Here is a 144179-nt window from a genome sequence, read left to right as displayed (position 1 = left end):
AAAGAATGCCATCAGAAAATCAATATTTCTCTACAGAGATTCCACTGCCTTAACTATCATACTATTGCTACCTTTCATCTGGATAGATTTTGAGAATTATTATCCACAAACTCTGTATCCTCCACTTAAAAATTAGTTATCTGCACATTTAGCAATTAGAAGTTTCTGCTGTAAATAGTTTTGTTGACGGCAGCTTTTAACTTTACTACTCCCTGCCAACCACCCTGCCCCGCCCATTTGCTTAGTTAGGTGTTTGGTTGGAAGTACTATAGCACTACAAAAAACATTGTTTTGTTCTTGGAGAAATAAACCTATTTCACAGAGAAATTTGTTATTTCTTTCATGTTTTCACCCATTTCCAAAATTTTCTACCACATAAACTGCTGGTATAAGACTATATTAGAAAATTTTGTGATTACAAAGATGAAACATTTAGGCTTTCATGAAATTTAAAATTTAAAATCTGCTAGGTGATGTAAGATACCTAACAATTGAGGGATGCAAATAATTATTTAACTTACCATCTCTTATTGAATTTTGCATTATCAAATTATTAAATTTTGCATTATCAAAAATTTAAAACATAGAAGCAGAGAAAATAGGATAATGGATTTATCACTACATGAAACATCATCAAGATTTTATAAAATTTGATTTGTCATTTGTTTTTCTTCAAATTATTTTAAAACACATTTTAAATTTTATGACATTTACTCTCGTAAAACTGAGGATGTGTTTCTAAAGTATGCACTTATGTTTTCGTATAACCCAATGATTATTACTCGTAGCAAAATGAAAATATTTTGTTTCCATTGAATAATCCATTTTCAAAACTCTCCTCTTGCCATTGAAATGTAGAGAATTCTGCAGTTGTTTTATTATAAATATAGACATAGTAGATTATATTTTTATTATATAAATAGTGTACATTTTGCAGAAATTTATGAATACCAGGTTCAGGAGTTTGAAATTTACACTATGACTAAAGCAGAAGATTGCGGCTTTTTAAAGATTTTGTTGAGGTGAATGGCATGAAAATGGTGCTCTGGGAAGCATCCTTGGAAATGGTGTCATCAGTCAGAAAGTGATCGCACTGTCTCCAGTGAGAGGTCATGCGGCTCTCATTCTGGTGGTAGCAGTTCTGCTGATTAGAGGATTAGTGTGATGAAAAATTGATCAGATTGGAGGTGTGAGAATGAGAAAGGAAACAGAGGTGAAGCTGCCTCCCATCTTTCCTCTGTTGTCTATTTACAGTGCTGTAACTAAAACAAAAATACATGCTCATAAAAATATGATGATAGTATACATGGGACATAATGATTGATATTGTGTTAAATATTATGCATGGATTTTTTTTATTTAACCCTTACAGATATATAAGAGAAGCATTGGTGCTGTCTTCATTTTAAGATGCAGAAATTAAAGCTTCAACAGGTTAAAAAACTTGATCAAGATCACAAGCTGGTGAATTTGGAATAGGAATATTAGTGATTTCAGAGGCTTCATTCTCTCTCTCTCTCTCTCTCTCTCTCTCTCTTTAAGATTTATTTTACTTATTTGAAAGGCAGAGTAACAGAGAGATGAGGGGAGAGGCAAGATGAGAAAGAGTGATAGACAGATCTTACATCTGTTGATTCATTCCCCAAATGGATGTAACACCTGGGGCTGGGTGAGGCCAAAGCCAGGAACCTAAAACTCCATCTAGATTTCCCATGTGGTTAGCAGGGGTCCAATCACATGGGCCATCCTCTGTTCCCTTCCCTAGCACATTAGCATGGAGCTGAATTGGAAGCAGAGAAGCCAAGACTTGAACCGATGCTCGTTATGAAATGCTGACATTCATGCAGTGCCTTTATCCTCCATCTCTCGACAGCCAAGAGGTTTCACTCTTAGAGCAAGAGATTTAATAAATGCTGACTTTGAGGAGAAATAATGAGTTAGTCCATTTCACAGCATCAAACCTATAGTGAGAATAGCACTGAGAACACTAAAATGCATACAAGAAGACCCCACTCCGTCCTAAAACTCCCAATGTATGTGTTAGGGCAAGACTCAAAGCACAAAAGGGTAGATAACAAATCAACAAAGGTGGTTTGTGTAAAGCACATGGTGAGAAAGGTCTGGTGGCCTTTAGACATGTCATTGACCAGAAAAGATCAGTCTTAGAATTAACAGAGGATGTCAGATTTAATATGGACCTTGACAATACATAGATTAGGGTGGGCAAAAGCAGTATTGTAAATAAAGGCAGAGAGGCAGAAATGAGCAATGGGTGATTATAATCCAGTGAGTAAAACAATGTGACTGGTGAGAAAAAGTGGATAAAAATACACATTGAGCAAGGGAATATATCTAACGTTTATTAATTAGAAGAAGACTATGCTATGTTTTCATTGTCAATCAAGTATAATTGAGCAGTTCAATTTTGTATATTTATTCTATTTATATAAGAGGGAGGGGGAGAAAGAGTGAGAGGGGAGAGAGAGAAAGAGAGAGGGAGAGAAACACATCCTCTGGCATTTTGCTCAAATACCCACAATGACAAGGACAGGGCAAAGCAGAGAAAAGGATCTGGGAATTCAGTCTAGGTCCCTCACTTAAGCCATCACCTGCTGCCTCCGACAGTGCTTAGCAGGAAGCTGAAATCTGAAGCAGAGCTGGTACTTGAACCCAGGCACACTGATACGGGATGCAGGCATCCCACGAGGCATTGAAGATTCTACTTGGGATGGCCACATCCAAGACATGAAATTTTCTTCATGTGAATAAAATCAGTGCATTAGAGGGGCAGGCACTTGGTGCAGTGGTTAACAAAACACTTGGGAGGCACACCCTAGGAGGCAGCAGGTGATGGCTCAAGTACTTACATCCCTACACACACGTGGTAGACACAGGTGGAGTTCCAGCTTCCTTGCTTTGGCCTAGTGCAGCCCCAGCTCTTGTAGGAATTTAGGGAGTGAGCCTGTAGATGGAAGATCTCTCTGTCTGGCTTTCTCTGTTTTTCTATGTCTGGATGAATTTCAAATAAAATTGACTAAATAAATGGTTTTTAAAAACAAACATATTAGGTTGGCGGCAGTGACATTTTAGCCAGATAGATGTTGATTATTTAGAGCACCATTACTGATAACCTGAAGACAAAAATTGAGGCTGAAAAGAGATTTGGAAGCAAATTCTAAGGTTAAGAAAAGCTCTTGTTCCTTTTTCCTACTTTCCCTAACTCATTTCCTCTCCCTCCTCTTCCTTCTTCATACTGTTTTCTGCTTATATTGATATTTGCTTATAGTCAGATGCATTGATGCCATAACTGAAGCAGCTATTGAATAATTAGTGTAGAAGAAGGTACAATAATGGAAGAGCTTGCTGAACTGCAGCTGGAGGTGTAGAATCCAGAATGACGATGGGGATGTCAGGAAAGGGTAAATGAGCTCATGTTCTCTGATTCAAGTTCTTCTTCTGGACTCTGAAATTACAAAGTTATGGTAATGTGGCTGGAATTTCATATTTAATATTTTACAAACACCCCAAATACATAAAGTCCTGAACTCAAAGTTTCATCACCACAAAGACTTGGCCCATTTAATGACTTACTCGTCTTCATGAAAGGCATCAAGAACCATTATTTTCCCATGATGAAAGCCTGAAGGCAGGAGCCAGCATGTGGTCCAGTGGTTACGACATCTGTATTCCATAACTGATTACAAGGTTTCCAGCCCTGACTCTAGCTCCTGAATCCAGCTTCCTACTAATGCAGATCTGGGGAGGCAGCAGAGATGGCTCAAGTAATTGGATTCCAGCCACGTATCTGGGGGACCTTCACTGAGCTCCCAGCTCTTGGTTTTGACCTGGCCCAGTCCTGGCTGTTGCTGAGTATGCCCATCATCAGATGGGGACTTTTTCTTTCTCTGTCTGTCTCTGTCTCTCTTTGTCTCTGTCTCTCTGTCTTTCAAAAAGAGAAATCTTGAAGGAGGATCTTTATTTTTCTTCTCTCCTTTCCTAACCAGCTTCAAAATCATGTTGTTTATTTTTGCCAACTTAAAATTGTGACAGAATCTGAATTTTCACTTTTAATAAGAAAATCCACTTACTTTGAAGATGGTCTTTTCTCTGTTCTTTGGTATATTAACATAAGGGGAGACACATAATTCCTCTAACTCTTGTTGGGTCTTGGTGGAAAAGCTCTGCATTCCCATGATGGAAAGAAAACAGCTTTCAGTAGTCAGAGATTTTAATTGTGGGTTTCATGAAATCTTAACATATATTTTGAAAATATAGGTGTGTGGTAGGAGGTGGGAGAAGGTGCCTCAATTCAGAAAATAAACTTGAAAAATACATTTGTGGGATCCTGAGTAGCAGAAAACTAGTTCCATGATAGATCTTTGGATAAACTCTTATTTATATGATGTGCATAAACAGGACACTAGCTACCCATTTCCAATTTCTTAGGAAATCATAGTGTCAGACAGATAGAAAGACAAAGAAGACAAATCAATGGAAAACTGAGAATAGGTTTGGATAGAAGACCCTACAATACAACCCAGCCTTCCCACTCCTTGGAATTTACCCAAAGAGAATTAAATTGACAAATAAAAGATCTGTCTGCACCTTAATGTTTACTGCAGCTTAATTCACAATAGGTAATTTTTGGAATCAACCTAAATGCCCATCAACAGTAGACTGGATAAAGATATTATGGGATATGTACTCTGTAGAATACTATACAGCAGTAAAAAAAAATGAAATCTGGTCATTTGCAACAAAATGGAGGAATCTGAAAAACATCATGCTGAGTGAAATAAGCCTGTCCCAAAGGGACAAATATCGTATGTTCTCCCTGATTGGTGACAACTAACCGAGCACCAAAAAGGAAACCTGTTGAAGTGAAATGGACACTATGAGAAACAATGACTTGATCACCCCTTGTCCTGACTCTATCCCTTTTAGTATTTGTTGTTGTTGTTGTTGTTCTACTTAATACTATTGGTTGAACTCTGGTATTAACACACTATTATTCTTAGGTGTTTAAATTTAATTGAAAAGTGATCCCTGTTAAATATAAGAGTGGGAATAAGAGAGGGAGGTGATGTACAGTTTGGCACATGCTCAATCGGACTTGCCCCAAATGGTAGAGATGGTAGACTTAGAAACATGCCTGGGGATTCCAATTCAATCCCATCAAGATGGCACGTACCAATGCCATCTCACTAGTCAAAGTGATCAATTTCAGTTCACAATTGATGGTAATGATAGGACTAAGAGTCAAACATAAACAAGACTAGTGTCTGCTAAAACTAACTGATAGAATTAAAAAGGAGAACGATCCAAGAAGTGGGATACACAGCAGACTCATAGAATGGCAGATGTCCTAAACAGCACTCTGGCCTCAGAATAAGCCCTTAAGGCATTTGGATCTGGCTAAAAAGCCCATGAGAGTATTTCAGGCATGGAAAGCCAAGACACTCTGGCAAAAAAAAACAAAACAAAACAAAACAAAAAAACCTAAATGAAAGATCTCTGCGAGTGAGATCCCAGTGGAAAGAACGGGGCCATAAAAGAAGGAGGTACCTTTCTCTGAAGGGAGCAGAGAACTTGCACTTTGACTATGACCTTGTCTAAATAAGATCAGAGTTGGCGAACTCAAAAGGCTTCCATAGGCTTGGCAACTCATGACAAGAGCCTAGGGTGATTACTGATGCCATAAATAAGAGTGTCAATTGTTAAGTCAACAACAGGAGTCACTGTGCACTTAGTCCCCATCTAGGATCTCTGTCCTTAATGTGTTTTATATATATATATATATATATATATATATATATATATATATATATATACACTATGTGAATTAGCATTATAACTAGTACTCAATCAGTACTTTATATGTGTTTCTGTGTAGGGTGCGAACTGTTGCAATCTTTACTTAGTGTATATTAAGTTGATCTTCTGTATACAAAGATAATTGAAAATGAATCTTGATGTGAAAGGGATGAGAGAGAGAGCAGGAGATGGGAGGGTTGTGAGTGGGAGGGAAGTTATGGGGGCGGGGGAAGCCACTGTAATCCAAAAGCTGTACTTTGGAAATTTATATTTATTAAATAAAAGTTAAAAAAAAAAGAAACAGATTTGAAAGCATTAAAAAAGACTAATATTATCATGTAAGACTCTAGAAATTTTACTGGTTTTTTTTTTGGACAGGCAGAGTGGACAGTGAGAGAGACAGAGAGAAAGGTCTTCCTTTTTCCATTGGTTCACCCCCCAAGTAGCCGCTGCTGCCGGTGCGCTGTGGCCGGCGCACCACGCTGATCCCAAGCCAGAGCCAGGTGCTTCCTCCTGGTCTCCCATGCGGGTGCAGGGCCCAAGGACTTGGGCCATCCTCCACTGTACTCCCTGGCCACAGCAGAGAGCTGGACTGGAAGAGGAGCAACCGGGACAGAATCCGGTGCCCTGACCGGGACTAGAACCTGGTGTGCTGGTGCCACAGGCGGAGGATTAGCCTAGTGAGCCACGGCGCCAGCCAGAAATTTCACTTCTGATGGTGGGCGAAGAGGAAGCAAATCCTGAAAATAATTGTTCGAATTCCCTGCTACATTTTTTATAAAATGAGGAAATGTGGTATTTTATTTCATGTGTATGTTCTGGACTCTGAGTCTGGTCAATACTGATGCATTGGAGGTGGGCATTTGACCTAGAAGTTTATCCTCTAAGAAACCAACCAAAGACCACATTGAAATGCCTGCCTTTTTTTTTTTCTTTTTGACAGGTAGAGTTAGACAGTGAGAAAGGTCTTCCCTCCGTTGGTTCACTCCCCAGATGGCCTCCATGGTTGGCACACTGCACTGATCGGAAGTCAGGAGCCAGGTGCTTCCTCCCAGTCTCCCATGTGGGTAGAGGGCCCAAGGACTTGGGCCATCCTATACTGCCTTCCTGGGCAACAGCAGAGAGCTGGACTGGAAGAGGAGCAACTGGGACAGAATCCAGTGCCCCAAGCGGGACTAGAACCCGGGGTGCCGGCGCTGCAGATGGAGGATTAGCCTAGTGAGCTGCAGTGCTGGCTTGAAATGCCTGCTTTTCAGTTCATGCTTTGTCTCCCAGTGCCAGCTGTCTCTAATGAAACCCCTGGTAGGCGGTTGTGATGGCTCAGGTAATTGGGTCCCTGCCACTCACATAGGAGACTTGCAATGAGTTCATATCTCTTGGCTTCTGCACAGTTCAGCCCTGGTCATTGCAGGCATTTGGGGAATGAACTAGCAGATGGGAACGTGCTCTCATTTTCTCTCTCTCTCCCTCCCAATCTCTCTCTCTCTCTCTCTCTCTTTCTCTCTCTGTATGTCTTTATTAGATAAATAAGTAAATAAGAAAATGTCAGTCCCATTCACAATAGCAACAAAAAATTAAATACCTTGGGATAAATTTAACCAAGGGTTTGAGTTCTTTACAATGAAAATTACAAAACATTAAGGAAATAAACAGAAGAAGGCACAAAAAATTTAGAAATCTTCCATGTTCATGGACTGGAAAAATTAATGTCATCAAAATGTACATATTACCCAAAGCAATTTACAGAGCCAATGTGATCCCAATAAAAATTGCAAAGATGTTATTCTCTGATCTGGAAAAATAATCCTAAAATTCATATGGAATCATGAGACCTTGACTAGCTAAAGCAATCTTAGACAATAAAAATAAAGCTGGAGCCATCACAATACATACAGATATGTATATCAAGACATACTACAGAGCAGTTATAATCAAAACAGCCTGTTACTGGCACAAGAATAGACATGCTGACCAATAGAACAGACTAGAGACTCCAGAAATTAATCTACACATCTACAACTAACTGATCTTCAACAAATGAGCTAAAATCACTTCTTGGAAAATAATTTCTTAACCAAATGGTGTTGGGAAAATGCTGACATGTGAAACAAGGTGTCTACCTTTTACCATATACAAAAATCAACTCTCAGTGGATCAGAGATCTAAATATAAGACCAGAAACCATCAATTACCAGAGGAAAACATAGAGGAAATACTGCAAAACATTGCATAGGCAAAGATTTCTTAGATCAGACCCCAGAAGCTCCAGCAAAAAAGCAAAATTAGACAAATGAGATTTCATCAAGCTAGGAAGCTTCTACACAGTAAAGGAAACACTCAACAAAATAGAGGCAACTAATGGTAGGGGAGAAAATATTTGCAAAGTATGTGTCTGATAGAGGATTAGAATACAGTATATATAAAGGCCTCAAGAAACTCAACAACAATAAAACAAGCAAACCAGTTAAGAAATGGGCTAGGGATATGAACAGACATATTTCAAAGGTTGAAATAAAAATGGCCAACAGACACATGACAAGATGCTCAGGATCACCAGCCATCAGGGAAACGCAAATAAAAACCACAATGAGATTGGAATCTGAAAATAAATCTACCATATGATCCAGCCAGTCCACTCCTGGGAATTTACACAAATGAAATAGAATCAGCATATGAAAGAGTTATCTGTGCCTCCATGTTTATAGCAGCCCAACTCACAATAGCTAAGATATGGAATCACCCCAGACGTCCATCAACTGATGACTGGATAAAGAAATTGTGGTATATATACACAATGAAATACTATTTAGCCATAAAAAATATAAAATCCTGTCTTTTGCAACAAAATGGATGCAACTGGAGGCCATTATGATTAGTAAAATAAGCCAGTTCCAAGAAGACCAATGTTATATATTTTCCCCTATTTGTGGAAGCAGTCCAAAAAAGTGTAATGTATATGAGCAAAATTGACATTTTGAGATTTGATTAATGTTTACAGCCCTTATTTATACTCTTGATGAACAGTGTTTTTTCTACTTACTACTTGTTGAATTATTTACTTAGTGGAGGGCTAAGCTTGTGATTATAAAGAAAATAGAAAATATGTCATTGTAAAATGTAAAAGAAAAATAAGAAAATAAAGGAAGAAGGAGTGTTGGAGTGAGATAAGGAGGTTAGGGTAGAAATTCTCATTATGTACTTAAAATTATATATGTGAAATTTGTCTCCTTTTTGTAAATTTTTGCAAAATAAAAAAAATTCTAAGTAAAAGAAGAAGAAAGAAGAAGATGAAGAAGAAGAAGTGGAGGAGGAGAAGGAGAAGGAGGAGGAAGAGCAATGACTATGAAAAAACAAAAGGAAGATGGTGATATCAATATAATACAAGCAATTAATGTCATGGAGAGCTAGCTCCCATATTTCTGGTAGCATCAAACAGCCATTCAGAAAGCAATCCTCCTTGAAGTATGTTATGTTTTTCACATCCAAAGGAAAGAAACATGGTCCAGGTGGGCCATCAACCAACAGAAAGAACTCAGAAAGGGACTCAGAAAACATATGAAGCTTCTAGCAAAAATAGTCCAAAAGTTATCCTGATGATTGCAATTGGGTAGAAAATAGTAGGTTATAAAAGTGCAATGTAAGGGAAGGAACAAAGAATAGAGTAGCAGAATAATATTGACAGATATGACAATATTATTGACAGAATAATAGGAACATTGACAATCAAGAGATGCAGAGATTTCTGCAGAGACTCTTTGAAATGGAACATGGATTAGGAGCAGTAGATATCCAAGGAACTGGAACTCTGGACTTCTTCCCTGTTGGTAGCCTTCAGGAGAAGCAAGACCTTGAGGAGCATGGCTCATTGAGACATGCAAAAGGGAAGATCCAAGCACCAATACTCCCAGTCTCATTAAATATTTCTAAAGATACAAGGGGCAGGTGCTGTGGCATAGCGGGTAAAGCTGCCACTTGCAGTGCCTGCATCCCATATGGGCGACAGTTAATAAGGCCTTCCTTACAGTTATCCAACTTAAAATTCCCAATCCACCATACCATTAAACATTTTAATCTCTTCAACCATATTTTGATTTTCAATTTTTTAGAAAAAAAATATTTACTATTTTTGTCATTTAAATTTTTAAAATTTGAATTAATGTTTAAGAGATTCAATATGGTTTGTAAATACAATTCTAAGAACGCAATGATATTCCCTTCCTCTCCCCATCCCTCCCTCTTTACTTAGCACTAATCAACTTCTAACATATTATATGATTTACTAAGGTATTATTGTTATTGTTTATTGCCTAAAAAACTATTTATGGGGCTGGTGCCAAGGCTCACTTTGTTAATCCTCTGCCTGCGGCGCCGGCATCCCATATGGGCGCCAGGTTCTAGTCCCGGTTGTTCCTCTTCCAGTCCAGCTCTATGCTGTGGCCCGGGAAGGCAATGGAGGATGGCCCAAGTGCTTGGGCCCCTGCACCCGATTGGGAGACCAGGAGGAAGCACCTGGCTCCTGCCTTCGGATCGGCACAGCGCTGGCCTTAGCGGCCATTTGGGGAGTGAACCAACGGAATCTCTCTCTCTCTCTCTCTCTCTCTTTCTCTCTCTCTACAACTCTACCTGTCAAATTAAAAACAAAACAAAACAAAAACAAAAACAAACAAACAAACAAAAAAACTATGTATCTATCAGAAAGCCAGAGAGATAGAAAGAGAGAGACAGTGAGAGAGAGATAGAGAGAGAGCAAGGGGGTGGGGGGGAGATATCGTCCATCTGCTGTTTCACTCCACAAATGGCCACAACAACCAGGGCTGGGTCAGCCAGGAGCCAGAAACTCCTTCCAGGTCTCCTAGGTGAGGGACACAGGACCACATATTTTACCATCATCCACTGGCTTCCCAGGTACATTAGCAGGGAGCTGGATCAGAAGCAGAAAATCCAAAACTCGTACTGGCCCTCTGGTAATGGGATGTCAGCATCATTGCTGCACCACAATGCCATCTGCATCATCTCCACCACAAATATAACCTCATGAAAGGGGATATCTTTCTTCTGTTTACTGATACATTCCAAGCCCTAAAATAGTTGCTGGTAGGTGCTCAATATCATTGGTTGAATAAGTGAATGTTTGTAACCGATGAAAACACGTGACTAAAGATTGAGCCCCTCACCTCCATCACCATGCCTGGGCCCTGCAGAAAACTCTGAAAGTTTGATAAAATAGGTTGAGGTGTCCTAGTAATTAATGAAATCAAAGTTTTTATCAACCTATTATTATTATTTTTCATTCATATAGATATAGATTACACAACATAACATAAACTCCATAATACCTTTCATATCCATATATCTTCATATACCTCCAGTTTCTTCCACTTTGCATAATTCCGTTTTCTCCCAGGTTTATAATAGCATCATAATGTCCTTCTCCACATCTTTGTTCTTGAGTTATTTCTAGAAGATGGAGTTCTTTAATAATGTAGCCCTTGCTTCCTTTCTAGCATCTTCTTCATTAGTATCTCCCAAGTCTCCTCATCTTCACATTCTTCTCACAACCCATCTCTCTGTCCACAACACAGTTGCATTAATCAATTCACCTCAAGAAACTCAGAGAAGTTATTTTCTGAAATATGAGCATATAATAATTTCAACTATGATTAATTTGATTTAAAAAGAATTCCTTTAAATTGTCTCCTCCATTAATTAAGTTAACTTAGGGGTCAGCACTGTGACTCAGTAAGTTAAGCCACCATCTGCAATGCAGGTATCCTATATGGGCACCAGTTTGAGTACCAGCTGCTCCACTTCTGATCCAGCTCTCTGCTAATGTGCCTGGGAGAACAGCGGAAGATGGCTCAAGTCATTGAATACCCTGTACCCACATGAGAGATTTGATGATGTTCCTGGCTCCTGGCTTTGGCCTGGCCCAAACCTGGCAATTGTGGGCATTTGGGAAGTGAACCAGCAGATCGAAGATCTCTCTGTCTCTCTTTCTCTCTGTCTCTCTTTCTCTCTGTCTCTCTTTCTCTCTCTCTCTAACTCTGCCTTTCAAATAAATAAATAATTTTTTTTAAAAAATGTGAACTTCCAAATTGTGAAAGACTGGGGTTCCCATTGTCTTTTTTTTTTTTTTTTTTGACAGGCAGAGTTAGACAGTGAGAGAGAGAGAGACAGAGAGAAAGGTCTTCCTTCCATTGGTTTACCCCCCAAAATGGCCACTATGGCTGGCACGCTGCACCAATCTGAAGCCAGGAGCCAGGTGCTTCCTCCTGGTCTCCCATGCTGGTGCAGGGCCAAGCACTTGGACCATCCTCCACTGCCTTTCCAGGCCACAGCAGAGAGCTGGACTGGAAGTGGAGCAACCAGGACATAATCTGGCGCCTCAACCGGAACTAGAACCTGGGGTGCCGGCGCTGCAGGTGGAGCATTAGCCAAGTAAGCAGTGGCACCGGCCCCAATTGTCTTTTAAAAAATCAAATTAAGTAAAAATTTATCCTAAATAAAATAGAGCTTCTGAAAATGTTATACATTCAAGACCTACAAGATGCATGCAGAAGAAACATGTAAGTATGCTGTATTATTTTGCTGCTTTGGTATTAAATAATGCAAAACAGACAGTAAAAATGCAATGGAAGCTGCAAATGTAATGTAAGTGAATACTTTGAAAAACAAAAGAGCATGTTAACTTAAAGTTTCAATTCTCTTATTGATATAATTTTTATAGATTTGGATATAGTTACTTGCATGCACCAAATTGTAGAGATAGAATGAGAGAGTGTGTAAGTGAACTGTCTTAAGTGCTTGCTTATAATTAGCAATAGATGCTAAGGACTCATGGGGAAAACAATAACATATTTTTCTCTTTAGTTTAGATGATCTGACAGTCTGACAGTGTCACACTAATGAAGATTGTGTAGGAAAAAAACGGCTGGTTGCTTAGTCACAAAGCCCTTGAGTGGAGGGTGTGTGTGCACATGAGTAAACAGATTATCCAGGGATCCTTCCTGAGAGAAGCAAAGATGTGCATCACCCAGTGTCTGGCCTTATCAGCTACATATCCTTTTAAAGAAACCCAATTGTAAATAATGAGCTTTTATAAGCACTGAAGAATACTAGCTATTTGAAAGGATGAATCATTTTCACTTCCAAAAACATGTGTAGCTCTATAAAAGGTAATGAGACAGAATGAAACAGAACTTTTTCACTTTGGTACAGGTTACTGGGAGTTGTCACACTACTGGGAAAGTGGAGTAGCTTTGCCTAGCTTTATAAACAGAGTAGATAAACAGAGTAGAGTCTAGTTCTTAACTCTGCCATTTGATGACAAGTCTTTCCTTGTTACTGGCTTTCTAAATGGGAGAGGAAAATAGCACAACAGTATATATGTGGTGACTCAATACTATCCCACCCATGATGGGTATATACTGAGTCACTACTACTGTGTTCCAAGCATTGTGTTAAGCGATGAAAAAGAGGAACAGAAAAGGTACTGTGCTTGCTCTTATGGAACACTTAGTCTTGTGTAGGAGAGTGTTGAAGAGGATGACTGGAAACAAATAAGCCAACATTTTCAGTGTGGTCTGAAAAACACTGTAATATAATACTTAGGGAATACAAGAGAGTGTGACTAAGTCACTGATGGCAAGAGCAGGACAGGATAGCAAGATCATTACCTTGAGCATTCCAGAATTAGCAGTAGTTGGCCAAACGTTGGAAGGAAATGGCTATGAGAATAACCATAAAAGAACGTAATTTCAGACAGAGGGAATGGGAAATAAAAAGGTGTAGCAGGCAAAGATTCCTTTGAAAATTGCAATTACCTACCTCCTTAGTTATAGTACAGAAGGTAATCCATATTGGAAAGGAGTTGAAAACTGAATATGTCTTACTGTATTATTCTTTTTAAAGATAAAGTCTAAAGAATATTTAATATTACTGAAGTCAAGTATACCAACTGAATAATATTTTACAGCTATTATATCAGTAAGATTTGAATAATTTTTTTTTGACAGGCAGAGTTAGACAGAGAGAGAGTGAAAGACAGAGCGAAAGGTCTTCCTTTTCCCTTGGTTCACTCCCCAAGTGGCTGCTACAGCCGACACATTGCGGCCAGTGCACTGTGCCGATCCAAAGCCAGAAGCCAGGCGCTTCCTCCTGGTCTCCCATGCGGGTGCAGGGCCCAAGGACCTGGGCCATCCTCCACTGCCCCCCCCCCCCCCCCCCCCCGGCCACAGCAGAGAGCTGGACTGGAAGAAGAGCAACCGGGACAGAATCCTGCTCCCCAACCGGGACTAGAACCTGGGGTGCCGGCGCCGCAGGAGGAGGATTAGCCTATTGATCCATGGCGCCAGCCCAGTACTCTTTATATATTAACTCCCACAAATGAAAGAAAACATTTGAAATTTGTCTTTGTGTATCTGGCATATTTTACTTAACAAAATGATCAACAGTGCCATCCATTTTGTTGCAAACATCAGGTTCTCATTCTTTTTATAGCTGAGTAATATTTTATTGTGTATATACTGCATTTTCTATATGCAAAGCCTTTATTTATTTTTAAAAGGGAGTGGGAGAAGGAAAAGAGGGGAGAGAGATCCCATCTACTCGTGCACTCCCTAATGCCTGCAACAGCTGGCACTGGGTCAGTCCAAAGCCAGTGGCAGAGAACTCCATCTTGGTCTGAGTACTTGAGTACTGAGTGCTTGAGTCACAGTTAGCTGTTTTCCATGCTAGGCATTACCAGGAATCTGGAACTGAGAGTGAGCACTCAAACTGAAGTACTCAGATATGAGCTCTGATTGTGCTGAGTGGTGCCTTCTCCACTGCCTCAAATGCCTGCCTCAAACTTTTGCTTCTCTGTACCAAATTCCCACCTGAAAAATATGTAAAATATTTACACTTCCCAGCTTTGAAACACGCTGCAAAGGAGAAAGATGTAATGATTGTGAAAGTATTCACTATCTTTTGTAATAAGAAGACCATTTATACTTTTTAATACATTATGATACCTTACATACTAGAAATTGGACAAAAGTGAGTTAGACTCAGTATTTACCATTAGGGGATTACAATCTAAAGTAGAATATTCTAGTGTAAAGATAACAGAGTAATGTAACTTAATTCTTGTTTATTTAACATAAATGCACACACAGTGGCAGGGAACATGGTTTTCAAGCAGACTGAAGACCGGGCATGTAAGCTGAGACTCAGTTTGAATGAGGTCTTTGGTAGAAATGGGAGCCAGGATTGACTCAAAGTAGAAGGAACCCATTTTAGACTCAACTTAAAAAGTGAGCAACTAGGGTTTAAGTAAGCACCAATGTATAAAGGTATGTGTTTATTATGCTTTAAAATCTTAAATTCTTTTTTAAAAATTATACTGAAAATTCTCTAATATATAAGTGAGCAAGATTTAATCAGAATAGAAATATGCTGACGGTTCCATGCATTCCACCCTACATTCCTTGTCCTTCCATTGAAGTGTGGGGTTTGTAAAATCTGAAATTGTAGTCCACACACAAAACATATCCACGACATAAATGTTTGGCTCAATGAATTACCGTGAAGTGAACTCCTATGTAACCGCCTCTCCCCAGTCAAAAAATAGGATCACACCAGTCCACAAAACAGCCCCTGTTTCAGCCAATCTTTGCCAAAGATGATCTTATCTCAAAAGAAACCATCATACTTCTAAGACTAGAATCCATTTAACCTATTTAAATGTAGTAGTTGGATTCATGTTTTGTTTGTGTGTCTACCTTCTTTCTAGGCTGCACTGCAATCATAAAATCTATTGCTTTTATGTGAGAAGCTACATTTCCTTCATTTGCCTCTCTTGTGCAATATTATAGATCAAGTATATACCATGCCTTTTAAAATCCATTTTGGTAATAGTTATTTAGGTTCTTTCTCATTTGAGTTGCTTTGAATAATTCTGCAGTGGACATTCTTGTATACACATACATGTCTGCCAAGTACATTCCTAAGAGCCACACTTTCTGGCTAATCAGGTACGCTTATTTGTAGCTTTTTCTGTTAAGGTTTTCTAAAGGAATTGCACTAATTTGCATTCTCACTTTTGGTATGGGAGAGTTTCTGTAGCTCCAGGTTCTCATCCATACTTAGTGTCATCAGCCTTTTGCAGTTTAGCTGTTCTGGTGGGTGGATAGTGGGGTTTTATTAGCCCAGACAGTATGTTCCTATTACACTCTGTGTGGGAAACCAAATGATCTAGGACACAGGAAAGTGGGGCCTGGGTTTGGGATTTTCTTTCATAGAGTGTATAGATGTTCTGAAAAAGCATTACTCTAGCTGTTACCCACAAGGTTTCAGGAATCCTTGAGGATCCAGGGGCTGAAAAGATGTAGAGGTCACTTCAAGGCCTACCTGGAGGCTATCAGCTCTACTCTGTTCTGAATTTCTGTAATTCAGACAAGGCGTGTTTTCTCAGGACGGTCAGATGGCACTAAGATGCCAGGTGCTGTACGTGTATAATCAGTGACTGTCTCACCTGAAGCTTTTTCAGGATCCACTTACTGAAGATCTGAAAATTACCTGTCATTCCATCTGCAGAAGCAAAGTGCAAAAGCCATAATAATGTTAAAACCATAACAAATGACCTTGCTCTTCTGGTCACTTTTCCTTTTTTCTATCTTTTTATTTACAATGACGAATGCTGCCCATATAAAATGAGTTTCTTTAGCAGCACAAATTAAAGGTTTGTTTGCTGTCATTTTTTTTTTCTTTGCTGTGGGTACATTGACAATAATTTGCATTTGTTGTTTTTTTTTTAAGTCAATTATGATTAAAATGTAGCAGAATATCACCTTTAAAAAATTGGCTCAGACACTCCAATCTACACTATCAGGAAACTCCTTTGGGTATCTGAATACCAAAAACTGGGCATTAAGGTTGATACACCACTAAGTATTATGATTAGAAATGATATTAGTGTGGAATTCTAGGTAACGAACATTTAGCTAAGCAGTTATGAGCAAGGTTAATTTGCCTGTGACTCTAGGAGAAAAAAATTAGATGTCTGTACATAGAAAACAATCAAACAAGGAAGTGTCACAACATTTCAATGAATGTGTGAGAGGCCGTGGTTTAAGTTAGTGGAAATTTATTTCCTTTATCTCCTTCAGCACCTGGTAAATATTTGAATCAAAGGGCTTATCTTATTCTACTATTACTGTCTGTGTGTTTTGATGATACATGAAGTGCTAACCAACATGCTTTTACGTCGTCTGTATTTCATTCCTTCTTCATTAAAAATATGAATAACATTGTCATGGGTAAAGGTTGAAGTGCCTGGCACAGAGTACAAGTAAGTGTTAGTCTGGTAGTACTGTTAGCACTACTGAGTTTCTTCACTATTACAGAAAACTCTTCTCCCAACTTCCTTCCCCTCTATTCTGCCCTACTCTTTCAACTTCTGACCAGATATCAAGGCTACTATTGTCTAGGTGGGATTGGCATTGTAAAGACAAAGGAATCATCAAAGTCTCATGCTTTACATTTAAAAGATTTTAATTTTTAATGTTAGAGGTTGAATTGTGCCCAACATCAAAGAAAAGATATGTTGGAGTCCTAAACCCTAGTAACTTAGAATATGCCCTTACTTAGAAATATGGTCTTCACAAAGCTTAATCTGCTAAAGTGCTGTCACCAGGGAGAGCTCCCAACCTAAAATGACTCTGTACTTAGAAAAACAAGACCTGTAGACACAGAAACAGTGTGAAGAGACACAGGAAGGGCACCACAGGAAGACAAAGACAGAAACTGGAATTACTGCCACAAGCAAGGAAACGGAAAGAGGCAAGAAGGAGTGAGCCTTCCCTTGTGGGTTTCGGAAGGAGCATGGCCATGCCACGCCCTTGATCTTCAACCTTCTGGCTCCAGAACTATGAGACAATCAATTTCTGTTGGTCTAAGCCTACCATAGGTGCTTCATTAGTGCAGTCATAGTAAACAGACACATTCGGTGCAAGGAAGAAAAGTCAAGAGAAAAAATTCTATTCCCTCTTCACTGCTGGCCCAGAAAAAATAGAGATAGAAGCAAAACACTTTTGTGGATAGAAAGGAAGTTTGAGAGAAAGTAAGGGAACCCACCTCAAATGGAATCTCTAAGAGGGGTCCCCTATATAATTTGCCAACCCAGTTTTTACAGAAAAGGTGGGAAAATGAGAAGTCAGAATATTTAATGCAGCATGGACTGTGCCTCTGTAGCCTGAAGACCACAGAGTGCTGATATGCCAAGGGATAGGACCAGTAGAACAGACATGGCTCTCTGGAGTGCTTAAGGCCTGAAAGGGTGTTTGCACCATCCAGCTATAGCGCAAATTGACTCTGTAAAGATGCTACTTGTTTATTTCCCTCCTCCACCAAGGAGAGCAACAAACTTTACCTGGGAGAAAAGGCTAAGAAAACTGTAGACGACTAACGGTCATAAAGAGAAGATGCTGCCATGCAAAGCCAGATGGACTGGAATCCTGGCGTCAGATGAGAACATGGGAACTCGGTAGATGTGGAGCGATGGTGATGCCTCCAGGTCAGACAAACTTCCACACCTCAGTGGAGGCTCACCTAGAAGACAGCGAGCCAGATCTAGCCTCTGCTCGGTTCACATAGGTAAATACTCCTGAACCTAGATTGTCTCCACAAGAAGCAGAGCTGGAAGAAGAACATTATGCACTGGTTTATCATAAACCTGCAGTCCTTGAGAAAGGTCTCAAGTGATTCAGCTTACTTGAATTGAATTAGATTTATTTTCTGCCATCAGACAAAGTGAGGGCTCTAATTAAAAACTAAGCAAATGATATTGCTTAAACACATGAATTGAAAATATTATATCAGTGATATCTATCTTTTTTGTAAAAAACTTCTTAACGACAGACATGTTTGTTTCTATCTCTGCCTTCGGAACTAACATAATGCTTGACGTCGTACTGTCCGTCATATAGCTGTTTCATAAATATGAACATATTTAACTCTTGATAAACTAATAAAATTAGTTATTTTCTCCAAAGTAAATATGAGCAATCTAAAAATAGCACTTTGAGAAATCTTTTAATATTTTTATTTTGCTGTATATTGTATGCTTTGATATCCTTACAAACAATATATTTTTGAAGTATTTTAAAGATTTATATGCATAATATACAACCATTGACTTGAATTGTCTCCTGTAAGATGAATTTCAACTGTTCCACATGTTATACACAAACACCAAAATAATTTAAAGATCTAAATTACCCTGGTTTCAATAAAGTATAGAATATTTTTCCACATCCACACGTTATTTTTTTCAGATGTTTTACCAGAAAGCCACACAGAATGTCCATCAGCGAACCTGCACTACATGGTTCTCCATAGAGTACAATCCTAGTTGCTTTGAAAAAACTCAGCCCACGATGAGAAAATATTTTCAGATGAGAACAAGTCACAAGAGACAATTTACAAAACTCCACACGCAAGGCATAAGATAATCTAAAATGGTAATTTTTTGAAAAGAATTAATAGTTTTTTAAAAGTTTTAGTAGTTTACTGGTGAAACTACTGCAAATTTATAAATTGTAGGAAAAAATCTTAATGAGATACCAATGACTAAGTGTACCGAAGGCTCCCTCTGTGCATATACTTCTGTGGTAGATAGGCTGCCTCTGTTTAGTGTCTCGGGAAATCATACCCCAGCACCTTTCTCCCTCTTGGAGTACTTTCATGATTAACGACGGTTCACACAGGTTTAACCTTCTTCCCTATGACAGGGTAAAGGGGAATGTTTTTCCTATTGGTCCATTTTGTCTGTCTGCCAGTAGGTGGCGCGGTACTACGTTGAGTGCCGCCAGACTTTTTTTTTTTTTTTTTTTCCTCCTGAAAGCTGTTTTCTGATATATGTTGGGTACCATAGAGTGAATCTCAGAACAGGAAGCGGAGGCATAAGCAGAGAGGATTCTGGAAAGGTCTCTTTGTTTTCTGGTCCACAGACAAAACAAGAAAAAAACTGTAATTAATATGTAAACCTCTCTAGCCAAAAATCTGAACTGCAGGGGAAGGCACAGTGTACTCTGACCATCTTGGATGCAGGGCTTTGTTATGCTGTGATTCGTAAGGCTCTGCCTTATCAGGTAAGCTGACAAAACATTTCATTATTTGTACCATAGACTCCAGCTGCCGGGACATTTTAAAATCATTTTCATGCTATTGTTTTTAGCCTAATGTTGTTTGAATGTAAATTACAGGAACTGAAGGCATCATTTGATGTGTAAACTGCTCACTATTTCTTTATCTTTCAAAGGAAACTGAGCCTCTGTCTAGAAATGGTGACTTAGAGTACAGAGGAGGCACTAATGATCTTGTGTTTGTGAAACATGCGGATGCTATGATCCGTTCTTTTCAGAGATAATATTTTTATTATATTTGCAGCTAGCCTAATGAATTCCATGTCTTGTATATTATCTATTTAAATGTCCAGTGTTTCCAGTAATTTTTGGCATAAATGTGTAGTGAGATTGGAACTATCTTTTCTGTGCTTTGGTCTTTCATTTAACAGCTTTGGAGAGGCCATGAATATTGGGAGTTATAACAACATAGAGGTGTTTAGCTATTGGAAATACAATATCATTTTTCCTTAAAAATCTGTTTTCATGGAGGGAAAAAATCACCAACACTAACCATTCAAAGAAATTTAACTTTCTAATTATAAATGATCCTTATATGCTCTATAATGTGCTACTTCTTTTTAATATATTCATCTCATATTAAATTTTTATCTTCAATATATTGATTTAAAGAGTGTTTTATCTTCTTGATGAATTGTCCCATAAGCTTGATTCCTGCATATATTTTCTATGTAGGTTTAATAGAGGTTATTATTATCATTACTATAATTATTAATTATCAGGAACAAAATAACCCCAATTATTCATTTCATGTATGATCTAAATTTCTATAGTTGTCTTTCAAATATTTTGTAGCATACACATAATTTTTCCCTTAACAATCACATGCTTAGAATAAGAAATTTTTGACAGGAAATCTATAGTAATAATTAAAATACAAGTTAGAAAAAGCATAGCTTTTTGTATATACACAACAGGTAGTGTAATGCAGCTTATGAAGACAAAGGTAAGGGTATAAGTGCTTGCAGGAATTTGCATAGAAACCCTGCATCACATTCAGTCTAACGTGTGCTGTATATGTAATAAAGACCTTTGCTTTCAACTCAGGTTTGCAGCCAGGACTGGCCAAAAAGGGCTTCAAAAATCAAATCTGAGAGGCATCCGCACTGTAATTTCTAATGATATAAAAATATTGATATTTCATTTTCAAGATTTACGTTGGGAAACTGTAATACTCCTCCTAAAAACATTTCAAAATAGTGGTGGCCTCATAGGAAAGCCTCCTATAGGATATAAAGGAAACTGTTTCTTTTGAAAGGGTTCCCAGAAACGGATGTTAATTGACTTGAGATCACTGCACACGCCTGGCTTCTGTACAGGTGACTGAATGTGAGTAACTTTGTTCTGTGTAAACACCAGAACCGGTTGATGGAAGCAGTATACATTCATGAATGGATGCTTGTGTTTTGGCCCTGAATGTTAGTTTTATGTTTCTGTATTGGAGGGAGGGGCCATGATAGCTGTAATGATCTCTTAGTTGCTCATCTACACAGGAAGGCAGAGGTCTTCACTTTACAAGATGTTCTCTTCGAAAATTTTTTAGAAATAAGCTTGCTTTGCTTAAATGGTGTATCAAACAGATTTGAGTATCTTATTTCTTGAAGGGATCTGATGCTAGCTTCATTTGTAAGGTCAAGAATAAAACTGTTTTTTTTATGTAGTAGAGTTATGTCTATTGAGCTCGAGCTGGAAGTCTTGGGATCTAGTTCAAGTTCTGCTACTAATGAGATTTGTTGCCTCATAAAAGACACCAACTATCACTGAAGTGAATTTTAATTCTTTGTAAAAAGTGGGAATTGGAGTCAAAGATACACAAGTATGTTTTTCATTTTAAGAAGCCCAGGATTCTAACTGATCTTGATTTTTCTCCAGTTGATTTCTCAGCTTAACTATAGTCTAATGTATCTTTAACTCTCACAAAATTATATATTATGATTAATGATGCACTAGATATGGGGATACAAGCAGGCAAATAGGGATATTGTAAAGGTCTTTAGCTAGTGCCTTCTGTGGTGGAAACCAGCAAGGGACAAAATGGAGAAGTGGTTACTTGACAAATGATTTAAACCTTCTGAGCCTCTAGTACATCACTTATGAAATAGGAATAGTAATGCCTACTATAGGATTTTGTAAATAAAATAATGTCCATTCAGTGCTTAGCAAAGATCCTGAACATATTTATCCATCTTTTCGTTCTTCCCCTGTCCAAGGTCCCCAAATAACCACCAAAGGGAACAGATATCATTGTTATTATTATTGCCAGTTGTAAAACACTTTCCATACAACAAGAAGGATAAAATAAAACTGCCAAGAAAACCTGTAGCTGAAAAGTGAATAGTTCTGATCCCAGAGAGGAGTGTCCTTGCTGAAATGACAACAAAATGCCAACTATAATAATACCAGTTATAGAAGCAACATCCTGGGCATTTCCTGGAGAGTTTACAGAACTCTCATAACTTCTAGAAGACAGTATTTTTGCCCAGTGATGTGATCATCGATTCCATTTCAAACTCGTTTTTTTCTTTTAACAAAATAGAAGCAAGGAGCTTTATTTCACTTTGGCTTAATAAGATTTACCTGTTACTTACACAGAAGGCCTCAGGGATGATTCACAAAGGAAATCTAGGTTTCATGGAAAAGCACAGTTAAATGCTAAATAACTTCTATGACCACCAGGTTAGAGTCCAAAGCCCAGGGATGTCTTGGTTATGTGATAAAGTAAAAAACTCTACTGTTTAAGTCCTGTTAGTGAGTGATTCCACAAAAGGTGGAAAGGCAAATTGTGCCTGATGAAATTGTTGCCATACTGCAAACTCCCTGCTGCCCTCCAAAGGTTTTCTCTAAGTGCAGCTTCCTGCTCCTGACAGCTGTGTGCTACTGGGACCATCAGGAGCTAGGACTCAGATGACCTTTCAGCACCCCAGGCCTACTAATCCTTCCCTTCAACCACCCTGGGCCTCTTTAAACTGACTCAAGTAACTGTGCTGTCAGCTTCATCTTCATGGCAGCCAAGATGACTTAATGGAATCATGATTAGACAGTTCTGCAATGACTGAGAGCTTGGGGAGGGGAGGAGGGGATGCTTTCTCAATTAGCCAGTGCTGGTGGGGAAGTTGTTGTTAGGCACTTCCCTTGGCATTAGGTCACTCCCAGCTCTACAAGTCCTTATGCCTAGGTTTGAAGTGATCTGAAAGTATCCATAAGCCTAAGTGTTGACATTTTTTTTTTCTTATGAAGGAAAGGACATGTGATTATGGGAGGAACTGTGCAGATTACTTTTTTTCTCTTTTCTTTCTATATAGAAACATGGTGATTCAGTGATGGTTGGGAATTAATGTTTCATTTGTCTTCTAAAAATACAGTGTTCATTCTCATCTTAATAGTGATGGATGTTTTATCAGTTTTCCAAAACTGTGAGGATTAACTACTCATGTATCAAGATATTAACAGTTCTTTCTGTGCTTTTATGTTTTTAAATTTTGATCAATTTGAATTGTGAATAAACATTTAGTTCCACTTGAATTTTGCCCCATAAGCAATTTTTATGGCAGATCAATGTACAATTTGACATTTGAATTACTATTTCTTGAGGCAGATTTTTGAGTTGGTTATAAAATTTGAGAATGAAAATGTCATATTGTGTAAGTTTATACATTTGTCTGATGAGGAAGACACTTTTGTAATTCAACTTTACATGACAATATTTTTCAATTCTTTGGTGACACATTTTCATAGGTTATAATATATATATAAACACCAATTTCAGAACAAAATAGTTTTATCTTCAATTACTAAATAATACAGTAAATAAACTCTTGCTGTCTTGGTAAGAAAGGGCATATTTTATTCTAAGTTGCCAGATAGGCACTTGTATATGAACCTTGAGTCTACATCCAAGCAATTAGCCATAGAAGAATTATTTAAATTATCTGAATGGATACCACAAGTTTAAATGTGCCCTAGCTATTGATAGCTTTTTTTTATACTCTATTTCTTCTCAGAACTTTAAATGATATGGTTATGGGAATAATTTTAGAGAATTTTTTCCCACAATTTATGAATAAAGAACAACTGTAACTTACAAACAGATTTACACTAGTAAAATACAGAGCATATAAACATACACAGGAGAGTGGTAGTATAAGTGAATTTTCAGGGATTGTTGTAGTTCAGAGAAATGTTTCAAAAGCCTGGAGTTATTTCTGTAATAACTGAAATAGGCTGCCTTCCTTTAGGAGTCTGCATGCAGGGAGCGCTTCACATGATTAAGCTCTGTGCTGGAGCAAAGTAAGAGAAATGATGGTCCCTAAATTATTAAAGAGTGGTTTAACATTGTTTTATTCAACGGCTGAATTCAAAGATGGGAAGTCACCCTTTAAATAACTTTGGCCATTTTCTGCCAAGAAGCTCCCTTTTGGGAATTTTAATCTCCTGGTATTCAGAATATACTTCATTCTTATTTGGGTTGTACAGAACATTTTGTCCTTTCTCAGGAGTTTGAACTGGAGTAATCCACGTGATCTCACTTCTAATTACCAAGAAGTGACATTATCGTTCTAGACATGAACTCAGCCTATGTTGGCATAAAGTTTAATTGGACAGAATTTTTGAGTGTAAACCTCCATTGGAGAGCTGGTCACCTGGTAGTTCTTGGTCTCCTTTGTATTTCTGCTTGTGGCATTCATTCTTCTCCTTGTAAGTTATTTTTGTTCTAGCTCACCAATGATGCTTCAGATGTTTTCATGGAACTCATATTAGTGTGAAGTGATGTTGAGGAATAAATTCTGGAGAGTACAACTCTGAATTCATGCATGGGTAAAGCAGGTTTGAGAAATGAGTGAAACAACTCGGCCTGGGACTGAGGAACTAGAAAATTGCATGTTGATTCTATTGAAGAAGGGGACACTCCTTTGCATGGCTGAGGTTGTTGGATCGAATAGATTCTTAATAGAAATCTCCCTCTTCTAAAATCATGTCAGTATTAATTACAGTGCAGGATAAATCCAACAGGGCACAACTACAGGCATGATCTGGCTAGGGGATAACTAGTTTCTCTTCTGCTTCCCTTTTGCCTGTCCAGCCAGTATTTTTGCCACTAAGGAAACTGTAATCCTCATGAAGAGGGAGTTCCTTTCCTTGGGTTTCATATCCACGATTGGGTTCAACCCATTGCCATTTCTCCATCTTGCGAATTTCAAATCCTTTTCTAGTCCATGTGTCATCTCTCAGGCCTCTGCTTTTTCTGCTGACATCTACACTACCACGGCACTTTAATTAGCATCATGGGAACTTTTCCTTCTTTTTCCTATTGTTACTAGTGCTTCCCTTGTTGTTGACATCTTGTTGGGACTGTGTGTAAAATTCTCACTTTTGCTCTGTTCTGCAACTATTGAAATTTTTCTTTAAAGTTTAAAATTGAGGATAAATATATCCTTTAGCTGTGAAATTGAAGAACAAGATCTTCACATGTTCTTGAGTCCTATTTATGGTCTCTTTTTTTTTTTTTTTTTTGACAGGCATAGTGGACAGTGAGAGAGAGAGAGAGAGAGAGAGAGAGAGAAAGGTCTTCCTTTGCCGTTGGTTCACCCTCCAATGGCCACCGCAGTTGGTGCGCTGCGGCTGGCGCACCGCGCTGATCCAATGGCAGGAGCCAGGTGCTTCTCCTGGTCTCCCATGCAGGTGCAGGGCCCAAGCACTTGGGCCATCCTCCACTGCACTCCCTGGCCACAGCAGAGAGCTGGCCTGGAAGAGGGGCAACCGGGACAGAATCTGGTGCCCCGACCGGGACTAGAACCCGGTGTGCCGATGCCGCAAGGCAGAGGATTAGCCTGTTAAGCCACGGCGCCGGCATGGTCTCAAAGTTCTAAAAGTTCTTTTCTTTAACCCTTGTTGATATTGATTATAGTTAAAATAAATTCTTGATTAATATTGGCTTTATCCAATGGCAGAAGGTTCTGTCATCAATCTTTATGTACTTACACAGGCCAAAGTATGTTGTGTTCTCTCTCCTTGCCATAAAATCTGGATGGTATTGGGTGAGAATGTAAATCAAACACATGTAACGAGAACTTCTTGACCAGTAAGCAGAGAATCAAGAAGGAAAAGCAAAATGGGAAAGGAAAAAAAACTAGATTTGTAAAACCTTACTAAGAAAAACTACAGGAGAAAAACAGCTAAAAGGAAAGAGATACACAGACATCAGAGAAAATACAAAGAGGTAGATCATGAGCTCAATCACAAAATGGCTCACAGCTGTGGACCTGGGGAGCTTGAAAAAGTGCAGTGCTGGGTTCTGTGTTAGGCCATCTCAGTTACATTCTCTCATGGCTGAGGGTGGGCATATTCTTTTAAAGCTTTGGAATAATTTTTGGAAGCTCTGCAAGAGTAGTTCAAATATGGAGGCAGGTTTGCAAGCAATTGGCTAGAGGAAGGCAAATGAAAAGAAGAGAAGCTAATGAAAACTTGCCTGGAGAAGTGAAAAATAGCTGACAGATGACTTTCAAAATAATTTCAAAATGCTAATGAGTCAGCCTGTGATATGTAATGACATAGCAAATACTTAAGAAAATAATAGGAGAAATTTGTGTCCACTTCTGTCTTGGTGGAACAGGATGGCGTTTATTCTGTATGTTTTAAGCATTTTCTATATAAATAGTTTCCTTATCTTTAACTCTGAAAGTTGACCAGCTGGTTTTATGGTCTATTTTGCATGTTAAACATCTGAACAATTGTGCACACTTGGAAGTTATTGTGAGTAGACTTCATTTTTTCAACCAGAGATCTACCTTTTTTATTCTGTGCCTTAGAAATTGCTGTCTTGAGAATTGAGCCTTAAATGATCAAATAAGAGAGGGCCTGTTGAAATGTCCAGGCCTGATGAATGTCCAAGTCATCCAGCTAGAAATAAAACACATTGATTTCAATTTTTTGAAAGTCCAATTTTGACAGATTTAGAAGAAAGGCAGATTCTATAAATCAACAGTTTGTAAAACCAAAATGCACTTAAAATATATCTTCAAAACATGGTATTTCTGAAAAAGGAGTGACTTAATCTAATAGCTAAGTGGAATTAATAATTAATTGCATTTCTTAACAGGGATTCCATTGCTGAAGTGAATCAGTTTTTTCAACTCTTTAAAGAGGCATTTTCTAAGGTAACAACCCAACTGTTTTTCCATGTTGGTTTTTTGAGGTCCGTTTCACAAATGGGAGGAGACAGTGGTAGCCATTCATAAAACAGTCTGTATGTCCCTCAGAGCAGATTATATCCTAAACTGTTTCCTCTGGAGGATCATCATTTAATATTCATGCTTAGCATTCTTTCTTCACTACTTATATTTTCTCATCCTGTTCAGTAAAATTTTCATCATACAGAAGAATTTCATTTAATCTCCAATACAGTCTTTCTATATTTTGAAGCAGGTGGATGGTGACTTTTTAGAAAAGAGAAGAAATATCATGTTTGAGATCAAGTTTATGATGAATGCCTCTTACATAGTGCTTGGGTTCTCACACAAGGATTGAATCGCTTACTTAAAAAAAATTACCCCATACCTTTATACACAAAATGTTTGGATAGTCTACAACAAATATACAAATAATTAATCAGTAAATTAATAATAATAATAATAGCCTGAACCAAGAAAGGAAAGCTTTTTGAAGAAAAAAATTAAACGACTCAGTCTGGTGAGTGGCTCATAGGTTATTGCTATAACATTCCCTCTGCAAACGTAGTGACAACTATAAAAACAAACATTTCAGCTTCTTATTCAAAATCATTTAGTATACTTTGAAAAGAAAGGGGTAAAGCATAGGAGTAAATGAAAAGTGGCAGAGCACATGCAAATCATGATGCAGATCTCTATGCAAATAAATACCAAAGAGTTAAGATACACCAGCAAAACAATTGTGTGCTATCTCTTATACATTCAGAAGATCTAATTTTGCTTTGTAACTAAAAATGACCCTGAATCATGGGAAGACACATTTCTTTTAAATGTCCCATTAAATGCCCTATAGTGGTGACAATACTCTATGAGATCAACATAATCAAGAAATAATATACATTTTTTAAACATGCCCTATCCTACAGGAAAGCTAAATTTAGGGAGTTTTATGCATAATAAAATATCTTCTATTGATTCTCTCAATTTATTTCTGAATAAAAATTTTGAAGACTAAATATTTAAGACACAAAAAGGGGCAACTCTATATGAGAACTATTTGTACCTTCCAGTCAATTTTTCTGTAAACCTGAAATTTCTCTATTAATTTTCCAAAAGGGAGGGAGTTTGAAGTATGAGTGATTTCAGTGTCCACTTTGGCATGAGCAATTTTCCCAGGATCCGGAATCATCTATAGCCTTGAAGAGACAGTTCAGGTGGCAGCCCCCACGTATGGTGGGCCATCAGTCTCCCCTGTCATCTTCTTCTTTCCACACCACCTAGCTTTCCCCTCTCATAGCCAGTTTCTTACTTACTAAATTTTCTGTCCCAGGAAAGACAAAGGCAGACTGCCCCTACCAGTCTTCTCAGCCCCAGTTAGCAGTTTGGTAGCTGTATTTCCTGTTAAAAATAAAATTTTGCATCACAGGTAATTTTCTCTTACCTGTAGCATTCTGGCTCTCTTCTGCTTCAAAGAAATCGAGCACTGTACAGCATCCTTCCTGCCTTTTCTTGCAGAGACCTTCTGCTGCTGTGTGTCCCCACTGCAGTAAGTGGCATCATCCACACCTAAACCAGGGCAGAGCAAACAGTCCCTTGCTCTATTTTCGTGCCAGTGATATACCTGGTAGCTAAGGGAAAAATACACATTCTCTGTGTCTTGAATTCAAATCCAAAAAAAGACATTTTTTCACATTGTATTTATTTAAAAGACCCTAATTTGGCGGCATTTAACCAAGTCACCAATTGTCTTTCAATAAACTAGGCTTAAATGCTTGTAGAAATTTTTTTTTTAAATCTTCAACTTCTAGGTAGTTTTCTCAGATGAGTAGATTTTTCATATTATTATTTCATGAAGAAATCAAATGCACAGAGTTGAATATCCAGAGTTATAAAGAATTCAGTGAATAGTTCCTTTCAACAACCAACCTTCAAATTATGTTCTACTCAAGGCATACATATTATTTATTCATCAAAAAACAGTTTAAACTTTAGCTGAAGAGGATCTATGCAAATATTTAGTTCACCAGAGCTTTCTAAAAATAGATATTTCTTTTTTTTTTTTTTTTTTGACAGGCAGAGTGGACAGTGAGAGAGACAGAGAGAAAGGTCTTCTTTTTCCTTTGGTTCACCCCTCAATGGCCGATGTGACTGGCGCACTGTGGCCGGCGCATCGCGCTGATCTGAAGCCAGGAGCCAGGTGCTTCTCCTGGTCTCCCATGCAGGTACAGGGCCCAAGCACTTGGGCCATCCTCCACTGCACTCTGGGCCACAGCAGAGAGCTGGACTGGAAGAGGAGCAACCGGGACAGAATCCGGTGCCCCAACCGGGACCAGAACCCAGGGTCCCGGCGCTGCAGGCAGAGGATTAGCCTATTGAGTCTCGGGGCTGGCCTAAAAATAGATATTTCTAATAGGCATAGCACCTACCTCAGTGACATGATTAGTACAGAATTTGATGACCCTTTTTCAAAGTATAGAATATTGTTTTACCCTAAGATCCTTTTTTGTCTCAGAGGTAAATATATGAAGCACACCTATTCTGGACTCCCAAAGTGGGGAGTAAAGGGGAAATAGAGAAAGGGAGAGAGAGAGAGAGAGAGAGAGAGAGAGAGAGAGAGAGAGAGAGAGAGAAAGCCTTCTCTTAACTGGTTTACTTCCCAGAGGCTTTCAGTGGCCAGAGCCCTGGCTGGAGTCAGGAGCTGGGAACTCAACCCAGGTTTCCCATGTGGGTGGCAGGAACCCACTTACTTGGGCAGTTACTGCTGCCTCCCAGGCAAGAAGCTGGATTCAAGAGCAGTAGCCAGAAGTTGAACCTAGGCCGGATGATGTGGGAGATGGTTGACTTTACTGGTATCTTAACTGCTAGGCCAAATGCCCACCTGTATAGTTTTAGAGATTAAGAAAAACACTTAAAATTAACTACTCCCTTTCCCTCCTCTCCCTTCGTTTTTATAGATGAGACACTCAGTACCTGAGATCTTGAGTGCTCACTGTATCACAGCAAGTGATAGCAAGAGACTAGACTAGAATACAGGCTGCCTGAATCACAACCCATCTTCCGCTCCTTGTTCTCCTCTCTCTTACTTCCTGTCTCATTAGATCTTGTTTCCAAACAAGATAGAGAAGGCATGTTTTTCTATTACGATGTCCTGTGCCTGTGGATGACGTGATTCAGTAGCATCATAACCAGGTTTTCACAAAGCATGCTTATTAGAAAAGGCTTCCTTGTGTGGTTGGGTGAAAAATGAAAAATCACATGGCAACCAAAATTCACAACCTCCTAAATCATGCTGTGTTCCAGTGGAGTTTGCCACATGCCCTGATCTGAAGGCAATGATTAAATCCCTCCTGCTGCAGGCTAGATAAATCCCGGACCTCTGTATTCGAAACCTCAACAGAGTGCAGATAACATGCAGACCGCCATCTTGAAGTGGTATAAGTTGTACCTTAAGATCTTAGTTCTAAATTTCCCTCGGGTTGCCAAGTGAAAAAGGCAATCGACTCTCAACACTCAGTTGTGAAAACAGTGTGCTGTCATTTTGATTACAGTCAGTAAACAGTCTGTGTTTGCCTGGAAAGAAACTGCCTGAAGCACACAGCACCAGCCAGCAGTGGGAGAAATGTGGTTGAGGGCAGCTCCAAGGGCCCTCTGTTGGGGCTGATGTGAAGATGGGAATACAGATCAAAAGTTGGCAAGAATGCAATTTGCTTTCTGTTTGCCACATTGCCAATTTACTTTAAAATAGAAATTTTCTTACAGTCAGATGTAAATGTGGGTTTTGCTGTACCGTGTGCACACACACAAATTTTGCGTAAGAACAAATTAGCTTTTTCACTATACTGTTTCTTGGCTCCGGATCCTGAGTTAAGGGCAAAAGCAACCATCTGACTAGGTAAAAATAGAAGAACTATTGATCTAGAGATACCCTGTTCCCCTTTCTAGAGAATCTAAAAATAGAAAATCGGCCCTCATTAATTCAAACACTTCTTTATGGATTTGATCATTTGTAAAAGGGTGATATAAAACAGAAAGGTATATAAGAGAAAAGAACCTTCTGATAGAAATATAAAAGGAAACATATATTTTAAATTTTTCTAGATGCCAGCATTAAAATAAAAAATAAAATTAATTTCATTAAAGAGGTATTGTATACAAACTAATATATTCAAAATATTATTTCAAAATTTGGCAGCTAATCACTTTTCAAGTGCTCTGTTCTTAATGTAGTAGATATCATATTCGATAGAACATTTGTTTAGGGTAACTGTGTTCAACAGATATTTAAAAATTTCCTTCCTAATGTGGTAGGAAGTCAATAAGTCCTTAACCTCAAGTAACTTAAGAATAAAAATAGAAGCAATAAGACACCTCTTCAGTAACACAAGAGAGATTATTATAATGACTGTATGAATTTTAAAGACAATATGTGTGTGTTCCAGGAGTTCAGAGGAATTAAAAAAATCACTTCGGACTTGGAATTGGGGTATGATGAGCCTTGGAGTGTGCAAAGGATTTAATAGGCAATGACTTGTGGTGAACGTTATTTTAGGCTTAGGGAACACTCTTTAATGCCAGATACCAGAGACTGGAGCCTTTCAGGAAATGGCAAATAGACCAATTTGACTAAAGAAAAGCATATAGGATGAAGCTAGAGAAGTATATAGGTAAAATGTTATTTGATTGCTCTTCCCAAAGAAACAAGTCATTGTGTTCAGTAGGAACATTTACTAGTCATGTATCTTTTTTTTTTTTTTTTTCCTTTTTGACAGGCAGAGTTAGACAGTGACAGAGACAGAGAGAAAGGTCTTTCTTTTCCGTTGGTTCACCCCTCAAATGGCTGCTACGGCCGGCACGCTGCACCCATTCGAAGCCAGGAGCCAGGAGCTTCCTCCTGGTCTCCCATGCGGGTGCAGGGCCCAAGCACTTGGGCCATCCTCAAATGCCCTCCCGGGCCACAGCAGAGAGCTGGACTGGAAGAGGAGCAACCAGGACAGAATCCGGCACCCCAATCGGGACTAGAACCCGGGTGCCGGCGCCACAGGCAGAGGATTAGCCAAGTGAGCTGCGGCGTAGGCCAACTAGTCATGTGTCTTTGCACAAGTTAATTATTCCCTCTTTTCTTTGCTGGAAAATGAGGAAACTGTGTTTCCAAGTTCAATTTTTGCCATTTATTTTCATTATACAGTTATGTTTAGTCCTGGAGAAAAGTGGTTCATTTACAGGAAGCATAGAATCGTGCTTAAGTATGAATAAATCTTTCAAACGATAAACTTAGAGGGATTTGATTTTTATTTAATATACCCCACCTCTTTTTAAAAAGTGATGTCAAAAGGCATATTATTTTTTGATAAATCCTTGTAAATATAAAGACAAGGAAAATGGAGAAGATATATCTGATACCCCTTCCTCTTTTTAGAATGTACACTTAGCTCTGAGCCTCCTGGGCTCAGCATTTTTACAGTAAAGACAGACAGAAATCTCAGACTTGAGGTTTGCCTGGACTGTGCAGGTGTTCCCATGTGCTGCTAGGAGACTCTCTGGGGCACCTCAAGGTGTGGGTACAGGGCTTGCTTCCTCGACAGAGTTCCAGTAATTCATGTCATAAGGCCTTGATGATTTGAAGTCACATCCTGGATGAGGACGACAAGTCTTAAAACCAAGTGAGCAGGTTGCCCTGTTACAGACGCTGAGGAGGCAAGCAGGATTCCCCTGCAGAGGGAGGCTGCTCCTTCCTCAGGGGAAGCACTGCCAGGCACATGCTGGAAAAGCCCGTGATTTTCTCAGTGAGCAGCTTTGGATCTGCTTCTGTCCTTGCCGATGCGCTGAGTAGGCAGAGTTTTACAGCTGGAAGCGTGACAGAAATGGTTCTGGAAAAATGCTGAAGTGAGTATATCATGCTGTCAGTGTAAATCGGATAAGATGGATTGAAGGACTAAAAGTTGCATTTAGGGCCCAAAATAATTAAAGGATAAGCTGAAGACACAAATGATGCTAAAACAAAGGAGCTGTAGTAGAAAAAATTAAAGCAACGGGGGCTAGAAGATCTTAAAACGTAAATAAGCTGTCAGGATGAGGCAGCCATTGTAGCCCACAATGTTAAATTTGCACTTGGGATGCACTCTTGCCATAGCATGGTGTCTGGGTTCAAGTCTGGCCTTTGCTTCTGATTCAACTTCCAGCTAATGTGCCTGGGAAGCAGCAAATGATGACTCATGTACCGGGGCCCCTGAAACCCACACAGAGGATGTGGATCTGGTTCCTGGCTTCTGGCTTTGGACAGGTCCAGCCACTGCTGTTGTAGGCATTTAGGAAGTAAGCTAGCCGATAAAAGATCAGTCTCTTCTCTTGTTCTGTCTCTGTCTGTGGCTTTCTATCTCTCTGTCTCTCTCTTTCTCTCTATCACTCTTTTAAACTAAAAAAATCCCAGATAACTACATAAAAGGGAGGATAAATAAGTAAGCTACACCTATGAAATTTAATTGTTGATGTTCATAGCCTCATTAATGACATTTTTAATAAAGAAAATGAAGAAATTTTAATTTTAAAAATAAAATTTATGAAAAATAAAATTAAAGCAGCTTGTCTACACTTCTGCAGCTGGTGACACTGCCCTCTGTGGGGTAAAACTACTATCATACTATTGAATTTCTACTTCCTTCTTTGTGAAACGAAAAATTTCCCCTAAATTTCTAAAATGCTGAAATTCTATTAAGAGAATTTCAAAGGCAGCCAAACTATTTTGAGAAGATCTCCAAGTTCAACACAAATGTTAAATCATAAGAAACCAATATTTCTTTTTTTCAAAGATTTATTTATTTATTTGAAAGTCAGAGTTACACAGAGAGAGATGGAAAGGTAGAGAGAGAGAGAGAGAGAGAGAGAGAGAGAGAGAGAGAGAGGTCTTCCATCCATTGGTTCACACCCAGATGGCCTTAATGGCCAGAGCCGCACTGATCCGAAGCCAGGAGCCAGGAGCTTCTTCCAGGTCTCCCACATGGGTGTAGGAGTTTAAGGACTTCGGCCATCTTCTGCTGCTTTCTCAGGCCATAGCAGAGAGCTGGATCGGAAGTGGAGCAGCCAGGACTCGAACCTGTGCCCATATGGGATGCTGGCATTGCAGGCTGTGGCTTTACCTGCTATACCACAGCACCGGTCCAAGAAATCAACTCTTCTAAACCATCTTATCTTTTAAAGGAAATTCACTGAGTTTTACTAATTTTAACCATTTGTAAAAAGCTCACCTGATTTAACCTTGTATGATCTTTGAAAAGTTACATTAAAGATCTGTTAGAAATGTTCCCTAGTGTTCCTTCAGCCATGTTCTAAGCAAACTTTCTTCCTTCAGTTTAGTTTTTGGAAAAAGTTTTCCTTTTTTGCACAACCTTTAGGAATTGTTTTGATTTTTATTTTTTCTGCAGCAGAATAAAACCCATGTGATCCAATGTGCTCCCATTTCCCCCCTCAGCTTCTGGGTACATGAGAACTAAGATCTAGTCTTGATTGTACAAGCATTCACCTTATGTTCTTAATAATCTTGGCTCCTCTCTTTTGGGGCATTCTTTCTCAAATTACACTTACCAGACCACATGATCCCTAGCTTGAGGAGCCTCTTACAATGGTGGTTCCTGAACCTTGCCTCAGACCTCACTCTTTTAGAATATTCTGAGACTGAATTCAGAAACCTGCATCTTTAACTAGCAGCCCAAGTTCTACTGAAGTTCACAAATGCTTTTTAATAGTTCAGTGTTACATTATGTTATCCTCCAAAGTTTGGCCTACTTTTTCAAAGATGTGAAATAGATATCTTATTATGAAAAAATGCAAAAGTTTTAATTGGAGTGTGAGGCCATTTGCAGAAATCACTGCTATTTCCAGTGGGTGCTTAGTGTTGAATGATGTCCCTCTCATTTGATTGATGTGACTGGTTTTCTCCGATTTATATGTACATGGTTTTTCACAAGTCTAGGGAGAAGAGAGAGAACTCATGCCAATCAGGAACTTCCAGGATGGTTTCTCCAACGCCACTCTCCTCCCATCCTTTACTTCCTATTCTTTCTTCCACATCCAGCCCTCCTCATCTCACTCCCTCCTGTACCTCTATCAGACTCCCTCATATATGTTAGAAATACATCAAATTTGAGGTTTTGGTTACTTATCATGCCAGTTATATGTCAGTCTGGAGGCCAAAGTACTTAAGTCTAGTTGCTCATGTGCTGTGAATAAAAAAGGTAGTAATATCTGTTAAATCTGTGGCTGTGAAGTAGAGGAAACCAACATTTTTTCAGCAACTATTAATTTATTTAACAATCTAATACTCAATTTCTGATGCATGGGGCTGTCTGATGAATATTAGTATTTTTGTCATTTTACAAAAAAACAATGAGTACTATGATTACTACTAATACTACATTCAGCTTTCCTGGAAAAATTATTTTATACAAGCTACTTATGAGTAACTCTGCATATATGTTTTTATGTATATATAAGAGTGTTTCAAAAAGTTCATGGAAATGATATTCAAGGTAAATTTTTTTTGGTGCAAAAAAATTTTGAAATCATGCATGCTAAGGCCTTCAGAAATCTCACAGGAAATACATACTACAAAATATTATGCATGGAGCTCAAAAATTTTCCCCACAATGAACATTTTTTAATCCCACTTTTCCACAAACTTTTTGAAGTACCCTCAGAAATATATGCATAAGTATACACACAAACATGTAAAATCAAATTTAATTCCCCAAGCCTCCTATATTATTGAGTATAATCTCCATCAACATAATGGAAACAAAAAAAATGGGCTATTTAAGTACAATGTTCAGTGTCAACAGCTGGTGATTGCCAGAGTCATATCTGTTTTACCAAGGTGCAAGAGGTAAGAGAGAAGAGGCAGAAACCATATTAGGAAAACACTGGCCCACTTTGCTAATGTGACTGTAAGTCACTGAGAGCTATGAGCAGGCTTTATTACAGGTACAATGTGTATATTGGTAGACTATGAATAAAGTACAGGAAGTCAGATTTCATTGGTTTTATCATCATAAATGGCAAATGGAGAGTTGTTGGTGAGAAACGATGATCAGTTTGGCTTTTAAGCATTGTGTAAGTCAATTTAAGTTTTAAATATCAATTGCTACTGTTGAAATATTTGCTTAATATATACTAAACTGATCTTCTGTATATAAAGAGAATTGAAAATGAATCTTGATGTGAATGGAAGGGGAGAGGGAGCGGGAAAAGGGAGGGAAGTTATGAGGGGGAAAGACATTGTAATCCATAAGCTGTACTTTGGAAATTTGTATTCATTAAATAAAAGTTAAAAAATAAAAAAAAATAAAATAAATAAATATCAATTGCTGATTTTAAAATTACATATATTGTGTTTTGAAAAAATCGTCTTGACTGAATTGTGCTAAGCCATTGCTAGTCTTATAGCTGAAAAGAGCATGAGGTCAGGTTGTGATAGTAGTTAATATTATATCTTGCTTTATCACACTAGCTTCACCTCAGCCTGACTAAATGTACTCTTGGAAGTCATTGAATAAGATTTATTTCCCCTTATGTTAATAAACCAATCAATTCAGATTTTCACTGGAGAGGAAAAGTATCTAGAAAAGGAACTAGAATAATGACCCACCACACCAACGCAGACCACATGTTCCACTAGTCTTTGTGTCTGAGGTATCTATGGAATAAAAGCAAAGGGCAAGAATTAAAGAGGGGAGAGGCAAGGGAGTCGGAGGTGCAGAACTCCAGAGTTCCAGCATGCCTTCAGAAAGTAACTGAATCAAGGCTGCTAAAGAAGTAGGGAGAGCCCCCATCCTTACCCCAGGACCTTGGCAGTGGTTTCTGGGCCCAGCCTTCCTACAGCATGCAGGGACATAGTTCTTATAAGGGTCAAATACCCTGCTTTGCACCCACTCTGCTTTCTTGGTCTAGAGCTATCAGTAAACAAAGTACTAAAACCCAGATGCAGAGCCCAAACACCCACTGTATTCCAAGTCAGAAGATATTGGGCCAACTTTACCTGTGTTTTCTTTCTGCACAGATCATGGAGCAAGAAAGCTGAAGTCAAGTCCCACACACAGAGCTTGTCAGTGATGCGATTTCTGTCAAGGATCCATGTTGAGTGGCTTACTGGAAAAAACCTACAGAGTCTCTTCTAGGGCTATTATAAGGACAAATGAGAGAATTCTCAAGAAGGGGCTTGGCACTTTTCCGGAAAAAGGTGTTGTGACTTTCTAAGGTACATAAACTACTCTTTGGTTATACATTTGTGTTTGTGAAACGCAAACTAAAATCTTGACTAACTAGCAAGGACAGCTGTGTCTGGAGAAAAAGAAAGCTGAGTGATTTCCCTCTCCCCTTACCAATGTATTCCTCCAAAGGGCAAACATATAGGTGGAGACAAAGCAGAGATGACCTCAGGGAGTGGAGTGGCTCCAAATGCTATTGATGTAAGAAAAAGAGATTAACCCAGCTTTTTTTAAAAGATTGTCATCCATCCTGTGTATTTAGTAAGTTACCTATGACTGTATTTACTTTGTGTTTTATAATATTTATTTGGTAATTGGATCCATAGCTCGCCTATTTGAATGGAGTAAAGGATGTCCAAATATGTGGTCATTATAGGGTTGTGAGTTGGCTTCTGCACTGGCCACAGTTTTGAACTGAGTAGTGCTTATTTATTCGGTGTATCAGCTGCATCTAACTAGAAAAGCTGTCTAAAATTATAATGGTCAAGAAAGATGCTTATTGAACGTAACAAGCAGTGCAGAGGTTGTTTGGGTCCAAGAGCCGTGCGATCCATCAAGGGCCCAGGGGTAAATTTGTCTCTGTGATCCACCACTCTCAGTGTGTCAGCTCTGCCTTCAGAATGGCATCTCTTCTGTTTGTGGGTTGGCAAAGTAGTGCCACATAAACATCTCCCAATGTAGAAAGGTCCAGAGGACAGAAGATGTTGTCTCCTCCAAAGGAGTAAAGAAACCTATTTCAAAAGGTACTTGCAAGACTTTCTCTCACCTTTCATTGGCCAGAAATGAATCAGATATCTGTTCCTTGAGCAGTGATTGGCAATGGGCTTGGAGGCGGTATCTTGAGTGGAATGGATGTTGAGGACTCAAAGACACAATTTACTTCAGTTTGTACACATGCAGCAGAGAAATTCAGGAGCTAATAAGATCAGTGATGCTGCTTTGTCCACTGTTGTATTGTTTAATTGTTGTTATTAGTTATTTCTTAGAGCTTATAACAGACTGATAAGGACAAACTCACAGAAGATAATCAGTCCCTGAAAGCAGCTGTTTCCATGATAATTGTTCTGAAGACAGAGATGCGCTTGTGTTTTCTTAGTCGGCTATTTTTTTCCCAAAGGCATTACATGACATGAGTGCTGGTAGAGAAAGGCATCAAGCATTATTCTTAAACAAGTGGAAAATACATAATATTCATGTGTTGCCAATCTTAGCAAATAGGAAGGGGCCAGTGGTAAAGAAAATCCACAGTGATGTCTTTGCTATAGAGTACTTTCTTGGTTGGCTTATTCCAATAGTAACAGGCCAATTGATAACAGGCCAAGAGCAAGTGATACATAATAGGCTCTTAAATCACCCCAGAGTGCTTAAAATACACACACACACACACACACACACTGGGTATAGGTTTTATGTTTGCTACTAACTCATTCTTGTTTGCTTTATCTTTGACATTGAAATAAAGGTGAGACTTCTTTTACTATATTTCTCACTATATTCCTAAGGTTATACCATCCTACTCTTATTATAGGGCTTTATGCAATATGACTTCTCCATAAAGTACCTGAATTACCCTATTTTCATTTCAGCAAACGTGAACTAACAATCTTTTGATCTCATAAGCTTAGGAATCCAGGAACTTTTTTTTTCTTGAACTATCTAGGTTTAATTCCTGGCTCTGTGCCTTATTACTTTTGTAAAATGTAGACAAATTATCTAACCTACCACTCAAGTTTCTTGACACAAAAAAATGAGAATAATAATAATACCAACCCCATAGAATTATGATGGTGAATAAATGAGCTAAAATGCATAAATTACATCATGGTAGCAGAGACATACTAATCATCAAATGGATCTTTATTAGTTTTGCTTAATCCTAAAAACCAGCTGGTTAGCAAAGCACAGCAATCAGGTATTATTTCAAAATGCTTTAGATATGAAAAATAGTGTTTGACACTGTTTTGGAGTTTGTTGAATTGTGTGCTTCTTTTATCATTATAATGTCCTGGATGTTCTCTGTATGATTTTGATAAAATATTATGCTGTTTTCACATATGCCAAATGAGGAAATGTGGCAAATACCAGATAGTCATTAGCCCTAAAGGAAAATTCTCTTGGAAAAGGATAATTTTCTCCAACAGGAAGATAATTGGTCCTAATCTTATGTTTTAGATTACACCCTGCTATAGCAGTCTCTTATTGATGCTAATAAAACACAGGATCTTTGCCTTGGAATTGGACCCAGCCTTTCCCAACAAATCACTGTTGGCATCAAGGACATGAAAGTGAATTGTGGATTTTCCCCCTGATATCTCAAGCTGTGTGACACAGAGAAATTTCCAGCCTTGAAAGTGGTAAATTTACAGGCTTCTGAAGTAATTTTGTTTCCAAAGGAACAGATGAGAACCCATCGATTTTGTCTGCAACATAATTAAAAAAAATTCTTAAGCAGGGGAGAGGGAGAGTGAGAGAGGTGATAGAATAAAGTGAGAGAGCACTAATGCCAGCTGCTTATAGAGCAGCACAGTTCACCAAACTGTTTGCTATTCTAGAAAACTGGGCAAGATTAGAACTCATGGGCCATGTGACTAATGGAAAAATATGTTCCTCGGCAATGCTATAGCATATTCAAAATGTCAACTATGCCATTTTCTGAGATTCTGAGTCATTAATAAATATTAATTTTGGACTCATTGTATTGGTTAGCATCACACACTTTCATCAGCTTATGTTTCTATGATCTCACGTTGATATGTGAGCCTGGGACACTGAATGGAGCAATACAAATCTTTTCTGAGTTATTTTTACACAATTTAGATCTTCAAAATAAATTATAAGATAAAAAGATTCAAGACAGAGATATCAAGTATAATACAGAAAATCAGTGAAGCATTGAGTATGTGGAAAATATTTTGCCCAAGAGCAAAAATTTGTGATTCTGAGAAGACTACCTCACTGGAGATTACTTAGCTTCTTTGCATCTCTTCCTAATTAATTCTATAGGCAGAGTATGGGACTAATTGTCAAATTCAATATGTCTTTTAGCTAGCATCTTGGAAATTCCACTTTTGGCATCTAGGTAGTCATTTAGATGTCATTGTTGAGCATTCCCCCTGTTTCCCGTCCTTAAAGATTGACAGTCACATGATGGCTGCCTCTTCATCTTTACACTGCTCTCACCATCAGGAAGTGCCATACACATTCTCAGCTTCAGCTTAAGCCAATGACTCCTTAACCAACATTTCCCCATCCCTCACAGCCTTCCCGGGTCTCAGACCCCTATTTTAACAACAAACTCATATGTCCCATTGGCATCTCAAACTAGACAGGTCTCAAATAGACTTTATTAAGGGACTTTTCTCCACCTCTCTGTCGGGTTAAAGTCAACATGTAGATTAAGCCAGAAACCAAGGAATGAACTCTGAAACTCTTACTCACCCTCATATGAAGTCAGGCACAAAATATCATTGATTTTTCTCTCTGTGACTTAAACACTTGCTTCTGGCTGCAGTTTTGCTCACTCATTTATTGATGCCTGTGTTGCCCCTTAGGTACATTTCCTCATTTAAATTTCTCAGTAAGTCTGTGAAGTATCTACTGTCATTGCTATGATTATCTCCACACAGAACATGAAGATTATAAAGAAAACAAAAACCTACTAGAACTTAACAGAGCCACAATTTGAGTCATAGTCCAACCGCCAAGGTCATGCATTGTAGGATGTAGTCAGATCTTCTCTGATTTCAATGAGCTGTTTTCTTCTAGGGCACTTGCTCTTTTTTTCTTTTTTAAAGATGTATTTATTTATTTGAAAGTCAGAGTTACAGAGAGAGGAGAGGCAGAGAGAGAGAGAGAGAGGTAGAGAGAGAGGTCTTCTGTCTGATGGTTCACTCTCCAGATGGCTGCAACAGCTGGAGCTGTGCCAATCTGAAGCCAGGAGCCAGGAGCTTCTTCCAGGTCTCCCATGTGGGTGCAGGGGCCCAAGGAGTTGGGCCATCATCTACTGTTTTCTCAGGCCATAGCAGAGAGCTGGATCAGAAGAAGAGCAGCCGGGCCTAGAATCGGCGCCCATATGAGATGCCGCTGCTTCAGGCCAGGGCATTAACCCGCTGTGCCACAGTGCCAGCCCCCAGGGCACTTGCTCTTAAAGTATAGATTTTAGATGACCAGGGGTGCCTGAACCCATTTTGAGAGGATGGTTATGAAGTCTGAAATGTTTTTCTAGGATGCCTTTTGCATTTTTCACTGTTTAGGCATTTGCTCTGAGAGTGTAAAAGTCATGGCACTAAAAGTGCTAAAGCCTTAGCAGGAGTCAAGGTCATAGCATCAAACAGTAGGAGTTGCCCTTGTTTTCTTCTCATCCTTATTTAAAAAAAAAAAAAAACAGTACCAGTTAATATGAGAATTCTCTGAGGAGGCAGTACATGTTAACTTTGTTAAATCTCAACCCTAAAGAACATGTATTTTTAATATTCTGTCCAGTGAAATGGAAAGAATACAGAATGTATTTCTGCTACATCCTGAAGCAGAGTGCTTGTATCTAGGAAAAGTACTTGTGTGATTGATTATTTGAGTCAGAAGCTGAATAAATCAGTTTTTTTTTCATGGAACACCATTTTCACTTGAAAGAATAGCCGACAAACTATGGTGATTCAGATGGGTATTTGGCACTTTTTTTTTTTTTTCAAAATTGAACAAAGGAAAAGCCTGTCACTGCAGGAAAAGCAAATGACAGCATTTGTTGTCAGTGTTAAAATTGGAGCTTTCAAGTGGAAATTGGAATTTTGGAAAACTTTTACCTGCCACTGGAAGCTTGACAGCTTCCCAGTGCATGGTTGCTTTTCACATGACACTACTGGTGAGATTAACAAGTGGGATTTTAAGGTGTTACATAATGAAATTTGTCAAAATTCAGAAGATAAGCATAACAATGTGCTGATATTTTCCAAACAATCCATGTGTGATGGTACAAAATCATGTGTGATTAGTTATAAGATACATTCAAAGGGCATTCATGTGCTCTCAGATTCCACACTGAAATTAATCTAAAAACTATCATTTGTAGAATTTTTATGTCATTTTTAAGAAGAATAGTCCCAATTACCTGGAAATACAGCTAATCAGTTTTCAAACTACACATATATATGATGATTTTCTTCATATATTTCAATCAAAAGAAAATATTGTAGTCAGACATTTGGTTCAGATTTAAGATGCCACTTAAGATGTCTGTCTTCCATATTGCAAAGCCTGAGTTTGAGTCCTGGCTCTGCTTCTGATTCCAGCTCCCTGCTAATGTGCACTCTAGTAGGCAGCAGGTGCTGGATGGCTAAATCACTTTGATTATTGCTAACACCATGGAAAACCCAGATTCTGTTCCCTGCTGCTGGCTTTGTCTTGGGCCAGCCCCAGTTGTTGCAGGAATTTGGGGGAGTGAACCATTGGATGGGAGATCTCTTTCTGTCCAACTCAGTCTCTTTCTCTGTGTTTTTATCTTTTAAAAAATTGAAAATACATTCAAAAAACCCCAAGAAATGAGATTGGATAGAGACATAATTATGAGAATCAAGCAGTGTTCTTTTAAGCCACACAGTAAAGAGATTTGTCTACATTTAAAACAAATGAATTATTTTCATTTGGGATATAATAGTTAATTTCAATGAAAAATCTGTTGTTTATATAAACATGTAATGACTATGGTTGTTAACAAAAAATCATTACACTTTGTATTTTACTTTTTAATATGCTAAGTATGGAAACATAGGTTCCCATAACCTAAAACACCATGGGTTTCTCAGTAACTTCACAGTAAAAAGGGATCCTGAAACCAAAACATTTCAAAGTATTGCTTTGGAGTCCATCTCTGCCTATCCAATCCATACTGCCACCACCTTTCTAACCTTCAAATTGATCATGTCAGTCCTCAGGCCGGGCTTACCGTAGTGTGTTGCACAAGGTAGTTGGTGGTCTATCCTGCCTAATTTTCCAGGCTTATCTTATACCACTGTCTTTTGGGCAGGTTGGTGCCTAGCCGTGATGAACTTCTTAATGTGCTCAACTCCTCCCAAACTCTCCATATCTTTCATTAAATGGACACTATGAGAAGCAGTAACTTGGACGGCGCCGTGGCTCACCATGCTAATCCTCCGCCTGTGGCGCCAGCACCCTGGGTTCTAGTCCTGGTTGGGGCGCCAGATTCTGTCCTGGTTGCTCCTCTTCCAGTCCAGCTCTCTGCTGTGGCCTGGTAAGGCAGTGGAGGATGGCCCAAGTGCTTGGGCCCTGCACCCACATGAGAGAACAGGAGAAAGCACCTGGCTTCTGGCTTTGGATCAGCACGGTGTGCTGGCCGTAGCGGTCATTTGCGGGGTGAACCAGCAGAAGGAAGACCTTTCTCTCCGTCTCTCTCTCTCACAGTCTAACTCTGTCAAAAAAAAGAGAGAGAGAGAGAGAGAGAGAAACAATGACTTGATCAGCCCTTGTCCTGACTGTCGATGAACAACTTAATACTTAATCCTTTTTAGTATTTTTTTTTTGTTCTACGTAATACTATTGGTTGAACTCTTTAACTAACACACAATTATTCTTAGGTGTTTAAATTTAACTGAAAAGTGATCCCTGTTACCTAACAATCTTATCACAACAATGACAACCAACAACCTCCTGTGAAATCCCAACTTATCTGTGAAATCTATACTAATATTTCCTCCCCAGGGAAATGTTCTTACCATACCTCTCCCTCATTTCCCTGGCAGAATAACTTGATCTCCTTTGTGAATTTCAGATAATAATCAACTGTATGCAATCACATTATAATTTCTTATGTAAATATGTCTGTCCCATTGCACTGCCAACTCCTTGAAGAAAGGAACCATGCTTGTCGCAGAAGGTTGATACACAATAATCCTGCAATAAATATTTCCTGGACAAATGATCCCTAGTCTCATTCCAAGTCAGAACTTTGGTTACCCCTTCCTATAGTAGTAGATATTGAACTGTAATCTTTATTTATTAACAGAAGAATGCATTTTCTCTACTCATACACAAACATACCCAGCAGTTCTTTGATGCTGAATCAAAGAGATCATCTCCCCTGGTATTTATCTTATCTTTTTTGTCCTTGCAAAGATAGATCTGTAGAAAATTTGGCATATTAAATTTGATGTATTTCAATAAATTTTAATGCACACATATTCATTAATAATACATATTCCACACCAAGGCATCAGTAAGAATTAATTTTTAAAGTCTGCTCTCATATGAATATAAAATTATATAACAGCTCTGTATAATAAGCTCACAAAGAATAAGAAAGAAGTGGGGAAAAATCAAGAGAATTGTCAAAGAGCTATGAGATGTTTCTAAACAACAAGTAGCTGGGGTCACAAGAGACTGCTCACTGAATTGTTTAATGTCCCAGCCTATCCAAATATTGGGCAAACCCGAACTCTCCGTGTAGGGAGAAACTGAAAGCTTGGAGTCAGCCTGTCCTCTCAGTGTTTAGACAAGAGGGTGAGGATTTTTTTTCTTAAATATTTATTTATGTATCTATTTTGATCGTCAGCGTTACAGAGAGAGGGGGACAGACAAAGATGTATCTTCCATCCACTGATTCAGTCCCCAAGTGGCCACAACTGTCAGCTCTGGGCCAGGCCAAAGCCAGGAGCCAGGAGCTTCATTCTGGTCTTGCTCATGGGTGGCAGGAGCACAAACACTTGGGCCATCTTCTGCTGCCTTTTCCAGGCTGTGGGCAGGGAGCTGGATCAGAAGTGGAACATCCAGGGCTCAAGCCAGCACCCAAGGGTGCTAATTTTTAAAAAACTTTTAAAAAATTCCTTTTGACCAAAATTTAAATTCTTTATTCCATCCCTTGATAAGTGAATAAGAATGAAAAGGATGATGAATTTGCTAATAAATATTCATTATTTGGTGATAGCACCCTGTTCCATGTCACCTCAGAGAAAAATTAGAATAATCTACAAAGATTATTTAGATGTTCTGATTTTATTTTGTAAGCCTAAGAATTAGACTATATTTAAGTGAATTATAAGTATGGCTAATCATTTCTCTGTGGCAAAGTATTGTCACCTCTATGGTGAGATATTTTGATGAAACTTGAGTTGAGGAAGATTGAAAAACAAAGGAAAATTATAAGAATGGACCTAGTTATAACTTAGACCTTCAGTTCTAATATCAGACCATATTTCATTTCAATATCAATGAAGGCATAAAGATGTGGGAAACTTAAGGTTTATCCACCAAAGCAACCCTTTTTTCCCCCTTCTAAAAAAGCAACCATGTTTCACAGAATTTCCTTAAGATCCATTTGTCATTATGTTTCATTTTCACTTGGCACTTGGGGGAGAACCATTGCCATGGTTTATGACAGGTGATGTGATATAGTTGGATTACACATCTCTGGATATTTAAACTTGCAGAAAATGCTCAAACTCATCTTGCACTCAAATTATGAAAGGTGTTATTATTCCACATGGCTACATGGACTGTGTGGCTATTAAAGTGAACATAAGATGGCTGAAAACATTTGTACTATTTTGTGAATTTAGTAGGCATGAAACAAAGGATTAAGTGATTTTTGAACAATATAGAATGATATCCAAACAGCCTGAATCATGTACCACTTTCCGGAGGAAAATAATTCCACAAAACAGTCCTTTTTTTCAGAATTAGTAGGGAAAACATTATAACTTGTTGATAGTTCTGATATTTTATAACTTATTGAGAATATATATTCATGATAGCAAAAATTATAATGGCAATGTTATATTATAAACACCAATTCAAAAAAAAGACATGGCCATTATTAAAACACATTTGTGCCTTTGGAACAAATCTGGAAACTTAACATTCAGCCGTAAATTTAAAAAGCAGATAAGGACCTGTGTTGTTTTTTGTATATTACTAAACGTTCCAGAGTTTCTCACTTAATGTGAGCTCGGCATATCTATACAGTGGACTTCCAAGCTTTACAAGGCCATTTAGGGATAAACCACTGTGGAAACTGGAACAAATGCAGGGGCAGTGGGAATGATGGTTGACGGAGGAGGAGATGTCACTGATGGCTTTGATTCCATAGTTGTAGATTTGAATACAAGGTGACTAATGCACACATTTTACTTTTTTGTTGTCATTCTTTCTTTTTTCAATGTTGATTTTGTAAATGTGAATTTTGGCATAATGCAAAAATAAGATAATTGTTACTTAGATTTCAAAATTCATGTAGCTGAATTCCTATATATATATATATATATATATTCCTGTATACATATATATTCCATTCCTTCATATTTAGGACAGATTCTTTCCATCTCTTTTTGAAGAATTGAGTAAGACCAGCTTACTACTCTGCCTTCACACCTTTCCTGTCCCAGCCAGGTGATGGGCAGGTGTGAGTAGGTCCATGTGCTCTCCACATCCCAATGCATAGATGAACTGTGGTCAGCTGTGGTTCTAGTCAATCAAGCACCAGAACTGCATTAACGAGTTTATAGAGAACTGACTAGAATTCTAAGGAAAGTTGAGCCCATAACTAAGGAGGAAGGCTGAAGGAAATGAAGATAATTCTATTACAATACTTGACACTTTACTTTTTTTTTTTTTTTTTTTTTTTGACAGGCAGGGTAGACAGTGAGAGAGAGAGACAGAGAGAAAGGTCTTCCTTTTGCCGTTGGTTCACCCTCCAATGGCTGCCGCGGTTGGCGCGCTGCGGCCGGTGCACCGCGCTGATCCGATGGCAGGAGCCAGGTGCTTCTCCTGGTCTCCCATGGGGTGCAGGGCCCAAGGACTTGGGCCATCCTCCACTGCACTCCCGGGCCACAGCAGAGAGCTGGCCTGGAAGAGGAGCAACCGGGACAGAATCCGGCGCCCCGACCGGGACTAGAACCCGGTGTGCCGGCGCCGCAAGGCGGAGGATTAGCCTGTTGAGCCACGGCGCCGGCTCGACACTTTACTTTACTACTAATTCCAGAGCTATTCTTGATTTTAACACGTATTAGCCCACTTATTCCTTAAAGTAAATCAGAAGTTAATCCTCCTATTATCTGAATTTTACAGATGAAGAATGAAGCAATGAGGGGTTATGTTCTCCCAGATCAAACAAACCATAAGTGGCAGAGCCAGGGTTCAGGACGGTGGAAGTCACCCCCACAGTTCAGGCTTTTAACCACTACAGAACCTGGATGCTTCAGAAAGAAGATAAAAGTCGTCTTGCAATAATTGAAGCACAGTAAACAGCAGAAGGAAATAAACATATTATGCCTTGTCTTAGAAGGAGACAAAGTGAAAAGCTGAAAGGAAGTAGTTCTGCTTGGTAAAATAAAGAAGCTGATCAAAGATGGATATTTTTTTCTGGAGGCTCAAAAGTCTCAGAAAAGACTTTTTATTGTTTTTATTTTATGTTTTAAGTTAAGAAATAAAGTTGCATATGTATCATGTACAATATGATGTTTTGAAGTATATTTACATTGTAGAAGGCTATATTTAGCTGATTAACATCCAGAGTAGACTTTTGATAAACTTATAAAGTTGGCATATTGAAAATGTGACTAATGATGTTCTCATTTGTAGCACAAACTATGGAAAGCATGGCTTCATGATTACAAGTATAAATAAATATTTTGAAAGTTAAATAATATTTTTGGGGCCAACATTGTGACAATGCAGGTAAAGCTGCTGCCAGGGATGCTGACATCCCATATGGGCACTGTTTCAAGTCCCAGCTGCTTCACTTCTTATTCAACTCTCTGCTAATGGCCTGAGGAAAGCAGTGAAAGATGGTCCAAGTGAGCCTCTGCCACTCATGTGGGAAACCTGGATGAAGCTTCTGGCTCCTGGCTTTGGCCCAGCCCGGAGCTGGAGGTTGTGACCACTTGGGGAGTGATTCAGTGGATGGACTCTCTCTCTCTCTCTCTCTCTCTCTCTAATTCTGACTTTCAAATAAATCTTTTTAAAAATAACATTTTGTTTAACTTTTCTAATTCCTTTGTTTCCTAATTCTCATTTGTTTCTTATTTTATGCAGGCAATTCTTATGCAAGAAGCTAAACGTAATTAAATGTGCAGGATGAAAAGATGGCACAGACACTGTTGGTACCCCCAGGACCTGAAAGCTTCCGCCTTTTTACTAGAGAATCCCTTGCTGCTATCGAAAAGCGTGCTGCAGAAGAGAAAGCCAAGAAGCCCAAAAAAGAGCAAGACAATGATGATGAGAACAAACCAAAGCCAAATAGTGACTTGGAAGCTGGAAAGAACCTTCCATTTATTTATGGAGACATTCCTCCAGAGATGGTGTCAGAGCCCCTGGAGGACCTGGACTCCTACTATATCAATAAGAAAGTAAGTGTTGACTTCCTATCTCCAATAAGTTCTTTATAAACAAATTTAATGTACTTCTGTGTGAATTGTATATACATTATATAAACATATATGTGTACTGTGCCACATTTTTTCCTGTTAAAAATTTCATAATTTTCTTTACTTCCATTTGTTTTTAAGCATGGTAAAATAAAAGAACCATCTATAAGAAATGAAAATTTGTCTGTAGTAAGGATATGAGTAGATAGAAGAGTTCTACAATTTTACAGTAGTTGAGATAGAATTAAAATTGACATTAGCAAAGCTAAGTGTCTTTTATTGCTGACTTATTTAAGTATATGATAGACAATAGAATTATAGCTATGCCTAAAAGAAGTTACAAGCAGAAGATGCTCTTCTTATTTTTTAGTTCTTGTTTGGTTTGAAATTTCTTCACAGTAATTTGTATTCCAGAGGGCATAATCTACTTATCATGCTTCTGTGGGCAGATACTACTTAGAGAAGCATGGTCACTCTAATTTACATTTGTTTTCTTGTATACTGTCCTGAAATATGATTAGGAACTTCTCCTAACTACTTAGTTTATGTCAAGCTAGATTTGGAAACAACTACATGTTTTTAAACCTTCATCCTGAGGAAACAAATGATTAAAGAAGATTAGAAGGTGGGAAAAAGCTTTCAAGTTTTCTCCATCTATACTTGATTTAAATCAAGTTATGGTTGTGTCTTTCTTATGGTAAAATAACACCACAATTTTCTCAGAATTAACTCATTTCTGTAGTTAAACCAGGTAGGTAATATTTTATAGGGAATATATTTTTTATTTGACAGATAGAGTTAGTGAGAGAGAGAGACAGAAAGAAAAGTCTTCCCTCTATTGGTTCACCCCCTAAATGGCTGTTATGGCCAGAGCTACACCGATCCGAAGCCAGGAGCCAGGTGCTTCTCCCTAGTCTCCTGCGCAGGTGCAAGCGCCAAGCACTTGGACCATCCTCCATTGCCTTCCCAGGCCATAGCAGAGAGCTGGACTGGAAGAGGAGCAACCGGGACTAGAACCCGGCGCCCATATGGGATGCCGGAGCCGCAGACGGAGGATTAACCAAGTGAGCCACGGCACTGGCCCTATAGGAAATATTTTTAAATGAATGGTAGACTCTACCCTTACTAGTTTAGTATGTTGACATCTGATAGCTACACTTATGTTTTATAATTGCAATGGCTGAAGAAATTACACTGTATAATCAGCATACAGCTCAACTCTCTCAGATCAGTGAGACCAATGGAAATGACTGCCGTTTGTGTGGAAGGAGCCCTGCCGATCTGAAGGAATGCTTCTCACACTTGCATGTACTTACACATCACCTGAGGATCTTACCAAGATGAAGGTTCTGATTCCATAGGTCAGATTGCTGCCAGAGATCCTGGATTTTTTACAAACTTTCAGTGATAGCCATCTTGCTAGTACATGAGCTGTACTGAATAGAAAGCTTTAGAATGTTTTACTTGAAGTCAAAAAAGCAATTAAAATCATTAAACAATTTCTTCTTTTTTATTTTTAATTATTTTCATGATATGTGGCATTTAATACATATTAACTTGTTAATAATTTATCTGATTGCTTTACCATAAAATAGATAATTTTGGAACTTAGTTATTCACATATTACTAAAATAATTTATCTGAATGTTTTACCATAGAATAACTTTTGAAATTTACTGTATTATTACACACATTGGTGACAATGAGACTTCTCCCAAGAAATTGAAAACAAATTCTCCTCTAATTATCAAATAAATATTCAGAAAAGCATCTTCAAGAGACAGGGGCATTATTTACTCTGATATGATAAGAAATATTTTATATTTAAAGAGAAGAAGTACTGTTAAGAAAGGAAGTTGGTCAGTTTAGTATTGCTAAGAGAGGAAAAAGGAGAATAGTAGAAACAAACATTAGTATTTTCCAAGAGAGACAGATCTTTGGGGTAGCACTGAAAGCATCCTCTTCCCCATATCAAGCCCACTTCATTGTGAAAAGGCTACACTGGGCTACCTAACAGTTAAGTTCTATATAAAATTCTGCATTTTTTGATTCAGTCATCTGGTTTAGGCTCCTTGCTCAGCAAGGAATCTTCTGACTATGATTTGTTTTTCAGAAGATCTGATTAAAGGGAGAAAATGTTCTTGTTATGCCATTGTAATTATTTCAGTCCATGTGAAAGTAATGTATCTCATTGTAAATAGATTGGCATTTTGATTTTATGTGTCACGCATTCCAGTTTGGTAAATGTGAGTCTGCCACTAGGAAGCAGAATTGTTCTCTGTGTGCCAACACAGTCTGTTTTTATTGCCTCCATGGCTGAAAGCCAGACTTGGACCCTGATTTATTTGTAGTGGCTGTAACCCATCTCGGGAGATGTCTAGCCAACCTCTTTAATATTGGCTCTACTGCTTCCCTTTATCAAGTATCTATAAAGATGAATATTGAAGTTCTGTGAAAGAAAAAGATAGTGCACAATTATTGGTATACGAGGAGTTAATGGAAGAAGTTTCAGAATTTGAAACTATTATGTGAAATACGTTAATTGAAGGCATTTTAACTGTAAAGCATTACGCAGCTCTTTGTTGCACTTAAATAATGACACATTTAAATGCCTAACTTAATCAATTGAGTCACATCACAATATATTTTAATGGCATGTAAGTTGATTAGGGTAATTACTCAAGAATAATGACAGTGATAGGAATAGCTGAAATTTGTTGTGCTCTTATGGTGTCTGACACTGCTTGAGTGCTTTGTCTCATTTAATACTCAGTGAACCCATGAGTCAGGTACTGTTGTTAGCCTCAGTTTGCTAACAGATGGGAAAGGTAAGCCAGAGAAGCTAGGTAATGTCACACTACATGACTGGTGGATCCAGAATCCGAACCCAGGCATTTGGACTTCAGCAGCAGAGCTTTTAATGACTAAGTGAAACTGTACAGTGTGTATTCATATAATAAAATACAATCATTGGGCTGGCACCACGGCTCACTAGGCTAATCCTCTGCCTGCGGTGCCAGCACCCTGGGTTCTAGTCCTGGTTGGGGCGTTGGATTCTGTCCCAGTTGCCCCTCTTCCAGTCCAGCTTTCTGCTGTGGCCCGGGAGAGCAGTGGAGGATGGCCCAAGTGCTTGGGCCCTGCACCTGCATGGGAGACCAGGAGGAAGCACCTGGCTCTTGGCATCAGATTGGCGCGGTGTACCGGCCATAGCGGCCATTTGGGGGATGAACCAACGGAAGGAAGGAAGCCCTTTCTCTCTGTCTCTGCCACTGTCTAATTCTGCCTATCAAAACAAACAAACAAAAAAATGCAATCTTTGAAAACAGGTTAAATCTTTTTTTTTTTTAATTTGATTCTTTGATTGATGTGGTTCTGCTCACAGAGTTGTAAGGCTTATTCTTGCTCCAAAGTACAGAACTTAAGCGAACTTATAAGATGTGTATTTACCTGGAAAAACCAAGCAAGTAACATTTGAAAGAGGAAAATAACCAATTTAACATACTTCCAGCTAATTTTTAAATTTACTTTATTCCTTGTCATTACTTGGAAACCTGACTCTAGAGTTGGTGCTGTTTATCCTCCCAAATGCGTGTCATTTTCTTCAGTAATTTTCAGTTTAGGTTTATCCATCTCTCAATAGATCAAACTTCTTTCTTGTAATTCTTTCACTACATAGGACACTATTATTTTATTCTTCACTTCTCAAAACTCAAAGATTTTCTTCGTGTCAGATGTTGAATTCCAGGAATAACCTGGGATTGTGTTTTTAAAACCTGCTCTGTCCCCAATATGATAAATTCAATGAAGATGCTCTGATGTGTCAGCTTTAATTTCACTGGCACTGCAAAGGCAGCTCTGGCAGGAGGAGCAAAGGGTACCTGCATGTTAAAAGGGACTGTTCATTCCCATTCCCTCTACATTTGTACATGCTTCAAAATAAAATCTTCTCCTAATGTTACCAGTGGAAATTGTTTTGGCAGGGAAATTTGTTCCAAAAAGCATGGGAAAAATCATCTTAAATTATGGTGAACTCTGGCCTGCCACTATTCTTGTCAAATACCAAAGTGGATCTTTTTTTTTTTTTTTTAGAAACCTTTTATATTAAGGAGTACAAATTTCATAAGTACAAATTTAGGAATATAGTGGTTCTTTCCCCCATACCTGCCCTCTCCTCACCACTCCTATCCCACCTCCTCCTCCCTCTCCCATCCCATTCTTAATTAAGATTCATTTCTAGTTAACTTTATACATAGAAGACCAACTCTATACTAAGTAAAGATTTCAACAATTTGTACACAAACAAAATATAAAGAACTGTTGGAGAACAACTTTTACAGTTAATTCTCATGGTACAACTCATTAAGGACAGAGGTCCTGCATGGGGAGTAAGTGCACAGTCACTCCTGTTGTTAAGTTAACAATTAACACTCTTATGTATGATATCATTGATCACTTGAGGCTCTTGACATGAGCTGCCAAGGCTATGGAAGCCTTCTGAGTCCACGATCTCCATCAGTATTTAGACAAGGCCATAAGCAAAGTGGAAGTTCCCTCCTCCCTTCAGAGAAAAGTATACCCTTCTTTGATGGCCCCTTCTTTCCCCTGGGGTCTCACTCACAGAGATCCTTCATGTAGGACACTTTTTTGTTGTTGTTGCCACAATGTCTTGGCTTTCCATGCCTGAAATGCTCTCATGGGGTTTTCAGCCAGACCAGAATGCCTTAAGGGCTGATTCAGAGTTCAGAGTGCTGATTAGAGCATCTGTCATTCTACGAGCCTGCTGTGTGGACTGCTTCCCATGTTGGAACATTCTCTCTATCTGTTGTTGTTACCAGACACTTAATCTTATTTATATGAGCCTTTTTAACACTTAATCCTATCTATATGATCAATAAAACACTTAATGTGATCACTTTAACACTTAAGATGACATTATTACCACCCAGCCTAATGGGATTTGGAGTCCCATGGCAAGTTTTTAGCTTTACCTTTAGAAGTAAGTCTGTGGGAATGTATGCAGAAGTATACAGCACCTCCCTTTCTTATTCCCACTCATTTTTACTCATTTTTTTGACTTTATACACATATAATTCATTCTATGTTAAGTAAAGAGTTTAACCAATAGTATTAAGAAGGAAAAAAATAAAAATAAGTAAAAAACTGTTCCTTGGCAGTCAAGACAAGGGTTGTTTAAGTCATTGCTTCTCATAGTGTCAATTTCACTTCTAGAGGTTTCCTTTTAGGTGCTCTGTTAGTTATCACAGATCAGGGAGAACATATGGTATTTGTCCCTTTGAGACTGGCTTATTTCACTAAGTATAATGATTTCCAGATTCATCCATTTTGTTGAAAATGACCAGATTTCATTTTTTTACTGTTGTGTACTATTCCATAGAGTACATATACCATAACCAAATGGATCTTAATTGCTTAATTATAATACCAAATGATCTAATCCTGGGTATTCAAGACAATATCTTAATGTTTCTGTGTTTCAAAGGCAGACTTCCCAAGGTCCGCTGTCCCTAGTAGATAATCCTAGTAAGGTGTAGTTTACTCTCCCTATTCATAGAATTGTTCAAATTTATACAACACCATTTATGGAAAATGTTTAGCTAAGTAATGCTGCACTCCATGGCCTTAAATACAAAAGGGCAAGTACAGAGAAATTGTTTCCCTGTCCTTTATGCTCACAATATAAATATTTCTGTCTATTCAAAGAGAGCTTATTGTGAGTGACCCTGAATAAGGGGATATAGCCCTTACTTAAGGGGTAAAAACATATGATTAAGTAAATGGATATATAGATTAGGTGTTCCAAAGGTAAATGGTGTCTCAAAGATAAACACATATTTAATGAAAACAAGGTATTATTTGCAAGCCACACTGTGAAAAAAATGCAGAAAAGGTAGATTACAGGCTGTTTATTCTCAATGGTTCATAACAACTTACAACCTAGTTCTCATTGGAATGAATAATACATGTGAATTGCTACTTGACTATAATTACAAGCAACATGGAAAAGAGTACAAATTAATGCACTAAGACTTACTGGTAAAGGGAAGCAATTAGGGAATGATCAGAAGGCAGCGTGATTTATCTGGAAAAACATGATGGAGGATGGAATTTTGACAGCTGGGAACATTCACAGGGCAAATGCATTGTCAGTCCTCTCTGAATTTTAGAGTTATCTAAGATCATTAAAAAAAATAATAATCAAGGCTGTATCCGCCTCCCAGAAAGTCTGATTTGGTTGTCCTGAAACGGGACCTAAATATTGGTAATTTAAAAAAAAAGCTTGTATGCAATGCTTGTTCAACATCTTTTAATAAAAAATAAAATGTTTCCCAGGCATTCTAATTCTCAGTCATTCTAAGAAATCCTGACATAATCACATGTGATTGTAGGTAGTATCTTATTGTTAGGGGGATTATGGAGCTGTTTTCCTGAAATGGGAGGGAATTTGCATTAGACACATTAGACAACCTCTCAGGTGCCTCCTCTTTTTGGATTGCATGGCACTCATTTTCAGGGTCAAAGGTAGAGTTTGTCAGTTTGTGAGTAAAACTGACAAGTGGTTTGAAATGGCAGGAAGCAGAAACAACTCTGATGGGAAAAAATGAAACATGGACCTGTTCCATTTATGCTGTCATGAATAACAAGATTTCATCCTTTTTATGGCTGAATAATATTCCATCAAGTACATGTATCATCTTTTCTTTATCCATTCACAAGTTGATGGACACTTAGTTTGTTTCTATTTCATGACTATTGTCATGACTATTGTGAATAGTGCTACCATAAACGTGGGAGTGCAGATGTCTCTTCAACCAGCCAATTTCATTTCCTTTTCACACATTGATGAAACTAGATGTAAACTGATGAAAAGTGAAATAAACCAGGCACAGAAAAAGTAGCACATGATTTCACTTGTATGTGGAATCTAAAAGAGAAAAAAATTGAGAGTGAAATAGTGATTACGATAGACTAAGGAATATGGTGGGGAGGAGTGACAGAAAAGGTTTGATTAATGAGTACTAATAGTTGGATAGGAGAAAGAATTTCTAGTGTTGACTAAAAAACAATCATAATGTATTGAGCATTTTCTTCAAAAAAATTAGAAGAAAGGAATTTGAATGCTTTCATTATAATGAAAAATGTTTGAAGAGACAAATATATTTACCCTGATTTGAACATTACACAGTATATACATGTATCAAAACATCACAATAGTATCCCATAAATACATACAATTTTTATGTATCTGTAAAATACTTAAAATTTTAAAGATGATTCTCGGGTAACGTGGTAGGTAATCACCTGGTGGCATATCTTAAATGCTAACTTCATGGTTGCAGAATCATGGGATTCAGAGCACAGGATTTTCGCTGTGGAATGCCTTTTGAGAGGGTGCATTTCAGGCTCATTGTCAGTGCAGCTGTTCCTCCTTAGTATGAACAGAGAAGCTGAGCCATTTAGAGCAGAGACACAGAATCAGCAAAACCAGGTTATTTGCTTGTTTCAACAGTTAAACTCAAGAGATCTACTTTCAGGACAGTATAGCACCACCATAAATTTTGGAGTTAAAAGATTTGATATAATGAAAATATTTATAAGATATTTAATAGCAATATGTACAGAGTAATCTCAAAAGTTACCAAAATTAAGAGATTGATGATAAACTTTAAATACAATTATAATTTGTAAATCTATCTTGTAATTTAGTCAAAAAATTTTGTGTAGGACTACCTGTTTGGGTTAGCAAGTTGGAGTCTTAAAAGACAGAAGAGGTAATAGCAAATCACACACATAACTACTGCACATTTAGGGGTGAAACACCTAACTTGTTAATACAAATGCATTTAAACAAATCAGGCAAAAAAGTTCTTCATGTATGCAAACTCTTCAAATAAGTCACATGTCCAATTTAGTAAATGCTTTCTCTTATTTTCTTTTTCAGACTTTTATAGTATTGAATAAAGGGAAGGCAATTTTCCGGTTCAGTGCCACCTCTGCCTTGTATATTTTAACTCCGCTAAATCCTGTTAGGAAAATTGCTATTAAGATTTTGGTACATTCATATCCTTTTAATGTGAATTGTCTAAATATTACTTCTAATGATTTTTAAAAATATTTTCTGATATTTTATCTTAAAAGTCTTTCATATGTCTTTATCTTAGAAATATCTTTCCGATTTTAATATGCAAATTTTATTTCAGATTAATAGTAACATTATTAGTTTAATTTGGTTGTTCTCATTGATTTTCTGCTATTTATAACAAGGTTATGCTACATGACTTTTGTAGTTTTAAAAGTAAATATGCAACCACAATAATGATGTAGGAACAAGAACAAATCTCATTGCCACTTTCATTAACCATTGCTAAAGGAAGAAAGTCTCTGCTGATCAGTATTACTATCTGTATTGTCAAATGGTCAACCTTTTGTGCCTTCATTGGTTCTGTATCTTTAGCACCTGAATCTATCTTTTCTTCTATTTGTCCCTTTATTCCTATTTTCTTTTGTTCCTTCGCCTTTCCTTTTCCTTACTTCATTCAACAACTATTTGTCAAACTCCTTCTACCTGTCTACGTACCTGGTTGATAACATGTATCAAAAAGTCATTAAATTTAAAACTATTTACAAGAGTGCCAAAAAGTATAAATCAAAACTCTGAATTAAATGGATTTCAAGAAATTTTTTAAGTAATGATATAATAGAAAGGTGATTTACTAAGACAATGTTCCAGGATGGGTATTTTGTATCAGCTAACTCAAAGCTGGCTTATTCATTAGCTAAAAAAATGATTAATCTAGAGATGCGGCAAATGGGACTGATATCGTTTTGAAGTACATTTGAATTATCCCATTCCACGGCTTGATGTTAGAAAGTATTCTTTTTTTAAGATTTATGTTTTGTAAAAGCAAAGTTATGTGTGTGTGTGTGTGTGTGTAGAGAGAGAGAGATTTTCCATATGCTGGTTAACTCCTCCAAAGGACTGCAACAGTTGGGATTGTGCCAGGCTGAAGTCTGAAGTGAGAAACTCCACCTGGGTCCCTAACATGGATGGCAGGAACTCAGGTACTTGAGCCATGATCCACTGCTTCCCAGGTGTATTAGCAGGAAGCTGAATCAGAAGCCAAGTAGCCAGGACTCAAACTGATATGGGTTGTGGGTGTCCCAAGTGACAGCTTAATCCCCTGTGCCACAATGTCCACCCCTATTTATATTTTAAACCAAAATACTTACCTCAGAATAATCACAAATTTCCTTATGATGAAGTCTGAATTGAGATCCCCAGAGAAATCATTGCAGCTACCTCTCAGGAGAGCTTCATAATAGTGCTCATCTATTCAGGTACGATATGGACTAGATACAGGAGGATGGCCAGGTGGTTTATTGGGTTCCCCTAGAGTCTAAAGTGAAAATAAAAAGTCAGAAAATGCTATTATCTTGTCAGAAAAAAATTCCATCTCCTTTTATTATGATGTAAATTTCAAAGGAATGAGCTGCAGGATTCTCAGGCTACTAGAGTATCTATTTACAGTAGAATTCTCAACTAATGTAATCTTTGAATATAACAGGATCAACAATCTCAGGCATTTTATATTGCATTCATTAACCTTTTCTAAGTCATATTTTAAATTATATCTGAAGTACAGCTTCCACACTTGTGTCATACAAGCTTGCTAGAGAATGGTGAGTTCCCCTTTTGGTAAAATTTTGCACAGCTGATTGGAATGCAGAACAATTCCCATTTGCTTCAAATACAGATCTCATTCTGTTAAGTTAGTTTTTGTGAGTGTATTATGTGAAATAAAAGAGAAGGAGCACACCTGCACTGTATGAAAGGCTTTCAAGATTCTATGATTACCACCATTTTAAAATGAATAAGAGTAATTTTATAGTTAACTTGTGTTGATTGTTTGCATTGGATTTTGTGTAAGTGACTATAATACCATGCTAACATTTATTCCTTAACTATAATTTACTTTATTCAGCATGCTTATCATGTGCACTATCTTGACCAACTGTGTATTTATGACCTTGAGTAACCCTCCAGACTGGACGAAGAATGTAGAGTAAGTAGGAATAACTTCTTGAGGTGAATTTCCTGTCATTTCCTTGTGATTATGGTCTGACTTATGGTTTCCACTTTTTGAAGTCAGGCTAAATACTTTTTGTAAGTAAAAAGTTCTTTCCATAATTTTTGAAAAGTTAAGGAGATTCTTTGGGAAAGTTTTTCATCACTAAGGTAAGTATTTGTTCCAATAAATGTATGATACTATTTGTTTAAGCTAGGTAATAAACTAATATCTACATGATGATTGGCAAGTAACTTAATCATATAGTCTGAGAGATAAGGCTCAATCAAACAATTTTAGATAAAGTACAATTCTTTGAGTAATTTGATGAATTCAAATTTTCTGTTTTAGTATACTGTTATCACATTCCGGTAAAAAAACCATTTAGATTATTAGCTCCATATTATTATGTAGGCATGTTGGTTATGTATTTTTATATTTAGGTACTGAGATAAGAGGTGTTTAAGATATCTAAGTTATATTTATACATGTAGATAATTTAGACACAGCATGTGTATTAAAGTACTGCAGATGTATCCTGGAAAAGAAATGAAACATCTTCTTTAAAACCATAGCGTTTGACACATTAAACCAGTCCATACTTGCACTGAAAGAAGAAACTTTTGTTAATATTTTACATTTAGGTCTTTTTTAACTACATTGCAGAAGATTTTCAATTTCAGTGTGAGAAAAAATGTCCTGCATTTCAAAATATCATATGCTAGGGGAAATTTATGCAAGAAATACAATTTCTACATCACAGCAACATTATTCCCTTATTTGTCAGTCACATATGGAGTCACTTGTGTCAAATAAACATACGTTGTAGTGAACCAAAAGATGTTTAGGTCATATTGGTTATTTGTGTATAGTATAATAAAGTAATCATATATTTGTTAGGTGAAAAAATTTTAATGTGTTTTTTCAATTCATATGTATGCATTTTAAAAAATATATTGTTTTTGACAGGCAGAGTGGACAGTGAGAGAGAGAGACAGAGAGAAAAGTCTTCCTTTTGCCGTTGGTTCACTCTCCAATGGTGGCCGCAGCAGGCATGCTGTGGCCGGCACACCGTGCTGATCCGAAGCCAGGAGCCAGGTGCTTCTCCTGGTCTCCCATGGGGTGCAGAGCCCAAGCACTTGGGCCATCCTCCACTGCACTCCCGGGCCACAGCAGAGAGCTGGCCTGGAAGAGAAGCAACCGGGACAGAATCCGGCGCCCCGACCGGGACTAGAACCCGGTGTGCCGGCGCCACAAGGTGGAGGATTAGCCTATTGAGCTGCGGCACTGGCATATATGCATATTTAACAGATTTATTTATTTATTAATTCATTTATTTCATAGGCAGAGTTATAGAGGGGGGAGAGAGAGAGAGAGATAGAGAGAGAGAGAGAGAGAGAGACCTTCTGTTCTCTGGTTCACTCCCCAAATGTTCGCAACAGTCTGCCTGGGCTGGGCCAGGCCAGGCTAAATCTAGGAGCTAGGAGCTTCATCCAGGTCTCCCATATGGGTGCAGAGGCCCATCTTCCTCTACTTTCCTAGGCACAATAGCAGGGAGCTGGATCAGAAGTCAGAAGTCGAGCAGCCTGGTCTTGAACCAGTGCCCATGTGGGATGCCAAAATTGTAGGTGGTGGCTTAACCTGCTGCACTACAACACCCAGCAACCCCAATTCTTATATTTTTAAAAAGAAAATAAGATACTATAACAAATACTTCCACTTATTATTTCCATTTATATAAATTTCTGTGAGGATTTATTGTAACATTCTAAGCTGTCAGTGATTTAACATGTTAAAGGATTTTAAAACAGTAGCTAGAAAATATTCTGTAGAAATCACTGTAGCGTAGAATTCAGTTCTTGTGTTGAGACAAGCCATTTTACAGAACTCTGTTACCATTTGCAGTTTTTGAGTTAACAAAATTGACACACCTATATAAAACTATTTTTATGTGTTTCTGTAGCATAAATTTTTGGAGCATTTAAACATGTATGAGTTTCATTTATTTGTAAAGCATTATTAAAAAGCTAGGTAAAGGAAGTCATTGAACATTTAAGCCTCCCTTTTCAAAGAAGCGCATTATGAAAATAATCTTAGCTTTACAAAAGTCTTTGACTTGCATCTTTCAGTTGGGGAGTTTTGCTCAGGTTTTCATCATCAATTATCTGTAGTAACCTGACAACATGAAAACAAGCAAAATAGTAGTGATTGCTGCCAAAAAGGCCAGTGTCCCATGAAGAGAGAAAAATAACTCAGTTAAAAGATGCAATCATTGACATCAGTAACAGTCCCTGTACAAATATGTGGCATACACAGAATGGCCTGAGGACCACATTATAGAGTAACGGGAGTATTATGTAAGGCAAGGCACTTCTGCAGACATCATAATTACAGGAAGAAGACTGTGACATAGACAGAAGTGACAGCGTAATCAGGAGCCTAGTAGGACAGAGCCAAGAAAGATTAAGCTTCCCTGCTTCCCATTGACCTGCCCAATCTGTTAAGCTGTAGGACTCTCCTCCCTGGACAGCTACCAATGTTTACTTTATACTCTGAATAATCCCCCAACAAATTGTCCAAAACCAGGAATAGACATAGAGACATAAATCTTACTTAGAGACAACATAGACTTACCACGGTATAGGAACCATAAGGCACTAACTGTTGATATGATAAACAGAACACACATGTGAGGTGTCTCTAAGATCTTTTGAAAGGCTAACTATGTCTCCAGACAGAAACGTCATAGCAACTCTGTGTAATGCACAAAGATCCAAAAGTAATCACCAGTAAACTTAACTTGGTATTGGAAAATGTAGCTCTTCATAGTAGTCATCTACTTCATAGTAAGATAACAATTATTCTTATTCCATGTGGAATCAGTTGAGTTGTTGGAGCAGAACAAGAGGAGAGAAAGTACTTAAGGAAACTAGATCTGAAGATTCGTGCTTACATTTTCCTGTTTGTTTTGAAGTAGTCTTATATAAGAGAAATTTCCATAGAAAACATTTCAAAAATAACTGCCCTAACATTTTTACAGATAAACTACTGGTACATTAGAAAATATGATAGATTTTAATAAGAGTAAATCAATTTTTCTGGCCTGGGTGAAGCACTCTGAAGAATAGCACTTTTAAAGAGCACAATGTTGAAAACAAGTATTCTCAACTATTTTTGGAAGAACAGGAGTAATTTATATTGCCAACATTCAAAGTAAATTGGGGTAGGACCATACTATATTAAACAACAAATAGAAATGATATTAACCATTTTAGAGACTAAACTTTTAATTTGTGATTTAGTCTAATTGTATAAAGATAGTAATGGCTGTAGGGTAAGAATCAAGAATTTCATTTATCCTTCAATTCTGTAAACCAGCACATAAAATGCTAGGGAACTGAAACATTTCTTGGAGAGATAGAAAAAAGAAATGGAGGAGAGAGAGAGACAGAAAGAGAGAGAGAGAGAGAAAGAAAATGAATGAATTAGCTTTATAACTGTATGACTGGTTCTTAAGGCTAAAAAAAGTGAAGTGTATTTTCCATATGACACAAAATTAAAAAAAAAAACCCTTAAAATAAGTCTGATCACCAAGAAATTTTGATGAATATTTAATTACAAATAGATAAATCCAAGTTTTTTTGCATTTAGAGCATATTGTCCAATGAAGCATTCCAAGTCACAAGTGTCTAGTGAAACGTGAAATTTGGCTTATCTTAATTGTTGAAATGATAGTATTTTGATATATTGTTTTAAATAAAATGTAATATGAAAATTATGTTCATTTGTTCCTTCTTTTATATTTGGCTTTTAGGAATGTGAATATTACATGTGTGGCCTAGGTTATATTTCTATGTGACACAGCCACTCTAGAACATCAAGATTGATATTAATTGTAAAATATATGAAACTAACATACTCATAAAATATGAGTCTATTAGATGAAACCAATTATTTAAAAAGAAGTATTTTAACAATATCAGATTCTTGAAGAATATATTTCCTCACCAGTTTATTTAGGCTTATAAGATTAATTAAACTAATGGATCATCTAATAACAGAAATAAGAAACAAGATTTTAGTGTATTGAAAAACCACAAAAGGATAGAATTTGCCATACTTGAAAACATCCATTTCAACAATGCAAATGAAATAGTTGATTTTGGCTTGGATGTTCTTCCTAGGTACACGTTCACTGGAATCTATACCTTTGAGTCCCTTATAAAAATCCTAGCAAGAGGTTTTTGCTTAGAAGATTTTACATTTCTTCGTGATCCATGGAACTGGCTGGATTTCAGTGTCATTGTGATGGCGTGAGTAATTTTGAAAATTTGATAAGTTCAAAGAAGTAAAAATAGTCTCAGCATGAACCAGGTTATTGTGACATATTTTAAATACATAAAATTTTAATTTTCTTGTTAGTCAAATTAGCTATAAGCCTCATATATTTTGAGAATACATATACAAGTAAATATGTCTTATAAATGAGCAAGAAATGGAATTACTTTGATGTCATCTAGTCTTTCTCTTTCATCAAAATGAAATTATTCATTGACTACAATCTAAAAGCAATACTATACTTTGATGAGTTTTTCAAATAAATGTATTCATCTTACTGAAAATTACACTAAAATAAAGCAACACAATTTTATTCCTTAAAAGCAACTGACAGCATATGTTGCCCTGAGGCCTAAAAGCAATTTGTTAAACCCAAGGGGCTCTATATGCCAAATCCAGCATAAATTCTTTATTTATAGTAAACTTTGTGGAAGCTATCAGTAACTCTGATTTAATTCTACAGGTATGTAACAGAATTTGTAAGCCTAGGCAATGTTTCAGCCCTACGAACTTTCAGGGTCTTGAGAGCTCTGAAAACTATTTCTGTAATTCCAGGTAAGAAGAAACTGGTGTAAGGCGGTAGGCCCCTTATATCTCCAACTTTTCTTGTGTGTTATTGTGTTTGTGTGTGAACTCCCTATTACAGATATGTGACAGAGTTTGTGGACCTGGGCAATGTCTCAGCGTTGAGAACATTCAGAGTTCTCCGAGCACTGAAAACAATTTCAGTCATTCCAGGTGAGAGCTAGGTTAAACACCGAGGCTGACTTTAGACATAGTCATACTACAGTCATCTCGAGATTGAAAATCTTGAGCATTGGCCTTGTTGCTTATTATTTGTGTTCATCACATTCAACAGTGTCAAATGACGTTTCAATGTTAGTTCAGTCACTAAAACTTTAGAAATTATATTTTATTTATAAAGTCAGCCTTTGAGTTTAACAGAAACTTGCATGAGACACTAGTTTTGCTGTTTTGTTCTCTTTCTTTCTGTTCTACCTCCATTGCAGTTATTATAAAAAGGTTTTTCTTTGTTATTTTGCATCCTGATAGAGCTTTGCTACTGTGACTTTACTATTTTGGATTTTATCATTCACTGTAGACCTATTTTAAAAATAAAACTCCTGTTTTAAGGGGGAAAAGATTATTGAACAGCATGCATTTGGCATGGCATTTTTATTAAAGTTATTTTCTCCTCTATATCTCTGTAACTTGGAGGCTGGTGTAACAAATAGATTGGAAGGAAGCAGCCTCATGAAACAAAATCTGAAATAAACAAATAACTGCAAATTTGTCTCAACATGTTCATGACAGTACATAAAATCATGCAAACAAAAACTTCCTGCCTAGCTATCAATACTTTCATATTGAACCTCCAGAAAGCATGCAGTGCAAATATAAAATCTCTTCTTCCTCTACTTCTCAAACCTTCTGGCAATCCATGAAGCTTTAGTAGGTGGATAGCCAAGTGATCATTTTGGGGGAAGCCAAATAATGAGTGTGTCTCTTAGGAAGAAATCGTGTGCTCTTCCCCAGTTGACCTACAGTTTTCTCTCCTCAGGATTAAAGACCATTGTGGGGGCCCTGATCCAGTCGGTGAAGAAGCTTTCTGACGTCATGATCCTGACTGTGTTCTGTCTGAGCGTGTTTGCTCTAATTGGGCTGCAGCTGTTTATGGGAAACCTGAGGAATAAATGTTTGCAATGGCCCCCAAGCGATTCTGCTTTTGAAACCAATACCACTTCCTACTTTAACAGCACAATGGATTCAAATGGGACATTTGTTAATGTAACAACAAACACATTTGACTGGAAGGATTACATTGGAGATGACAGTAAGAACTATTGCCACATTTTGTTGATCTTAGCGTTCTGAATGAGTTTTCAACAGTAAATAGTCAGGTGTGAGGCCACTTTAGTAAATACACTTTATTGCTGTCTACTTTGAAAACCATTAGAGATAATCAAACACTCATTTATTCCTAATGTGAAATGGGTTAACATTAAATTAAATAGTCTATTTTTTTATGTTAACAGGTCACTTTTATGTTTTGGATGGACAAAATGATCCTTTACTCTGTGGAAATGGCTCTGATGCAGGGTAAGGTACACATTTTTTAATATGTAGGAAAAATAAGTATGTATGACAAAACAAACAAGGATAGCCTCACATGTGTGAAGCAAACAGTGGTATTGATTACCTAATACGTTCCTTGTCAAGCTTACAGAATTGCCACTGGCCTTAAACTCAATGATTAAAATTATCCCTTTGGGGTGAATTGTTCCTTTTCCCCAGAATTTCACAATTAAGAAATACCTAAATTAATGCCCCAATATGTTAAGGTCCATAGTCTACCTTTTCTGTTAACCTATTAGAGTTGTAGAAGAAATGCAGTAAAGGAAACAAGATGGGCTTATTTTTACTGGTATTGGCATGCACTGATGGAGTGAGTATTGTTGTGGCAGGAAAAGATTCAAAATATAACCTGGATGTGTCTTTTGTCTGGAAAAGATCCAGAGTATAACGTGGTCTTCAGAGTGAAAGCCTACCTGGTGAACTGCTCTGAAAGATTTAGGTATCCTTAAAATAACATGAATCCCTGTGTGCTAAGTGAAGGAGCTCATGTATGCCAAAGGCATGTCCAAGACTGAGTGTGTCTAGTTAATAGTTCTTTTCGCTCACACTCCTCAATGAGAACTGTAATGTTCGTCATCCTACTAGTCTATGACTTACAATATATATTCCAAACAGAATTTTAATTTACATAAAAACCATAGTAGACAGAAAATTTTTAAAAGCCAAGGAATAGCAATAGAGAGTTTTATGCCATAGAACTTAAACATATTTTAAGACTTCCTAGTAAAATAGAAAACCTGTATGATATTGAAACCTAAGGATGTTATGGAAAATATACACTAGTCATATAGATGGACATTTTTCCTGATCTCCAAAGTATATAGCAGGAAGCCAATTACTTGGGCCTTTACCACTGTTTCCCAAGGTCTGCCCTGGTGGGAAGCTGTAGTCAGGAGGCAGAACCAGGTATGGAATTTAGGCATTCTGGTGTGGGATGTGGGATGCCGATTCCAGTGTGGCATCTTAGTCACCTCTACAGCCAATAGATTTCATCGAAGTTCCACTGTGAGCAATCAGTGTTCCAAAAATGAAGGCAAGAAAATTTATTACAGACTATGACTCAGGGCTTTGAAATCCCTATAAGTCAAAATCGATTGAAATTGTTGTATTTTCTGTGTTGACCCTATCTTCATTTCTCTCTATAGCCAGTGTCCAGAAGGATACATCTGTGTGAAAGCTGGTCGAAACCCCAACTATGGTTACACAAGCTTTGACACCTTCAGCTGGGCTTTCTTGTCTCTGTTTCGACTCATGACTCAGGACTATTGGGAAAACCTTTATCAGTTGGTAAGGCCCAAATTAACATGCCTAAGATCTGTTTTTTATGAAAACATATGAAATCACAAGTATGGATACTCACTTGTAACGCTGTGGAATACAGATGGGTTTGGTATAAAGCAAATGTGCCTTGAATCCAAGTTGTTCCTTATATCAGTATATGAAGAGACTCCAGATAATCATGGAAAGTGGAATTATAAGATAATGCAAAATCTCCATGACCTTCTTGAAGCTTCCCACATATGTATACACACACACACATACACACACACAAAGAGAGAAAGAGAGCACTTCTTATATGAAAGATATTGTGCCAGGACCTATGGAGGGAGCAAGGAATGTTCACGACTTTGAGGACTTCACAATTTAGTTATAGAGATTATGAACAACTTGTGAAAAGAAAAAAAATCAACTATCCAGAGATTTCAAATGGAAGCCACAGCCAACTGAGGCTAGAAAACGAGAGAAGAAAGATGTCATTGTAGACAGTGTGTCGGGTAGACTGCTGTAGAACTAGAGCCCCACTCACAACACAGTTTTCGCCTGTAATGCTGTCCTGAATTGTGAAGCCCAATAAGAGCATTTTTGTGGAGCTAAGTATATATCCAGTGTTTACTAAAATTGTATTCATACCAAATAACATTGCAATCAAGCTTCAGATAATCTCATTTTGTGCATATTTGTGTACCTGTGCATTTTTAACACCAAAACAAGAATCTTGGCCAAAATAAATTTTGTCTCATGACTGTGGTAAACAGATCTTTACTTGAGAACATTATACTAAAAATTAATGAAATTATCTTTTTTTCCCCTAGACATTACGTGCTGCTGGAAAAACATACATGATATTTTTTGTTCTAGTCATTTTCTTGGGCTCTTTTTATTTGGTGAATTTGATCCTGGCTGTGGTGGCCATGGCTTATGAGGAACAGAATCAGGCCACCTTGGAAGAGGCAGAACAGAAAGAAGCTGAATTTCAGCAGATGCTTGAACAGCTTAAAAAGCAACAAGAAGAAGCTCAGGTACCGAGTGATAATAAGCAAAGCTTTGTTATTGTTATTTTTCACTTTCTAAGTAAGAATGTTATCATCTCATAAAGGTAAAATTGGACCTGGGATTTCATTTTGTATAAAGGGATTCCCACTAAAAATGTAAGAACTGTTCAAACTTGAAATTGTTTCTGAAGAGTCAAAGAACACTTTGAACATTAGCTTATGGAGTGTGGGATTAAAAGATAAACTTATTTTAGTGAGAAAAATTTTGAAATTCATGCGTAAGTTTTTTCATGTAACTTATTTCCATGACCTTCCTTTTGAAGACATCTCATACACTTTAGATTAGGAATAGGTTAATCTGCAATTAACCTAACGTAGACTGAGAGAGGAATTTCATTTTTAATTTAATTTGGAAAACCAATATTTGATATGACAAGCCTTTGATTTTAGCCGTTCTAATAAATATAATTTTAAGTTAGGCAATTTGTATCTTATTGTTGAATTCTGAGTGCTCTTTATATAGTCTGGGTATAAACCTCTTGTCATACATATGCTTGGCAAACATTATCTCCCAGTATATAACTTGTCTTTTCATTTCCCTAAGAATATTTTTTAAAGCAGAAATTTTTAATTTAATAATTTGCTGTTTATCAAGACTTCTTCAGCTTTTAAAAATTATGGTTTTGGTGTCGCATCTAAGAAATTGTTGCCAAACCAACACCAGATATATATTTCTTTTATTTTTTTTCTAAAAGCATATAGCTTCATTTTTGACAGTCAGGGCAATTAAAAATTTGTAATTATTTTTTGCATAAGATGTGAGTTTTGTGTAGAGATTTTTAAAATGCAAATATGCAATTATTTTCACACTATTTATTGAACAAAATATACTTTCTCTGCTAAATTGCCTACAACTGTTTGTCAAAAATCAGTGGGCCACATATAAGTGAGTCGGTTCCTCAACTCTATTCTGTTAATTTTCTTTACACCAATACTACAAGTTTCTTAACTACTAATGCTTTATAATAATTCTGGAAATCAGAATATGGTTGTTCTCCAACTTTGTTTCCTTTTTCAAAGCTGTTTTAGTATTTCTAGGGCACTTGTAATTCATATGAATTACAGAATCAGCTTATTGATTTTAGCTTGAATAGTTTCCTTTGCTATATCTCCAAGTTTATAATCTTTATTAACTTTACTCTTTATCATACAGTCCTGCTTTTCTACCTTCCTGACATTCTTGAATTGAATTCCAGACACTATCAGTTTTACATTGTTTGATGCTGGAAAGTTTTGTATTCCCATAAAAATATGACTTCATTTAAAAAGAATTTTATCTTTTTGTATCTTCCAGCCTTTGAAGACTTGTTAGGTAGGATCAGAGTAGCATTTAGTCTAAGGCTGAGTACACCCTACTTAAGGAATGAAGATCCTTTGAAAACCTCTACTCAAATGCCCCCATTTAAGATGAAATGTACCCTAGCATAGCTGGCAGGAATGGGCACTATTCTGGCACAATGTTTGGTGGTATTCCCTCCAAGTCTCAGCCCCAGGCCCTTCCTTAACACACACAGTGATGAATATTTGTCTCAGTACTGGAAGGGAACCTGAGAAAATCCCCAACATTCGCTCTCTGATCAGTGGTCTGTTCTGTGGTACCTTGTCACATGCACAACTACCACTTGGGCTTCCCTCCTGTACTCTCAGCTGCATTTCTTTTTCTGTTGGAATTACAGAGATACTCCTTGTCAATCCCCCAGACTAGAAGTTTAAGGCCTAAACTAACAAAATCAGGAACCCTGCTTTCTTTTCTCTCCTAATTCCTAGTATTTGACAATGTCCTAACCAAATGCTGTCTTCAAAGCCAGTATTGCATTTATTCTCTCAGTTTTATTGTTTAAATGGGGGGTGGGGGGTGGAGGGTGGGGGAGAAGCGAGACGGAGAGAGAGAAAGAGAGAGAATGAGAGTGAGTGAGCACTTCCAGTCCCTGTTAGTATACCTTGGCCAGAAGCGGAAGTACAAATAATTGTTTAATATATTGACTTTTTCAAAAAATGTTTTTGGATTGTTTAAATGACAATATATACTTGGAATTTGTAGGTTGGATTTTAAAGTTTTAACAATTCTGAGTGACTTTGAAGATATGTAACATATAGCATCGGTGTCTTTCTTTTTAGCCTCTTTTAGAGAAATAGGCATATAGCAGTGTTGCTTAGTTACCAAGCTCAACTGTAGACAAAATTTGCTGAGCATGCTCATTTTGCTGTTTCCATCTTACTATTGCATGCCAAGCTGTAATGTGATTATACTTTATTGGGTTTATAAGGAAAACTATAAACAAATCTACTGATGTTTGAAAATCTTATAAGACATTCCTTGTTTTTACCAGAAAATTCTAGAATATTTCTGTTATTTAAGAGTTTTATTTCATATCACTAAAAATTAAGACCTCTTTGCAAGATAATGGAATAAAGTAGCTGCTTTACAGTGCAGGTACTTTCTGGCCTTAAATAAATATGATAGAAATAATATTTATAAATTGCATGATTATATTTTAAAGCCTCAGGTTATTCAGATATTTTGTAATTTGGCAAAGTAATGTCTATATGACAAATAACATAGTGTAAGAATATGTTTATTCTCAAATACAGTCACTAGAATAAATCCTGGCATGACATCAGTTAAAAGAATATAAATATTTTGAAGTTAGAAGTAAGAATTTACTATGTCTGATAAAAAAATTTTTGAGCCTTATCTACATTATGATTAGGTCAGCCAAAAAATCTATTCATTTAATTGTCAGCTATCAGATTCATGGCTAAAACATCATGATTTGGCTCAGCTTTTGTTTCATACCTGCAAAATTTATATTTACTTCGGTAAAATTATTTTATTATTGTTTGAGATAGCATGGTACCCAATTGATTTTCATTTCTTATTGCCAACTAGGTAAATAGCCAACATTGAAGCAGAGAAGGGAGACTGGTGGGGGAAGGTGGATAGAGATACAGAGAGAATAACTCTGTAAGGTTATTTGTGCTACAGTGTAGTTTAAGTCTTGCTAATTCCCTGCAACTTCAAAAGTTCCTATCTAGGCTATAATTTCATGAAACCTAGTATTAACTCCATCTTTATGTAATATCTCTTGAGGATCTTCCTAGTACTAGTCATTGCGTAGGTATGAAAAAAATCACATATACAGCTCAATTGTTCCTGTAAATCAAGTGCAACTTTAGGAGATGGGGTACCCAGAACTCGTTTTCCCTTTCTAACTGTAACTTTTTTTTAAAGATTTATTTATTTGAAAGTCAGAGTTACACAGAAAGAGGAGAGGCAGAGAGAGAGGTCTTCCATCCAACGGTTCACTCCCCAATTGGCCGCAATGGGCCGGAACTGCACCGATCTGAAGCCAGGAGTTTCTTCCAGGTCTCCCACACAGATGCAGGGGCCCAAGGACTTGGGCCATCTTCTGCTGCTTTCCCAGGCCATAGCAGAGAACTGTATTGGAAGTGGAGCAGCCAGGTCTCAAACTGGCGCCCATATGGGATGCCGGTGCTTGAGGTCAGGGTGTTAACCCACTGTGCCACAGCGCTGGCCCCTCTAATTATAACTTAATACCCATTGACCAACTTTCCCCATTCTACACTCCCTCCTACTCTCTACAGCCTATGGTAGGGAGCTACCATTCTACTCTCAATTTCTAGGAGATAAACATTTTAGGCTTTCATCTATGAGAAAGACAAGAAAATAAATGTTCAGTCCTAGGTCATCATCATTTGTTTGCCTTATAATTTGTAATTCTTTTTTTTATTTTTTATTTTTTTTAATTTTTTGACAGGCAGAGTGGACAAGGGAGAGAGAGACAGAGAGAAAGGTCTTCCTTTTGCCGTTGGTTCACCCTCCAATGGCCGCCGCGGTAGGCGCGCTGCGCTGTGGCTGGCGCACCGCGCTGTTCCGATGGCAGGAGCCAGGTGCTTCTCCTGGTCTCCCATGCGGGTGCAGGGCCCAAGCACCTGGGCCATCCTCCACTGCACTCCCTGGCCACAGCAGAGGGCTGGCCTGGAAGAGGGGCAACCGGGACAGGATCGGTGCCCCGACCGGGACTAGAACCTGGTGTGCCGGCGCCGCAAGGCGGAGGATTAGCCTAGTGAGCCGCGGCACCAGCCTATAATTTGTAATTCTTAAATGGATAATAATATTCAGTTTAACACATCCCCTAGTAGTCTATATTGATCCAATAGGGGAAAAAATAGGAGCAAGCTTTAGGACAAATTAGAAATAGTGGCATTTAAAGAGGTCTAAAATAATTAAGGGTAGAATCAAAACAGATATAATTAATGTTGTATGCTTTGATGGGATTTTTGCTGGAGTTTATATTTAAAATGAATTAATGACAAGAATTATACTACTAAAGTCAGAAGTTGAGTGAGTTTTAGAGCCTATGTAGAGTCACATGGAAATGTAAGGAAATGTTGTTCCCTGTGTAAATATGGAGCACGAATCTGTTGTTTGTTACAAGAGAAACTCAGTAAGTCAGTTGTAAAGTGCCACTGTCATCCGAAGTAAGCAGGACATTGGCAGTGTCACAGAGCAGGGTATCAACAGGTATGCAGACATGAGAGAAGACAGGAAACATCTGCCTGGGAGGCAACTGGCAAATCACTGGAATTGGAACAAGTGACAGATTTGAGTTGATGAGTGACACAGAAAATGTGGTGTGCTGAGGTTACCTTCATTGCCTTAGAAATCTGTTTTGGTTCTGACTTATTTGAACTGTTAGCCAGGATAGGTAGGAAAATAATGTATACAAAACAAATTCCGGAAGTGATTTAAATGGATGAAAGTTTGGGGATTGTGGTAAGGGAGTATTACCACCACTTCCTTTGTTTCTGGAGATAAACAAGTCAATCAGTGGTTTGCACTGTGTGTTTTGCCATGTTGTCTATACGTAGTCAAAGAAGAATTAAGGATTTTATTCAAATAAAAGAGGGTGCTTGTGTGTTCATTCCTTCAACAACGAGTGTATCAAAGTGTATCCCTGTATCAAACATCATGTAATTACCATTAACTATTGAAAATTGTTTTCACTTTATTTATTCACTTTATTATACATATACTTGTATACTTTAATATACATATACTTGTGTAGTAATATCTACAAAGTATCTTCAACATTTCTCATCTCTCATCATGTGTGGTATAAAAAATGGTATTGATGGATAAGAATTCAATAGAAAAATCTAGCTCTCTGACTATAATTTTATAAATATCCTAATTCTGAATTAGCAGTTTATTTAAAGGCTGGGTGCTGTCTTATATCAAACCTTAGAATTGTGCTTCCATAAAGAATATAGTATTCAATATAAATAAATATCAGTGTTACATCTTTGCTTTGCTTAACTAACACATGAATTAAGTACTGTATTTAGTACTTCATTTACCTTTCTGAGGTCATGTTAATTCAAGAGACTTTGTAGCTCAGCACCTTTAGTTTTAAAACCTTCTGAAAATTAGTATTTTAGTTGAGATAAGGTTCAAAAATGGAATCTACTTAGGAGGATTTCTTCTTCTCAGGATGGGAAAGACAAAGTGCACAAAGTGTGGTCCAAGCATTTAAATACACTTTATCTTCATTCCTTCCTGCAAGGTTACATAGACCATTCTGACATAGTCCTTTATGATAGCTTAGAAACAGGATAGGCATCTGTTGTTCTTAACTCTCCCTTACTTTAGTATCTTAGAGAACTGACCGAAAGATGCCCTTTTAAGTATTGATTCACCAAATGTTCATAGAATCCTTTTTCTTTCAGGTGTCCTACCAGGTACTGCACAAACAAACCCAGACAACAGTCGAGCTCACAGTCTGGGGGAAAGATAGAAAAAATAATATGTAACTTAGAGTTGTTTGCATTTAGTAATGAAATATATGAAAATTTTAACCAATATTCTCATAATTTAAGAATTTCCACTTCTATGATTATATTTATGACCAGGAATATATTTAATGACAGCTCAGCTTTGATATGTACCATACTGTTGTTGTTTCATATCCTTTGTAAGTCCTGGTTAAATCATTTACAGTCTAACAGTGCTGTTCATCTAAATGAAAACACAGAACATTTGCCATGCTTCAAAGTAGGCACAGAAATCCAGCATGCTTAAGAATAGTTAGCACTGAAATATGGAAAGAAAATAATAAATTCTCATTACCCCATGAATGATTATGTCAGGTGTGTATTTTATTGCTACATAAATAATTTGCTGTTATTTATAAGCATTTTATAAACATAAAAGTTTACAAACTCTAAGTGCCCCATAATAAATTCTTTAGGGTTAGCATGGCCCAAAAGGTAAGAACTGTGGTCCTGAATGTAATTCAAATGAAGGAGAATAAACCAGCCAATACATTCCACTACTTCCACTTGGAGATAGAAAAGTCGATTCCTTAAATATGCGGAGCTCTCAAGAGAGATACAAAAGGGTCTTTGGTCCTGATTTTAGAGGGAAAATGTAGCACTCAGCGGTTCACAGATGTACATGGGAGGAACAATTCTGTGGATGAACCTGGAAGAGCAGTCAGATGAGCAACCACCTCTAAGAGAACCATCTGCTTTTAAAGTGTAGAAGACACTCTCATGAGAGCAGTTGTCTCCTAAACTGAAGTTTAAGCTTAGCTGAGGTTTTTGTTTTTATTTTTTAAGAAGAAAGAAAAGACAATCAAGGATACATGCCAAATCAGAATTTTCTTGCCTTAATGCATAGACTAGCATAATACATTGTATTATTCAAAATGTAAGGGTCATTATTAAGTAAACTGTTGTGGCAGGACAAGATAAGAGGGTCAGAAGACATGGTTTCCTCTCTTATTTCACAGTCTAAAATGGCGCCACTGTACCGTAGTGAAGGGTTTCTGGGCTGTATGTTCTAAAGAGTGACTGGTTTTGTGTTACAACAGGCGGTAGCAGCAGCCTCAGCAGCCTCAAGGGATTTCAGTGGAATAGGCGGCCTAGGAGAGCTCCTGGAAAGCTCCTCAGAGGCGTCAAAGTTAAGCTCCAAAAGTGCTAAGGAGTGGAGGAACCGAAGGAAGAAAAGAAGACAGAGGGAGCATTTGGAAGGAAACAGCAAGGGAGAGGAAGACAGGTTTCCCAAATCTGAATCTGAAGACAGCGTCAAAAGAAGAAGCTTCCTTTTCTCTATGGATGGGAACCGACTGACTGGTGACAAGAAATTCTGTTCCCCCCATCAGGTGTGGTTTTCTAACAAGAGTTCTGGTTGTTCTTATCATTGCTCTTGTCTTTTAATTGCTATGTTTTGTTTTGGTATATTTTTATAATATATGGTTTATGTGAAGAACAGGAAACTAGCATTTAATATATAGTTATTTAAATTCTTAAATTGTCTTTAAACATTTTTATTAAGCCAATAATAATGTTTAAATTTTGAATTGCCGCCTGCCTGTCAAACTGTTCAGTGAGACAATTTTGGAATTTCTTATTTACCTTTTACGTTTTGACGCCTCAGTTACACCTAGCTTCTTTATGTGCTGGCTTCCCTTTTTATCAGCTGAGGTTGGGTTGTGATATATCTTTGGATTTTTGAAAAGAAATGCCTTTTGGATTTTTGCCTTAATCCCTTGACATGAGAAATGTGCTGCAGTGAGTCTCCATTATGTTGTGTGGGGACATTGTGAGATAGCCTAAATGTTCTTTAAGTGGCAATATGGAGAACAATCTCTATATGCATTCACTTAGAACATCATGACATCCCTGCATCTTCTTGCATCTTGACTTTCCCAATCCATTGTGGTCCAGGACCTACAACATGCAGAGTTGTGTCATTCAGACTTAATATATTCTAGTTTCCCCTTTTGTTACTGAAAATTGGTGGAAGGGGAGCCCGTATTTTTCTTCTTGTACAAGTTTAAAAAAAATACCTGGAATTTGTGTTTTAGCATACCTAAAGCAAAGAAAGATGACCTTTCAGTTCTAAAACATAAAAATTTGTTTTCCCTAAAGAAAGGATTGTCACAGCTGCAGGTATTCCCTTCCCTCTGCTGCATCTTCTCGTGTTATTTTTGGTTTATTTTCTCTGTATACTATTTTTGTTATCTTCTTTTTTGGTCTCTGTTGCCTTGAAAGCTGTGCTCACACCCATTATTATACTTTCTGAAGAGTGAATAGAAGTTTCAAATAAACTCGAAGATCTGGAATGCCTTTGGAAATATCTTGGCATGAAATCATGCAAACTAAAGGCACAGAGTGGGTACTTTATGGATGTAAACCTATACCTTACGCTTCCAACTAATGTCATCTGGGATGACTGTCAATTTCTGGAGACAATTCCAGAATATAGGTGTATCAGGATGACCATTTCAAACCACCATGGGGATTAATATAAAAATCCAAGTTTCAGCTTCCCTGAGTATAGAATGAAGCCTGCATTATAAACCCCTGGAATTACTGAATCCTATGTTTTACTGTCTTAGTGTTCTGTTGCTATAACACAGTATCTGAGACTTTTTAAGGAAAGAAATTTATTTTAGCTTGTAGTCCTGAAGGTTCACAATCCAAAAGCAGATGATGCCCATCTGACTTACCCTTAGTAATCATTTTCTTGCTGCTAGTGTCCTGCGGTGGCAAAGGCAATCACATGACAAGAAACAGAGCACGTGTATGTCTATCTATATCCATCTCTATCTCTCCTCTTATAAAACCACCAAGATTCAATATCGGGAATCCACTTTAGTAACTTAATCCAATCTAATCACTCACCCAAAGACTTCATATCTAAAACCCATAATTAGATTAACAGTGGATTAACATTCCGCCCTCTTAATGCCTTTAACATAAAAGTTGTGGGACTAAACTGCTAAGTCCAGGGGAGCAAATATTTAAACCCTGCAAGGAGGACAAGGAGTTTAAGGGCGTGGCACTGCTTGGTCTCTGGTGAGAGCTTTGTGCTGCTTCAACTCGTGGCAGAAATTGCAAGGCCAAGGGAACACATGCAGCAGAAAGAATAGTGGCCCAAAAAGGCAGCAACAGCTGGAACTTTCTCACAAGACAAACTAATTCATTCATGAGGGCCCTGCCTGCATGATGAGAACAGCTCCCAGTAAGGCCTCATATCCCAGCACAAGGTTCCAATACAAGAATTTTGGGATACACGTTCAAAACGTAACATCCACCAACTGAATCATAATTTCCAAAAGATAGTACTTAAACTGGATACCTTTAACACTTACAGCGATCCATAGAAATCTCTGAAGTTTCAGAACACTAGCTCTGAATAGAGCCAATTTTATATTGATCATTTAAATTGAGTCTGAAGAGGTAAAAATCATTAGCATTCTTTATAAGTGAAGGTGAACCAATGTTTTCATTGGACCTAATCTTTTGATCATGTGTTTGTATTACCATGGCTATGAGAGATAAGAAAGTAAATAAGGGACCAAACAGAGGGAGCAAGGGCAAATATCAATGAGTATATGATCAGGGGAGTAAAAAAACATCCTACAGACTGAATAGGGATGGTTTTGAAAACTATACCAAGGGTAAACTAAGCACCAAATTATTTGCTTCTAGTTTAAAATCCATTCAGAAATCAAGGAAAGCTTCAGGCTAAATATCCATTTCCTGGTACTAGAAAATAGTTTACTTGATTTATATGTGAATATCTGTAATAAAAAAAAAACACTTGTGAGTCACCTTGTTCTTCTTCTTATTATTATAGTGAAATCAGAAGAATAAGCTATTTTCTACATCAACCTCTTTGGAAAAGTCATGTTATATATCTTGCTTTTTAAGCTACTGTCAAATTTTTAATAAGAATAGTAATTTATGGTATAGTTTAGAAATCCTCTATGTTGTTTTTGCTATAATCTCTCAAATAAAGTGTATCATTTTTTGCCATTTGAGAAAATGTTAGAAAATTTGGAAGACAGAATCAAGGTAAGTTTCTTGACTTTTATTTCCATAAAGATAGAGACAAACAGTTCAAAGAAAAGGTAATCTTATTTTGCAGCCCAAAAGGAGACAGCAGAGAGAGTGTTTTGCTAAAAATACTATAATTTTACAAAAGTAAACTATTTGATATGAATATTTTAAATGTGAGCCAGTATTTTCACCTAAACCCAAACCTCCAAAGTGCATGCTTTTCAGATCTTATCATTGAGAGGTGGAAGCCACCTGCTATTTGTTCAGCATCCACTCCAACCTAGAAGAATCTTTTATCCTCTACAGCCTTTCGTCTTCACCTAAAGCACTGTGATAACCCACAATTCCAGAGTGATGATTAAATGAAGTGGCCAGACACTCCGTAGATTACATATCAGGATTTTTTGTCAGAACACTCTTTAATTTGCAATATAGTACTCAATAAAAATATCCGTTGTTCTCTATAAACTTGATTGCCTACATTTAAGAGCAACATGATTTTAACCTCAAAGCAAACCATTTCTGCTACACTGAGTTGATTAAATAATTATGTCCCCTCCTCTCCTCACCCTGACTCTTTTCTTCCTTGCTTTCTCTCAGTCTCTGTTGAGTATCCGTGGATCCTTGTTTTCCCCAAGACGCAACAGCAAAACGAGCATTTTCAGCTTCAGAGGTCGGGCAAAGGATGTGGGATCTGAAAATGACTTTGCTGATGATGAGCACAGCACCTTTGAAGACAGCGAGAGCAGGAGAGACTCACTGTTTGTGCCACACAGACATGGAGAGCGACGCAACAGTAACGTTAGTCAGGCCAGTATGTCATCCAGGATGGTGCCAGGGCTTCCAGCAAATGGGAAGATGCACAGCACTGTGGATTGCAATGGTGTGGTTTCCTTGGTGGGTGGACCGTCAGCTCTAACGTCACCTACTGGACAACTTCAGCCAGAGGTGATAATAGATAAGCTAGCTACTACTGACGCTATGTACCAGTTTGAAATAATCAAAGCCTGGGCAGTTTAGCCCTGTTGCGCCCTTCTTCTTTCCAAAGTTCTTAAAAATAATACAGGACCAATCAAATAATAAATAATAGAATCTTGGAACCTATAGAACTTTATGGGACTAGATGCTTTCAAATGCTTTGAGTTAAGAGTCCAGTTTTGGAGTCTGGGATAAAACACATATCTGCAAATTCAGGGGACATACAAACACAAAATAATGAGTCTTTTGACAATCAAATCTTTGTTATAGATGTATAGTCACCCAGAATTATATAATTATCTATTCATAGTCCTGAATTTCATATTCTCAAAATCAAATATCATATGACCAACATGTTTATAATGGTTAATTTTCAAACAACTGTCAGTGTTATGATTGACTCTACGTACTCTATCACTATTAGAAAATGACCCAAGAATATAATGTGCTGATTTGTTATAGGATGGCATATAGAAATAATTTTAAAATCTCAGGAAAGCACACACATTTCATTGTACATCTGTGTTTGTGCATGGAAAAAATGGCCCATATATGTCAATACTGTAAATATAGCCTCAAAGAAAATAATTCATCCTTGAAACTATATAATCATCACATTTGCTTTTGGGGGAAGATTGATCTTGGTTACTAGTCATTGATATAAGCTAAAAATGTAAGTTATATTTGAATTAAATAAAAGGACTGTAGCATGCATGTAAAATCTTCCCTGAAATTTTTGACAGTTTAATTAAAATATTTCTGTAACATAATTGCCTTATATGACTGTATCCAGCCAGTTAATTCTTGTTACAGGGTAACACATATGACCATTTAAAAAAAAGATGACAACCTTAAAGCCAATATTTGTTATTACACGTAAATTGTTACCCAGAAAAATTGCATGTAGCATGATTTTCCAAAGAAATGCTATGTGACATTGTTATCATTCATTGAAAAGGGTGGTTTGAGCCATCAGTATTTGGTTTGCAGGGCACCACCACTGAAACAGATGTGAGAAAGCGAAGGCTAAGTTCTTACCAGATTTCAATGGAGATGCTAGAGGATTCCTCTGGAAGGCAAAGAGCCATGAGCATCGCCAGCATCCTGACAAACACAATGGAGGGTAAGATGCAGGCCATGGGAGAGTCAGTATTCTGTGGACTGGGTGCTTTATGCAACTATTCCTTCTTTGTGTAGAGGGGTTTATATCTATCAGGATCAAAACTGTATGATAGACATAATTAGGTGATAATTTAAGTACATTTTGATCATAATTATTATAAAAACTAATATCAAACTTATTCTTTTTCACTGGATTCTGTATCCTGTCTGTATAGTAGTAGTATACCACTAAAACCAACAGTAAATTATTAATATATGAGGCTAAAACTCTTAAAAGACATGAGTAGATCACAGAAGTAGATTTGAGTCTGCATTTAAGGCCATTCTCATTATGGTCCAGATCAGTGTTGAAGTGGAGACCATCAAAGGAGAGGATGAGTCACACATCTTAATAATGATCATAGCTTTAGACAGTGTTCTTTAAAAGATATTTTTCAAAAAATATTCTTGCTAGGCTGGCGCCACGGCTCACTTGCCTAATCCTCCACCTGCGGCACTGGCACCCTGAGTTCTAGTCCCGGTTAGGGCGCCGGATTCTGTCCCGGTTGCTCCTCTTCCAGTCCAGCTCTCCGCTGTGGCCCGGGAAGGCAGTGGAGGATGGCCCAAGTCCTTGGGCCCTGCACCCGCATGGGAGACCAGGAGAAGCACCTGGCTCCTGGCTTCGGATCGGCACAGCACCGGCCATAGCAGCCATTTGTGGGGTGAACCAATGGAAGGAAGACCTTTCTCTCTGTCTCTCTCTCTCACTGTCTAACTCTGCCTGTCAAAAAAAAATTATTGCTTAATAAATTTAAAATTTTTACAAAGCTTGTTTAAAAATAGTGTTTAGATAAAGAGAACACAGTATTTTAATCAGTTATTACTCAGTTATTTTGAAGCAAAATATCCAATGCAAAATGTCTATTTATTTAGACAAGGTTCATCTGTATAATATTTTAATGAGCATTTGATGAAAATATTTAATGGAATTACCTTCTCAAGTTAAGTAAATATGAACTTTCTTACCTCAAGTCTAAGCATTACTTTTATCAAATAATGTGTAATCCCCTAGCAATAATAATTCATTTTGATATTATTTACTGTTCTCTCACTTTATCGTCTTGCTAGAACTTGAAGAATCCAGACAGAAATGTCCGCCATGCTGGTATAGATTTGCCAATGTGTTCTTGATCTGGGACTGCTGTGAAGCATGGTTAAAAGTAAAGCGTCTTGTGAATTTAATTGTTATGGATCCCTTTGTTGATCTTGCCATCACTATTTGCATCGTCTTAAATACCCTCTTCATGGCCATGGAACATTACCCCATGACGGATCAATTCAGTAGTGTGCTGGCTGTGGGAAACCTGGTAAGTTCATTGGAGGCTTACTTATTTCCTTTGGCAGGGATGGGAAGAGACAGACCAAAGGGAAAAATTTGTTTGCTGTGTTAAACTAAAAAATTACATCCTCTTTAGTCATAGGAAAATATCTAAAGGGGCATTTCCAGGAAATCTCAGAGATACTGTCTAAAATCCAGTGCTTATTGTGTAGGCCAGCACCTGTGCTTATTAATAACAATGTCTTACCAGTTGTAAACATTACAGTCATTCTTGCTAGAAATATAGGTCCAGAGAAACCATGAAATCTAAAAATGATTCCACAAGTTTTACATAGCCTCTGAGGAAATCATTTTTGTTGGAGGGATGACCCAAGGAATTATTTCTGTAAAAATGGAGGGGAAGATTGGAATAATTGTTCAAGTTGAATTGCCTAATAAAATTCTTCAGTGATATCCCTAAAGAGAAAAAAAAGTGTTGATAAAAATACATTGTAATTTAGCCCTGCTTTTGGTTTGAATGACTTGAGCATGCATCTGTGTTTGTCTGTGCTTATGTACATTTCCTCCTTAATCTGTACAGAAATGTTGAAATCGATGAAAAGGGAAGTCCGTAGTGACCTCCAGGCTAGGGTCAATTTTCCTCAGATTAACCTTCATAATACCACATAGCCTTTCCTTATGACAATTACTATTGCATATAATTCAGCACATTAATTTTAGTCATTAATGAGTGCATCTTTTAAAAGACAATGATAGGGCCGGCGCCGTGGCTTAACAGGTTAATCCTCTGCCTTGCGGCGCCGGCACACCAGGTTCTAGTCCCGGTTGGGGCGCGGATTCTATCCCGGTTTACCCTCTTCCAGGCCAGCTCTCTGCTATGGCCCGGGAAGGCAGTGGAGGATGGCCCAAGTCCTCGGGCCCTGCACCCGCATGGGAGACCAGGAGGAAGCACCTGGCTCCTGGCTTCTGATCAGCGAGATGCGCCGGCCGCAGCGGCCATTGGAGGGTGAACCAATGGCAAAAAGGAAGACCTTTCTCTCTGTCTCTCTCTCTCTCAATATCCACTCTGCCTATTAAAAAAAAAAAAAAAGACAATGATAGAGTCTTAGTGATTATGTCTGTTTTGCTCCAATATAACCTTAGTATCTGACACTTAGAAATGTTTCAAATAAGAGTATATTGGATAAATGAGTTAATATTATAGTCTTATACCTGGAGTACATTTTTGTTCTCATGATTGTAGGAATGGATGCCGTTTGTCTTATTAATTTTTAAAAGTGATCATAATGTTCTCTTATTAAAAGAATCTAATTGGGAGTTTTAGGTTCAGGAACTTCGTGATTGTCAAATGTGTTTTAGTTTTTTTTTTTTTTCTTTTTCTTTGGAAGATTTATTTTATTTATTTGAAGGCAGAGTTAAAGAGAGAGAGAGAGAGGGAGGGAGGGAGGGAGGGAGGAAGGGAGGAAGGAAGGGAGAGAGGGAGAGGAGTTCTTGGTTCACTCCCCAAATGGCTGCAATGTCCAGGGCTGAGCCAGACCAAGGCCAGGAGCCAAGACTTCCTCTTGGTCTCCCACATGGATACAGGAGCCCAAACACTTGGGCCATCCTTTGCTGCTTTCCCAGGCACATTAGCAGGGAGTTGGATTGGAAGTGGAGCTGCCAGCAGCTGCAGCAGGCACCCTTACAGGATGCTGGCACTGCTGGTAGTGGCTTAACAAGCTATGCCACAATGCAGACCCCCTGTCGGAGGACAAACCACACGGAGACACGTAGCACTCAGTCAATTCATCACCACGTTTATTTCCTCGTCGCGTTCCAAGCCAAAGTAGGGGGCCCCGCGATGAGGGACTGGAGGCCGTCTCCCTGGGGAAACTGTTCAGCCTCCAGCAGCAGCACCAAGAAACACAAGGATATATACCCCAGGCCCCATACAGATAACATTCATTGTGTGCAATCATGCATAGCACAGGAACGAAACAAGTTTACAAGGTAGCAAAGATCAGGGTACAAGCTCTGCTGATAGAGCAAAGAACATCATACACCTTCATCAGAAGTCACATCCTGCCTGCAGGAATGTGTCTTGTGCCTTCAGAACAATAAGCACAGGAAACAGGATTAGATAAAGGACAGCCTCAGCCTGCTGCATCTCATGTCGGGCCAGGGCACTAGCCCCGACAACCCCCAAATGTGTTTTTAGAAACACTATCTCTTGCCTCAAGTATGAAATTTATTATTCATAAAAGTTTTGCTTTTGCTTTTAGGAATCTCCATTTTTTAAACAGTGTCATTGTATGTCCAGGGTTTAGGGCCCAGGACAAGCAGATCCAGATTCCAACACGTCAGAGAAAAACTCGGAGCCGTTGTGGGTATATATCTATTTTACTCACAATGACAGTGAGAAATGCACAAGGAACAGCTGCTAACCCCTGATGGTGGCGGAGCCACAAGAGAGATATGCCTTTGTGTCTGTGGCAGCAGTTGGATAGACATACAGAAACACCTACACAGATCCACATAACAGCAGCATCTGTCGGTCCACTATGCATCCAAAAGCATCCACCAGTTGCCGCATCTTACCATGCCCCCAATTGCTTATATGTGCTTACAGACAATAATACTCCAGAGCCAAACAATTGCATAACATGGTTATAGGCAGCCAGCCAAGCAGGTGGACCTGTTGGTTACCATGACACCAGTTACCACAGAGGCACACAGATAAGGGGACAAGGGCATTCAGGCATGGGAACGCGCTAACTTCACCCTCACAAATTCATCTTCTCAATAGTCATTAATGAAGATGGAACCTCTAAAGACCATGGTCCAAAAGTTCTTAACTATGTGGCTTTTCCAAGTTATTTAACTTCTTTGAGTCTCAGTTTTCTAATCAGTGGAATACCTTCCTCACTTGATTGTGAGTGAAGTGCCTCATCCATAAAAATGTTAGTTGCTTTCTTCTCTCTGATTCCACTCCAAGGGTTTTCAACCTGATAATTTACATAGGTTATTGATCTAGACCTTCTTTTTCAGTAACTCCAATAAGCTTGGGTGTCAGGGCAGCCTGACTCTTAAAATGGAAAGGAAAGGTGAACTACTAAACCATGAAAAGAGTAATGCTGCAACTGATCTTCAGGAACAGCTCTCAATCAAAAGCTTAGATGTAGACCAAACATTCACCATACCTTTGTCTCTAGGTCAAGAAACATTTAGCCATAGATCACTGATTTAAAATCTTATAACCTCTGTACCAAAAACAAACAAAAAAGCTAGATCTATTTTTGAGTTTCATTCAAAGACTCACAATAGGATTTTGTTTGGAATAATGTGGGTAGATGCTCACCTCTGGTTCAATCAGCCTTAGCAGGGGTGGGAATCATATGAAAACATTGAAATCCTGAGATACCGTGAAGGTGTAGGAGCAATTCTCTATGGAAGAGGAAAGGGGAGTACTTGGAAGACAGTTTCACAAATATATACCCAAATAAATGACCTCAACTTCTCTGCCTTATTGAACTTGGTAGAATACCCACAATAGTCTTAACCTTTTACACCTGTCATGTTGACTTCTTTTCTCCTAATTGTTCCTTTGATCTTTCCAATAACTCTGCCTCCTCTCTTTGAACTTCTTTTATGTCTTAAGGCTGCTTTTCACTGAATGATTTCATATACTTAGCAACTCTAAGAATTACATACTCTAGTGCTGTAAGTTGTACTTTCTCTCCCACCAATACAGATCATTGCTCAAGGATTACTTTAAATATAATATGTGCACAGCGGGGAGCTCGTCTTTCCCACAGTTTATGGAAGGTCCCATTAATCTCACTTCAGTTCTGTGTTATGTCTATTAGTGGCCTTCTAGCTTCAAAAACAGAGATATTGTAGTCATTTTTTACTTACCTTATTTCTTATACACAAATATGAAAACCCATTGTTCTCTCTTTCAGTGTATCTTTTTATTTGAAAACTATTATTAAAATAATATTTTCTTTATTCTACACTCAGTGTGCTTTCACATGACTAAAATACTCACTGTCTCTATTTGTGATTTACCACTGTTCTATCTAGTTTAGAGAGACCTGATCTGATCCCATCCCTCCTATCCATCTTATTGTCTATTATTTCCCCACCAGTCATTATCAACCCCATCAGAACAGTCTTGTCACCGTACCACACAAATGTTTATGTATTTATATATAGAAAGCTATTTCCATGTTCACTGTTCTTTTCATTCCCATCTAGAAAGCTCTGACTCAGTTCATCTTGAGTCTTCATATTCTTCAAGTACAACTCTAATCTCATCTCCTGTTACATGACACTCAGTCTGTGTTGAATAGCTTTGTCTTAACTTCCTAATGTGTCTGTGAATCATAATTGAATATTGAATGTTTTCCTAATGTATGAACCTTGGTTTTTAAATCTATCATAAATTACGTGATGGCAGAGGACATGTCTCACTTTATGGTTGTATCCGCAATGTTGTTTATATAATAGTCACCTAATAAAATCACCCACTGATTGTTTCCACTCAAAAGTGTTGCTTCAGGTGGCATTTTTTTTAAAGTAAATAACCGGGTTTAACATCAGTTGCCAGTACTAGTAATATAGGTTCTGGAAAAGTACAGTAAACAGTCCAAATCTGTTTTCTATCATTGAAGTGAGTGTAATAATACTCATCTCCCAGAATGGTTGTGAAGGTCGAATGAGATAATACAAAAACACATTGTACTGTGCCCAGCACCTAGCATGTGCTCAATAAACAGTTTCCTTCCTCTTAAATATATGCAATTAACCTCTTAGACCTTCCTTTGAAATATTGATGAAAATATTTTTGCTCTAGCTCTTGTATTTTTCCCAGGATATTGGACAGTTAGGGAAATTGAACAGGTGAAGAAAGATTTTGGAAATTTGTCAGAATACATCAGGAAATTGAAGTTTTCATAGAATTCCAATGTTGAAGCCGTTGGGAATGGTTGTACCGGATAAAAGAGCTTGGGAGAATAGGATGATTAAGCAGGAGAGCACTAGATGAAAACACCGAATCTGGGTTCTAGTCCAAGTGTTCATGCTGAATCTCTAGGTGTTTCTGAAAATGTCAGTCGTATCCTTGAGTCTCTTTTCTCAACAAATGTGTAAACAATGACTCCATCAGACTTGATTATAGTTCTCAGACCTATGACTTTGATAGGACAATAATGAGGTAGGCAGATAGGAGGAGAGATGGATGGATCGTTTGTGATAGAACGATCAGCAAGTTCAGGTCACTGTGTGGGAAACAAGGCTCATTGTGATAGAGAGCGCAGATAATGTATCCACAGGAATAGGAGAATACTTAACCTATCTCTATTGGCTGAAATTTCTGTATTATAATTAATAATAGCATCGTGTCTATAAAGCATTGCATGGATTACAAAGTAACTTTTCACATACTATTGGATACCCCTAACGACCCTTATAATAAATATTTCTATAGATGAAAAATAATACATGCATATAAATTGTATATGTATGGAGAGGGAGAATTTCTTTTGGGTAATTATCTGTCTTATCCATTGTAGCTGGTTGTATATTATATTTATATGGAGTTTTTAGTTTGATCATTAAAATAACAATTTCTGTGGACTGGTTTATTGGTAATTGGGTGATTACATATTCACTTAATAGATGAGAACAGGATGAGCTTGAATTGATAACAAAAGAATGTAAATAGTTGTGTCATTCTCAATCTTACCATAAATCAGTGTGTCCCTTTTGTATTCTGTTTCTACAGTACATAAAATTATATTCCTTCCCTATTGGTTGGTTTGATTAAATCTGAGTATCAAGAGACCTTAAATCTCTGCTGAGTTTCTCTAAGATGTCCTGTGTTTTTCTGAAATTGTTTTGTCTTTCTTTTTATTTATTTACTTGAGAGAGGGAGAGAGATAAATCCTGCTTCCCTAGCCGGTTGTTCACTTCCCAAATGCCCACAACATCCAATGCTTGCTGGAGCCAAACCTAAGAGCTGAGGATGCAGTCCAGGTCTCCCATGTGGGTACCATACATTTTTAAATACAGGAGGCCTATTTATTTCAAAAGGGTTGAAAACATCGCCTTATGATTTTCTGTAGGAAAAGCTATTTGTAGATCATTTGTCTGGATGTTTCTAGCTCACATTACCTAATATCTTTCTATCTCATGGTGCCTATTTCAAATTAGTAGTAACTTCTGAAAGTTTTAGGTAAGAAATAAAATTTGCCTAAGTTAGAACTTATTTTGCATTCACCAGGGAAACTAACTACTTTTAAAAAAAAATCCCATGGTGTCATTCTATTAGATGAAAACAATTATTTTTCAGTGTGTAGTCCACCATATGTCTGTATTTTCATTCTATATGCTTCCTTAAAGTGCATATTATTTCTACCTCAGTGAGTGCATGAATAACTGCAATTGAGCTATTTTCTCTGGGATCTTTCTGTGATTGGGAAAATGAGATGTTAGTCTTATTTATACATTAGTAAAGTGGATTGAGGTTTCTTTTAATTAAAGGAAAGCGAATAATTTTAAAATTGTTATTTTGACAGAGTTCCTTCAAGGTAAAGGCCAATTTACCTTGGTAAATGGTAAGCTTGACTTACAGTCATGAACTGCAGCTATTACCTATAGTGAATTAAGAGAAATGCTTTAAAAGACTTTTTGCGAGAGTTTTATAACTCTTCCTGTTACTATATGGCTTAGCCTCTGTATTCAAGTTGAAAGGCAAATTTTGTGTGTATTTCATTATTTTTCTTTCTGTTGTGAAGTAAATATATAGTCACTCAGATAATTTATTAATCTTAATTAAGGGTAAATGCATGCTGTAAAGTCTCTCCTGCTGGTTTCAATTAAACTTGCAATTCCTTTCTCTGTTAATCCATTAACCTTAATTCTGAGCATTCATTCAAATTTCATTATTAGAAAATATTAGCATCCAACTCACTCTTGTTTCAAGAACATTTATAAAATTACAGAAAATAAAATAGCATCCTTTAACAAAAACTCTCCAGTTCAAAAACAAAATGAGTAATTTTTTAGAAACTTCTGGTAATAGGTAGATTCATTCTTGAATGAATAATTCATTCTTGATGTAATAATACACCCAAAATGCATTTGATTGTGTTGATGGTAGAATAGCATACCTGGAAGGGCAATAAAATAGCAGTTGTTATTCAGTATCAGATTTTAAAGTGTGGGCTGTGAAATGTTTTACAATCAGATTTCTTCCTAGAAATCCAGAAAATTGATTAAATAAGGCAAATACTCTTATAACATTTCCTTGGAGGGAAAAGTACTAAGCTTGAATTGATCGGTTAAATTTAAGTGTTAGGTAGTTATATTTTTACTTCAAACTGTTTAGTGTTCTTTAAAAATTCTTGCAGAATCAGTTTTTCAGTGTTGTTGAAGTGCTGATCTATATTTTATTTCAGGTGTTCACTGGGATCTTCACAGCAGAAATGGTTCTCAAGATTATTGCCATGGATCCCTATTATTATTTTCAAGAGGGCTGGAATATCTTTGATGGAATCATTGTCAGTCTCAGTTTAATGGAACTTGGTCTTGCCAATGTGGAGGGATTGTCTGTACTGCGATCATTCAGACTGGTATCTGAATACACTATGCTTATATCCTGTCTCTTGTGGGTGTAATATGTATTTTGAAATGGAATAAATTTGTACTTATATGACTATCCAGTACCTTTAACAATATTTTAAATTTATATCTATATTAATATAGACATATATTATATATTATACACATATAATATATATTATACACATATAATATATAATATATTCCAAGAAAACATGTAAACTATTTTCTAAGAATGAAAAAAATTGTTTTAACGTTTCATAGTGAATAGATACATAGGGCATAGTCCAAAACAAAATGAATTTTCTAAAATTGTAGATTAAGCTCTTGAATTTTTTGCATTATAACCTGTAAATAATTGCAAACAAAACATTAGATTCCAATTAATTGTGGGATTTTATCAATCCTACTTGATTGATAAATTAATAAGACCTGTTTTAAAACAATATGTAGGAAAATATTTGATGCCACTTGCATTGTAAGCAATAGTATAACATGTCTTTTAATTATAACAAAAAATTTTATTGAAAAATATTTATAATTCTGTCAGACATTAAGTAATTGTCTTTCAATTGCAGGAAAGCTTTCTATGTTTTTTGCCAAATTAGTTTATTTCACTTTTATCATAACATTCCATTAAAATTTATAAATCATCCTTTTAACATTTCTTTTTACTCTCTAAAATAGTCTGAAGAAGACACACTTTGCCAAACTTAAAAATGTCTCTAATCAAAATATTAACTTGTATTTGAGGTGTATCTTTTTATAAATCAAAAGGTTTTATTTCTTGCTTTAGATATGTTGTATCTTTTTTTATTTTTGCATTCAAATGATATTGTCATTTGATTTACAGTTTCAGTATTATTAACACTGTTTATTTCTGGATTTGAAATTGAGTTAGTTCAGTATGTTTTTTTAGTTTTTACACTCATAAGTTGTGGGTCTAACAATATGGGGTACTTACAAAATAATGTCTAACTTCCAAAATTATATTATGATTGCTACTAAGAATATATTTTCACTTGATTATAGCTCCGAGTTTTCAAGTTGGCAAAGTCCTGGCCCACACTAAATATGCTAATTAAGATCATTGGCAATTCCGTGGGGGCGCTGGGTAACCTCACCTTGGTATTGGCCATCATTGTCTTCATTTTTGCCGTCGTCGGCATGCAGCTGTTTGGTAAGAGCTACAAGGAATGTGTCTGCAAGATTTCCAGTGACTGCAAACTCCCCCGCTGGCACATGAATGACTTCTTCCACTCCTTCCTGATCGTGTTCCGTGTCCTATGTGGAGAGTGGATAGAGACCATGTGGGACTGTATGGAAGTTGCTGGTCAAACCATGTGCCTTATCGTTTTCATGCTGGTCATGGTCATCGGAAACCTTGTGGTATGTATGTACTGTAAATGCTATCAAATGAGAATATTAGATGGCAAAAAAGTCTTCTTGAGCAGTAAACATACGTCTGGTTTTATATTAAGTGGCCCAAAGTCAAATCTCCTTATTAGCATTCTGAGTTTGATCAAGTTGCTTAACTTCACAGATATTCAGGCTTCCAGTCAATGATCTTTCAATAACAAAACTGAAATTGTGTGGTCGATATGAGAATTGTATAAGGTATATCTGTGAAAATTTGCATGGCATAAAAATTGATTTTTCCTTTTTTATTCTTCTCCAAATACGATATATTTTTATCAGCAAGACTAACTTTATCTCAACTTAATTTTGATAAGATAATGCTCTCTACTGATTCTAAAAATACAACTATTCTATATTGAAATGGCTTTTCACATATTCATAGTTTATAGTATTTACTTTCTCACCCATATCAAATTTTGATAAGTTTCAATGAAATAGAGTATTTTGTATTTTTATTGTGAACTACAATTATGCAAGCATCCTGAAAGGAAACTAAATATATTCTTCCATGAACTTGCTTTAGTAAAGGAAATAAATGATTAAATTTGCATTATTCATAAGTATGTCACTGGCAAGATTGAAAAGACTTACTTTTACCCGTGACTTAAAAGTACGAATGTAAAAACACAGTTTGTATATTTATGTGTTTTAATGCTTAAATTTCTCAGTCATGTGTGGGCAAAGTGTTTATGCAGTCATACTGGGCCTTCCCTCTGAAAAGGACATTTTAAATGTGATTGGAGAAAGGAATGCCAGTGGGATCCCTGTAAACATGTAATTTTTTCTCAGAATAGTAAATTAAGGGAGATCTAGATTTTGAACAAGCTCCAATACAGAAATAAGGAACAAACGGGGGTTCTTGCTTTGTTTTTGTTTTCCTATTCTGTAACATACACGGAAACTCAAGAGCCACATTTCAAGCTAAAAATATTTCAATAAATACATTTCCTTTTTCCACCAGAAGTAATGAATTATTCCTGCATTAGTTTATCACTTAATTGGGTAATTTATCCATGTATCCCATTAGTTTGCTGAGATTTAAGATTACCTCATATTTTCTTCATTAAAAAAGGAAAAAGTAATTTACATTATATGGGTCTAGCCTAAACCTTGGTATAATTTTAGATTCTCTTCCATCTGTTGAGCTTTTTGAACACATAAATTTCACAGTATATTTGATGGGAAATGTGTTAAACCTTACATAATTTGTATTTAGAAATTTCTACTGTTATATGGAAGGAGATTGTATTTCAAGTGTAATTGCTTTTTGCACTTATCTGTAGGCTTTTAACTAACTGAATTCATTATTTACCAACATGAAATACAAACTGTATGATGAAGTATAAGAAAGATGAATGTGCCTTTTTTTCCCTCAGTAGCAAAAAGTATAAATGAAGGATTTTGTCTTCACTTGTAAGCCTGAATAGACACAATTTAACTCTTAGAAACTTTGATTTCTAGTTGCCATTTTAGTAGGAAATAAAAGTTGCTTGTTTTTACCATTTTGTCCTTAGAGCAGCTTAGAAGATTATTAGCTTCTCTAAATAGTATGTGGTTTAAACATGTCGTTTGGAATACAGTAAGCATTCAAGGAGCCTTTGTTGAAATAATTTTAGCAAAGATCAGTGAAGTCCCTGTGTATGCTATTATTTTTATGCCTACTTCAGTACTGATACAGATTTGTTTATTTATTTGTTTGTTTGTTTTAGGTGTTGAATCTCTTCCTGGCCTTATTGTTGAGTTCCTTTAGTTCAGATAATCTTGCTGCTACTGATGATGATAATGAAATGAACAATCTCCAGATTGCAGTAGGAAGAATGCAAAAGGGAATTGACTATGTGAAAGATAAGATACAGGAGTGTTTCCGAAAAGCCTTTTTTAGGAAGTCAAAGGTTCTAGAAATCCATGAAGGCAACAAAATAGACAGCTGCATTTCCAATAATACTGGAATTGAAATAAGCAAAGAGCTTAATTATCTTAAAGATGGAAATGGAACCACCAGTGGTGTAGGCACTGGAAGTAGTGTTGAGAAGTATGTAATCGATGAAAATGATTACATGTCATTCATAAACAACCCCAGCCTCACTGTAACAGTGCCAATTGCTGTTGGAGAATCTGACTTTGAAAACTTAAATACTGAAGAGTTCAGCAGTGAGTCAGAACTAGAAGAAAGCAAAGAGGTAAGAAAACTTTTAAGTTTTTTTAGTGTGAGAAGCACACACTATGGTCTCGCAGTATTTTGCTCTGTTTATGTGCTTTTTTACAAAGTGGTATTGCAAGCCACATGTGACACTGGAAAATCATGAGAAACTGGAATGTCTAGTTATAGATATTCAGGTGTCCACAGGAAATAATCATTCTTAATAATCAGTATGTTCATTTTCTTACAACTAAAATCTGTTTTAAGAATTAGACTCCGAAAGAAGAGATATTATTTAACACATTTTACTCTATACTACATTATGTTCTGTAGTGAAATCTATTTTAGTGATAATTGCCAAAGTCTTGTCTCTTTAATCCAATTATGTTCTGGAATGAAATTTTTTGATGTGGATAGTTTGTGTATATTTTTCATGTCGGAAAGATTTATTCATTGTGATAGAATGTTTAATTTTTGGAAGTATTATATATATTAAGAAGGTCCAGGTAGAACTGCTGGTAATTTTCCCAATAAAGGTTGAATAAATCTATAAAATCTTTCATATAAACTTGGAAATACGAAGAACTACCTTGAAAAGTATTGTGGTTAAAGTGCAGGTAAGAAACATACTCTGACTGTCATAAAATTAGTTTTTTGAAAACAAGTTAAGAAAAGAAAGAAGAAGAAAGGAAACTGTTTCTACTGTAGGATAAGAATTCACAGTATCTTTGATAGTAGTTTCAGGACACTAATTCCTCATTTCTGTGTTGTGAGAATAAGGTTAAAATATTTTGCTACGATTTATGTATGGGCTTCTACTATACCAGTGGGTCATAAGTCTTGCAGACGTGGAGTTGTGACAGACGCTTTAGCTTGAGGCTATGATGTTGATACCATGAGAATCAGACCAATGATGTCTGATTTTGTGAGCATATTTTGGAACATTTTTTTTTAACTTTTATTTAATGAATATAAATTTCCAAAGTACAGCTTATGGGTTACGATGGCTTCCCCCCTCCTGTAACTTCCCTCCCGCCCGCAACCCTCCCCTCTCCCGCTCCCTCTCCCCTTCCATTCATGTAAGGATTCATTTTCAATTCTCTTTGTACACAGAAGATCAGCTTAGTATATATTAGGTAAAGTTTTCAACATTTTGCCCATATAGCAATACAAAGTGAAAAAAACTACCATTGGATTACTATTCACAATAGCTAAGACCTGGAACCAACCCAAATGCCCATCAACAGTAGACTGGATAAAGAAATTATGGGACATGTACTCCATAGAATACTATACAGCAGTAAGGAACAATGAAACCCAGTCATTTGAAACAAGATGGAGGGATCTGGAAAACATCATGCTGAGTGAATTAAGCCAGTCCCAAAGAGACAAATATCATTTGTTTTCCCTGATCGGCGACAACTAACTGAGCACCAATGGGGAAACCTGCTGAAATGAAATGAAAAAAATAACAACTTGGAACATTTTTTTAGTGAATATACCAACAGAATTCAATCTGAAATCCTTTTAATAGTAAGTAGAGGACAATGTTACAACTCACAGCTTCCTGATTTTTTTTCAGGCATTTTTGAGCTGCTAAAATATATTCTAATATAAATTTGAAAATATTTTGCGAAGGTAAAAATACATACAAAATGAAACAGTAACATTTATTCTGAAGCCCACTCAAAAGCTGCTTAGTGATTTCAATTCTAATTTATTTTGCTCATTCTGGTAAACTAAGAATTCAATTCTTAGTATTTTTCATTACCTGACATTGATTTACTTAAGGGAAACATCAGTTATTTAACAAGAGTTTATTAAGCACAGTTTGTGAACTTGGCATTCTTATGAATGTGAGGGAATAGGCGGAGTTTAGAAAGCACTGTGCACCATGATTCCCATTCAAGGAAATCTCAACATGTTAGAAAAAGAGAACACTAACTCACAAAACCACTAAAGATCTGTTAAAAAGTTTAATCCTCCAGGACAGCAGATAGGTCTGTAGGTGTGAAAACAGAAAGAGTAGTTGCTAAAGAGGGCAGATGAAAATGAAGTGTGTCTCAGTGTTTGGATAAAATATGGATGAACAGAAAGCAAAAAGCTGAAACCCACTGAAGGAAAACCAGTATTGAGAGTGAAGTCAGTATTTAGATGAAGAAGTGAAGCAATCAGCAGAAATAAAATATTGGTTTAGAAGTTAATGGAGACTATATTTGGGTGGGCAAGATAATTTCAGATTGTAAAATTTATTTTTAATTTTTATTTATTAATTTTGTTTATTTTAAAGGCAGAGAGACAAGCAGACAGAGATCTTTCATCCACTGGTTCACTCCCCATATACTCACAACAGCTGGGGCTGGGCCAAGCCAAAGCTAGGAACCAGGGACATAACCTGGGTCTCACATGTTGGTGGCAGGGATCCAGTTACCATCATTGGTGCTTCCAAGGGTGTACACCAGCAGGAAGCTGGAGTCAGTGGAGCCACCATATTCAAATTTAGCGCGTTGATATGGGATGTGGGCATCTCCAAGCTGTGTCTTTACAGCTATGCTAAACACCTGCCAAAGGATTAACAAGTTTTGAATCAGAGTTTGGAATTAGTGGCATAGTCAGTATCGAGCTACTGTCTACTCTGAGGCAGGGGTAAGCAATGAAAGCTATATTTTAGGGACATTTATTTGATATTAAACATCACAACAGCTTCAAGTGAGAGATGTGAAATTATTGTAGTAAATGTAGTAATAATCATTTGATACCAATTAGGTGATGAAATTTCGGGCTAGAGCAATATGTAAAAGGAGCTGAGAGTAACTGGAAATTTGATAATCCTAGTAAAGTATCTGAGAAGTTTGAAAAAAGGTAATGTGACTTACTGAGATGGTCTTTCCAAAACGGTTAGCAGATTTATGTGGGAAGAATTTAAATGGGAATACTGAATTATAAGCGACAGTGTTGGGAACCAGAGCCTTGATAAGAGGTCAGGGTTAAAACTAGATTTGATAATGCGGATTCTCTTAAAAAAAAAAAAAAAAAAGAGGAGCTCACCAAGGAAGTAATTATAAAGTGAAAATATGAGAAGACTTAAGACAAAATAGCAAGTATAGCTAAGATCAGGAAAAGGTGGGAAATCCTGAGAAGGAGAGACACTTTTGGGAGACTTATTAGTTTTACAGCAAGTTAATATCTCATTTTTCTTCAACTAGTTTGTTTCCAAAATACTTACAGAACTTTTAAATAGCCAGAGATATCTCAAATGACTGCCTAGAAGAATACTGCATCATCATCATATCATTGTCACATCTTTTTAATGGCTGAAATATCCTAAATTTGGATTAATGAGATATAGGCTGGGCCAGGGAATTCAATCCAGACCTCCTAAGCGGCTGTCCAGAGACCCAACAGGAATCATCACCGCTGCCTCTCAGGGTGCACATTAGTAGGAAGCTGGACTCAGAAGTGGAGCCGAGTTGAACCTAGGCTCTCTGCTATAGGACACAGCTCTCTTAAGTTCTATGCTAAACGTCCATCTTTATTGCTTATATATTCAAAAGTATTCTATCCTCTTTCAAGCTATTGTGAATACCTGGAATCCAATTCCAGAATATGATGCAGTTGTTTAAAATGTACAGATATGTCACTGGAAAAATCATCAAAGTAATGTAAAATTATGTCTTTATAAAGCTAGGAAAATATTTCAAATTATTTCAAATTATCTTCAATGGTAATATTAACTTCAATAATAAATTTTATGTGGATGATTTGATAAAATTACTACTAGCAAATTCCAAAAAGTAATAGGACAATTCTCATATATGCTCACAACAAGATAAAAAGTATGATTTTATAAAAAAAAAAAAGCAAAAGTTTTCATGTTCTAACATCATAGAGCAGACTTAGGAAACTCAAAGCAGTTTTGATATGAAATTTTTTGAAAACTGCTGATATTAAACACTGGTCACATTTCAGATGTGTTTTTTTTTTAAAGTTATTACAGATGTGCACACACATAAATGCACATTAAAATTAACATAGCCATATGGTAGCATTTTCATTCATACTTCTTGGCTTTGTTTTTCTGTTTGTTTGTTTGTTTTTTTTCACCAAAAGTTGCAAAAGAACATTAAGCTGTGCTTTGGAGGGTGCAGAACACCTATTTCTTTGCTAATAAGTAAGCAATCCATATAGGTTAAATATGCTAGATTTACTCATTTCTTGCTTAAAAACTGTACAAAATTTCTGCTTTAAGAGGAGATAATGAATTATTCATTAACTTCGGTCTTATTTAAAAACCATACCTAATCTATTCCTTCTATTTTCATAATGAAGTATGACTGGCTGGTGCAGTAAGGGAGAAATGAACTCTAGAAGATTGTTAGAGACAGAAAGATGAATTGTGTTATTGTGTGCGTATTATATTTGTATAAATACATTGCTCTAAAAGAAACAGGCAAATATGCAAATAAGCATAAGCTTTTCAATGAAAAACTGTAAGAGAACTAAAGGCTTGCATTTTAAAATAGCGATTATTTTTATCTTGGAAAAAATTGAAACTATAAAAATTTTGCAACAGGCTTTAAATGTAGACTTGTATTTTTATATTTTTAAAGTTCATGTAATCATGATTTCTTCAAACTTTCATGTAACTATCGATTTTTCTCATAATTTAACCTTTAAAAGAGTACTGGTGTGTCTTCCTTGAGTGAAGGCTATAGAATGAATGCTTTAACGATCATATTTGAAGTTGAATTCCAAACACAATCTATCAATATCCTACCGTGACCTTCACTGCTTACCATTCTTACTTCTCACAGGGGTAAAATCAAGCTGGAGCCATCAAGAACGCAGCTCTGGTGTTTTTTAACCAGACAGAGGCTCGTGCCACCACTTTTACCCAGGTTACCCAAGCAAGCTTTCCATGTGCAATCACTTTCTAAGTGAACTTCGATTGGCCTGCATGCTACTCAGCTATGATCCTTCCCCTGCCGTGGCAAGGAAGTGCTAGTCTCGCCCAGCTGCTCTCTGCTGAATCGTGACACATCACAGCATGGTCAGGCGAGACGGGCAGTCCCAGTATTAAATAATTCTGCTAGTGAATTTTCTAGTTTAGACTTTTAGACTTTTAAAAGCAATGACTGCATGCTCTACAGGATTTACGATACCTGTTTTAAAACATGATAGGAATGTTTAAGGTTCAATATAGACAAGGACTTTAAGAGAGCATGCATTTTTTTTTATTTCTCTGCTTTTATTTCATTAACAAGACCACAACCTCCTTGTTGATGATTCAGCCCTTATAAGTAAATTATATTACCACAATGAGCCTCACAGGTTTTTTCCTCTGATAGTACTGCCACTTTCAGATCATTATATTCAGATCCTTGAATCTACTTGTCAATCTGTCTAATCTGTGTGCTCCGGATGGAGATGTTTGCTTTCATGTTCCTGGAGAAAGGCTCTGGAAAAAAAAAAAATGTGTAGGATGATTATGAGTTTTTGGAGCTGAAGGGCCATAGTCTGTATATGCATTTGGGTGCCACATATCTTGTGTTGTCATGTGGATTAGGGAAGTTGTTAACTCAGGGGTCTGCAAAATCGTAGTGATCACTGTAAAGTAAGAGAAGAGAAACACGATGTGGATGAAAAATTCACTGCATCTTGATCATTGAGTAATTGGTCCAGGGTGCCCACTTTTGATTTAGAATTTTCCTGAATTACATTAATTCTTCCCTAAATGTTCTACCCAAAACTAAACAAGCAAAACAAGAGACTTAGAAAAGCTACACTTTTGGTTACTTATTACTTATAGTTTTAGGAAGAGGAAAGGGTTTCTCCCAAGAAGACTGTAGGCTTGAGGATTAACTGAGCCTTTAGTTTATTCTTTGACTCTACTTTATCCTGTTGGTATCACTGCTTATTGATTTCTCAGCCAATGTTTGTGTTCTGCGAAGGAAATGATGAAGAAAAAGTGAAAAGTACAATCATATTGGCAGTTTCCAAGGATATTGGTGACAAAGGATATCGAATTAGAGTCTAGGGTTACCTATAGGGTTAATTTTCACAATGTGTTCTTTTCTCGGTATAATTGAGAATCAGCCATATGGTATAACAAATTCAGAAATAAAACTACTGTTGAAAAATGGGGAAAATGCAATCCTTGTTGATTTATGCAATTTTTTCTTGCGTTGTTTTGGGAGGAAAGCAAAATGTTAGTCATTGAAGAAAATCTGGCTCATTTTTGCTTCACTAGCAGAAAAGAATTACTTGGTACTGGAAGGTTACATTTTATACCATGTTTATCCCAGGGTAGCTTCCTTTGCAAAGGCTTTCTGGAATCTTTGAAAGTAGATGCTTGACTCGGGTCTGAGCATGTGCCCTTCTAGGAAAGGTGCTGTGCTGTGTTTTTAGATTTTGGACAGCAATGGAGAATCACTACAGCTTTAAATTTCTCTGTGATGCTGAAAGGTTGTGAAATTGAGCTTGAGGAGATTTTTATGAGGCACAGACCAGTTCAGATGGGAATTTTTGCATCTCTTATAAATTGCCCTTTGCTTTTCCCTTGATGATACTCTTCAACCCTACTATTCAACTACCACGTAATTATTTTTGTTTTACATATCATGTTCTTATTGAGGCTATTTTAAAATAAAGGGAGCACTAGGGGTATTGCACACTTAATACATGTCAAAGCAAAACCAGTGGCTGGGGATTCATATTTTTAGCCATAGTATAAATGTTCAGAAAAAAAAAGCTATGGGTTTTAGTCTTGCTCTCCTTGCCTTGTACAAGTAATTAATGGCCTCACTTTGTGACTGCCTGTTCTTCAATTGAAATATTATGAGTCAAGATATGAATATGCATATCCAAAAAATCAGACTAAGGCCCTGGTAGGATGAGTGATCAAAAATGTTTCCTCTTCTATCAGCAAGACAAAAATCCAGACTATCTGAGAGCAACGGTTAGATTTTAAAGGCAATCTGTAATGGCTGAATCTTTTATTTTGTCTATTTAATCATACAGCAGTTTGTGAGAGTCAAACATTTGACAGCTGACTGAAAATATGTGAAATGTGAGCGCATTTCAGTGGAAGTAGGCCAGTTGCGAACATTCTCTTCTATCTCTGAGTTAAATTTCATTACTTAATTGGATAAAAATCAAAGCGATATTCATCACAAGGGGGAATTTCTATATAAGGTCATGTTATTGGTGGGGCGGGGAATGGTCTCATGGCCTATTTGGGTGTTAATTCTGTCCTTTTGATCTTGAATGAACCCATTCCTCTAAGGGGTATTTATAGTGATGCCTCTCGAACATTTCACGTTCAGGTACCATGTCTTGAGGACATGGTGCTTGGACAAATGTGCAGCTTCCACAGCATTGCGCCGGGCTTCTGCTACAGCCAGGCATGTTTTCTGTGGCTGAATTAGGCCTGGAGAATGTTGCATCTTACAACCTGCTTTCCAGCGTGCATTTGTAGAGCATAAGTCATCATCCTTCTGTAGACTCAGTACTTTCTACAAGGGATGGAAGAATCTTTTAAGTGCCATATTGAAGGGGTAGGGAGAAAATAGTACAAGAAAACAAGTTTGAACTTGTACTATGTTATGTGGCTTTATATGGAAGCTTTATATTGTTGTGTCTGTATTTCCAATTGTGTTTTTTTGAGCTACTTCAAAACAAGTATTAATTTTAGTTAATTAGTATGATCATTAAGTTCCTTAATATTGATAAATTTCATTTCAGGTTTCTTTGCTTTGTTTTTTTATATCATTGTAGTATCACAGCTATGGCAATATAAACAAAGTAAGTTATTCTTTGTATTTTTCTTCAATCACTTGCTTTTAAATTAGTTACATGCTTTAAAATCAATTTGGAAGTCATTTTGAAATAGCTATGACTACATATATCACAAACTACCTACTAGTAGAATATGAATGGCAAATTAATTACAAAATGTTTCATTTATTAACATTATATAAATGTACAAAATTTAAGATGATTAGTTTTCTAGGGTACAAATTAGTGATTTAAAAATATAGCAGTAAATATCTTTATGCATCCAGTGACTAAAATGTATCAGACAATAATATATCATAAATTGGTAAGTTTGTATAATTTAATAAGAACTCAATTCGAGCTTTAATTTATTGATGTATATAAGTTAATAACATGAAATTTTATGAAGTTGATACAATATTTTTATAACTTTGTACAAGGAAGCATATAGTGTACTTTCCTGTGATAAATGTGGCCTGGGTTTTTGTAGTGTCATTTCTGACTATTAAGAATAAAATGTGAATAAGCCTGATTCTGTAACTCAAGAGAGTTGATCTTATGTTGACTTTCACAAGGAAGGAACTAAAGCGAATATTAGCCTACTGTCATCTGAGCTTTGGTTCATGAGGGCCATCTGGGGCTTATAAACAGTGCCCACAAGTCCTCTTCTGAGGAGCTCTTCAGAGCCTACGTTAAAAATCTTATCCCTACACTTAGAGAGACTGTGGTTAAGAGTGAAGGAATTCTTCACGTAAAAGCGTTCTGCTTCCGGGAGAAGAGCAGAACAGGGACAGGATTCTTTCCTAAGAGATAGGCTGTGTTTCATAATGCCAGACAGATAGAGGTACACTAACATGTCTCTCTGTATCATAAGATGAATGAATGCAGAGTATACAGGAGTACTTCAAATATTGAGATCATTAATATGCAAGCATGTTAACCAATTCACAAGTGTTTATAATCTGAATATCATACCAGTAACAAATATAATATCCAGAAATCCTTACTTGGTAAACAGTTGATACAATTGATATTTAGGCTAGTGGTTATAATTATTTGTGCTCTGAAGTGTTGTTTCAAATAAGTATTTGTATAATATATGATACCTTAAAATATAGGGGAGATAATTATAATATGAAAAATTAAATAATTCATAATTATATTAACAGTGCTAAAATAAGAAATGAAGGGTGAGTATATTTTCTGAAGTTTTCAAGTGAGCAAGTATATGTGTATAAGTGTATATACTTATTATTTACTTTCCTCATATTTCATTATTAAACACCTACAGTACTTTAGAGAAACATTTTAGCAATATGTTTTTATCACTAAAATGTTATTAATTAAATAATTCAATTATATTTTCTAGCATAATTATTTAGACTTCTGTCAAGGCCATGATTGTGTTTTCTATAAATATGAAGATAGGAAATTGTCTAAACACTATATTTAATTCTCTCCATGAAAGTAACATAAAATGCAATCATTCATTTATTCATGTTTCATGAACTCAACATCACTATTAGAATATAGCCTATGCTTTGTGATATATTGGATCTTTTGGTATATATATATGTATGTATATTGTGTGCTTGGTATATTTGTGTGTACATTTATGAATATATATATATGTATTTATGAGAATATTCGGTCAAAGAAAACAAGTGTAAAGGATTAAATGTTCTATAAAATTTAGCATGAAGAAATCATGCAAGGAACAAAGGCTTCATGGAGAAGGTGGACCATGACCAGGCTCAGAAAAAATTATTGAAATTAATTACCCGAAAAGAAGAGACATGAAGCTATTTGTAATTAACTTCAAAATAATTTAATTTCTTGTCGTGTCTGCCATGGATATTATTGCTGTCACTCATCAAATACCAGCCTAACCTGTAAACTACCAGTGAAATTGGAAGGAAGGTATTAGCTGTTGAGAGAAAATAGTTGCCAATTATTTTCTTTCTTTTTACAGTATCTTTGAAAGATAATGGAATGGGAAGGGGTTCCAAATTAATTAATTGTTATTTATTTTTAATATTTTTTATTAATAAAGGCAGCTTGGCAGAAAAGGAGAGATCTTCCATCTGCCAATTCACTCTACAAATGGCCATAGCAGATGGGGCTGGACTAGGTGAATCCATGAGCCCAGAACTCCAGCTGGATCTCTCACATGGGTGGCAGGGACCCAAGCACCAAAGCCATCTTCAGTTGCCTTCCCAGGAGCATTTACAGCAAGCTGGATCAAAAACAGAGTGGCCAAGGCTTGAATCAGTGCTCCATTATTGGATGCCAGTGCTGTAAGCAGCGGCTTAACCTGCTGTAAACAGCACTGGTCCCAGTTAATCAATCTGAGAGGCAGAGAGAGGGATACATAGAGGGAGTTATCATTCGTTGACTCCCTCCTCAAATGCCCGGGGCAGCTGGGAAGTCAGGAGATGGGAACTCAATCCAGGTTTTCCACATGGGTGGCAGGAACGCAATTACTTCAGCCAATATTACTGCCTCCCAGGGTCTGCATAAGGAGAAAGATGGAGGCAGGAGCCAGAACTGGGAATGGAATCCAGATACTCCCATGTGGAATCATGCGTATTAACCAATTGGCTGAATGCCCACTCCCACTATTTACAGAACCTGCTACAGTTCTTCATAGCAAAGCTTTCCTGGCCCTTCTTGAAAGAATAAGGATTTCATGGTTATCAGAAGCAGAAAACTCTTCATGAAGAAAATACATCGGTACTCCCCTCCTCTCCAAAATATAGAAGAATGTAATGATAAAAGGTCTTGTACCATAATGATCCTAAGGACCATCATCCAAAAATGGTGGCTAGTTTCCCTCTTTAGTAAGCTCCAGTCTAGGACATACTGTATCACAGAATTATATTTTGACTTGGAGTTATTTCATAGCATATATACTTGAACATGGTTAATGTCCCCTCCCAAGAAATACATAGAAAGTGCAATCTGGATACCACTCTTGACTAAGTTCACAATCTAAAATATTAAATTACATTTGTATTATTACTTATGTAAATTAGGAATCTTGAGTCAGTTTCCCTAAGTGTGATCTGCATTTACAGAATTGTTGTCTTTTCTTTTAATAACACATTAACTCTTTCAGAAGGCTAGGGCAAAGTGACCCTAAGAGTTAGCTATAAAAATTAATGAGGACTCTGAAACCAATAACATGTCCATGTGCTGTTCTTTCATCTTAAAAGCTTTACAGTATCGAAGTTGTGCTGTATGTTATGTCATCACATCAGTTTCATACACATTGAACATTCATAATGTCTTTCCAAGTAATTGCACAGAACTTATTAGATATTTATTCTTGTAACATTAAAGTAGCTCTGCTAGCCATATGGCATGTCACAGTGATTGATTTAAAGGAAAAAGTCCCCGCCTGATCACATGTTGAACTCAGAATGTGCTCCTAATGAAAGTCTATTCAGATTCTGGACAATGCCATTTGGGAAGAAATTTCCATTTCATTTAGAATTCTTTGGCAAGTATTGAATTCATTTATGCAGTTCAAGAGAGAGGGATGGAGATGAGAGAGAGAGAGAGAGAGACAGAGAGAGAGAGAGATGAGAGATCCATCATTTTTTCCCAGTAAAGTCAGAAGAAAGTTATATAAGCCAGAGAAAAATATAGCTCAAAGTTGAAATATAATGACTGTGACTAATGTTAATTTGCTGCTCTTCCTTTCTAAAATTACAGAAACATGGACAGTACTTAGAAACAACTGGTAATGTTCTTTGCCCTCTGAAAATTTCCATCTGGAAAAGAGGAAATGACTATTTTATTCAATGCATTTTAATTGATATAATCATTAGGAGGTGTCAGCATACCAAACTTTGACCAAACTATTTTTGGTTTGGCCTGCATCATAATGTGTTTGATTATTTTCCTATGGCATTCATATACAAATGGATATCACAACACAAGCTGATCAGTATAATCTGTCCTTTCCAAGTCAGCCATATCAAATGCTGTCTAACCTTTTTTATCTGAGTAGTTGTCATATTGTTTTGAATAGCAGGACTTTAATTATGTTAAATTACTAATACATAATTATCAATAATATCAATAGAATCAAATGTTATCACTACCACTTTTTCACAGTATGACAGAATGTTTCCAATTAGTTGAATAAAAGGGGTGAAAAATCACATCTCTTAAATGGGATTCTGTTTCTAGAAATTAAATGCAACTAGCTCATCTGAAGGAAGCACAGTTGATGTTGCTCCACCCCGGGAAGGTGAACAAGCTGAAATTGAACCTGAGGAAGACCTTAAACCAGAGGCTTGTTTTACTGAAGGTAAACAAAATCAAATATGATTCAACACAATCACTCCTCTTTTTCATGGCTGAACAGACAAGGGTGTTTCAGAAAATTCATGGAAAATGGAATAAAAAGATGTTTATTTTGGTGCAAAGCTTTGAAATCTATGCAGTTTTTTTTCATAGCATACATTTTCCACAAATATTTGAAGTACCCTCACTACTCATTTGAAGGAAATAGTTAAAAGAAATGGTAAAGGAATATTTACATTGTTTTCTGCTTTTCTTCCAAAGAATTTATTTATATTTCTGGATTATATTATAACAATGACTATGCCTGGCCAAATAGGATGATGTGAAATGTCTTTTTCTCTCACCCTCCAGAATCTGAGAAAGCTGTTCTTACAGGATTACAGATTGCAGATTACAGATTCAGGAATGTTATGCCTTTGATAACTCAATCTCTTCATTGTCAGTGGTGTGCTGATTTACAGATGCTTCAATCATTATATCCCAGCCCATGCTGTCACTCTGAGCTGTGGTCAGAGCTATTGTGAGACCTAGCTGCATTGGAGAGCCCTGGCTGGCAGGGAACACCTTAGTTGTTTTCACAGCACAGTGTTTGGCACACAAATCAAGAAAGAAAGATTTATTGATTCAGTGTGATTGGATTTGAACTGATGAGTAGTATTTCAGAGAGTGAGAGCAGAAGAATACATGGACTTTAGAAATACCATGAAGACTGGGGGTAGAGGGGGAAAAGAAATGAGATAATGACCGATGGGTCATATGTGTAAGAAGAGAACCGAGACTGAAAATGAATTAGCTTGGAAAAACTGATAGTGGCTAATACCTGAGAAGACAACAGGATTTTCTATGCATGAAAAGAACATGGTAAAACAACCAAGGATAATATAAAAATATGAATCAACAATTCGGACCAGGTACTTTTCTTCCCAACTTGAAAGATGCACCTGGACCCTACTTCTGTCAGTGTCTTTGAGGCAAAGAGATCCTGACTGGTATCAAAGAATGAAAACATTTTTACTCAAGTAAATATGATTAAAATAAAAGTAGTTCCTTGAATTCTAAGTAGTTTTCTGAATATATAAGTCTGAGAAGTATCCATTATACAGGATGAATACTGAAGATAACTACAGAATGAAGTACCCAGCTAGCTTATAAAATGATGAACCAAGACTGGAAACAAAAGGGGGCAAGAAAGTTTATCTTCTATTCCTCTCATTTAAGATTAAAATACATCTTTCTAATGGATTATCTTTAATGTTGTCTTTCAGGATGTATTAAAAAGTTTCCATTCTGTCAAGTAAGTACAGAAGAAGGGAAGGGGAAGATCTGGTGGAATCTTCGGAAAACTTGCTACAGTATTGTTGAACACAACTGGTTTGAGACTTTCATTGTCTTCATGATCCTGCTCAGTAGTGGTGCTTTGGTGAGTGAAATGCATATTAGCAAGAATCAGTTTCTAGTTGAACAGCTCAGTCTCCAAAAACTCCCAGAAGCATACACTAAGTTTAGAAAACAAAACAGGAGGTATATCTGTGCCTTGCAGAGCATGGCACCCAGGAATTAACTTTACAAAATCTGGTACAAAATAAATCAAGACCATGAAACAGACAGATGGAATTTCTCATTTGGTGTTTATTTAACAGATGTTTTCCTCACTGAGACAACCAGAGACATTTTGTAACTATGTTACCTTCCCTGTCAAACATTATCCAGTTTTCCCTAATAATCACATTAACATTTATAAACTGAAAATGTATTTTGTTTTCTTCATGTATAATCAACTTATTTTTTCAAAATAAGCCAGATCATTCAGGAAATCATACAAAGTAATAATGGAATAAGCCAACTCTATCCCTCATTCACAGAACATTTAGTTATTTTCTCAGTTTATAATACATCATTAAAACCATGTCTTTGCCACAGTAACTGAGACAGAGACTTAGGAGTGAGAACTAAGGAAGACAGAATTTACTGAATGAATAAAGACACTCACATTTCCCTGTCATCATGTTCCCAGTTTGTTTTGGTCTAGATACTTCCTGATGTTTGATGCTTAGAAGATATTAGCTAATACTTACCAAGTCATTTACTTCTTATACTAAGCTATCTTTTCAAATATTTATGGAAGGCAAACCATTCCAGTAAAATAATCTATTCTTGATACAGGCTTTTGAAGATATATATATTGAACAGCGAAAGACTATCAAAACCATGCTAGAATATGCTGACAAGGTCTTTACTTACATATTCATTTTGGAAATGCTTCTCAAATGGGTAGCTTATGGATTTCAAACCTATTTCACTAATGCCTGGTGCTGGCTGGATTTCTTGATCGTTGATGTAAGTATCTTGAATGAATTTTAAGAAACTGTTTTTGAAAGAGGTAAACTTGACCCTTCATATATTTTCTGTGATTAAAACCTTGACTTTGAAACATAGCTTTATTAATGCTGACACAATTACACAGTTATTTTAACACACACACACAATAAAAGTGGACATTTGGCTTAGGAGTTAAGACAATGCTTGGTGGGGAGGCATCATTGTGATGGAACCAGGTTAAGCTGCTGCCTGCGATGCTGGAATCCCATATGGGTGCCAACTCAAGCCCTGACTGCTCCCCTTCTGATCCAGCTCCCTGCTGGTGCAACCCGAAAAGAAGACAGAAGATAGCCCAAGTCTTTGGACCCCTGCACCAACATGGGATCCTGGATCCTGACTATGGCCTGGACCAACCATTGTGGCCATTTAGGGAATGAACCACCAGATGGGGGATTTCTCTGAGTATATCTCACTCTCTCTGTAATTCTACCAAATAAATAAATCTTAAAAAAATAAAAAAGACACTGCTTGGGATGCCCATATCCTCTATCACAGTGTCTGGGTTTGAATCCTGGCTCTACTTCTGATTCCAGATTCCTGCTAATGTGCTTCCTGAATCATACCAGGTGACTGCTGAAGTACTTGCATCCCTGACACATAGAAAACCCAGGCTGAGTTCCAGGTTCCAGGCTTTGGCCTAGCACAGCCCTAGCTATTTCAGGTATTTAGAGTGGAACCAGTGATGGAAGATTTCTCTCTCCATCTCTCTGCCCTTCAAATAAATAAAAACAAATAAGTAAAAATTTGAATAAAAAATTGAAAACTAAAAACCACAATAAATACAATGAGAAAAAGCTTACAACCAGTGTTGAGGATGTCCTAAAATTGTGGACATAGCCGTGTTATAGGCAGACAGCTCTTCTGAAAACTGAGGACCCTGAAGTAAGGAGTATCTGAACAACTTCGTGATTGGCAGGCCTCAGCACTAGTTAATGAGCAGTTTCATTAAAGGAAATCCTCAGGAGCAAAAAATCAGGCAAAATTGAGACTGGAAATTATGAGAATTCTACTCGAAGCCCTTGTAGAATGCAGATGACTAAATAATGTTAAATTAACTTAATGGCAGTATTCATTATCCACATACCCATGAAGACAACAAAAATGCATGTTAAATCATAGTTATATATTTCAGTTGCTAATCAGATATTTACCATGTAAAGATTGAGGTGTAGGTCTCTGATTAGTTGAGTTGAGTGGTCCTAGGAACATTGCCAATTATGGAATCTATCTGTTTTGTGCCCTACTTTTTAAATTACAAGTGACGAAGAAGTGTTAGTGCCAAATGACAGTGAACTGGTTCTTTGTAGTCTGTGATAGTCCATTGCACAAGGCTTCACAGCCTACCAACAAAACAAGGTGCTTTAGGCACTATCTCTAGCTGTTTCCTAGCAATCATAAAGCACTTTATTTTTAGCTCTAACATTTGCCAATATGAATCAATGGTTGCTCTATATCTGCAATCATTCTTTTTATCATTTTTAACCAGCCTGAATCTATCTGAATTCTACTCCCTTTCTTCCTTCCTGCACGTATTTATAATTAGATAACCAAAATGTGTTTAACCCTTTGAGTTGATTTGAAATCTGCTGCCAAGTTTCTTTTAATAGATCAGAAATTACTTCCAGTTTCCATGACTGGCCTTTCATGAATAATAGAGAGGATTCTCAATTTTATCCTAAAAGGAAGTTCAATATGCTCATATTCTGCAGCTGGAATGGGTCATAAGGAATATCTAGACTGTATTCTAGACATTAGGAAATGGAAGCCTCAGTTTAAATAATTGTTCTGGGATAGTGCAACTACTTAATAATAACACTGACACTAGTGCTCAAACTTCCTGATTCTAAGTTCAGTACTACTGCACCCCTCCATAGATCTGCTGCCTAAATGATCCATTATAAATGCATTAGGAATATTGGACAAATATATCAGGGTCTACGAAGAATTCATAAAAATACATATTATGAAAAAGAACTTATCTGTAGATTTAAAAATTTACACCAAAAATAAGCTTATTTTTAAATTCCATTTTCCTGTGATTTTTTAAAGTTTCACCCCCCCCACACACACACACAGACATATAGATGAAGACTCCAGAAAGTTCATGGATGAAAAATGCGTATCTTGAAAAAATTATACATGGATTTAACAACTTTGTGTATTAAAATAAAATTATCTTTTTGAAATATTATTTATTTATTTGAAAGGCAAAGAGAAAAGAGAGAGATATCTTCATCTGCTGATTCATTCCCCAAATGTCCAGAGTAACCGAAGTTAGGTCAGGCTGATGCTAAGCACCTGGAACCCCCTTCAGGAATCCAAGCATTTAAGCCATCTGCTGCTGCTTGCCCAGGCACATCAGTAGGAAGCTGCATCAGAAGCAGAGTAGCCAGAGTTTGAACTGGCACTTCAATATGCAATGCCAGCTATGCAAGCAGCAGTTGACCCCGCTGCACCACAATGCTAGCCCCAATAAATGTGTCTTCTAATTTCACTTTCCCACACACTTTTTGAGGTGCAATCATATATACATATTTGCTTGTATTTGTGTGTGTGTGTGTGTATGTGGGGCTTTTGGATACAGCATTTATAATCTCCATTTTTTCTTTAAATGATGAAACACCTACTATATTCAATAATCCCCTCTGGTTGAAAAAAAATTCATCATGTATAAAGATCATTTAAAAATGTGATAGATATTCCCAAATTTATATATATTAAATCCATGAAGTTGTATTACTTAAACAAAATAAAAAATCAAAAATGTGATAGAACTTCTCCAGATGTTGACTTATATTTACTACATTGCAAATGTATTTTAATGTACTTTCCCACGTAGAAAATATGATTATAATGCAAAAATATCTTAAGATTAAAGGGATTGTATCATGCTTGTATCCTTAGACACCTAACATAACATGTAAGTATCTATTGAATAATGTTTAAGTGAATGAATGAAAGACTGGTGTCTCAAAAGTTATTTCCCACTGAATGAACCAAAATGAGCAGATTGGACCTGTTTAAGCCATCTGTGTCTATGTAAGTTATTTTATCTTAAATGAGTCAATTTTCTTTTTTCAAAGCAAGAGGTAAACACATAAATTAATATAACTCTAGAAACAACTTGTTCTCAGACCACTGAATCCACCAAGCCAAATAAACAAAAAGTTAAAGCAATTTTTGAAAGTACGAGTAAACATACTTTAAAGGAGCTCAGACCCATAGGGTGTGTTTCTGTAACAAAACTAAATAGACTTAGAAATCTAAAAAATAGAAAATAACACTGCTTTGAAATGTAACTTTAAAAAATAGATCAATGTACTTGAGATATATATATATCTGTAAAAAATGTAATTTCTTCAATTTCCTATCTAAAAGTAAAGCTATATTACAGTGAGCTAACTTTCTAATCTCCTAAAATTAATCACTGATTCATTTAAGGGCTGTATGCTATTGCAGATAAAGGAGATATGTACAAGGCAAAGTAAGCCCTTTATCGGCTAAAATAAGATACAGGCAAAAAGTGATGACAGCTATGAAATCATAGAAGATAATAGGATAGAAAATGGCTTCAGGTGGGGAATAGGAGAAGTGTGTACACTAATGTCCTAGAAAGTGTCTCAGGGTGAATGAAATGAGGAGGCTGTCACTCAGAAATATGAAGGAACAGAGAACAGTCTGGAAGCCTTGGAGTGGAAATGAGTGGAGGAGATTCAAGAAACAGCAATAAAACCGGTGTGCTTGTGTGGGGTGAAACACGACTGAGAGTGATTAAAATTGAGTTCAGAAGGGTACCTACCTTTCTCTGAAGGGAGGAGAGAACTTCCACTTTGACTATGGCCTTGTCGAAATAAGATCGGAGTTGGTGAACTCAAGAGGCTTCCATAGCCTTGGCAGCTCATGACAAAAGCCTCAGGTGATTACTGACATCATAAATAAGAGTGTCAATTGTTAAATCAACAACAGGAGTTACTGTGCACTTACTTCCCATTTAGGATCTTTGTCCTTAATGTGTTATACTATGTGAATTAACAGTAAAACTACTACTCAAACAGTACTCTATACATTGTGTGTTTGTGTGGGTGCAGTTTATTGAAATCTTTACTTAGTATATACTAAGTTGATCTTCTGTATATAAGGATAATTGAAAATGAATCTTGATGAAGAATGGGATGGGAGAGGGAATGGGAGATGGAATGGTTGCGGGTGGGAGAGAGGTTATAGGGGGAACAGCTGCTATAATCCAAAAGTTGTACTTTGGAAATTTATATTTATTAAATAAAAGTTGAAAATAAAAGAAGGGTACCTAGATGCCATGGCAAGAAGTTCTTATTTTATTGTAAGGTATTGTGTATTGCATATACTAGGTAATTTATTACACATGAATTATTATTACAATGGGAAGCTCTTAAGGCAGGATAAGCAGGGATCTGGTCTACTATTTTAACATGAGCTAATGGAAAAAGGAAGACAAAAGAACAGAAGCAGGGAGACTAATTAGGAAGTTGTTTTAATAATCCAGGAGACACTCTGTTTCAGACTAACTGAAAAGACTTACTGATAGATTCGATGTATGGCTAGAGGAGAAGGGAGGATTCCACAAGTTAATATTATTTCACCCTGAACAAATAGTAGAAGGTGGAAATATTGACTGGGTTGGGAGATATTAGATAACAGGTTTGGCAAGGTAGGCAGAGAGTGGGTGCAAGAAAGATGCAGTAGGTTTGAGATTCCTGTTACACATTCAAGAGGAAATGTTGACTTCTATGGAAGACTAAAGCTTAGGAGAGGAAAAAAGGCCTAAAGTAGGAATGTGGGACCATTAAAATATAGATAGCATTTTGAAGCTATGAATGTGTTTTAACTCACCTAGACAGAGAATACAGATTAACAAAGGAGTCTAGAACATAACTGTGGGTACGTTTTAACATTTGGATGTTGGACAATGGAGAGGGAGTAAGTGAATTTGACTAACAAGTGTTAGTTAAAAGGAAAACAATACACATGGCATTAAGGAAGTCCAGAGAAGATAGTTATTTCTTTACAAATGAGGAATGACCAATTTTGTTCAAGATCACAGGGTCAAGTGACATAAGCAAAGTAAAATGGAAGTCATGGGTGTTGTGGATGAGAGATGTCTAATGGAAGTGATGGGAACAAGTATTGCTGGGAAAGACTGAGGAGAGCAGGCAGATGAAGAAATAGACAGCAAGTGTTAACAACTGTTGTTCAAATCGTAGAGAACAACTTAACCCATGCCTCCATCCACCAGAACACTAAACTAGATCACTTTATCAGATTCTATGTAATTCTTTTCTTCTTATCTGAAGGTCAAGAAGATACTATCTTGATATAAAAAACAAAATGTACTATACTACTATTGTGTATGTGTAAAAACTGTGCTGTAGATGCTGCTGTAGATATACATAATCTATAAATATTTATTAAAATTATTTGAAAAAAAGCATGATACCTTATAAGTCCTTATAGATTCTTGCAAAAATTTCATCTCTGAGAAATAATTCACTCTGATTTTTGGAAGAACTGAATTCATTTTTAGTATTATTAATTTACTAATAAGAAAAAAAGTCTCAAACTGTGTTTACAAAAATTATTCTGATTATTTACTTAACCATAAATTTCCATGTAACATTCTTCTACATGGAGACTTTTAGTTTCTAATTCTCTATACCATCATTATCATTCCCATTTTATAGTATATTTGTTCCTAAATTTCCTAATCAGTCTTATGGTGAAATCTGTGCAGCCAAGTTAATGTCATCTTTAGCCTCTCTCTTACATTCCTTATAACCAGTCAGCAAATTCTCCTCCATGTTGCCAAGTAATAAATGAGTTGGAGGTCTCATTTCTTCCTCTTCAACACTACATCAACACCACTGTGAGCACCAAGCAGTAACCTCCAGTCATGGCCTCATCAAATACCACCTTTCAAAGATCCAGATGACCCTTTTTTTTTTTTTTTTTGTTAAAGCCTTCCAGTGGTACATAACTCATCAGCCAGGATTCTAAATGGTGACAGGAAGCACAGATAAGGGTTATCATTTCCAGTGCTAACTACAGCTATCCTTTATCAAGCCATGGATTGTTCTAGGACTTTGATGTGTCTTAATTCATTTAATCATTATTATAAACTGTGAGGCATGTACTATTATTATCCCAATGTTTTATATGAGGAAATTGAGGCACAGAATAGTTACTTAGCTGTCAAGTAACAATGCAACACACATTCATTATGTAAATATGGAGGAAATGATATCTTTAAAAAATAATTAAAACTGAAGATATATTCATAATTCCTATGGAACCCATGGCTTCCAAGGGCCAAACAGTAGTTCCCAATGAGGCACTCGTCAGATTTCACCTATTCATTCCCCTGAGACGAATGCTTAGATCTTTTTCTTATACAAACAATACCACCATGATCAAGATGTTTTCTTTTATAGATTGTAGGCATTATGAATTTTTAAATTATATACAAAGTCAAGGACCAATTGATAAACTGTGAGGGCCTATAGAAAGCATGTCTAAGGCAAAGAGCAGAGAGTTACAAAATCCCCTTCTAAACATATGAACCTCATTTCTGACCGATTTTGCCTGGGAACCACTCATTAGTTCTCCTAGCTACTGGCAACCTTTACTCCATTCCTCTCATGCATCCAAGTTCTTCCATCTCAAATATCCCAGACTCCAGTCTTCACTCTCTGCCAGATCTGCCATGGCAACTTTGCTCACGTCTTTTCTGGGTGCTACATAGTGTGTGTGACATAAGGCGCCTCTCAGGTAAAGTGGGGAGTTGTGTATCTAGAAATCTAAATTTCCAGACAAACAGTGCTAATACAAAAGCTATTTAAACATTTTGGCACTATTAGTAGGAAAATCTCAATTGCACAATATGTTGATGAGGCTTTTGTGGTCTGACTGAAAAACCAACCACATATGGGTTGATGTTTCTATGTTCTGCCCTCTGAAGCCGGTATAGATTTTACTCTTTGAAGTAAAATCTATTCTGTGAATATGTATGTTATTCTGCTCTCCTGCAGAGCTGGAGAAGGGTGAGTGAAGGAACTCAAAAGTGCCCAGGTTTCCTGTGTACAGAATTTCCATTCTTGTTACAGTCCTACCCACTACCCTTGTGTTTTCAAGGTACTTGGTGCCTCCAAGCCCAGAGCCTTTCAAGCATTCAGTGAAAACATCTGACTTGCTCTATACGCACTTGGTTTCTGCTGCTTTTTCTCTGTGCAAAAGTAATTATTCCTGGGCTTTCTATGATCCAGAATTTTTAAAAATGCATCTACTTGTTGTCTATTTTCCCATTCACTCTTCCTGCATTCCTCTGCATTCCTTCTAATAGAATTTCAGTAGGTAGCATAAAAAATACGTAGTTCAATACAAGCAGAATAAAATGAAAGTTTGGAAAAAAATTAGTATGTTCTATTTGGTTAATGATCTTTTACCTACTGATTTGTGGGAGCTGTTTCTATATTAAGGGAATATAATGTTTTGTCACATGAGATATAAATATTTTTCTATTTGGCTTTTGGGATTTTTTGGCACATAGAAGCTTTTCATATTGATGTCACCAAATCTATCAGCTTTTGTCTCCATTCTTGGTTTTCTCATGCCTATGAAGACCTTCCCACATCAAGATTATCAAAAACAATACTTGAGGAGGGCATTTAGTCTGACAGTTAAAATGCCTGCCTCCCACATTACAGTGCTGGGTTCAACTCCCAGTTCTGGTTCCTGACTCCAGCTACATGCTAATGTAGATTCTGGGATACGTCAAGTGATGGTGCAAATAATTGGGTCCCTGCCACCCATTTAGGAGAGCTGAGATTAGTTCCTGGATCCTGACTTCAGCCCCAGCCCAGTCCTGGCTCTTGTAAGCGTTTGGGGGGTGAACCAACAGGTAGGAGATCTGTCTTGTCTGTATTTCTGTCTGCCTATCAAATAAGTATATATATATATATATATATATATATATATATGTGTGTGTGTGTGTGTGTGTGTGTGTGTATATACATAGCCTATTATGCCACAGCCCCAGCCCCAATTATGTAATCTTTTAGATTGAAATATATCTTCAGAATATAAGGAAGTGATAAATGATTTTTATCTTCTAACAATTAACTTTGAACTGAAAATTATCTTCTGCCAATTTTAAGGGAAGGTACCTCCCACTGCTTATTGCAGTAACCAGTCACAGAAAGTCCAGGGTCTTCAGAACCGTCAGCCACCTACTGCATTATTCTTTGCTTCCTCAATCTCAGCTGCTGTATAGATGTGGAAAGGTGTGGATAACAAGTAAACCACCATGGAAACCTCTAGCATATACATCTTCATATAATTACTATATAGTGTGGTGTGGTTACCTACATTCATGTAAATTCACACTAAATATTCAGTTTGGGGAAATGAGTATCTGTTAATACTTTGCACATTTTAGCAGGAGTATCTTCTATGTTTAGCATGAAGGAGGTGAGAATTACACCATCCTTTTAAAATTTATTCTATTTATTTGAAAGGTAGAAGTGCCAAGAGAGAAGGAGATACATAGAGAACTTCCATTCACTGGTTCACTCCCCAAATGGTTGCAATGGTTGGGGCTGGGCCAGGCTGAAGCCAGGAGACAGGCATTTCATCCAGGTCTCCCACAAGGGTGCAGGGGCCCCAGGACTTGGACCACCTTCTGCTGCTTTCTCAAGCACTTTAGCAAGGAGCTGGATCAGAAGTGAAGCATCTGGGACTTGAACCAGCACCCATATGGGATGCCAGCGTTGCAGGTGGCAGCTTAACCCATTATGCCACAACACCGGCCCAAAATTTGGCACAAATTCACCAAGGTGAAAGCACTACACTTGAAAACAGAAGACTTAGATTCCAATGTTATGTTTGTCTGTTGCTGCCTTTTCTAGGAGTAGTTACTGGGCTATTTAAGATACACACAGAATGAAAACGATCTTTGTAAACTGTAAAGCACCTACTAATACAGGAAATTAGCTTCAAACTTTAAATATATTGATGAAAACAATATACAGTTAATATTCTCAAAATTCTAAAAATCTATAGTTCCCTAATAAAAAATATTCTGCAGTTCCCTATTCAAGGCCTTCAGGAATTCCAGTGTGAGGCAGTTTTTGATGGAATTTCAAGGAACTCTAAGATATATGCAGTCAAGGACTATGCTGGTAGGTTTCTTTGATCCTCAGTGTCATCGCTGCAGCACGGGCACTTTGGTTTTTGCACCACGAAGTCCATCAGTAGAGGTGCAGATTCACTGATGTCCAGCCTTCAGGTAGTCCTCAGTTTTAGCCCTGTGTAAGATGGTTTTATGCAATGGGGCCTCCCAGCCTTTCAATCCCTGACTTCTATCCTTCCAGCACTGGTTCTGGGTTTTACCTTTCTTTTCCTTTCAAAGCATGAGTTTCCTTACATAAGAGTCTTGAGAAGTCTCGTGCACTTCCCTTTGAAAGCCTACGTGTCTAATAGAGGATTTCGGTGGGAGAAGGGACGTCTTCAGAGAGTCAGCCCAGAAACATTAAGAAACTCAAAATGCCTCGTGGAACAAAGAAGCCCAGATGATGGAAGACTGTATGTTCTCTGACAACCTTTCTAATCTTTTCAGTCTTCTATAGCAGCAACGCCAAGACAGAAATGAATAGCTCAATAAATTATCCTGCCACTAATCAAGTTTTAACACTCAAGTCATTTATTATTTGATTTAGTTCTGTGAGATGTAGCCTAAATTAAACAATGAGGGTACAGTGCTCCGTTTGCCTTGGTGTCGCCTTTAAAATCTTGTGTTCTTGGGAAGTTCATGGATTTCATCTTACTTTACAAGATTGTTTGGAGGGTTCACTGAAAACAGATCCTTTTGCATTAGCCTCTTTCACAAAAAAAAAAAAAATTAAGCCGGAAGGCCCATAAACCATCAGTAGGTATAATAAATAAATTTTATCCCATGCATAAAGGTAATCACTAGTTAAATATCTTTCATGCAAGAACTAAGTGGTCATTCAAATCATTTTTGTGTTCTATGGTTCACATAAGTAAAAAATTTTATCATGCATGCAAAGGTTATGATATTGCTTTTTATGGTCAGATTATTTGAGTTCAAGTCTCCAACTCCATCTTTATCAGCTGCTCTTTCTTGTTCCCTTTCTCTCCCTCTCCCTCTCTCTCTCTCTTTCCCTCCCCCACTCCATCTCTGTGTGTGTGTGTGAGTGTGTGTATGTGAAAGACACTCAACTTCCTCATCAATAAAAAGACAATAATAATATCTGCTTCTTGGGATGTATACATATTGGATGTTATTATATTGAAAGAAAATTAAAGCAAATGATGTATGTCCTCTGGGGGAAAAAGGAGCTGTATTCTTTCACTTTTCATGTGTTTCAGTAAAATTTATCATAAGTATAAATATCAGAAAGGTGTATGATCTCTGTAAATGAAAAGTACAGTATTGTAAATCTTGTGTAGTATGAATAAAAGTTTTTGAGGTAAAATTTTCCCTTTATCTATTGTATCCAATGCATACTGAATAGAGTATTCCCAGCCTGTGTTAAGTGAAGAATGTTTCATCCCAGCCAATTAAAAAACAAACAAACAAAAAACCTGTTTTGACCTGACAGGGAAGATACCTAACCAATATCAACTCTGTTACATAGTAAATGCTTCCACAATGCATACCCAAGATGCTACATGAATTCAGGAGCAAAACATGATTTCTGATAAATATTATTAAACAGAGATCTATGAAGATCTAGCTTTTGAACTAAACCATCTGTAGTATCCACACAGGTTGAAATGAGGTTCATGGTGTGAAATATCTAGCTGGAAGGGTTTGCAAATTTATAAAAAACAAGTGGTATTCATTCTAGTCCCACCGGTAAGAAAAGAAAATGAAGCTAGCAATGTAAAACAACCCCATTAGTTGGAAGATAAATGCTGCCAAGCTATTTTCAGACATTTACCATCTCCACATTAAAGAAGAGATGCCACATCATGTCTTGAGGCAACAGCTTGGTGTACTAATGTTCTTTTTTTTTCCCCCTTTTGTAGGTTTCTTTGGTGAGTTTGGTAGCAAATGCTCTTGGCTATTCAGAACTTGGTGCCATAAGATCCCTACGAACACTAAGAGCTTTAAGACCTCTAAGAGCCTTATCCCGGTTTGAAGGCATGAGGGTAAGATTAATAGATCTGTAATGATTTATGCCAAAATTGCATACAGAGATTGTTTTAGATATAGAGGAGTACCACACTTTTCTGTCTCAAAGAATCACAGAATTTCAGAGCAGGAATTTGGAAATCACTAAGCCTGGCCTCCCTGGAGAAGCTGAAATTTATTTGAATAGGCCCTTGGAAATTGTGGCAGGGCTAAGATTAGAATTCAGGTCTTCTGAAGTACATAGTTGTTTCTACATCATCCACAAAGCTGTGTGCTGCCTGTTTTGTTTTTTTTTTTTTCCCATTGATTACACACTTTGACTACTCACATATGTCCTAGGAGGAGATTCTTCATCCTCTCTATACATAGTTTGATTCATCCAAGAGGTAGGCATAGTAATTAAGACATGAATAAGTCACCTGCATCCCACATCAGAGGGTCTAAGTCCCACAGTTGGTTCTGGCTTTTGACTCCAACTTCCCGCTAATGCAGACCCTGGGTGGTAGTGGTGATGGTCCAAATAGTTCTGTCCCTGAAGTTCCCATGGGAAACCTGGGTTGAGTTTCCTGCTCCTAGTTTCAGCCTTGCCCTGGCTGTCTCTGAGATTTGGAGAATGAACCAGAGGATGGGAGTGCTCTCTCTCTCCCTCTTTCTCTCAAATAAATAATAAGAATAAATTTATTTTTAAATTAATGTTAATAAAAAAGCAAAATGATTTTGTGTGCTTTACTTTTTGAACTTCCTCAGTAATACAAATTATTGTTATCCAGGAAATCAATGTTAAATTTCAGTCTCTTAAGAAAATCTATACATTCAAAGCAACAAAAGTGTTAGGATAATTACCTAAGTATTTGAGGCCACCCCTGGGGATTGTTTTATAGATCTCCCTTTTAAATGAGCTTTCAGAATGAGGTTCACTTTTTCCATAGCACTTAGTTTTTCCTCTCCAGCTCTCTTACTTAGTAAGTATATTATGTGTGTAAACATAAAATAACAGCTATATAGATACACACCCACTTCCCACGCCCTTCTCAATAGTGTTTAGCACAAAGGCCAGCTTTGTTTAATCTGGCTTGAAAATGCACACGGATATTGAATTCCTTCTAGTCCATAGGGCTTTTTATATTAGGAGGTGGTTTGTTTGGGGCAATAAAAAAGCTTCAATCTTGACTTCAAAACTGACTCATCAGTGAAAACAAAAGTACTCACCAGACTCCAGAAGCATTGTAAGCTGAGAAAGACTTGGTCTTCACATTGTAACTGCATTTCATTGCTACTGATAAAGTTATAAGAAAAAATCATAGAGATTATTTAATAATTCCAGGTTTTTATCAAACCAATCTTTTCCATGACTGATGTTACTTAAGCCCTCACCAAGTTTCTGTTCATTTCTGCAGAGAGAGAGCAATTTAAAAAAATTAAAACTTACAAATTTGTTCAAATCTGAAAAACATTCCAAGTTAAGCATTTTTAATTCAGTCACATGGGAAAATTAACATAGCAATGGTAAATTCTATAAAAGTGTCATGTCATCTTATTTCAGCATAGGATAATTTGTGGAGTCATGGAGTTTATTTTACACAAATTTTAAAAAAACTGGCAAATATATATAATTTATAAAAGAAATAGAATTTAATAACACAGGAAATTTTTTAAAACTGGAGTGCAGACTTGAAGTCAGTTTAAAATTCTTTGATGTCTAAACTAATGATTAAGGCATTTTTAAAATAAAACAGTCGTTCCCTTTAATATGAATACCTAACAAAATAATAAAATATGATGAAGGTTAAATTCATTGTTACTGTCGACCTCCGTAGATATTTCAAAATACATCATAATATCTTTGGAATTTATTAGGATGAAAGGTGACTGGATCTGCCCATCACAGAATTGGTCAGCCTTGTTTGGTAAAGTAGCAGTTGTCCCAAAGCAAATGTTTGAGAGATTGTGGAGTAACAATAATGAGCAAATGCTCAAACTTTTTGTGTTCAAGCCTCATCCTAACTCTTTTCCTGATTCAGTATGGTCTTGTTAAATTGGAATTTGCCTGTAACAAGACAAAAAGGACTTGATGAATTCCTAATCTTATTCTTCATCATCATAAAAACTTAACTTGATCTGAGGATATAGATTTAAGATACTGGTAATACTCTATTTATTTGTAAAGGGCTTGCTCACCTTTCAAGTCGCCATCCACTTGTCAACATTCTTGAAAATTAAAATGTATGGCCTGTGGGCTGGCATTATGGCAGGTTAAGTTGCCACCTGTGATAATGCCCCTTCATGACCCAGTTGCTCCATTTCCCATCCAGCTCCCTGCTAAGATGCCTGGGAAAGCAACAGATGGTGCCCAAGGATTTGGGCCCCTGCCAGCCATGTGGGAGACCCAGATGAAGTTCCTGGCTTTTGGATCCAGCCTGGCTGGCCCAGGCCATTGTGGCCATTTGGGGAGTAAATGAGCAGATGAAAGATTTCTCCCTGTCTTTGCTTCTCTCTCTTTAACTCTCTCTTTCAAGTAAATAAATATTTAAAATATAAATTGCTGAAAGGCGATTATTCCTTCTGTTGCATTTAATGCTTTTTTTTTTCTTTTTCTTCCTCCACAATGGAAACATTTTCCGACTCCATCTTACTGTGTCAGGTTTTGTTTATTTGTTTTCACACTTGGATCTATTTTGCTTTTTTTTTTTTTTTTTTTTTTTTTGACAGGCAGAGTGGACAGTGAGAGAGAGAGACAGAGAGAAAGGTCTTCCTTTGCCGCTGGTTCACCCTCCAATGGCCGCCGCGGTAGGCGCGCTGCGGCCGGCGCACCGCGCTGATCCGATGGCAGGAGCCAGGTGCTTCTCCTGGTCTCCCATGGGGTGCAGGGCCCAAGCACTTGGGCCATCCTCCACTGCACTCCCTGGCCACAGCAGAGAGCTGGCCTGGAAGAGGGGCAACCGGGACAGGATCGGTGCCCCGACCGGGACTAGAACCTGGTGTGCCGGCGCCGCAAGGCGGAGGATTAGCCTAGTGAGCCGTGGCGCCGGCCTTATTTTGCTTTTCTTAACTCCCTAGATCTTTAGATGTGTCATTGTTTTTCCTCATCAAATGTATTCTAGAAAATGTTAGAAGAAACAATTTATAAGTTCATCTAGATTTTTATTTAAGTCTTTCCAAGTGCATTTTAGTACCAAATGAATCAATGGTTTCCATCTTAGCACTTGTTAAGCTGCCTGGCCCCATTGCCTCCTCTAGGTGGTTGTGAATGCTCTGGTGGGAGCAATCCCCTCTATCATGAATGTGCTGCTGGTTTGCCTCATTTTCTGGCTGATCTTTAGCATCATGGGTGTGAATCTGTTTGCTGGCAAGTTCTACCACTGTGTCAACATGACAACGGGCAACATGTTTGATGTCAGCGAAGTCAACAATTGGAGTGATTGTCAGGCTCTTGGCAATCAAGCTCGCTGGAAAAACGTGAAAGTAAACTTTGATAATGTTGGCGCTGGTTATCTTGCATTGCTTCAAGTGGTAAGTGTCTACAGTATCAGTTTTGAATTCATTTTCAAACTGTTTCAAGTAAGATTATTTTCTCTGTTCTTTGAATGACTAGTGTTTGACAGTAGAAAAGTAGTTGATGATGACACCTATAGTTTAGTTTAACTTGATTATAAAGATACTACATTTGCTTTATATTTCCCCAATAATGAGCTCTCTGTATGTTTTAATGTGGTTTTATATTTCTGTTTCCATTTTTCCTTGTTTTATTATTGAGCACTATGATCACTTTTAGTTCCTATAAGTAATCATTGCTAAAGAAGCTTTAAAATAATAATGCACATTTAAATGCATCAGTTATTTGCCTGATAGTTTATTGTGTGAAGATCAAAGAAGTGTGATTCTAGTCTGTGAGGAAATACAAATTTTATGGAGGTGGATTACAAGTGTGAACACACCTATAAGTTTGAATCACAGAGTTTACCTTTTGGAATGAAAGGGACTTCAGATTGAGAAGGCATTTACATGAATTAAGTCTCTTATTGAATTTTAGTGTAAAAAAAAATAGAATATTTTCTTTTTTTTTTCTTTTTGACAGGCAGAGTGGACAGTGAGAGAGAAAGAGAGAGATAAAGGTCTTCCTTTGCTTTTGGTTCACCCTCCAATGGCCGCCGCGGTAGGCGCGCTGCGGCCTGCGCACCGCACTGATCCGAGGGCAGGAGCCAGGTGCTTCTCCTGGTCTCCCATGGGGTGCAGGGCCCAAGCACTTGGGCCATCCTCCACTGCACTCCCGGGCCACAGCAGAGAGCTGGCCTTGAAGAGGGGCAACCAGGACAGAATCCAGCGCCCCGACTGGGACTAGAACCCGGTGTGCCGGCGCCGCAAGGCGGAGGATTAACCTATTGAGCCTCAGCACTGGCAGAATATTTTCTAAAAGAAAGAAAACAGTTCTTGAGTACTAAATACAAATGTTTTATATCTAAATTTATTTTTTTTCAATTTATTTCAATATCTTAATAGAACATTTCATAATTTTATATGAAAATTATTCATTATAATGCTGTCATATTTTCATTTTATAAAATGCCACATTCTTAGATGGATATTTTATGCAAAATTCAAATTTCTGTTGCTTACAGGCCACTTTTAAAGGCTGGATGGATATTATGTATGCAGCTGTTGATTCCCGAGATGTAGGTATCACTGTTACTGTTTATTTCTACTATATTTTCCATGGTGAACACTGGTGATAATTTAACTGAAAAAATTTATGTATTAGGATTTACTTTAGATGAAATCAGAGCCTTTACCATTGCATACAGAGATCATCATTAAGCCAACATGCTTCAATGTAGATGATATTCTGGTTAATGTATGTCTAATATGTTACGTGTATTTACATGAAAGCTTACTAACTATGTGAATCATGAGACATCAGATTGCTCCAGTTAATGAGACTATTCACAGTGAAAAAGGTATTCAGTGGGGGAATAATTTGTTTCCCCCATCCCTGGAGAGTATGGTTACCAAAGTTTGTGTAGCAGCTTCCAAGAATATCATGCTACAGAAAAGTGAACAAGTTTCAAGGAAACTGTTTTGAAAATAGAAATAAAAAGAATCCCTTAGAATGTAACAGTGTATGCTGAACTTTCCTCTTAGAAGTCAATGTTCTGCTCTTAAATTTCTAAAAGCATTATATCCAAAACCATATTTAAATATTGCAAAATGTATTATAAGATTAGTAGTAGGGTCAAAAGATCTGTTTATATCATTGTTATTTACGTTAAAGAATACATTCAGGTAAGCCACAATGGGAAAATAGATCCAAGAAGAATCACGATAATTGCACACTTTCATCACACTGCATTGCACTAGCTTGAAAAAGAATTGCTTTTGTACGGCAATACCTCTAGGCAAGACAATTTAGCTGCATATTAAGTAATACTACTCATCACATTATTAATCTAGTTTATTCATTGTGGTTTTAAAATATTATTTAATATTTTCAATATGATTTAGGTTAAACTTCAGCCTGTATATGAAGAAAATCTGTATATGTATTTATACTTTGTCATCTTTATCATCTTTGGGTCATTCTTCACTCTGAATCTATTCATTGGTGTCATCATAGATAACTTCAATCAGCAGAAAAAGAAGATAAGTATTCCTCAACTTTCACCTTTCTCCATTACAAGGTTCTGTAGACAGATACTCCTGACAGTCAGTCACTGTGCTTTTGTCATTTTCAGCTGGCTACATAGTCTGTTCAGCTACAGTGGTTTCCAGCCTCTAGCTAGTGGCTGCTCTTCAGGCTCATCCCCTGCAGAGTTGCTGTGGTATCTCTCTGATGCCAAAATGTGCCAGGGCTTCAGGACACCCACTGGGTCTCCAGTGTTTGAACCTGGCTTACAGAACCTTTCAGCAGTCACCACCACTAGTTTCCCAGCTACACGTTCACCCGCCCTCTTTCTCTCTATCTGTTTCCCTACACCACCTACCCACTCACTCACCATCACTGCTGGCATGAGCTATGCACTCAGCTGCATGTGTGTTCTGCCCTTGCTGTACAAGCCTTGCATTTGTATCTGTATAACTTCACATGTGATATTTTGTTGTCCTGGATGCATTGCCTAACACACCCTAATCATCCTTTAATGCCTGGTTGAATGGCAACCTCCTAAGTAAAGCCTGTCTGTGAGTCTCTACATTTATTGTTGCCTCTGCAGCCCATTTTCCTTTCTGGCATATCACCATGTACTTTCTACCTGTGGCCTCAGTGTCCTTCCTCTCTAAGGAGCAAGAAACTGTGTCATACGTGAAATATATTTCGCTTACTCAAAAATGTTTGAAGAAACATGTAGTTCTGTCAAGTGTTAAGTGGGCAAAGAAAACATATTTTGTTCCACAAAAAATACATTTGGGACCCTTGAACCTCCTTACAAACACAGTATAATCAAATTAGAATTCTTGGTTAAGCAGAGTGTTACATGCTTATAGATTTTGATGTAATATTAAGTCATATAAGTGGGAAAAGCAAAATAAATCTATATAAAACAGGAAATCATGCATTTAAAAATTGAGAAAAGATTAAAGGAAAGACTCAAATTTTTTGTAAAAGCGCTATCTTAACACATAATTGGGATTGTAACCAGTTTTATACTAAATCTTTACTTTGGAGGTCAAGACATCTTTATGACAGAGGAACAGAAAAAATATTACAATGCAATGAAGAAACTTGGTTCCAAGAAGCCTCAGAAACCCATACCTCGGCCAGCAGTAAGAACTTTTCATATTTAATATTCCAAAGCCATATTTTCATATGATTGCATTGAGCAATGCTCTACATCTGAGTTACGTGATTTCATGAATATTTAGCCTTACATTTAAAGCTCTTATTGTGTAGGAAAGTTCACAACTGTTACACTCAATAATAATGACCAAGTTCGTTAAAAGTAGATATTGCTCTTTACTGCCAACAGAACACTGGTTCCTGCTCAGGCGATCTTAGTGTATGGTACTGTCCTGTACTTCTAAGCAGGTGAAGATTTCCAGCCTCCCCAACCTTCTCAAGCTTGTGCTCCACAGCCTTCTCTATATTCTATTTTCTCCACTCTCAAGACTAGAATATGCTCCTAGACTGTTTAGAATGGAAATGAGTGTCACAAAAATTGTTTACTGTTTCACCAAATACACGAAAAATACAAAATCTCGTTCAGAATGCTTAATGAGTGGGGATTCAAAACAGTGGAATGGCACACTAGAGCTTGGTTATATTCACAAAGCTGCACACTTAACTCACCCATCGTCTAAGATAAGTGAAACATAGGTGACAGGCCCAGAGAAGCCTTGTGCCCTAGGTCATAAAACCTATAATTGCCAGAACTGGGTCTTGATAAATCTTATGAATCCTTTAAAGGACTTCCCTTTACCATCTTTTTAAGTGTAGTTGGAGTTGCAAGTTGAAGGGGAAGGAAAGGAGTAGGGTACTATACACAGAAGGCAATGAATCTGCTTTCCTGAAGGTCATTTAAACATGGGAATATGGTCAGCTCACGATCATTGGTTTCTGGTAAGCTGTGAAATGTTATTACATGCTTTATTTTTAAATTACTACAAATTAATTTCCCTAATAAAACAATGTTTTATAGTCATATTAACATAGGAATCTGAAAGCATACGATTCCTAATATGGTTGTTAATAAAACAAAGAAAAAATTTTAAAGGTCATATATTTTTGTGGAAGCTTAAAGAAGGACAGATGAAGAGAAAGGTAAATAATTTAACAAGCAAGCACACAGACATACCTTGGAATACAAAAATGATTGATACGTTTTGAAGAAATGAAATAATTATAAACTAAAATTTCTAAAATATTTATAAATGTTATATTCATCTATCTAAAAGTCTATCTACATTAACTTACTTTGTAAATCTTCCTTATTAATTTTCATTTATATAAAAATCATCATAGTTATTAAAAGCAAGCTATACATACTGTCAGCCAATTTTCTCCAATTTATGGTTATCTTCCTCAACTTTGGTTTCCCATGAAACCTAAATAAACCAAATATGATTTGTTCTTGTCATGATTTTTCTGTTAGTGCTTTTTTAATGTGAAGAGATGGAGTACACAAAATTGGTTAAGGTAATGTGAGAAAAGTGCACACTTACTGGTCACATATAGAAGGATTTTTACTGAAATTTTACTGGATTATTCTACACACACACACACACACATTCACTCACACAGAACAAATGCGTATGTACCTTTATCTCTTTTCTCTACTTGTAGAACAAACTCCAGGGAATGGTCTTTGATTTTGTAACCAGACAAGTCTTTGATATCAGCATCATGATCCTCATCTGCCTCAATATGGTCACCATGATGGTGGAAACTGATGACCAGAGCAAATATATGACCCAGGTTTTGTCCTGGATCAACCTCGTTTTCATTGTCCTCTTTACTGGAGAATTTGTACTGAAACTCGTCTCCCTCAGATACTACTACTTCACCATAGGCTGGAACATCTTTGATTTTGTGGTTGTGATTCTTTCCATTGTAGGTAAGAATGCTTTGATCACAGAGAGATGCACTTGTAGGCAGATGAATCCTCCGAGGTCTGTCACCTGTTGAAAAGGGATATTAGATATGAGAATAATTCTGTGAGCTCACTTAAAGTTCAACAGTAACATATTTAAATAATACCATGAAATGTGGGCTTATTTACAAAGTGAACTAATTAGAAACTAGGTAAGAAATACTGGACTTGGGGAGCAAATGGAAGATGATAGGAAACAAAACTCATCAGATACCCCCTAGTGATAAACAAAGGCACAGGCTGAGGAATGAGGCAAATAGCTTTTAAAAATCATTTTTATCAGATAAAACTAATAATGTAAGAAGCACTGAAGAGGAGCTGATCACAGAGGAACTGTGCTTAGAAGAGTTGACACAATGTGATGACATCTGAGATAAGTCTCGAAAGAAGCGTTAAGATTTACTAGCAGAGAAGAAGAGATAGGATATTATGGAATTTCAGGTTGAGAAACTTCCGCATTGTCTTCATATCAAATATTTTCCATTTTCCTCTAACTGCAAGATGCTGTTATTCAAAATAGAAATCATTATATTCAAATATTTCAGGAATCAACTTTATTTGTAGTTGGAAGTATTTCATGTATGAAAATAAGTATTCATAGCAATTAGGTGTATATAATATTAAATTATATGCTGCCATCTGAGATTACATTAGATTTTATGAAAATCCATGTAACATTGTGACATTATAGAGTCATTAAATACAATGTTATAATCTTTAATTGCTAATATTAGGGGACAAATCCAAATATTTCCAAATTTTTGCTTTGATAGCCTATCTGTTGTTTTCAGAGACCATGCAAAGTGTAAGATACTCACTGCTTGAACTGTGTTCTGTATTTTTCTACAGGTATGTTTCTGGCTGAGATGATAGAAAAATATTTTGTGTCCCCTACCCTGTTCCGTGTGATCCGTCTGGCCAGGATTGGCCGAATCCTTCGTCTGATCAAAGGAGCAAAGGGGATCCGCACACTGCTCTTTGCTTTGATGATGTCCCTTCCTGCATTGTTTAACATCGGCCTCCTGCTCTTCCTGGTCATGTTCATCTACGCCATTTTTGGGATGTCCAACTTTGCCTATGTTAAAAAGGAAGCTGGAATTGATGACATGTTCAACTTTGAGACTTTTGGCAACAGCATGATCTGCCTGTTCCAGATCACCACCTCTGCTGGGTGGGATGGATTGTTAGCACCTATTCTCAATAGTGCACCACCCGACTGTGACCCCGATACAATTCATCCTGGAAGCTCAGTTAAGGGAGACTGCGGGAACCCATCTGTTGGGATTTTCTTTTTCGTCAGTTACATCATCATCTCCTTCCTGGTGGTAGTGAACATGTACATCGCTGTCATCCTGGAGAACTTCAGTGTTGCTACCGAGGAAAGTGCAGAGCCCCTGAGTGAGGATGACTTTGAGATGTTCTACGAGGTTTGGGAGAAGTTCGACCCCGATGCAACCCAGTTCATAGAGTTCTCCAAGCTCTCTGATTTTGCTGCTGCCCTGGACCCACCTCTTCTCATAGCAAAACCAAACAAAGTACAGCTTATTGCTATGGACCTGCCCATGGTCAGTGGTGACCGGATCCATTGCCTTGACATTTTGTTTGCTTTCACAAAGCGTGTTCTGGGTGAGAGTGGAGAGATGGATGCTCTTAGAATACAGATGGAGGACCGGTTCATGGCATCGAACCCCTCCAAAGTCTCTTATGAGCCCATTACCACCACTTTGAAGCGCAAACAAGAGGAGGTATCTGCTGCTATCATCCAGCGTAATTACAGATGCTATCTCTTAAAGCAAAGGTTAAAAAAGATATCAAGTAAATATGACAAAGAGGCAATCAAAGGGAGGATTGACTTACCCATAAAGGAAGACATGATTATTGACAAATTAAATGGGAACTCCACTCCAGAAAAAACAGATGGGAGTTCCTCTACCACCTCTCCTCCTTCCTATGATAGTGTCACAAAACCAGACAAAGAAAAGTTTGAGAAAGACAAAACAGAAAAAGAAAGCAAAGGAAAAGAGGTTAGAGAAAATCAAAAGTAAAAAGAAACTAAAAATTCTCTTTGTGACCAATTGTTTACAGCCTATGAAGGTAAAGTGTATGTGTCAACTGGGCCCTAACAGGAGGTCCATGCCAAACTGACTGTTTTAACAAATACTGAAGGTCAGTGCCTATATAAGACAGTGGCCTCTCTGTCACCGCAGCTCTGTGCAGCAGGGTATCAACATTGACGGGAGGCTGCTGTTTTCATTACCAGCTGACACTGCTGAGGAGAACCCAATGGCTACCTAGACTATAGGGATAGTTGTGCAAAGTGATCATTGTAACTACACCAAACACCTTTAGTACAGTACTTGCATCTACTCTATTTTTAACTTCCATATCTGCCATATTTTTACAGAATATGTTTTAGTGGATTTTCCTGGTTCCTGATTCATAGTTTATTCATAATACTATGTCACTATTTTTGTAAATGAGGTTTACGTTGAGCAAAAAGTATATAAGAGCCCTACTCCACAAGTCTCAAATAATGACAGAAATGTTTTGCCTGAAAAAGTAAATTCTTACTCAAAACCAGAAAAATAAAAAAAACTATCAACAGTCTCAAGTACTTCCATTTTCTAGACAGCTTTAATTTTAAAAGTGTTTTAGTCTGTTTTGTTTGTTTATATCGGAACAGTTCTGTGCCTGTAAAGTCTCCTCTAATATTTAAAGGATTATTTTTATGCAAAGTATTCTGTTTGAGCAAGTGCAAATGTTATTCTAAGTTCCAGAGCTCTATATTTAATTTTGGTTAAATGATTTCCAAAAAAATGTAATCTATTAAACCTGTTCTAGAAAAGTATATCTAAAGTATTGCTTTAGAAAAGTTGCTCCACTTTGTGCTGCAGTATTGCTTTGCCATCTTCTGCTCTCAGCAAAGCTGACAGTTTATGTCAATTAAATTCCCTCTGTTGTGTAAATAGTTATTTTCCCCTGTGGTGCATGTTTGGGCAAATATATATATATACATATATATATATATATATACACACATATATATAGCCTGATAACTTCTAGTAAATCAAATATGTACCACAGTGTATGTGTCTTTTGCGAACTTTCAACAGGAATGTATCCTGTACCATTCATTAAACATAAAGAGTTTAAAAGCTATCACTAATGCATGTTAATATTGCCTATGCTGCTCTATTTTACTCAATCCGTTCCTCACAAATCTTGGTTAGAAGTCACAGCTTGGTGGTAAAATGACTTCAACTAGCTGTCTGTCTGTATGTCAAGCAGAATAGTTTGAAGTTACTTAAAAATACCTTTACTTTTGCATTTTTAACTCGACTTGAGTGTCACATGGTGTCTCTCTTGATTACAAGGAAACACACTACACACTGCCTATTGTCAAAACCTATATGTCATATCTTGCTCCAAACACATCCGATGCTTGTTTAAATATAAATAATGTAAAAATATTATGAATTTTATTTGTCAGCATTTTGTACATAAGAAAATTATTTTCAGGTTGATGACATGGCAATTTATTTTACTTTATGCTTTTGCTTTATACTTTTAATCACAATTCAAAACTTTTGAATCCGTAAGAGTTTTCAATGGATAATTTCCTAAAATAAAAGTTAGACAATGGGTTTTGTGGATTTCTTTGTTATAATATATTTTCTACCATTCCAATAGGAGATACATTGGTCAAAAACTCAAATCTAGATCATTTTCTACCAATTATAGCTGTCTCAATATAACCCTTTATTCATGGAACTTTGTTTTTTTAACTCAACTTTTGTAGTATTTCTGTATGCAGACTAGTCTTATTTTTTTAATTCCTGCGCCACAAAAGCTATTACAGATATAACACGGACTATGTCCTTTTTAGCCACGAATAAAGTGGCAAAGTTGTGCAATTACCTAATGATATAAATTTTTGTTTTTTGCACAAACCAAAAGTTTAATGTTAATTCCTTTTACAAAACTATTTACTGTAGTGTACTGATGAACTGCATGCAGGGAATTGCTATAATTAAAAAGAATGGTGAGCTACATCATTATTGAGCCAAAAGAATAAATACTTCATTTTTTACTGGATTCCATTTCTTGGCCTCTGTTTTTTATTGTTTCTATTGGCAGTTTAATACATAATATTTTAATAAATACATATATATTTATGACTGTACTTGACCTGACATTTGGATTCATAAAAGTTCACATGAATTTTATAGCAACCTACTGCATGATCCACCAAGCAGAACTACAGAATAAAGGTATATTAAAAGCAGTTTTTGTGAACTTTCGTGTGCGCAAAAGGCCAAGCCTGTATAAAACAACTTTCAGGTTTGTAACAATGGTAGGTACCTATAATCACTGTCAAGTCCAATTAATTCCTTTGGCTATTATCTAATCTCAATGTAATTGGTGACATCATCTAATTTATTGAGAGCTAACAAACTGTATATTCTTTTTTACTTAAATTCACTCTATGAACTCTTAATTATACATAAATTGTATACATAAATTCACACATAAATTTATTTATTATAAATATACAATTAATATAAATATATACAATTTATAGATAATTATTAATGATAGTTATTGAAATTTAATATTAAATTTATTTTAAGAGTCCCTTGGATATATGTCAGGGCAAAACAAAACCTTTATTCTCAATGAAAAACTCCTAATTGTAGTGCATATTTTAAAATAGAACTTGGATTTAAATATGAATATGAATTTTAAAAGATAATTTGGATCTAAATTACATAACATGGCTAATTGGAATTCACTCACTTCTTTTTTTGCTCAAATCAATTTAAAGATCCCGCTGATACTTTTCAGAATTGCTTTGGAAAATCCTTAGGCTTTTAAGGCATCCATTATACAATCATTAGCCAACCAATCCACTAATTGATATGTATTAATCCATTAATTGGTATGCATTATCTCTAAATGATCACCTTCCAAAATAGTCATTAGAGTATTTAGCTGAATAGAGAGGATGCTTTTCAAAATATAACTATCTAGCTAAAAGATAGTCTGAAAATACAGTTCAGAATAGAGAGTTGGTTACGTAATTTGAAAGATTATTAAAATAACTACTTCCAAAGAAAAAAACTTTCTATTATTAGACTACTGATAGAGTTCTGCTTTCAAAAAAATGATAGAATCAATCAAGTTGACCAAAGAAAAAATATTGTGAAATTAATGAATCTAAAATTCACCAACAAATGATAGCAAGTGCCTTTTTTTTTAGTAAAGAAAAACCATTTGGGAGAAATAAAATGAATATTCTGGTTTTCAAATATTTTATCCAAAAGATAATAGCTAAACACGTGTTTTACTAATTTTCAAATAGCTAGGATATAATAACATAAAAGCTATATTTTTGCATGTCTAATAACTCAGTTATGATCATAAGAAAGGTCATATTCAACATTTTTGAACCAGAAAAACAATAATACAAAGAAATTGGCCCAAAGTTTTGATGTTTGTTTTTTAGTTTCAGGTTTGGCATGCAGTTATCTGTGTAATTCAGGGACATAAGATATTGGCCCCTGAAATTCCTCCTCTATTATTTGCAGATGTTAAAATAAAGGTGGAGGGGTTTTATTTAGTATACCTTTACTTCCAAATTGCCTAAAACTGAGTAATTTCCTCTCCATGAGGAATGCTTAATGAGAAATATGCATATCATAAATATACCTTTAAAAACATTGCTCAGATAATATTAAATAGAAATACAACGTTTTTCTGAACTTTAGCCCAATTAAGAAAAAAAAAAAAAACCCTCAAAGTTTTTATAACCCATTTGAAGGATGCTTTAATTGAAAAGATGACTATTATCTCTTCTTTACAATGATACAGATATCTAAAAGACAATGTCTAATATATTATAAAATATATTAAAGTCAATAATTCACCAGTAACTCTTAAAATTGTTTCAAATCACAAGTATACTTCATCAATAAGATTATTTTCCACAACACTTCAAGAAGTTAGTCTTAAATCTTATATTCCTTGGAGTGCAGTTTCTAGTACAAAAGAATAAAAATATACACCACATACTCTTAGAATAACACCTAGAGCATTACACTCTGTTACAGATTAAAGAATTAATGTTTTGATGCATCTGACCTTGTGTTATTACTGACATGTATGAGGCCTTTCGTTTTTGCTATTTATCACCTTGCCTCTTCTCTACAGAATCTGTCCTCCAGGATTCTGCTGCTTGACATAATAATGTACAAGTATGAAAGCTTCCAAACCTGCCAGCCTCTCACGATTCCCCTTCATATTATGTAATCAGAAATACTTTGCATAATTCCCATCACATAAAACCAAATGCTATTTTCTCTTATCACCACTTCACAACTCAAGCCTTCCCACTCAAGTCACATAATCAAGTCACATAATCGCCAATTACACAGTATTTTGACATCCCTCCTTTCGCATGTGGTATTTGTGTCTGGGATATGCTTCTCTCTCTCTTTTACCTGGCAAACAATTGCTCATCTTACAAAAACTGGCTCCAATGTCATCTAGGAAGATCTCTCCAGATACAGTACATCCGTTCTCACTGTTACTGATATGCATACATGGTGCTGTTATCATGCTGTTACAATAAACCCCTGTATTCACTTATCTCTTCTAGCTGTAGTACATCCAAGATGTGCACATTAGTTCTCTTATCCTCTCTCCTTTATCAGCAATGACTAGAAGATAATATGACTGTCAGTATTCAGATATACTGCTATTAGAATTAATTCTTTTTTAAAAAAGATTTATTTTATTTATTGGAAAGACAGAGTTACAGAGAGAGGCAGAGAGAGAGGTCTTCCATCCGCCGGTTTACTCCCCAGATGGCCACAACGGCCAGAACTGTGCCGATCCGAAGCCAGGAGCTTCTTCTGGGTCTCCCACACAGGTGCAGGTGCCCAAAGACTTGGGCCATCTTGTACTGTTTCCCAGGCCACAGCAGAGAGCTGGATCAGAAGTGGAGCAGCCGGGACTAGAACCGGCACCCATATGGGATGCTGGCGCTTCAGGCCAAGGCTTTAACCCACTGTGCCACAGCGCCAGCCCCAGAATTAACTCTTAAAGAAGCACATTAAAATATTTACACATCAAATAAAAATACCAGTAATATTTCCTGTGCTTATTGGGAATGACTCTAAAATTTCTTAACATCTTAACCCAGATAACTTGCCTTTGCAATCAGTTGAAAGAAAAGTAAATATTTTGCAATTACTGTATATCTTATCACTGTGGTTTGCAAGTAATGTGTATTACCTAACAAACTATTTTTATACTACTGTACTATTTGATGCAACAGAAACATCATTATAGTATTTCTACCAGTGAAATAACATATTTATTCAATTGTCCTATATTAGAAATAGCTTGCATGGTCAGGTTTCATTCTGCTACCTTAATCAGAAGATATTCTTCATTTTAATTCACAGGCACACTGGTAATCTACTGAAAACTTTAGAGTTTAGCTTGATGAATATGTATCTTTGGTATACAAGGTAACAACTACCCTAAAACTCTGCTATCATAAAATACCAAAATAAGAGAATGAAAGGTTTTAAAAGGTCATTTTTAACAATGATTAAACTGAGAAGAAAAAAGGGATTTTCCTGAGGCTGATGGAGAAAGGCTGAAATCAGAGGCTGCTCCTTGGGGATCCAGTGGATCCTGTGGCTTGCTTTCCATTGCATGCACAAAGGGAAGAGAAGACAAAAGGTTTGGACCCACATATGGATCAGAGATCCTGCATAAATTCAGGAGCCACGGAACAGTACACCTTTAATTAAAACATTTTTAAAAATCAAAACTGCAAATGTGGATAAGAATGTTGCCAACAACCTTTTCTGTCATCTTAGTTTGGGCTTTGTGATAAAAAAAATTTTTCTGAGATTCAGTCATATCTCCTTATTGCACATGGACTTCTGGCTGAAGTCATGCTATCAGTCTAGTACAAAACATTGCAAACCAAAAATTCCATTTAAAGTAGACTCAGGTGGTTGGTGGTCCCTGAAACACATGGAGGTCTTTTCTGAGAGCCATAGGTCAAGCCAGTCCTCAAGATTTTCACAAAGGACAAGAAATGTGAACTTAACATCCTGAAAAATGACAAGAAAATAAGAAAACAAACTGGAATTCACTAGGGAGGGGGAGAATACACTCGCAAATAACATAGAATACAAGAATGTTTAAAGACATTAAGGAAATAAAAAGGGGCTTATAATATAAATAATGATGAGGCATATTTGGTGTAGAATGTCAATCCTAAGAATAAAGAACTTAATAATTGAAATTAAAACAAATGGAAGACTTTAAGTACCAGATTGAATAGAACTGACAGGATAAATAATGAATTGGAAGCTCTGGAAAAAATCCAAAAACAAAATAGCACAGGCAATGCTATGAAAAATGAGTAAAACCTTGAGAAATGAGTATGTGTACCATAACTTAGTCCTAAATGGAGAATTAAAACATAAGAGGAATTCAATATATAAATATATAGAGGCTAAGAACTGTCCATTATTTATAACAGACAAAAATAACATTCAGGAATCACGAAAAACCCCAATCAAGATAAGTAAAAGACATAACCAGGCACATCTTCTTAAAATTTATAATAACAATTGTCAAGAAACAAATCATGAAAATAAATAGAAAATGTAAACAAAACAAATGATTAAACTATAACAGCCAAAACAAAAATATTGCCAGAAAATGAACTAACATTTTATGCCCAAAAAAATTTATTTAAGAATAAGGGATAAACGAAAATATTTTCAGATAAATAAAAACAAAGAGATAATTTTTCCCCAGTATACTCTCACAAAAGAAATGTCTGAAAACAAATAGATGAAGAAAAAGAAAACTTACTTTATCAGAAAGTTCTAAGATGCAGAAAGTAAGGTTGAGGAAAAAACTGTCAACCAGTGATTAACAGGATAATATTAACAGTGACACAAAAAGAGCAATGACAATTATTACTCATCTGTGAAATGCACAAGATACTGCCGGATGTTTTATTTTTGAGCTGAGATAGTTAATTGGTGCAATTCAAAAGTTCTAAGATCTTTTGTATTTTTCAAAAAGATGATAAAAATATTAACTTTAAACTTTCCTAGAGATGCCACTGAAATTTCAAGGGTGTACACTGAAAGACAAGAAAAGGAGTTCAAACTTATAGAGATCAAAAATGGATCAACTTGATATCCTCAAATTCAAAAACACAAGAAGGAAAAGAAAGAAAAATAAAAAGTATAATCTAATCTGGTAGACAGTAAATTGGCCATTATGTAATGAGTACTTACTATTTTTCAATCAGTCTTCAAATGATTTGTATGATAATACTCATATTATCCATAGAAGATATGCACTAGAGAGAAATTGAGACCCAGGGGAATGCTCAAAGATTCATTGCTAAGAAAAATCACATAGTGATAATAATCCGGGGAAGCTTATTCCAGAAACAATCTCTTACCAACTCTATTCTACTGCATGGTACTGAGGATGACTGTTTATCAACTCCAGAGGAAAAATCACACTATATTCTATTAAAATGCTGCACTATGAGAACAGAATGGAACTTAATATCATGGCATCAGTGATATTTATAAAAGTATGTCAGTAATTATGAAATATCTTAGGGCATTTACTCTGACCAGTTAGAAGGTTGATGTCTTTCTATGTAACTCTTTAAAATAATCATAAAATATAAAAATAAAGGTAATAAATATAAAATAAATAAATAGATAAATAATAACAGAATGCCTACTTGTAAATTCATGTTGTAAGACAAAATGTGTTGGACATGACCACTTAAAAATAAATGTGCAAATTAAATATACTTAAAATATATATAGGACAAGTTAGATGAATTATAGCAAGAAACAAACAAACCTAATACTTAATGAAAGATTTTAGCATGCTTTCCTGAATAATTGACTAAAACCTTAAAAGATATTAAGATTTGAACACCACTATTAGTAGCTTCACCTGTTAGACAAGTAAAGAATCCTGCAACAGTTAAAGGTTCCCATTTTTTAAAATACATTTGTCTTGGTTTTTAAAATGCATCAAGAGGCGGGGAAACAAGTGTCAAAAAATCCAAAGAACTAGTACCATATGTGTCACACACATTCTCTGATTTTAATGCAATTAATTTAGGAATCCAACTTTCTGGAATATATTTAGAGGTTTAAAAATGCATATCTAGGCCGGCGCCGTGGCTCAACAGGCTAATCCTCTGCCTAGCGGCGCCGGCACGCCGGGTTCTAGTCCCGGTCAGGGCGCCGGATTCTGTCCCGGTTGCCCCTCTTCAAGGGCAGCTCTCTGCTATGGCCCAGGAGTGCAGTGGAGGATGGCCCAAGTGCTTGGGCCCTGCACCCCATGGGAGACCAGGATAAGCACCTGGCTCCTGCCTTCGTATCAGCGCAGTGCGATGGCTGCAGCACACTGGGCGCGGTGGCCGTTGGAAGGTGAACCAACGGCAAAGGAAGACCTTTCTCTCTGTCTCTCTCTCTCTCTCACTGTCCACTCTGCCTGTCAAAAATATTAAAAAAGAAAGAAAGAAAGAAAGAAAAAAGCATATCTACAGGTGTTGTGACACAGGGGATTAAACCACTGCTTGGGAAAACCACATCCCATATCAGATTGTCAATTCCAGTCCTCTCATGTCCATTCCTATCCAGTTTATGCTAATGAATCCTGGGAGGAAGCAGATAAATGGCTCAAGTGCTTAACACCCTGAGCCTTATTTGGTACAACCGGATGCTGATGGCATTTGGAAAGTGAACCAACAGATGAAAGGCACCTCTTTGTATCTCCCCCATCCCTTTGTCCCTCTGTCTTTCAAGTACATGAAAATGAAACAATGTGAAGGCAGAAAATCTCCCAGTAAAAGTACAAAGGGAATCTGAAGTAAAAAATAGGAATATTCATGGGAAAATGGCAGGCCAAGTCATTACTTATTAATAGTAACCTTGAATGTAAATGGCCTAAACTATCCAGTTAAAAGATATAGACTGGCTGAATGGGTTAATAAAATATGACCCAGCTATTGTCTGCCTAAAGGAAACACACCTCACCAATAAAGATACATGCAGACTGAAAGTGAAAGGATGCAAAGAGATATTCTATGCTAACAGAAAGCAAAAAAGGGCAGGTATAGCCACCCTAATATCTAATAACAGACATTAACACAAAAACTGTTAAAAGAGACAAAGAAGGGTACCAAGTAATGATTAAGGGGTCAATTCAATAAGAAAAGTGACTATAATAAATGTGTTTGCACCCAATTTCAGGGCACCAGGCTATTTAAAAAAAACTATTAATAGATCTAAAGGGAGACATAGACCCCAATACAATAGTAATTGGGGACTTCAATACAACACTTTCTTTAGTAGACAGATCAACTAGACAAAAAAAAATCAACAAAGAAAAAACAGAGCTAATCAACACTATGGACCAAATGGGCCTAATTGATATCCATAAAACTTTGCATTCCATAGTTGCAGAATATACGTCCTTCTCATGAGTGCATGGAACTTGCTCAAGCATAGATCATATCTAGGTTATAAAGCAAGTCTCAGCAAATTCAAAAAAATGGAAATCCTATCATGAATCTTCTCTGAACACAATAGAATAAAGCTAGTAATCAACAACTCAGGAAACTCAAGAACATACGCAAACATGAACAACATGCTCCTGAATGAACAGGTGGTCATAGAAGAAATCAGAGAAATAAAAAAAAATTCTAGAAATGAACAAAGACAGCAATGCATCATATCAAAACTTATGGGTTACAGCAAAAGCAGTGTTAAGAGGGAATTTTCTTTTTTTTTTTTAATTTTTGACAGGCAGAGTGGACAGTGAGAGAGAGACAGAGAGAAAGGTCTTCCTTTTGCCGTTGGTTCACCCTCCAATGGCCGCCGCGGTAGGCGCGCTGCGGCCGGCGCACCGCGCTGATCCGATGGCAGGAGCCAGGTGCTTCTCCTGGTCTCCCATGGGGTGCAGGACCCAAGCACTTGGGCCATCCTCCACTGCACTCCCTGGCCACAGCAGAGAGCTGGCCTGGAAGAGGGGCAACCGGGACAGGATCGGTGCCCTGACCGGGACTAGAACCCGGTGTGCTGGCGCCGCAAGGCGGAGTATTAGCCTAGTGAGCCGCGGCGCCGGCCAAGAGGGAATTTTCTAACAATTAGTGCCTACATGAAAAAATTGAAAAGATACCAAATAAATGAGCTATTAATGCATCTCAAGGACCTGGAAAAACAACAACAAACACTAAATTAATAGAAGGAAAAAATAGCTAAACTTAGAGCAGAAATAAACAAAATTGAAACAAAAAAATACAAACTATCAGTGAAATGAAGAGCTTTTTTTGTCTTTTTTTTCAACTTTTATTTAATAAATATAAATTTCCAAAGTTCAACTTTTGGATTATAGCAGCTGTTCCCCCCATAACCTCCCTCCTACCCACAACCATCCCATCTCCCACTCCCTCTCCCATCACATTCTTCATCAAGATTCATTTTCAATTATCTTTATATACATAAGATCAACTTAGTATATACTAAGTAAAGATTTCAACAGACTGCACCACACAGAAACACAAAGTATTGAGTACTGTTTGAGTAGTAGTTTTACCGTTAACTCACATAGTACAAAATATTAAGTATAGAGATCCTACATGAGGAGTAAGTGCACAGTGACTCCTGTTGTTGATTTAACAATTGACACTCTTATTTATGACGTCAATAATCACCTGAGGCTCTTGTCATGAGCTGCCAAGGCTAGGGAAGCCTCTTGAGTTCGCCAACTCCGATCTTATTTAGACAAGGCCATATTCAAAGTGGAAGTTCTCTCCTCCCTTCAGAGAAAGGTACCTCCTTCTTTGATGGCCCATTCTTTCCACTGGGATCTCACTTGCAGAGATCTTTCATTTAGGTCATTTTTCTTGCCACAGTGTCTTGGCTTTCCATGCCTGAGAAACTCTCATGGGCTTTTTAGCCAAATCCGAATACCTTAAGGGCTGATTCTGAGGCCAGAGTGCTGTTTAGGACAACTGTCATTCTATGACTCTGCTGTGTATCTTGCTTCCCATGTTGGATTGTTCTATCCTTTTTAATTCTATCAGTTAGTATTAGCAGATACTAGTCTTGTTTATGTGAACCCTTTGACTCTTAATCCTAACTGAAACTGATCACTTTGACTAGTAAGATGGCATTGGTACATGCCACCTTGATGGGATTGAATTGGAATCCTCTGGCATGTTTCTAGCTCTACCATTAAGGGTAAGTCCGATTGCGCATGTGCAGAACTGTACATCACCTCCCTCTCTTATTCCCACTCTTATATTTAGCAGGGATCACTTTTCAGTTAAATTTAAATGAATAAGAGTAATTCTGTGCTAATTAAAGAGTTCAACCAATGGTATTTAGTAGAACAAAAAATAATAAAAGGAATAAAGTAGTAAGTTGTTCCTTGAGAGTCAGGGCAAGGGCTGATCAAGTCATTGTTTCTCATAGTGTCCATTACACTTCTATAGGTTTCCTTTTAGGTGCTCAGTTAGTTGTCATCAATCATATGATATTTGTTCCTTTGGTACTGATGTATTTCACTCAGCACGATGTTTTCCAGATTCCTCCATTTTGTTGCAAATGACCAGATTTCTTTTTTTTTTAGTGCTGTATAGTATTCTATAGAGTACCAATCCCATAATTTCTTTATCCAGTCTTCTGTTGATGGACATTTAGGTTGATTCCATGTCTTAGCTATTGTGAATTGAGCTGCAATAAACATTGAGGTGCAGACAGCTCTTTTATTTGCCAATTTAATTTCCTTTGGGTAAATTCTAAGGAGTGGGATTGCTGGGTCACGTGGTAGGGCTATATTCAGGTTTCTGTGGAATCTTCAAACTGTCTTCCATAGTGGCTTTACCAGTTTGCATTCCAATAAACAGTGGATTAGTGAGGCTTTTTCCCCACATCCTCAAAGCATCTGTTGTTAGCTGATTTCTGTATGTAAGCCATTCTAATCAGGGTGAGGTGAAAACTCATTGCAGCTTTGATTTGCATTTCTCTGATGGCTAGTGATCCTGAACATTTTTTCATGTGTCTTTTGGCCATTTGGATTTCCCCTTTTGAAAAATGTCTATTGAGGTCCTTGGTCCATCTCTTAAGTTGATTATTTGTTTTGTTGTTGTGGAGTTTCTTGATCTCTTTGTAGATTCTGGTTAGTAAACTTTTATTAGTTGCATAATTTGCAAATATTTTTTTCCCATTCTATCTGTTGCATCTTTTTCATTTGCAGTACAGATTCTCAATTTGATGTAATCCCAATTGTTAATTTTGGCTTTGACTGCCTGTGCTTCTGGGGTCTTTTCCAAGGAGTCTTTACCTGTGCCTATATCTTGCAGGGTTTCTCCAATGTTCTCTAATAATTTGATGGTGTCGGGTCAAAGATTTAAGTCTTTAATCCATATTGAGTAGATTTTTGTGTAAGGTGTAAGGTAGGGGTCTTGCTTCATGCTTCTGCATGTGGAAATCCAGTTTCCCCAGCACCATTAATTGAATAGACTATCCTTGCTCCAGGAATTGGTTTTAGATCTTTGATCAAATATAAGTTGGCTATAGATGTTTGGATTGATTTTTGGTGTTTCCATTCTATTCCATTGGTCTATCCATCTGTTTCTGTACCAGGACCATGCTGTTTTGATAACAACTGTCCTGTAGTATGTCCTGAAATCTGGTATTGTGATGCCTCTGGCTTTGTTTTTATTGTACAAGATTGCTTTAGCTATTCGAGGTCTTCTGTGTCTCCATATGAATTTCAGCATCATTTTTCCCAGATTTGAGAAGAATGTCTTTGGTATTTTGATTGGTATCACATTGAATCTATAAATTGCTTTTGGGCAAATGGACATTTTGATGATATTGATTCTTCCAATCCATGAGCAGGAAGATTTTTCCATTTTTTTGTATCCTCTTCTATTTCTTTCTTTAAGATTTTATAATTCTCATCATAGAGATCTTTGACGTCCTTGGTTAAGTTTATTCCAAGGTATTTGATTGTTTTTGTAGCTATTGTGAATGGGATTGATATTAGAAGTTCTTTCTCAGCTGTGGCATTACCTATGTATACAAAGGCTGTTGATTTTTGTGCATCTATTTTATGTCCTGCTACCTTGCCAAACTCTTCTATGAGTTCCAATAGTCTCTTAGTAGAGTTCTTTGGATCCCCTAAATAATGATATCATCTGCAAAGAGGGATAGTTTGACTTCTTCCTTCCCAATTTGCATCCATTTAATTTCTTTTTCTTGCCTAATGGCTCTGGCTAAAACTTCCAGTACTATATTTAATAGCAATGGTGAGAGTGTGCATCCCTGTCTGGTACCAGATCTCAGTGGAAATGCTTCCAAATTTTTCCCCATTCAATAGGATGCTGGCAGTGGGTTTTTCATAAATTGCTTTGATTCTATTGAGGAATGTAGCTTCTATACCCAATTTGCTTAGAGTTTTCATCATGAAAGGGTGTTGTATTTTATCAAATGCTTTCTCTGCATCTATGAGATAATCGTACAGTTTTTTCTTCTGCAGTTTGTTAACATGGTGTATCACATTGATTGATTTGAAAATGTTGAACCATCCCTGCATACCAGGCATAAATCCCATTTGGTCTGGGTGGATGATCTTTCTGATGTGTTGTTACATTCTATTGGCCAGAATTTTATTGAGGATCTTTGCATCTATATTCATCAGGGAAATTGGTCTGTAATTTTCTTTCAATACTGCATCTTTTTCAGGTTTAGGAATTAAGGTGATGCTGGCTTTATAGAAAGAATTTGGGAGGATTCCCTCTCTTTCAATTTTTCTGAATAGTTTGAGAAGCATTGGAATTGATTCTTCTTTAAATGTCTGTTAGAATTCAGCTTTGAATCCATCTGACCTGGGCTTTTCTTTGTTGGGAGGGCCTTTATTACTGATTCAATTTCTGACTTGGTTATGGGTCTGTTTAAATTTTCTTTGCCTTAATTTTTCAATATAGGTAGGTTGTATGTGTCTAGGAATCTATCCATTTCTGACAGATTTCCCTGATTGCTGGCATACAACTCTTTGTAGTAATTTCTGATGCCTCATTTTATTTCTGTGGTATCTTTTGTTACATTCCCTTTTTCATCTCTGATTTTATTAATTTGGGTCCTTTCTCTCCATTTTTTAGTTAGTTGGGCCAAGGGTGTGTCAATTTTATTTATTTTATTTATTTATTTTTTATTTTTGACAGGCAGAGTGGACAGAGAGAGAAAGAGACAGAGAGAAAGGTCTTCCTTTACCGTTGGTTCACCCTCCAATGGCCGCTGTGGCTGGTGCACTGCAGCCGGTGCACCATGCTGATCTGAAGCCAGGAGCCATGTGCTTCTCCTGGTCTCCCATGTGGGTGCAGGGCTCAAGCCCTTTCGCCATCCTCCACTGCACTCCCGGGCCACAGCAGAGAGCTGGACTGGAAGAGGAGCAACTGGGACAGAATCAAGTGCCCCGACAGGGACTAGAACCCGGTGTGCCACTGGCGCTGCAGGTGGAGGATTAGCCTATTGAGCCACGGCACTGGCCCCAATTTTATTTATTTTTTTCAAAAAACTAGCTCTTCATTTTGCTGATTCTTTTGTAATTTTTTTTATTCAATTCTGTTGATTTTTTTCTTTAATTTTAATTATTTCTCTTCTTCTACTAGTGTTGGGTCTGGTTTGCTGCAGTTTTTTCTAGATCCTTGAGATGCATTGATAGCTCATTTGTTTGGTGCCTTTGAAATTTCTTGATGTAGGTACCTATTACTATAAATTTTCCTCTTAACACTGTTTTTGCTGTATCCCATAAGTTTTGATATGTTGTGTTGATGTCTTCATTTGCTTCCAGAAAGTTTTTGATTTCTCTTGATTTCTTCTATGACCCACTGTTCATTCAGGGGCATGTTGTTCAGCCTCCATGTGTTCGCATGTGCTCTATGAGTTGCTAATTTCCAGCTTCATTTCATTGTTGTCTGAGAAGATGCATGGTATGATTTTGATTCTTTTGAATTTGCTGAGACTTGCTTTATGGCCTAGTATGTGGTTAATCCTAGAATAAGTTCCATGTACTGCTGAGAAGAATGCGTATTCTTCAAGTGTAGGATGAATAATTCTATAGATATCTATTAGAACCATTTGGGCTATAGTGTCAATTAAATCTGCTGTTTCCTTTTTGATCTTCTGTCTGGTTGATCTGTCTATTGCTGAAAGTGGAGTATTGAAGTCCCCCAATACTGTTGTATTGGAGTCTAAGTCTCCATTTAAGTTCCTTAACATATCTTTTAAAAAACCTGGTGCCCTGTAATTAGGTGCATAAATGTATATAATAGCTACATCTTCCTGTTGAATTGTTTCCTTAATCATTATATAGTGCCCCCTCTTTGTCCCCTTAACAATTTTTGTGTTAAAGTTTATTTTGTCTAATATTAAGATGGCTATGCCAGCTCTTTTTTTGTTTCTGTTGGCATGGAATATCTTTTTCCAACCTTTCACTTTCAGTCTGCATGCACCTTTGTTGGAAAGATGTGTTTCTTGTAGGCAGCAAATAGATGTTTTTTTTTTAATCCATTTACTCAGTCTATGTCTTTTAACTGGAGAGTTGAGGCCATTTAAGTTCAATGTGACTATTGATAAGTAGTGACTTTGTTCTGCCACTTTTCCAAAGATATTTATTATATATACTTTGAACTTCCTATGACCGTTTACTGAGAGATTTTCTTCC

General features: G+C 36.9%; 1 protein-coding gene across 13 annotated transcripts; it reads left to right on the top strand.

Annotated features, from left to right (window-relative positions):
- Nucleotides 1-48506: 48506 nt before the first annotated feature.
- Nucleotides 48507-128410, top strand: LOC133766378 (sodium channel protein type 3 subunit alpha). 13 transcript variants are annotated; one of them, XM_062200065.1, is made up of 27 exons: nucleotides 48507-48770; nucleotides 56749-56867; nucleotides 58781-58870; nucleotides 63058-63186; nucleotides 63858-63949; nucleotides 64773-65045; nucleotides 65248-65311; nucleotides 66493-66634; nucleotides 67441-67647; nucleotides 72213-72216; nucleotides 74584-74867; nucleotides 78154-78501; nucleotides 79522-79654; nucleotides 80761-80999; nucleotides 88411-88584; nucleotides 89606-89962; nucleotides 91702-92172; nucleotides 104106-104226; nucleotides 105488-105642; nucleotides 106386-106559; nucleotides 117684-117806; nucleotides 121027-121299; nucleotides 122406-122459; nucleotides 123286-123423; nucleotides 124438-124542; nucleotides 126059-126329; nucleotides 127215-128410. In XM_062200065.1, the coding sequence occupies exons 1-27, from the start codon at nucleotides 48507-48509 to the stop codon at nucleotides 128408-128410; spliced, it is 6000 nt and encodes a 1999-aa protein (XP_062056049.1). The 13 variants fall into 13 exon arrangements, with proteins under 13 accessions (XP_062056049.1, XP_062056028.1, XP_062056084.1 ...); XM_062200044.1 differs by having other exon boundaries at nucleotides 78154-78531; XM_062200100.1 differs by lacking the exon at nucleotides 72213-72216 and having other exon boundaries at nucleotides 74577-74867; nucleotides 78154-78354.
- Nucleotides 128411-144179: the final 15769 nt, after the last annotated feature.

Source organism: Lepus europaeus, chromosome 1 (genome assembly GCF_033115175.1).
Source record: "Lepus europaeus isolate LE1 chromosome 1, mLepTim1.pri, whole genome shotgun sequence".
Lineage (NCBI taxonomy): Eukaryota > Metazoa > Chordata > Mammalia > Lagomorpha > Leporidae > Lepus > Lepus europaeus.
The sequence above is the reverse complement of the archived record's forward strand: the minus strand, read 5'-3'. Positions and strand labels throughout refer to the sequence as shown.

What these genes read in the sequence shown, in the direction of transcription:
- LOC133766378 (XM_062200039.1), top strand. Translation starts at nt 48,507, where the DNA reads ATGGCACAGACACTGTTGGTACCCCCAGGACCTGAAAGCTTCCGCCTT. An exon ending in GGATTACATTGGAGATGACA is followed by an intron (nt 65,046 to 65,247) that starts GTAAGAACTATT and finishes TTATGTTAACAG; the next exon opens with GTCACTTTTATGTTTTGGAT. An exon ending in AGCAACAAGAAGAAGCTCAG is followed by an intron (nt 67,648 to 74,576) that starts GTACCGAGTGAT and finishes GTGTTACAACAG; the next exon opens with GCGGTAGCAGCAGCCTCAGC.